Source organism: Bufo gargarizans, chromosome 2 (genome assembly GCF_014858855.1).
Source record: "Bufo gargarizans isolate SCDJY-AF-19 chromosome 2, ASM1485885v1, whole genome shotgun sequence".
In the NCBI taxonomy this organism is placed as follows: Eukaryota; Metazoa; Chordata; class Amphibia; order Anura; family Bufonidae; genus Bufo; species Bufo gargarizans.
The window spans coordinates 550,018,864-550,163,042 of record NC_058081.1 but is presented as its reverse complement, the minus strand read 5'-3'; the positions used below and the strand labels follow the sequence as shown (position 1 = coordinate 550,163,042).

Here is a 144,179-nt window from a genome sequence, read left to right as displayed (position 1 = left end):
CCCCCTACTTATTTCATAATGTCTGGACCCATGAAAGGTCCTCTTTAAAGTACTTATCCCTTCATCGTGCCCCCCTCACAGTAGTAATGCCCTCTTTGTGCCCCTTCATAGTAGTTATGCCCTCTCTGTGACCCCAAAATTTAGAAATTCCCCGTAACAGTTAGGCCCCTTCGCAGTAGTGATGCTCTCTATGCCCATTCACAGTAGTAATGCCCATTGTGCCCCCTTCACAGCAGTGATGCTCAGTCTGTGCCTCATAACAGTTATGCATATCTCCTTCACAGGAGTAATGCCCTCTGTTCCCCCTTTATAGTAGTAATCCCCATTGTGCCCCTTCATAGTAATAATGCCCATTGTGCCCCCTTCATAGTAATAATGCCGATTAAGCCCCCTCCATAGTGTTAATGCCCATTGTGCCCCCTTCACAGTAATAATGCATATTGTGCCCCCTTAAAGGGAACCTGTCACCAGGATTTTGGGTATAGAGCTAGGGACATGGGTTGCTAAATGGCCGCTAGCACATCCGCAATACCCAGTCCCCATAGCTCTGTGTGCTTTTATTGTGTAAAAAAACAAAACAAAAAAAACGATTTGATACATATGCAAATTAACCTGAGATGAGTCAGAGCTTGAAAATATGACTCTTCTCTGGTCACACAAGTAAGATATGACTCTTATTTTAATTTGCATAAAAGGCGAGAAGTACAAAAATACATAATACTTATTAAATTTGTCTGCAAATAAAATTAAAAGTGTAATTTATATGTTTAGGGTAACACAATAAACACTTAGAAACGCTCAGTGAGGGTAGCATAGTAGAGGTGACAGGTTCCCTTTAACCTCTGAATGTATTATGTATGTGCATAGAGAAACTGTCACAACCCCCAAGAAGCCCGAGCACTCTTTACTAATAAATTAAGAACAGGTAGTCTGTCTGCAATCCTTATCTTCCCTCCCTTGCAATAAAAGTCTGTGTATGTATATACAGTATATGTTTTTACAGATATACAGCATATATGCAGTTTCTGGTCAAAGCACCCCTATTAACAACTGCTTTGTGCCCCCCTAAACAGTACTAGTGGAATACACACAGATAATACTATAAGAGTGTCCCGGCTAATCCCCATAAGAGTGACCCCCATGAATACAACCACCAGAGTGTCCCTCATAATGCTAGAAGGTGGTCCCTGACTCTAAAAAAAACACAGCAGAGGGGCTTCCAGAAGCATACATAGCAAATGCACCCCCTTCCCTAAATGACAATAGCATACCTTCCAACTGTAGAAAAGAAGGAAGAGGGACAAATTGTGCAGCACACAAAGTGCCATGCCTCCAACTCCGCCCAAAACACAACTAAATACCTAATCCCAACCAGTCCCCTAAATGCCCCAACATAGTAATTATTCCCCCTTTATGCCCCCTCACAGTAGTTATACCAAATATGTGCTCCTCTCACAGTAATATGCCCAGTAAAGTGCCCCCTTCACAGGAAGGATTATGGGGGTGCAGTGAGGGGGGATTATGGAGTGCACTGCAAAGGGATTATGAGGGTGCAGTGCAAGGGTTATGGGGTGCAGTGCGGGGGGGATTACTCTGGTCCTTGAACAGTTGTATTATTTGATCAGGAATTATAATTTACAGGGATGATTTCTATACATTTATTACACCCCAGAATATTTCAGGAGGTCACTAGAGCGGTCACTAGAGCGGGTCACTTCTAGGTGGCGGGCGCCATACTCTGCTCCATTGTAATAGTGCCCCCTCTGCTGCAGCCAGCCCATCTCCAGTAACTTCACTGGCCAGGAGCCCAGGAGAGAAGTCCTCTGTCATCTACCGAGTCCTGACCACAAGACGCATCTCTGCTGCCGGAGAGCCGTGTACACACATCCATCCAGCGGGGGGCATCACTGGAGAGGGGAATCTGCGGGGACACGGAGCACTAGAGCCCAGGAGCCGACAGGGAGCGGAGGCCGCCACAAGCAACAGCAGGATACACAAAGACCTGCAGTGTGGAGCGCCGGCAGGGAGTAGGAGTGATGAAGCTGAGAGCCGACGGCCGGCTCTCTGATTCATCATTAGAGGCAGCTGTCTCTGCTTCCTATGGACATACCTCCCCCATACTGGGACCGCCACTGAAATCCAGGACTGTCGCGCCAGATCCGGGATGGTTGGGAGGTATGCAATAGTGGTAGAGTATGAGACAATGTAACCTATAAAAAGTAACCATTAACCCGTACATGAACCACAACATACAGCAACTGTATGTCATTGGTACAGTGTAAGTGCATAGAGTAGGCCAGGGATCGGCAACCTCCGGCACTCCAGCTGTTCTGAAACTAAAACTCCCAGAATCCTCCTTTCACTTCTAGGGTGGCCAGAGTTCTGGTTTTAGGATGGACGGTCCAACTCTCTAACCCCCTGTCGCAGGGATGTCCATTTGAACAGCTCACTCTCAGACAGCAGCACTGTGCTGTCTGAGAGTGAGCTGCAGGGATAAAGTCAATCTCCCACACACCCCATTCAGCTGACCTGAAGTTGGTTCTGTATTTTATTTTTAAAATCTGTCAGCTGTGTGCAGGGAGGGGGCATGGCCTAACATGATTGGGGTGTGGCTTAGCGGAGTCAGGGCGGGGTTGTAAAGTCCGGCTTTTAAAGGTGGTCTGAGTAGCCACCCTATTCTGAGTAGCCACCCTATTCACTTCTTTAGGAGTTACAAGAACAGACAAGTAAGAGTACATGCTGGGAGTTGTAGTCTCTCAGCAGCTGGAGTGCCAAAGGTTGTTGATCTCTGGAGTAGGCTGATACGTTAAGCCTACTCCATACTGTGTAATGTAGAGGGCACCCAGCAGCAATGACTGGGATCAATGATAATAAAAATCACATTCATATAACCCCTCAGATACAGTAATCAATAGCAACTGTGGCATCTGGGAAGTTAAACAGAGGGAAGGAGCAAAACCGCTCCGATTGGTTGATATGACAGTCTAAGGTCTTATGAAGACGTCCAGCTCTGTCATAGTGAACTGCCTGCAAAGCTGTGCCCAAGCCATAGTCTAATTGAATGGTATTCTCTTGTGATCTATGGGACTATCAATCAGGAGATCGCATATTTAATTCCTGTGGGGAACTAAAAGTAGGGGACTAAAAGCTACAATAAAAAAGTAAGAAAAAAGTAAAAAAAAATATAAATGTTATACATAAATATAAAAGTGCATTTTACAATACAAGCTATGGTAAATTAAATGGTGCCATTAAAAATACTTGTCCCACATAAAAACAAGCCCTCATATGGCTATGTGAGCAGAAAACAAATAAAAACGATGGCTTTTGGAAGGCAGTGAGGGAAAAACTAAAATGAAAAAAGAAAAATAGGCTGTGTTCTGAAGGAGGTTAAAGGGTTGAGAAAGTTAATGCAAGGCACTTACTAATGTATTGTCTGTGATTGTCCATATTGCCTCTTTGCTGGTTTGATTCATCAATCACATTATACACTGCGCGTTTCCATGGTAATGAACACCCTGCAATCCATCAGTAGTGGTCGTGCATGCACCATCTGGTGGCTGAGACTTTGGGAGCGCACATAGACTAATGCTGTTTTATATAGAGTGCAAGAACGGCCACCGCTGCTGGATTGCAGGATGGTCGTAACCCCTGGATACAAGCAGTGTATAATGTGATGGAAAAATGAATCCAGCCAGTAAAGGCAGCAATATGAACAATCACAATACATTAGTAAGTGCCTTGTATTAACTTCCTGCACATGATAAATGCCATTTGCTGAAGTGAGACAACCCCTTTAAGATCACTACACACGATTGTGCGCTAGTGTCCTTCCATCATTCAAAAAGTGCCTGTTCTTTTTTCCATACTTCATGTGGATTTTGAACCATTTTTCTTAGCTGTGTTTTTTTTTTCTAAAAGTCTATGTAAATCACATTTTATTTAGCACTTTTCCCCTATAGACAACATGCTGCATTAAAAATATAATAAAATGCCTCCTATTTAAAAAAAAACCCTAATAGCAAAAGTCACTTCAGTGTCCAGGATTGCATCTCTCCCATAGACTGTCAGCTAGCATATGCAGATGACGGTTTTACAGTACTTCTAAAACCGTCAGTAAAACCGCAAAGTGTGCAAAAATACCTTTAAAAATATGTGTGAACCCACCCTTAGGGCTCATGTGTAATGACCCACAGTGGCATTACCACCTCCTTTTGTACCCCCACTCTCTGCATTGTGTGATCCTGTGTCATCTCATAGATATTTATTACCCTTTGCTGCGATGTGTGTATGTATTTCCTTGCAAACCAATGTTTAAGTGTAATGTGCCTGGTTTACCAGCAGGTGGCAGCAACATTGGCAGTGTTAGCTTCCCTGGAGAGGAACTTTCTAGTTCCATTCCAGCCCTCTCTAGAGAGGGAGGAGTTAGTCAGTGTTAGTCTAGCCTACCCCCTCCTGGGGAAAGGTTGTGTGTTGGCTAGCAGAGCACTGTCTTCTCTGCTAGGCCCAGAAGCCCAGCCTCTGAAGTCCACATGGTTGCTTGTCCCCTCTTGGGCTTGCATTGCCTTAAACTCCAAGCCAAGAGAGCTTGATGCCAGGAAGAAGTTCCTAGGATTAAAGTAAGAGACAGACTACAGACAGCTAAGTAAAGTTCCAGCAGAAGAGGAAAAGTTCCTATTTTACCCGGCTAGTATAGCAGGGCTGAGAAAGCTACCGCAGAGCTGAGATTGTTGCAGAACTGTTTGCCTGCCAGAGATAAGCCAATACCTGTTTGGATTACCGTTTATGCCAAGTAAAGCTGTGTTCAATGTTAATACAAAGTCTATACTCCGGTTATTCTACCTATTCATCACTTAAGTTCAACAACCCCATTTTGCACTTGCTTTGGACTACACCTCGTCTGGGATCCAAGGATATCCAGGTAGGAGCACCGTGACATGTGCATACAACATCTACAGAGACATTTTAGGCTACTCTACACCACTCTGTGACCTTTCCCTATTTAGTCAGACTTTACCCATCACTCCTTGCTCTGGATAGCTTCATTTGGGTTTGTAAGAGCAGGAGTGTGGTTCTTGTTGAAGTCCTGTTCATCCATCATCCTCAGAAGTTAAGTGTTCCGCTTGTTGTGTTTTGTATTCCCTCCCCCCTCTCCTGGTTGTTTACTAGGCCTCAGCAAGACGCTAGGTCCTTCACCAGAGAAAGAACGGGTTGTCTCTGCCCTGTCATTACCTTTAGGGCATCCGAGGGTCACCAGGGTTTTCTAGGTTCCTGTGTATGGGCATCTCTACAAGCGAGAGGTGCCCATACGGATAGCGATTAGGGCCAGGAGCAGGGTTTTATAGGTGGTAACCCTTTTCCTTCCCTAGCGGTGAGGCCTAGTGTCTTTCCCCTTCCTTCTTGTTGTCTTTTGGTGTTCTCCCCACTACATCCGTGACACCTACATCTGGATACCCACATTTATACCATCTACAAAGGGGACTCCAAGTCCTCGTTGTTTAACCGCAACTGGCGTCACGACTACTTTCTCTAATCATAAATACATCTTAAGGGGCAAGGGATATCCCAGACGCTGGCAATAGGCCGCTGCACATGCACACAAGTGTCCGACTCACATCTAAGCATGGAACTGGAGCGCAACGTAGAAAAAGAGTCGGTAACCCAGCGGATAAGGAGCAGAAAAGTCATCAGGGCACAGGTTAGACTGAAAAGTGTGTTAAGGCTGGACAACCCCTTTAAAAGGGGTTTTCTACACAACTGACGGCATATCAATATCTGCCCGGTACTTGGTCCAGCCTTCAGCTGTTTTTCAAAATAGCGCCACCATGGACCAGGGATGTGCATGCAATTTCAGTAAACCCACCTCTGTTCTCGGCATGAGCCTATCTAATGTACCAGCAGCAATGCCCAATAGCCATATCCAGATTCTGCATGAATAAACCCAGTCTAGAATATTCCAGTTTGTGGCTTCTAAACTGAGACTTTTAATTAGTGGCTTTTTATGAACTGGAGCCTCTTCTGCTAATGGTATGAAAGGTCACTACTGTGGAGCACTATTTATCGAACCTGAAGAACTGGTTCAACCACAAGTCAAGCAAGTTTACATGTTAGCATTTTAAAGGACCCAATTGCCAACAATATAAAAACGTTAGGCTACATTCACCCGGAAAAAAAATGGCCATGAAAAATTGACACACTGTCATAGCTATTTTTCAAACATTTTTAGTTTACTCTCATTTTATTGAACATAAGTAAGGGTCCATTCACACGTCCGTTTTTTCTTTCCTGATCTGTTCCGTTTTTTCAGGAACAGATCAGGACCAGATCTGGACCCATTCATTTTCAATGGGTCCTGGAAAAAATCGGACAGCACAATGTGTGCTGTCCGTTTCCGTTGTTCCGTTCCGCATGTCCGTTTAAATATAAAACATGTCCTATTCTTGTCCTGAAAAATCGGATCCTGGTACAATGCAAAGTCAATGGTTCCGCAAAAAACGGAAGACATTCGGATGTCATTCCGTATGTGTCCGTTTTTTTTGCGGACCCATTGACTTGAATGGAGCCACGGACCGTGATTTGCGGCCAAATATAGGACATGTTCTATCTTTTCAACGGAACGGAAAAACGGAAATACGGAAACGGAATGCATACGGAACACATTCCGTTTTTTTGCGGAACCATTGAAATGAATGGTTCCGTATACGGAACGCAAAAAACGGACCGCAAAACGGAAAAAAAAAACGGTAGTGTGAAAGAGGCCTTAGTCAGATATAGAGCTTCAGTCCCAAAAATACAAATACTTACAGTTCGTAATTTATATCAACACTTTAAACATATGTCAGCATTAGTATTAAACATCAATGTTTTGGGTCATTTGAGATGTTAATTTGTACTAGCATATACTGGTGGACCATAGAAAAAGGAAATATAGAAAGAAGAAAACGAAGATCAAGAGAAGGGGAAAGAAAGAAAAAAGAGAATTACATGGTGAATATTCAGTACACATCTCAGCATTAGAGCTTTATCGTCCATCAAGCTCTCCTAACACCAAAGGGGTACTGCGTAAGTGAAATGACAGCAGTGAGAGCTTCCATCTGTATTGATGGAAGTGCTCATAGCAGCTCAGTGGGCCCCCCCAGGAGCATTGGGCCCTGGCACTTGCCCGGGGATGCCGGGTTATGACGCTGGTCCTGGGCCTCCATAGCGGCCCCCAGCATTAATAATGTCCCTTATAGTGGCCTCCAACATTAATAATGCCCGCAGAGTGGTTCCCAGCAGTAATAATGTCCCCCACAGTGGTCCATAGCAATATTAACGCTCCCCCCAGAGTAGCCCCCAGCATTAATAATGTCCCTTATAGTGGCCTCCAGCATTAAAGGGATTCTGTCACCTCTTTTTACCCTATAGAGATGCGGACATGTACGGCTAGATCGCTACTAGCATGTCCGCAATATACCTGTTCCATAGCTCTGTGTAGTTTTATTAAGTGTAAAAAATTATTTTATATATATGTAAATCAGCCTGGTAAGGAGCCCAAGGGGCTGTACTAACCGTTCTGGAGCCGAGCCGAGCCCCCTGTGAAGGAGCCCAGCACCGCCTGTATCCAGTAATCTCCTCCTTGCTCATGAAGTCAGATCGCCATAATCTCGCGATGCGCGAGCTCGCGCATGCGCAGTTCCTACCCTGAGGCTGATGCCAGCACAGGGAAGGAACACTATGCCGGCTATGCGCATGCGCGAGCTCGCGCATCGCGAGATTATGGCAATCTGTCTTCATGAGCAAGGAGGAGATTACTGGATACAGGCGGTGCTGGGCTCCTTCACAGGGGGCTCGGCTCGGCTCCAGAACGGTTAGTACAGCCCCTTGGGCTCCTTACCAGGCTGATTTAAATATATATAAAATAATTTTTTACACTTAAAAAAACTACACAGAGCTATTGGCGATCTAGTCGTACATGTCTGCATCTCTATAGGGTAAAAAGAGGTGACAGAATCCCATTAATAATGTCCCTTATAGTTGCCTCCAACATCAATGATGTCCCCAGAGTGGCCCACAGCAATATTAATGTTACCCAAGAGTAGCCCCTAGCAGTATTAATGTCTCCGCAGAGTGGCCCCCAGCATTAATAATGTCCCTTATAGTGGCCTCCAGCATTAATAATGTCCCAGCAGTAATAATGTCCCCCAGAGTGGCCAATAGCAATATTAATGCCCCCCAGAGTACCCCCCAGCATTAATAATGTCCCTTATAGTGGCCTCCAGCATTAATAATGTCCCCCAGAGTGTCCCCCAGCAGTATTAATGTCCACGCAGAGTGGCCTCCAGCATTAATAATGTCCCTTATAGTGGCCTCCAGCATTAATAATGTCCCCAGAGTGGTTCCCAGCAGTAATAATGTCCCCCAGAGTGGCCAATAGCAATATTAATGCCCCCCAGACAGTGGCGTAACTACCGGGGAAGCAGCTGCTTCGGGGCCCGGGCTGCCAAGGGGGCCCGGCGCCCCGGCTTAAATATCGTGTTCATTTTCATGTTAGTTAAATATCGTGTTCAGGGCCCCTTCACAGCAGCCGCTAGTGTGATCTAATTTTACTGTCTGCTAAAGTCTCCTGGTCTGGGATTCGAACCCACAACCTCCAATCTATTAGTGAATCAGTGGCAAAGCATTTACCCTCACAGCCATAAAGGCTGCATTACAACTGACTGTTAAAAAAAAAAAAAAAAAAATACATCTATACACATGACAGCTGCCAAAACACACCTAGCACTGCTATATCTGTATATGACAGCTGTCCCTGCACACTCAGCTCTGCTATATCTCTATATATGACAGCTGCCCCAGCAAACCCAGCTCTACTACATCTATACACATGACAGCTGCCAAAACACAGCCAGCTCTGCTACATCTATACACATGACAGCTGCCCCCAACATACCAGGCACTGCTATATCTCTATATGACAGCTGTCCCAGCACACTCAGCTCTGCTATATCTCTATATATGACAGCTGCCCCAGCAAACCCAGCTCTACTACATCTATACACATGACAGCTGCCGAAACACAGCCAGCTCTGCTACATCTATACACATGACAGCTGCCCCCAACACACCAGCACTGCTATATATCTATATGACAGCTGTCCCAGCACACTCAGCTCTGCTATATCTCTATATATGACAGCTGCCCCAGCAAACCCAGCTCTACTACATCTATACACATGACAGATGCCTAAACACACCCAGCTCTGCTACATCTATACACATGACAGCTGCACCAGCACACTCAGCTCTGCTATATCTCTATATATGACAGCTGCCCAGCAAACCCAGCTCTACTACATCTATACATGACAGATGCCCAAACACACCCAGCTCTACTACATCTATACACATGACAGCTGCCGAAACACAGCCAGCTCTGCTACATCTATACACATGACAGCTGCCCCCAACACACCAGCACTGCTATATATCTATATGACAGCTGTCCCAGCACGCTCAGCTCTGCTATATCTCTATATATGACAGTTGCCCCAGCAAACCCAGCTCTACTACATCTATACACATGACAGATGCCTAAACACACCCAGCTCTGCTACATCTATACACATGACAGCTATCATATATAGAGATATAGCAGAGCTGAGTGTGCTGGAACAGCTGTCATATAGAGATATATCTGAGATACTGCTATATCTGTATATGACAGCTGTCTCAGCACATTCAGCTCTGCTACATCTCTATATATGAGCAGCTGCCATGTGTATAGATGTACACTTAGCCAGCTATAACAGTAGAAGTCTCGTATTTTTTCAGCCAGCATCAAGGCAGCTCCTATGGTCTAGTGGTTAGCTGTTCTGCCTCTGAAGCAGAAGGTCGTGGGTTCGAATCCCAGCAGACTCTTTTCTGAAATACAAGCACTGAGTCCATATAAGGACATACAAGGCGGGACACAGGAAGAGGCTGCATCGCATCGCTGACATGGAGGTAAGTAGAAGTGTTTATTATTTTTTTTTAATACCCGACTGTTACTGCCATGGGGGGAGCGGAAGGCACCTGATACTGGCACATGGGGGGGAGTGGGGTTGGCACCTGATACTGGCATTGGGGGGGGGGGGGAGAGAGGCACCTGATACTGGCATGGGGGGGGGGGGGGAGGGAGAGAGGCACTTGATACTGGCACTTTTTTTGTGGTGGTGGTGGGGGGGGGTGGAAGATGGCACTATGATACTGGGACATGGGGGGGGAGGCACCTGATACTGGCACCTGGAGGGGAGAGGGGGGGTTGGCACCTGATACTGGCACATGGGGAGGGGGGAGGGAGAGAGGCACTTGATATTGGCACTTTTTAGTGGGGGGGGGGGAGATGGCACTATGATACTGGGACATGGGGGGGGGGGAGAGAGGCACTTGATACTGGCATGTGGGGGGGGGGGGTTGGCACTATGATACTGGCACATGGGGGAGAGGCACTTAATACTGGCACTTTTTTGCGGGGGAGATGGCACTATGATACTGGCACATGGGGGGAAGAGAGAGGCACTTGATACTGGCACATGGGGGGTGGGAAGGAGAGAGGCACTTGATACTGGCACATGGGGGGAGATGGCACTATGATACTGGGACATGTGGGGGGGGAGAGGCACTTGATACTGGCACATTATTGGGGGGCATTATGGGGGACACTAGGCTGGCAGCCTATCAGAGGCCGGACACTGAGGGGCATCTACTGGGGCACTATATATGGGGCATTTTATACTGGTACATTTTGGGGGGCACTAGCAGGAAGGGGGGAGAGGAGCACTATGGGGGAATTTACTGGGGGCACTATATAGGGGTATTTTATACTGGCACATTATGGGGGCACTATGGGGACATTAGCTCAACTGGGGGCATTACAAGGGTGTATTTTTTGCACTGTCACATTATAAGGAGAATTATTACTACTGGGGGGGGGGGCATTATGGTGGGTTTTATTACTGCCCCATGGTATGACCCCCTAGTAGCAGCACCGGCCTCTCCCTGCTTTGCTATCCCACTGCCCCTTCTCCAAATCCTTATTATAAAATCTTTCTCATTAGGATAAAACACAACATCAGCTCCGCCGAGCCCCCGGCCAAAGTGTGGAAGTGGCGTCCGAGATCCCCAAGGGCCGAGCCAAGTAACTGTAAGTGTTCATGTGGAGTATGTTTATGTTATGCACATATAGCCTACACTGTGCCCCACAATATACAGTATACCGCTACACTGTGCCCCACAATATACAGTATACCGCTACACTGTGCCCCACAATGTACAGTATACCTCTATACTGTGCCCCACAATATACAGTATACCTCTATACTGTGCCCCACAATGTACAGTATACCTCTACACTGTGCCCCACAATATACAGTATACCTCTATACTGTGCCCCACAATGTACAGTATACTGCTACACTGTGCCCCACAATATACAGTATACCGCTACACTGTGCCCCACAATGTACAGTATACCTCTATACTGTGCCCCACAATATACAGTATACCTCTACACTGTGCCTCACAATATACAGTATACTGCTACTGTGCCACACAATATACAGTATACCTCTACACTGTGCCACACAATATACAGTATACCGCTACACTGTGCCACACAATATACAGTATACCTCTACACTGTGCCTCACAATATACCGCTACACTGTGCCACACAATATACAGTATACCGCTACACTGTGCCTCACAATATACCTCAACACTGTGCCACACAATATACAGTATACCGCTACACTGTGCCTCACAATATACAGTATACCTCTACACTGTGCCACACAATATACAGTATACCTCTACACTGTGCCTCACAATATACCGCTACACTGTGCCACACAATATACAGTATACCGCTACACTGTGCCTCACAATATACCTCAACACTGTGCCACACAATATACAGTATACCGCTACACTGTGCCTCACAATATACAGTATACCTCTACACTGTGCCACACAATATACAGTATACCTCTACACTGTGCCTCACAATATACAGTATACCTCTACACTGTGCCACACAATATACAGTATACCGCTACACTGTGCCACACAATATACAGTATACCTCTATACTGTGCCACACAATATACAGTATACCGCTACACTGTGCCCCACAATATATAGTATACCTCTACACTGTGCCACACAATATACAGTATACCGCTACACTGTGCCACACAATATACAGTATACCTCTACACTGTGCCACACAATATACAGTATACCGCTACACTGTGCCCCACAATATACAGTATACCGCTACACTGTGCCAAAGGAGTGGGGTTTACACAGGAGGAGGGAGGTGCGAAGCGCGCTGAGGGGGGCCCTTACAAATATTTGCTGTGGGGCCCAGTCACTTCTAGTTACGCCCCTGCCCCCAGAGTACCCCCCAGCATTAATAATGTCCCTTATAGTGGCCTCCAGCATTAATAATGTCCCCCAGAGTGTCCCCCAGCAGTATTAATGTCCGCGCAGAGTGGCCTCCAGCATTAATAATGTCCCTTATAGGGGCCTCCAGCATTAATAATGTCCCCCAGAGTGGCCCACAACAATATTAATGTCCCCCTAGAGTAGCCCCCAGCATTAATAATGTCCCTTATAGTGGCCTCCAGCATTAATAATACCCCCCAGAGTGGCCCACAGCAATATTAATGTCCCTGCAGAGTGGCCCACAGCATTAATAATGTCCCTTATAGTGGCCTCCAGCATTAATAATGTCCCCCAGAGTAGTCCCCAGCATTAATAATGTCCCTTATAGTGGCCTCCAGCATTAATAATGTCCCCCAGAGTGGCCCACAGCAATATTAATGTCCCCGCAGAGTGGCCCCCAGCATTTATAATGTCCCTTATAGTGGCCTCCAGCATTAATAATGTCCCCCAGAGTGGCCCACGGCAATATTAATGTCCCCTCAGAGTAGCCCCCAGCAGTATTAATGTCCCTGCAGAGTGGCCCCCAGCATTAATAATGTCCGTTATAGTGGCCCCGAGAAGTAATAATGTCCTCTATATAGGCTGACAGAAGTTATAAGGTCCTCCATATTGGCCCCCCACATTAATAATGTCCTCCTCAATGGCCCCCATCAGTAATAATGTCCTCCATAGTGGCCCCCAGCAGTAATAATGTCCCCCAGAGTGGCCCCCAGCAGTAATAATGTTAGCTTCTGCAGAACCTCCTGTTCCTGAAGTAAGAAATTGATGACCTACCTTCAGGATATAGTGCCGTGAAAAAGTATTCATACCGCTTGAACTTTTCCATATTTATTCACTTCACACCCACTAACTTAAATGTATTTTATTTGGATTTTATGTGATAGACCAACACAAAGCAGCAAGTACGTGCAACGTGAAAATTATATATGGTTTTAAAAAAAAATTATAAATAAAAATCTGGAAAGTGTGGCGTGCCTTTGTATTCAGTCCCCCGAAGCCAATTCAAGTCTTTTGGGGGCAGTGTAATAGAAGCCTTAGGTGCTATTACACTGCCTGGTGTTCGGGCAGAATGCATGACAATCAGCATTGAATGTGTTAATTGGCAATCGCTTGCCTTGGTCTGTTACCCGGAGGTCATACCAGCTTAGTACCAGTTACTTACCAGCAGAGGGTGAACTAAGCTTGAGGTTGTATGGAAGGAAATAGAAGCTCATGTTACAGTGAGTCTACAGACGTGGACAAAATTGTTGGTACCCTTTGGTCAATGAAAGAAAAAGTCACAATGGTCACAGAAATAACTTTAATCTGACAAAAGTAATAATAAATTAAAATTCTATAAATGTTAACCAATGAAAGTCAGACATTGTTTTTCAACCATGCTTCAACAGAATTATGTAAAAAAATAAACTCATGAAACAGGCATGGACAAAAATGATGGTACCCCTAACTTAATATTTTGTTGCGCAACCTTTTGAGGCAATCACTGCAATCAAACGCTTCCTGTAACTGTCAATGAGACATCTGCACCTCTCAGCAGGTATTTTGGCCCACTCCTCATGAGCAAACTGCTCCAGTTGTGTCCGGTTTGAAGGGTGCCTTTTCCAGACTGCATGTTTCAGCTCCTTCCAAAGATGCTCAATAGGATTGAGGTCAGGGCTCATAGAAGGCCACTTTAGAATAGTCCAATTTTTTCCTCTTAGCCATTCTTGGGTGTTTTTAGCGGTGTGTTTTGGGTCATTGTCCTGTTGCAAGACCCATGACCTGCGACTGAGACCAAGCTTTCTGACACTGGCTAGTACATTTCTCTCTAGAATTCCTTGATAGTCTTGAGATTTCATTGTACCCTGCACAGATTCAAGACACCCTGTGCCAGACGCAGCAAAGCAGCCCCAGAACATAACAGAGCCTCCTCCATGTTTCACAGTAGGGACAGTGTTCTTTTCTTGATATGCTTCATTTTTTCGTCTGTGAACATACAGCTGATGTGCCTTGGCAAAAACTTCGATTTTTGTCTCATCTGTCCACAGGACATTCTCCCAGAAGCTTTGTGGCTTGTCAACATGTAGTTTGGCATATTCCAGTCTTGCTTTTTTATGATTCGTTTTCAACAATGGTGTCCTCCTTGGTCGTCTCCCATGTAGTCCACTTTGGCTCAAACAACGACGGATGGTGCGATCTGACACTGATGTTCCTTGAGCATGAAGTTCACCTTGAATCTCTTTAGAAGTCTTTCTAGGCTCTTTTGTTACCATTCGGATTATCCGTCTCTTAGATTTGTCATCAATTTTCCTCCTGCGGCCACGTCCAGGGAGGTTGGCTACAGTCCCATGGATCTTAAACTTATGAATAATATGTGCAACTGTACTCACAGGAACATCTAGTTGCTTGGAGATGGTCTTATAGCCTTTACCTTTAACATGCTTGTCTATAATTTTCTTTCTGATCTCTTGAGACAGCTCTTTCCTTTGCTTCCTCTGGTCCATGTCGAGTGTGGTACACACCATATCACCAAACAACACAGTGATTACCTGGAGCCATATATATAGGCCCAATGGCTGATTACAAGGTTGTAGACACCTGTGATGCTAATTAGTGGACACACCTTGAATGGAGCGAACCATACTGATAAATTCAGTGTGGTGAGCCATGATGACATGGCACCTAACATTACAGTTAATATGTTGATTATATTATTTACTTACCTATGTGAAGAATGGGTTAACCCAGATGCTGTGGGTGCTTGCGCTGATATCTTCAAATTTGATTGGAGATCACTTTAACTGCCAGTTTGAGAACCTATAAAAGAACAGAAAATAACGATTTTGGCTCATTCACGTAAGTATTTTTCAAGTTCCCTCCCTCCCTTCCCTATTTATTTTGTCGCTTTGCTTATTGACGGGGGTTAAGTCACTCTCTGAGTGGACTGAGTGTTATATGGTTTATTGGTTTAAATATTTACTTATTTATATTTGAGAATAAATTGGATTAACCAGATTATAATTAATTGGTTAAGTAATAAGCATTGCGGCCTTTAATTACCCAACTAAATAAATAAAGATATTTGCTTAAATTCTATTTTGAGTGATGATTTATTCTATTTTGTGAATTGGAGCGTATGACATCATTAACATGTCCCTTTGGTCACATTATGTTCTGTGTTTTCTAGGGGTACCATCATTTTTGTCCATGCCTGTTTCATGAGTTTATTTTTTTACATAATTCTGTTGAAGCATGGTTGAAAAACAATGTCTGACTTTCATTGGTTAACATTTATAGAATTTTAATTTATTATTACTTTTGTCAGATTAAAGTTATTTCTGTGACCATTGTGACTTTTTCTTTCATTGACCAAAGGGTACCAACAATTTTGTCCACGTCTGTATATGACCCCCTCCTTTTTGTGCTTGAATTGACTCAGCAAATGTAGTTTTACTTCTAACTGTTGGTTTAGTAGCTTTTATTTTCAGTTCATGCAGAAATCAGAATGTGGTAAAATAAATGTAGCTGTGCCGAGAACTCGTTCCTGATTTCTCAGCCAGACCCCGTCACGCCAGTGCTCTACCGATAATGGTACACGTTTACTACTGCGGCCCCTCCTTATTTCTGTTTTACTTTGTGCCAAAAATTGGCAAATTTTTTTACACAATTTGGCGGATATTTTAGGCACATTTATAAAATATTATAGAATAATCCACTGCACCTCGCCTGCTGGGTGGTATAAATTAGTTTAAAGGGATGTTTTGCCCCAAAATATTGGCACAAAATTCTGTCACAAAGTAAGCCAACCAACCGAGTCTATGAATAAAGTAACATAGAGGGTCATTTACTAAGCTGAAATACACCTAAATGAGGCACAGATGGCAGCACAGGGGTTACTCGCGCCGCTATCTATGACTTGGCCCCGCTAATGCCAGTTCTAAAATTGTGGGTGTGGCATGGGCGGGAAAGGGGGCGGGCTGGCTGGCCCATCTCATTTACCATTTTCTATGCCTGTTTTAGGCGTAGAAAATGGTCTAAATGTAAGACAGCAAGGAAGCAGTCTAACATTTAGAACTGGCGCTGGATGCGCCAATGTTATGGAAAGGCCGGCCCCTTTTCATAACTTCGGAGGATCCTCCGCCAGCTATGGGGCTTTATTAAGACATGTGTAATAAATGTGCCCCATAGTTTGTAAGACTGAAAAAAGTCATAGAGAGTATTCATGTAGTTCCGTCTATTACCCTGCTAAGGCAAAAAAATTAAATCCTCATGAGGTAGAAGCCAATTTCTCTCATCTTCCAATCAGGCAATCAGAATAACTCCCTGGATCAGCGACCCCTCTCTAGAAGCTATAGCCTGTAATATTATTATGCTCCAGAAATACATCCAGGCCCCTCTTGAATTCCTTTATTGTCCTGACCATCACCACCTCCTCAGGCAGAGAGTTCCATAGTCTCACTGCTCTTACCGTAAAGAATCCTCTTCTATGTTTGTGTACAAACCTTCTTTCCTCTAGACGCAGAGGATGTCCCCTCGTCACAGTCACAGTCCTGGGGATAAATAGATGATGGGAGAGATCTCTGTACTGAGCCCCTGATATATTTATACATAGATAACCCTACATTTTATAATCTTTCTGGGTACTGTAGTCCACCCATTCCAGTTATTACATTAGCTGACCGGCTTTGAACCTGCTCAAGATCTGCTATGCCTTTCAGTGTACAGGGAGTGCAGAATTATTAGGCAAGTTGTATTTTTGAGGATTAATTTTATTATTGAACAACAACCATGTTCTCAATGAACCCAAAAAACTCATTAATATCAAAGCTGAATATTTTTGGAAGTCGTTTTTAGTTTGTTTTTAGTTTTAGCTATTTTAGGGGGATATCTGTGTGTGCAGGTGACTATTACTGTGCATAATTATTAGGCAACTTAACAAAAAACAAATATATACCCATTTCAATTATTTATTTTTACCAGTGAAACCAATATAACATCTCAACATTCACAAATATACATTTCTGACATTCAAAAACAAAACAAAAACAAATCAGTGACCAATATAGCCACCTTTCTTTGCAAGGACACTCAAAAGCCTGCCATCCATGGATTCTGTCAGCATTTTGATCTGTTCACCATCAACATTGCGTGCAGCAGCAACCACAGCCTCCCAGACACTGTTCAGAGAGGTGTACTGTTTTCCCTCCTTGTAAATCTCACATTTGATGATGGGCCACAGGTTCTCAATGGGGTTAAGATCAGGTGAACAAGGAGGCCATGTCATTAGATTTTCTTCTTTTATACCCTTTCTTGCCAGCCACGTTGTGGAGTACTTGGACACGTGTGATGGAGCATTGTCCTGCATGAAAATCATGTTTTTCTTACCTTGCAGACTTCTTCCTGTACCACTGCTTGAAGAAGGTGTCTTCCAGAAACTGGCAGTAGGACTGGGAGTTGAGCTTGACTCCATCCTCAACCCAAAAAGGCCCCACAAGCTCATCTTTGATGATACCAGCCCAAACCAGTACTCCACCTCCACCTTGCTGGCGTCTGAGTCGGACTGGAGCTCTCTGCCCTTTACCAATCCAGCCATCTGGCCCATCAAGACTCACTCTCATTTCATCAGTCCATAAAACCTTAGAAAAATCAGTCTTGAGATATTTCTTGGCCCAGTCTTGACGTTTCAGCTTGTGTGTCTTGTTCAGTGGTGGTCGTCTTTCAGCCTTTCTTACCTTTGCCATGTCTCTGAGTATTGCACACCTTGTGCTTTTGGGCACTCCAGTGATGTTGCAGCTCTGAAATATGGCCAAACTGGTGGCAAGTGGCATCTTGGCAGCTGCACGCTTGACTTTTCTCAGTTCATGGGCAGTTATTTTGCGCCTTGGTTTTTCCACACGCTTCTTGCGACCCTGTTGACTATTTTGAATGAAACGCTTGATTGTTCGATGATCACGCTTCAGAAGCTTTGCAATTTTAAGAGTGCTGCATCCCTCTGCAAGATATCTCACTATTTTTGACTTTTCTGAGCCTGTCAAGTCCTTCTTTTGACCCATTTTGCCAAAGGAAAGGAAGTTGCCTAATAATTATGCACACCTGATATAGGGTGTTGACGTCATTAGACCACACCCCTTCTCATTACAGAGATGCACATCACCTAATATGCTTAATTGGTAGTAGGCTTTCAAGCCTATACAGCTTGGAGTAAGACAACATGCATAAAGAGGATGATGTGGTCAAAATACTCATTTGCCTAATAATTCTGCACGTAGTGTATAAGTGCCCAGAATTAGGCCTCATGCACACGACCGTTGTTTTATTCCGTGTCCATTGTTCCGTTTTTCGTGATTTTCTGCGGACCCATTGACTTTCAATGGGTCAGTTGAAAACTCGGCTAATGCACCGTTTGTCATCCGTGATCCGTGGTTCCTGTTTTTTTTTTCGTGGAAAACGGTTTGCGGACCCATTCAAATCAATGGGACCGCAAAAAAACACGGAGGCACACAAGATTGTCATCCGCGTCCACGCGTCCGTGTCCGTTTTTTTTCCTATAATTTCCATGGCAAAACTTTTTTTTTACTTTTCTTTAAGTCTGGTGATCCTCCAAAAATAAAGGAAGACACGGAAACAAAAACGGAAACGGATCATGGAACAACGGAACCCCATTTTGCGGAACGGAACACAACAACGGTCGTGTGCATGAGGCCTTATATGCATGTTTGGTTTCACCAGTGATTTCTAGAGTGGCAGGACTATATTCTCATTAAGTACATCTATCACCCTTTTTGATGCACCCCATTATTTTATTAGCTGTGGCAGCAGCTGCCTGACTCTAATTGCTACAGTTAATGGGGTTTCAGTTAGAAAAATATTATATTCTATAGTGCTCAAGGTTCTGTGCAAAGTTAGAATAGCAGTACTCACCTTAGAGATTCCCTTCTGCTCCCGTTCTCCGACCCTAAAGAAAAGTATTGCTGCAGCCGGCAATTGGCTGCAGCAGTCACATACGACTGTGTCAGAATGTCATCACTGTACCAGGAAACAGAGAGCTGCAGGGGATCGGTCAGAGTCAGTACAAGAGCAGTGGGGATGGGGGGGGGGGGGGTCTGTGAGGTGATTACTGCATTTTTATGTTTGCATGGAACCCTCAGCACTATGGGTGCACCTACCCTTTCTGCTGCCTGAGGCGTAAACTGAAACGGTGACCCCCCCCCCCCCCACCAGCCCTACTGTTAAAGGCATACTGTGATACACATGAATACAGAGAGATGAGCACAATGGAAGCGCTCATTTCTCATGGCCCTGCCACTGCCCCCACTTGTCTCTAGGTTATGCCGCCTGAGGCAGCCGCCTCACCTGGCCTGATTGGAGATTAGGGTGGCCACTGGCTTCACCCCAGAAAGCCGTACCTCACTGGCCATGCCCCCAAACAGATAAACCACGCCCTTGCTCTGTGAGACCACACCCCCATCACCGAGGGGAAGGTGAGCTGGGGGCAGCCGGGGGGCTTCTCTCCCCCTCAGTCAGCCTCAGGTAGCCATGTCTGCGGCTCTAGTGACTGACCTGGGGCGAGAGAAGCCTCAGTCAGTTTCTGCAGCTCACCTCAGACAGCGCAGTGAGTGTGAGCTACTGCAAGGGTGGACATCCCTGTGTCCGTACAGGCCCTGCGGCGGACAGGGAGCCAGAAAACTGGACATCTGGCCACCCTATTGGACATGCACCCCTGTTCAGCAGTATACATTACAAGGGGAGATTTATCAAAAGTGGTGCAAAGGTCCATAACAACCAATTAGATTGGTCCTTTCAATTTTGGAGCTCTTTGGAAAATGAAAGGTGGAATCTGTTTGGTTGCTGTGGGCAACTACGCCAGTTTTCCTTTGCACCACTTTTGATACATTTCCCTCATAATTTGTTATTAAAACCCTTTAATTGTTAACTAAAATTCCTTCCTTTTTTTCCTCAGATTCCACCTTTCATTTTTCACAGCTCCTTTGTAAAATGTAAGGTGGAATCTGATTGGTTGCTGCGGGCAACTAAGCCAGTTCTACTTTACACCAGTTTGATAAATCTCCACCTTTATGTCAAAACTTTCACTGCTCCAATGTTTTTCATCCTGTTAAATTTTAGGGGGCACTTAAAAAGGACACTGTTTCACTGAAGTGCCGCCGCATCTTCCTATGCCAGTGACGTCACATTTATCGGTCATATGGCCAAGGCGCAGCTCAGTCCAATTCATGTGAAAGGGCTGAGCTGCAGTACCAAGTACATACCATATACAATGTATGGCGCTGTGCTTTTTAAGCTGCGAGGAGGCAGAGGCCTTTACTGGAGCACTGCAGCCTCTTCACACAGCTGACCCTGAGAGTACGTCATCGGACAACCCCTTTAAAGTATTTTTTTTTCATTCTACACAAAATTTCAACATTTGGATCAATATGGGAAGTTGAAAAATACGGTCATTTAATTCATTGTGGTTATTCATAGCTAGCTTGAAAACCATTGCTGTAAGTGTAGAGCAGCCTAATGTTAAGAGAGGAGGACAGGTTTACAAAAAATAAAAATAAAAATACCCCTTCAGCTGTACTGCATTCACTTACAGTATACGGTCTGCAGAGCGCCTGTGGAGAACTTGTATCAATATGGTCACTGTATGGCGGTAATATTAGTCTTTGTATGTTTGTTTTTATTCAGTAAGAGTATGGTGGTATTATTCAGACACTATGTGGTGGTAATATTTCGCTCCGATGTAATGGTATCGCCCCCTACAGGCTTTGCGCTCTGGCGGTAGCCATGAAACGCTGTACCTAACAGAGTAGGGACCGCCTTAACAGAAGTCACAGTAAGGCTACATTCACACGTCAGTATTTTTCTATATCCCGAATTTCGGTCAGTTTTTTGCGGATCCGTTGTTCCTGAAAATGTTTCCCTATGTAATCCGTATGTCGATCGTTTTTTGTGCAAAAAACGGAAGCATGTATAAATTTCCCAAAGCAAATAAAGTTGTTTGGATTTCTTTGAAAAAAAAAAAAAAAAAAGTGAATAAGTGATTTCTGTGGGCAGGATTTAATTTCCAGGAACGGATTCCGCATAAAACGGATGACATACGTAATGACATATGAATGTCATCCGTTTTTTGCGGAACCATTGACTTTGTATTGTACCAGGATCCAATTTTTGCGGAAAAGAATAGGACAAGTTTTATATTTAATCGGACATGCGGAACGGAACAACGGAAACGGACAGCACACATTGTGTTGTCCGATTTTTACCAGGACCCATTGAAAATGAATGGGTCCAGATCTGGTCCTGATCTGTTCCGCAAAAAACGGAACAGATCAGGAAAGAAACAACGGACGTGTGAATGGACCCTTAGAGTGATACAGTTTGATCAAACTGTATGTAGAACCTCGTGCCCATTTTTATAAATTGCTGTTTTTAAGACAGGGCAAATTATTTGGGGCAGGTCCTAGACCCCACAGAACTGATTTCATTATGTAGTTCAGTGCCCGTGTATCTCAGCCTGGTATGTTATGAGTGGGGAAGGGACATATTCTTTGGAGCTACACCTCAGTAACACACAATAAACATTTGACTACACGTGGCATACCTGCAATAGAGGCAGCTGCTATGGGCCCTTGGAGGAAGAGGGGCATCACAGAACTTGCTCTTCTTTACCCCACTGTGAAAGCACTGCACTTTCACTCAGCCTCCACTAGGGGGAACTTAATACAAAGAGATCATTACAGCTTCATTTTCATGGCCAGACGGACCCCATTGAAATCAACCGGACCATTTTTAACAACTGAGTGCACCTTAAGTGTCTAATGGCCGTTAAAAACCAGTACACTTTAAAAAAAAAAAAGCCATTCAGGGGTTAAAAAAAATAAAAATCAATTCTTACCTCAACAACTTGCATGCGTGGGACACTTGATCGAAATTTAATGCAGCAGGACCTGCGCTCCCAGCATGGTGACGTTGGTTACAGACGGACATTAAAAACGGACAGGCGGACAGAAAATTGATGCACAAATGGTTGACACATGGGCATGAAAAACTGTCAGTGTGTCTGTTTTTAACGGCCTTTTTTTCACTTATGTGTTAATGTAGTTTTAACCAATTATACATTTGTTTGCTGGAACCAGAATACGTTTCAGTACAATCAGCAATCTCTACACTTGTCCATCTACATGTGAGGTTTCTGGGGTGCACTGTCAGCTACTCTATGTCTTCATGTTATAGAACAGCGAATCATTAATGAAACTCTCTGGAACGTTTGTATAGTAGGGATTCCCCTGATGAACTATACTGGAAAAAATAGTATTCGAGAGATACAGCGGCACCTCCGTATAGTATTTACAGCGTAGGTGGCTTCTTCTGCCTTTGTAATAATAATTTCTGAAATGTTACTAAATTGTGAAAACCCACACAGAAAAGCTTACAGAAAGAGACGAGGAGCTCCCTATTTAAAATGTGTTTTGATTTAATTTGCAAACACAGAATTTGTGGACTCACAGGGCCAGTGGTTTACAGGGGCATAGCTATAGGGGTGCAGAGGTAGCAGTCGCTACCAGGCCCAGGAGCCTGAGGGGGGCCAAAGACGTTTGTCTCACATAAGAAACAGACGTATTATAGAAAGTGCATGCAGGTGAAGTTACAACTCTGGCTGGAGGGAAGACGTTTGGTCAAGAATTTGGCATGGGGGGGTTGCCGTTTCAATTTTTGCCTCAGGCAGCATGAAGGCTATGTGTTTCCCTGCCCCTGGCCATAAAATCTCTGAGGGAAGGGAACCCAAGCTGAACTCTTGCACCAGGGCCCATGAGCCTTTAGCTATGACCCTGCATAGAACAGAGGGTACTGGATTCTGCTGCCCAGAATAGAAGTGTGCCAAATTGACCCTTGTGTAGTGCTCACATTTACCTAGTGGGACACTACAAGTGTCCAATGCTTTCTACACCTTCTACCCTTTCTCATGACCAATGTGCCAGTTCCCTATTTACTCTTGGCTAACAATGCAGTTCATGTGAGCCCTGCACACCCAACAGCAAAGAGATGGAACCTGTAACAGCGGCTGCTGTGCGCCGCTGTTCCCCTGCTTACCGCCGCGGTCCTGGGTGCCGTGTTCAGCGGTGATCTGCTACCAGTGCTTCCCATTCTCTGCTGCAGTCCTGGGCGCTGTCTGTGTAGGTACTATTGTTCTGGGATCTGCTCCACAGTTTCCTCTCAGCACTAGCCACAGGATGCTTGCTGCTTGTTCCCTGAAGAACTTCCTTAAGGGCTGGCGCTCGTCACTTCCTGTGCTTTATGGATTATGTCATGTGACCTCGCTGACCAATCCTAGCCCTCCTGCACATATATAAGTGGCCCAGCCCCATTCCCAGATGCCTCAGTGTTAAGGTCCTTGTTTTCTGCTAAGGTTCTTGATATCTGCTTGTAATCCTGACTCATGTAGTGTCTCACTCCAGTTGGATGGGAACACTCCAAATTGTTATATGTCATTTCATGCAATTTTATACATTTCCTTTGTCACGGCTGCTAAATTCCTATTTCAGGCTGGTGAATGCATTACATACATTCAACACTAGAGGTCTCTGTAACACTATATACAGTCCTGATCAAAAGTTGAAGACCACTTAAAAAATGGCAAAAAAATCATATTTAGCATGGCTGGATCTTAACAAGGTTCCAAGTACAGCTTCAACATGCAACAAGAAGAAATGGGAGTGAGACAAAACATTTTTTTGAGCATTCGATTAAATGAAAACAACGAATAAACTGAAACAGCCTGTTTTTCAGCTGATCAAAAGTTTAGGACCACACCTCCAAAAAAAAAAAACTAAACCCCCCCAAAACAGGAATCCAACTTCCAAACATAAACTCAGTAATGAGTAGCTCCGCCGTTATTGTTTATCACTTCAAAAATTCGTTTCGGCATGCTTGCTGCAAGCGTTTCCATGAGGGGAGTGGGAACATTTCTCCAAGTGGTGAAGACGGCCGCACGAAGGCCATCTACTGTCTGGAACTGTTGTCCATTTTTGTAAACTTCCCTTGCCATCCATCCCCAAAGGTTCTCAATTGGATTTAGATCAGGGGAACATGCAGGATGGGCCAAAAGAGTGATGTTATTCTCCCGGAAGAAGTCCCTTGTCCTGCGTGCATTGTGTACTGTAGCGTTGTCCTGTTGAAAAACCCAGTCGTTACCACACAGACGAGGGCCCTCAGTCATGAGGAATGCTCTCTGCAACATCTGTACATAGCCAGCAGCCGTTTGAAGCCCCTGCACTTCCTGAAGCTCCATTGTTCCACTGAATAAAAAAGCACCCCAGACCATTATGGCGCCCCCTCCACTGTGGCGCGTAGAAAACATCTCAGGTGGGATCTGCTTGTCATGTCAGTAATGTTGGAAACCATCAGGACCATCAAGGTTAATTTTTTTCTCATCAGAGAATAAAACTTTCTTCCACCTTTGAATGTCCCATGTTTGGTGCTCTCTTGCAAAGTCAAAACGAGCAGTTCTGTGGCGTTCAAGGAGACAAGGTCTTTAAAGAAGTTTTTTATTTTTGAAGCCCTCCAGTCTCAGATGCCGTCTGATGGTTATGGGGCTGCAGTCAGCACCAGTAAGGGTCTTAATTTGGGTCGAGGATCGTCCAGTGTCTTGACGGACAGCCAATTGGATCCTCCAGCTCAGTGCTGATGAAATTTTTTTGGGTCTTCCACTTGACTTTTTTGTTCCATAACCCTCAGGATCATTTAAGAAATTCCAAATGACTGTCTTACTGCGTCCCACCTCAGCAGTGATGGCGCGCTGTGAGAAACCCTGCTTATGCAGTTCAACAATCCGACCATGTTCAAAAAGGGAGCGATTTGGCCTTTTAAAGGCATGTGGTCCTAAACTTTTGATCAGCTGAAAAACAGCCTGTTTCAGTTTATTCATTGTTTTCATTAAATTGGATGCTCAAAAAATGTTTTGTCTCACTCCCATTTCTTCTTGTTGCATGTTGAAGCTCTACTTGGAACCTTGTTAAGATCCAGCCATGCTAAATATGATTTTTTGCCATTTTTCAAGTGGTCTTAAACTTTTGATCAGGACTGTATATGGGTCAGCCACAGGATGTTAAAGGAAGATTAGGAGTGAGGAGTTAAGGGAGGAGAGGAGCTGGACTTAGCCCTGTCCTCCTGGGCCTAGCCCAGGGAACCATACTACTGCAACCTTTGTAGTCCAAGACTAGGACTTATTGATCCTTTACTGTATTACCCCTTCCAGGGATCCTTCTGGGGATTAAGAGAATAATTGCTGTATCTTGTGCAACCTTTTCAAAGAATTGAGCAGAGCGTTTGACCCAGGGAGCTACAAAACCGCGAGTACGACTACCACCCCCTCAGCCCACTATGCACTCACATACTGCCCCTGCGGTCTGGTCCGCTGCACTCGTACTTGTATTCCTGGACTCTGCTACCTGTTTGATCCCTGCCTGCTTGCCTTGACTCTCCTGTTGCAGATCTGAATTGCCTGACCTGTACCTGTGCCGCCTGCCCTGACCTATTGCCTGTTTGACTTCACCTCTGCCTCATCCTTTGCTCCTGCACTGTTGCTTCTGGTTACAACTCAGCCTGCTGACAAAGCCTGTACCTCAGGTACCTTGCTCAGGTACCTCCTGGTCCGCCTGGACCAGCTGCCTCGTGTGCCAATCCTCCTCAAGAGGTAGCGACCTGGTGTTCCTCTCAGGAAAGTCTATCCCCCCCACCATCAGGGGTACTGTGAAGATAGAGGGGTTCACTTAGACAACGCGGTAGGACACATGACACAGTGGGTTCACACCCGCTGGTTCGTGACAGAACCAGGGTTGTGTCCTATAGAATTAGCATGGTCTCCCTTTATAGTATGTACATTGCAGAGAACTTATCTCTGCTAGGCCAGAGTTTTCCACACCTTGTCCATTGTAATCATGACTTTGATTGTATTCAGGGGAGTCTGTTATTCTCTGAGGAATAAAGTATCTCAAAAAGGTGAGTCTACCCCTCACATTTTTGTAAATATTTTATTCTATCTTTTCATGGGACAACACTGAAGATACAACACTTTGATACAATGTAAAGTAGTCAGTATAAAGCTAGTATGACAGTGTAAATTTGGTGTGCCCTCAAAATAACTCAACACACAGTCATTAGTGTCTAAAGCGCTGGCAACAAAAAAGAGTACAACCCTAAGTGAAAATGGCCAAATTGTGCCCAAAGTGGCAATATTTTGTGTAGCCACCATTTTTTCCAGCACTGCCTTGAGTCTCTTGGGCATGGAGTTCACTAGAGCTTCACAGGTTGCCACTGGAAACCAATTCCACTCCTCTATGATGACATCATAGAACTAGTGAATGTTAGAAACCTTGCGCTCCTCCACCTTCCACAGATGCTCAATAGGGTTTAGATCTGGAGACATGCATGGCCAGTCCAGCGCCTTTACCCTCAGTTTCTTCAGCTTGGCAGTGGTCATCTTGGAGGTGTGTTTGGGGTCGTTATCATGTTGAAATACTGCCCTGTGACCTAGTTTCTGAAGGGAGGAGAACATGTTCTGCTTCAGTATGTCACAGTACATGTTGGAATTCATGGTTCCCTCAATGAATTGTAGCTCCCCACAATCGGCAGCACTCATGCAGCTCTAAACCATGACACTCCCACCACCATGCTTGACTGTATGCAAGACACTTGTCTTTGTACTCTTCACCTGGTTGCAGCGACACGCGCTTGACACCATCTGAACCAAATAAGTTTATCTTGGTCTCATCAGACCACAGGACATGATTTCTGTAATCCATGTCCTTAGTCTGCTTGTCTTCAGCAAACTGTTTGCAGACTTTCTTGTGGATCATCTTTAGAAGAGAATTCCTTCTGGGACAACAGCCATGCAGACCAATTTGATGCAGTGTGCGGCATATGGTCTGAGTACTGACAGGCTGACCCCCCACTCCCTTGACCTCTGCATCAATACTGGCAGCTTTCATACATCTATTTTGAAAAGACAACCTCTGGATATGACGCTGAGCACGTGCATGAAACTTATTTGGTCAACTATGGCGAGGCCTGTTCTTATAGCCTAGAGCAGGCATGCTCAACCTGCTGCCCTCCAGCTGTTGTAAAACTACAACACCCACAATGCCCTGCTGTAGGCTGATGGCTGTAGGCTTTTCGGGCATGCTGGGAGTTGTAGTTTTGCAACAGCTGGAGGGCCGCGGGTTGAGCATGCCTGGCCTAGAGCAACAATTCTGTTTTTCAGATCCTCAGAGAGTTCTTTGCCATGAGGTGCCATGCTGAACTTCCAGTGACCAGTATGAAAAAGTGTGAGAGCGATAACACCAAATTTAACACATCTGCTCCCTATTCACACCTGAGACCTTGTAACACTTTTGAGTCACACAACACTAGAGAGGGAAAATGGCTAATTGGGCATTCACTTTTGTTTCCAGCGGTTTAGACATTAATGGCTGTGTGTTGAGTTATTTTGAGGGCACACCAAAGTTACACAGTTGTATCAAAGTGTCATATCTTCAGTGTTGTCCCATGAAAAGATATAATAAAATATTTACAAAAATGTGAGGGGTGTATATCGAGCAGTATGTGTTTTTTTATGTTGGCCAGGGTACTGCAAAACATGTTTGCTGGCCTGACGATTACTGGATAGCCATGCTTTTAGACCCTCACTACCAAGGCAAAATGGGGGAATGTTTTCCTCCCTTTTAAGGGTTGGACAAATTGAGGTATAACTAGGAAACACTGTGAACGCAGCTTGTCGTTGCTTATGACGGGCAGACTCCTGCCACCAGCGTGTCTGAAACAGAGGCCCCTCTCCACCCCCTACCACTGCCACCAGCAGAAGCCATAAGGCTGCTGCTCCCTCCATTATGCCACAGCCACCATCATATCAGTGCTGCGACCTGCCAACTATCATGTTTTGTACGGCTGCTGGTTCCATCATGCCACTGCTGCGTCCTGCCGACCATCATGTTCTGTACACCTGCTGCTACCTCCATCATGACAACACCACCATCATGCCACCGCTGCGACCTGCCAACCATCATGTTCTCTAAGGCTGCTGCTGTCACTACCATCATGCCAGTGCTGCGGCCTGCCAGGCATCATGTTCTGTACAGCTGCTGCTCTCTTCAACCATTATCTTCCGTAAAGCCTCATGCACACACATCCGTGGAACACGGACCGCGTGATACTGGCCTGGATTTCTTCTGAGTGCAGGAGAGCACGGCGTCATTGGTTGCTATGACGCCGTGCGCTTCCTGCTGCCGTGGCAGTACAGCAATACACTGGTATGATCCAGGCCGGTATCACACGGTCTGTGTTCCACGGACGTGTGCATGAGGCTTAAGGCTGCTGCTCCCTCAGTTGCTGCTCCTCCTCCCTGCTAATCTTCTACTGCCACCAATTTTAACAAAAAGCATTTGCCACTACTAATACTACTACTTCCCATAGACAGCCCACTGCCTTGCATGTTCCATGCTATGCTGCGTCTGCTGTCTCTTCTTCTGCGGCCACATGCCCAATTAAAAGGGATAACTTTTTAAGGTTTGTTTACAACGAGCCACGTCTTCTTCTGACAATTAACACTTGTGCGTGGTGTACAGGCAGACCGTCAAGTCATAATTTTTGGATGCTTGGCCCCCCCCCCAGCCACTTTTTTTTTTTATTCCATAACATCGTGTGTGCCTAAACATCATCTGCCCCCGATAAGGGACAATTTTTAGAAGCTTTCGAGTATGAAAAAGCATAACACAAGTTCCGGCGCGGTGTGTTTTTAAACATAGTAACATAGTAACATAGTACATAAGGCCGAAAAAAGACATTTGTCCATCCAGTTCGGCCTGTTATCCTGCAAGTTGATCCAGAGGAAGGCAAAAAAAAAACCCTGTGAGGTAGAAGCCAATTTCCCCCACTTTAGGGGAATAAAAAATTCCTTCCCGACTCCAATCAGGCAATCAGAATAACTCCCTGGATCAACGACCCCTCTCTAGTAGCTATAGCCTGTAATATTATTACGCTCCAGAAATACATCCAGGCCCCTCTTGAATTCCTTTATTGTACTCACCATCACCACCTCCTCAGGCAGAGAGTTCCATAGTCTCACTGCTCTTACCGTAAAGAATCCTCTTCTATGTTTGTGTACAAGCCTTCTTTCCTCCAGACGCAGAGGATGTCCCCTCGTCACAGTTACAGTCCTGGGGATAAATAGCTGATGGGATAGATCTCTGTACTGACCCCTAATATATTTATACATATTAATTAGATCTCCCCTCAGTCGCCTTTTTTCTAAAGTAATTAGCCCTAATTTTGATAATCTTTCAGGGTACTGTAGTTGCCCCATTCCAGTTATTACTTTAGTTGCCCTCCTCTGGACCTTCTCCAGCTCTGCTATGTCTGCCTTGTTTACAGGAGCCCAGAACTGTACACAGTACTCCATGTGTGGTCTGACTAATGATTTGTAAAGTGGTAGGACTATGTTCTCATCACGGGAATCTATGCCCCTTCTGATGCAACCCATTATCTTATTGGCCTTGGCAGCAGCTGCCTGACACTGGTTTTTGCAGCTTAGTTTGCTGTTTATTAAAATTCCTAGATCCTTTTCCATGTCTGTGTTACCGAGTGTTTTACCATTTAGTATGTACAGGTGACTTGCATTTTTCCTTCCCATGTGCATAACTTTACATTTATCAGTGTTAAACCTCATCTGCCACTTCTCTGCCCAAGCCTCCAATCTATCCAGATCCATCTGTAGTAGTATACTGTCCTCATCAGTGTTAATTACTTTACACAGTTTAGTGTCATCTGCGAAAATTGATACTTTACTATGCAAGCCTTCTACAAGATCATTAATAAATATATTGAAGAGAATAGGGCCCAATACTGACCCCTGAGGTACCCCACTAGTGACAGTGACCCAATCTGAGTGTGTACCGTTAAACGCACTATAAGTTAATGCTGTCAAACGTGCGTTTATCCACAGCTAGGTACTGTATGTCAGTGTCGCTCAGACATCATTTACTATTGCTGTCATTGCATTCAAGAGCTTGGGGGGGGGGGGGGGATAAAAAATTCATAAAAAATTAATGAAAAGAGATAAGTTTACCTAAAAACGATGAGTCCTAGGAGGCTAGAGGGGGTTATGTACCAATTTTTATGTACCGGTTTGCCGTAAACGATTCGGGTCTGAACCAAACTTTTTTTTTTAATTCTGCGAACCTGAACCAAAGTGAATCTCGAGTCGTTCGCTCATCTTTAGACATGTCCTATCTTTTGCTTCCAATCTTCTGTTTCCCACATATATGTTCATGGTGGACTAATTCCACCAGACCACCAGTGTAGTCTGTTCCGCAATTGTTTGTATGCAGCTCATGCCAACCTGGTATAATTTAGGCTACTTTCACACTGGAGTTTTGGCTTTCCGTTTGTGAGATCAGTCATGGGCTCTCACAAGCGGTCCAAAACGGATCAGTTTGCTCTAATGCATTCTGAATGGAAAAGGATCCGCTCAGTTTGCATCAGTTCAGTCTCCATTCCGCTTTGGAGGCGGACACCAAAACGCTGCTTGCAGCGTTTTGGTGTCCGTCTGTCGAAACTGAGTCAAATGGATCCGTTCTGACACACAATGTAAGTCAATGGGGATCGATCCGTTTTCTATGGCACAATCTGTCTTGACTATGTTAAAGATAATACAAACTGATCCGTTCTGAATGGATGGAGACGGTTGTATTATCTGAACGGATCCATCTGTGCAGATCCATGACGGACAGTGGCGCACCTACAGGGGGGGGGGGGTTCAGCGGACCCCCCTAGAACAACCAGACAATTTTTATTTATTTTTATCCTTCAGAGCCGCACCGCCGATCACCACAGGCGGCGCGGCCCTGGATGTAATTGCGGCGGCGGCGGCGGTGGGGGGGGCAGTAGGAGATGAGCGCTTCCATTGTGGAAGCGCTCATCTCCATATCTAATCCATCTGTATCGCCGTCCTTAGGACAGCGATACAGATGCCTGTGATGCGGCAGAGCAGGGGAGGGAGAGGTGTGTCCCTCCCCTGTTCTTCTGATAGGCCGCAGGCACTAATGCCTGCAGCCTATCAGAGGCCGGCTCAGGCGGCGCAATGACGTCATCATCGCGCCGCCTGAGTCGGGCAGCACAAACAGCAGGGACACAGGCCGGAAGAGGCCTGCATCGCATCGCTGCTGATGGAGGTATCAGTGTATTTTTTTTTTTTTGGAGGGGGGGGAGCTGGCACTATGGGGGCACTAAAGGGGAGAACGGCACTATGGGGCATCTGGTGGTACTATTTTTTGGTGGCACTTCTTACTGGCACATTATGGGGGGGCACCATGGGGGAGAGGCGCACTATGGGGGCTCTGAAGGGGCTTTTATTTATTTTTTACACACTATGGGGGGCACTATAGGGGAGAACGGCACTATGGGGCATCTGGTGGCACTATAGGGGCATTATTTGGGGGGCACTATGGGGGCTCTAAAGGGGCTTTTTACATTTTTTTACACATTATGGGGGGCACTATAGGGGAGAACGGCACTAGGGGGCATCTGGTGGCACTATAGGGGCATTATTTGGGGGCATTATGGGGAAGTGGGGGTTCTAAAGGGGCCTTTTTTTCTTATTGGCACATGGGGGCATTATGGCATCTGGTGGCACTAAGGGGGCATTTTTTACTGGCACATTATGGGAGGCACTATAGGGGAGGGCGGCACTATGGAGGAGTGGAGCACCATTGGGGCCTATGGTGGCACTTTGAAGGGGCATTTTTTACTGGCACATTATGGGGCGGCACCATGGGGGAGAGGAGCACTTTGGGGGCATTTGGGGGGTCTAAAGGGGCTTTTTTTTTATTGACACATTATTGGGGCACTATAGGGGAGAATGGCACTATGGGGCATCTGGTGGCACTATAGGGGCATTATTTGGGGGCACTAAGGGGAAGTGGGGGCTCTAAAGGGGCCTTTATTCTTATTGGCACATTATGGGGGCATTATGGCATCTGGTGGCACTAAGGGGGCATTTTTTTAATGGCACATTATGGGAGGCACTATAGGAGAGAGTGGCACTATGGGGGAGAGGAGCACTATTGGGGCATATGGTGGCACTTAGAAGGGGCATTTTTTACTGGCATATTATGGGGGACACTATGGGGAAGGGGGAGAGGAGCACTATGAGGGCATTTACTGGGGCACTATATAGGGGTATTTTATACTGGCATACATTATGGGGACATTAGCTCAACAGCGGGCACTAAGTGGGGGTATTTCATGTACTGTCATATTGTAGGGAGAATTATTAGTACTAGGAGGTATTATGCGGAGCTTTGCTACTACTGGGGGGCTATGAGGAACATGATTACTAGTATGGGCACTATAGGGGCATTATTACTACTAAGTGTGCTCTGACAGAGAATTATTTCTATTTTGGGGAGCCCTGTTACTTTGGGGGGCACCCTGCCACAGTATCAGCTTAGCACAATAATTTTTGGTGGACATTATCTTTATACTATTAGTGTCTGGGCGCAGTTATTTTTTTTAGAGAACTGTGTGCCAATAATTGTTGAAGGGGGCACTATCTGTGTGGTAGTAGTATTTCCAGGGGGACTGTTTCTGCAGTATAGTATTGGGGGCACAGCAGGCACAGTATTGGGGCACTATCTGTGTGGTAGCAGTATTTCCAGGGGGACTGTTTCTGCAGTATAGTATTGGGGTCACAGCAGGCACAGTATTGGGGCACTATCTGTGTGGTAGCAGTATTTCCAGGGGGACTGTTTCTGCAGTATAGTATTGGGGGCACAGCAGGCACAGTATTGGGGCACTATCTGTGTGGTAGCAGTATTTCCAGGGGGACTGTTTCTGCAGTATAGTATTGGGGTCACAGCAGGCACAGTATTGGGGCACTATCTGTGTGGTAGCAGTATTTCCAGGGGGACTGTTTCTGCAGTATAGTATTGGGGGCACAGCGGGCACAGTATTGGGGCACTATCTGTGTGGTAGCAGTATTTCCAGGGGGACTGGTTCTGCAGTATAGTATTGGGGGTGGCAGGAAAGGGTGTTCAGAAGATGTGAAGATGATGGAAATGTGGGAAACTAATGTATGTTTGTTAATCTCTGCAGAGATGGCTGAAAAATCATCATGGCGGTCTGGTCTGAATGGAGAAGATGAGGAAAGAGAACGTCTACAACAAAGGTGAAATCACTGGATGTAAGAAGTATGGGGCGCTGTATAGGAGAGAAGATGCTCCGGCTCCTCCCCCTGCCATTTGCAGAAGGAGGATTCAGAGCTGGGGAGGACGGTCAAGGGGGGCAGCAGGCCACTGGCGGGTGGAAGATGGTGGGGGGAACCACAGGTCTTGAGCAGGATCTGGGAAGGGAGGAGCTTCCTGGCTGTAGCCTGCTGTTTATTGTATAATGTGAAGCAGGCAGTGCAGCCAGGACAGGCCCCCCCTTCTCTCTGTATGATGTGTAGAGACAGGTCGCAACTATAGAATGTCAGCTGTACAGTGTTTGTTGGGAGTGGTCTATTATATGTAGGAGGGGGTTTTAATAATGGGCAGGGCCCCAAAAAATTGCGTAGCAGTATGTTTCTACAGGGCTTTCAGGATCGCCAAGTAAAAGAATCAGCTCAACAAACGACACCCCTTCCCTACATTTTTTTGCCTTTCGGACCCGCCCTAGACAAAATTCCTGGGTGCTCCCCTGATGACGGATCTGCACCAAACGCGAGTGTGAAAGTAGCCTTAGCTTGACCAAAGACCTTAAATTCATCCTTCACTTGGTGCATCCCAATGGAGCCACTTGCTGCTTCACATACTACTGGACTCTAATAGAAAACTAAAATACTACTAGAGGGTAGTAACATAGTAACAGATAAAACGTTACATACAGAGTACAACATGTAGCTACAATAGGGTGAAAAACTGCAGGTGAATGCCCATTCAGATTTGTTGCTGTACGAGTTAATTTCTATTAAGGCTACTTTCACATTAGTGGCACGGACCGCCGGCAGGCTGTTCCGTAGGGTGAACAGCCGTCGGATCCGTCCTGCCGCTAGTGACTGTGTGCCCCCGGACTGCCGCTCCGTCCCCATTGACTATAATGGGGGTGGTGCAGAGTTCTGGCGGAGGCATGGCAGCGCACGGTGAGAGGCTCTCGCCGTGCCTCCGCACCGCCCCCATTATAGTCAATGGGGACGGAGTGGCAGTCCGGGGGCACACGGTCACTAGTGGCTGGACAGATCCGCCAGGCTGTTCACCCGACAGAACAGTCTGCCGGAGGTCCGTGCCACTAGTGTGAAAGTAGCCTGGCACTTTAATGGATCCTCTACAATAAATCATATAAAGTTGCAGAGCACTAATATTTACTGTAATTACTTGATCTACTACAATTCAACAGTTTTACAAACTTTTCCATAGCGCTATCACTACCTGGATCTGAGAAATGCTGCTAGGTTTATTTAAAAAAATATTTATTGTAAAAAAATATTAAATAACTTACAGGAATTTAAAGCCAACACCATAACCCATATCACATTTCACCCACCCTGCAGCAAAACACATAAGTCAAACATAAAGGGAGTGTAAGGCGGGATGTATGTCGCAAACATTTCCTTATCTATGTACAGTCATGGTAGTTTCTGTGAAACGGAGGATTATGAGTTGTAGAAGAACGGCTCAAAGGGATCACCTCATCAAAGACATGGGTTGCACATCACACATATATTTCCTCAATGTCCATGCTAAGAAAGCACTCTGCAACTGCATTTTCAATGGGAACTACTTGGCTTTCTCTGTCCCAAGGCGGCCATTATAGTCATTTTCTTATACAAGACAATCCCTTTAACTTTAAGTTGGTTTGAAGTAGTAGACACATCTCTAGATCTGTATCACTGAACTATATAATGCTCTGGTTATGAAAGGTCTATTATAGTAATATATGTATACAAAAATCGCACCCGCTAACATTCACCCTCAAAGTATCCTTTACATATTCCTTGATCTTTTCTTCTGGAATGTATATGGTTAGAGAATAGCATTACTTGCTGCTTTCTAGTAGCCCACTAACCACAGAGACAGGGTACACCATTGCTCCAAAAACAGGTAAGCAGACATAAATGGGCACAAACACATGCCACCTCCAAGAGTCAATACGTATCTTGATTCATGCTTCAGTGAGGAATAATTTTACCTCTACCGCTTGCTTCCCTAGGATCTCCAGAGGCATCAGGCTGAGAGACTCCTCACAACAGTGTACCTGGTCATAAAAATTGTGGAAGGATAGAGGTGTCCTTCTAAAAATTATATATTTTGAGCAGGTTTTATTGCTTAACCTTCCTCTATCTGCATGCTTAGTAAAGAGGCAGACTACACCGCTGCTTTGGGGCAGGTAAGTAGGGGTGATTGTGCACCAATTCAAGTGACATTCAATATCCAGACATGAATCTTGGATGAAGGATCATTTCAGCTCCAGACTTTCCAGAAGTCTTCTCCTGGAGATCTCTGGGCTGTGTGACACTATACTGTCCTCACAATGCATCCAGTCATATGGAAGAACTGCCAGATCATCCACTTTGTAGACCTAGTGTAAGATTAGTTGGGTCTGGGTTCCAGGTCCAGGAGTAGAAGGGTTGGAAGTTTGACGGTTCAAGGGTTTGGTAGTTGAATGCTTTCATTATGGTGATTCAGGGAACAATGCAGATCCCAATGGTCAGCAATGATGGTTTCTCTACGTAGAAGACATACAGTATTTAGAGGCCATAATACACGTTTTGAGGTAAGAAGTATGATCCAATTCCCTTTATAGAGGTGGGCTTATAGACATGTTACTAGATGCTACTCCTTGTGATGCTGGACTACATGATCGTCCTTTAATTGGTCCTCTAAGTCTTTCATTTTGTCTACGCGGAGAAGATGATTTGCCCCGCAGGATATCTACAATCTGAAATGAGACAACAGGCATTACATAGAAAACGTCACAATAATCTGTACAGCTCCAAGAAATATCACATTTTATTCATTTTATGACTCAGACACACTTAAGGGAGTCTGATAGCTAGGAGCTGGGGAGAGCGGTACAAACCATACCTTTTGTGAACTTTTCTCATCAGGTGCAGTATGAATATGAAGTTTTATTCAGTCATATTTTACTACTGCATGTGCGGAGGGTGGGGATTCACTGTGAAGCACTCTATGCATTGAGCTGCTTCACAGCCCCTCCTCACTGCTCTGAGTAACAGCTGTAGCATCAAACCAGAAGATCAGTACATCTGTCACTAAGAGCAAGGGGAAGAGCTGTGAAGAAGCTGAATGCAGAGATTAGTAGGCACTTCAAAGTGAAGCTCTTTCTTGAGGGCACTTGATGGAGCAAAAACTGGCTAAATAAAACATAACATTCACACTTCTCCATTCAGTCTGTACTAATAAGTTAGAGTGTAGGCCCAGCATGCATGTGGAACCTACACTCGCTGAATTATATGGTAGCGTCATGGCACATAACAGGTAGAATTAGTGTTAGGAACCCGTCTTACAGAGATCGCCTTGACGTGCGGCAGACGGGCTCAAATAGTTTTGAGCAAACTGATTTACCAAGCATCTCTAACTTATAAGTATAGCATTTGCAATTATGATGCATTTTTGTACTTTATTTGGTTTGCAGAGAGCTGTTGCATTGCATTTTTTGTTTTACAGTGTTGTTCTCAGCCAAAGGAACGTGCCCCTGCGCTTTGGGATGTGCTGAATGACCCCCTTTTTTCTTTGCAGTTTGTACTGGAGGTGTGGCTGACACCTCAGTCGTGCACTCCTGACCATCTCGTCTGCCCCATAGGCTGATTTTAATTAGTGTTAGTATATAGCTTGGCCTGCTCCCCCTCACTCACTGAAGCCATCTGGCACCAGGAGAAATATAGGGTGGACTCTCATTGCAGTCTTTGGTGGCCATTTGGCACCAGGAGTGGTGTGGAGTGGGCCCGGGCATGCATGTTGGTACCTGCATTCCTTGGATATAATGGAGGCCATTTTGGCACCAAAAAATGACTGAAATTAAAGCAGGCCCAGCATGCATGTGAAACCTACACCCGCTGAATTATATGGTAGCCGTCATGGCACATAACAGGTAGAATTAGTGTTAGGAACCCGTCTAACTAGAGATTGCCTTGACGTGTGGCAGACGGGCTCAAATAGTTTTGTACAAAATGATTTGCCAAGCATCTCTAACTTATTAGTATAGCATTTGCAATTATGATGCAATTTTGTACTTTATTTGGTTTGCAGTGAGCTGTTGCATTGCTTGTTTTACAGTCTCCTCCATTCAATCACACTGTACCTGCAATAACATTCTTAACACTGAACGTGCAGATGGCGGATGTGGTGCACTTGAGTGGAGAAGGCTGAGTGATGTGTCTGGAGTTATCTTTCCATGGTCACATGACCCTCTATCAGCAGCTGTCTTTATGGACATGGTCTCCTGTGTGGTCAGCACAGAAAATTTTCCCAACAAGGGGACATGACTTATGAAATACAGCAAATGGCACAGAAAATTAAGAAAAGCTATATTGGCAAGTGTCATATAGTCACCTGGTGTACTCCATAAAGGTGCTATTCAAAAATACATCTTTCCCCACATAAAACAAATCCTCATACAACTACGTCAATAGAAAATTTTAAACGTTACGACTTTTGATATGCAGAGATAAAAAAAAAATTGCTGAGCCTTAAAGGGGTTGTCTGAGTTCGATAAAAACTCGTAAATATCCCACATTCATCCCTTTTTTATCCCTGATGCTTCCAGTGATGAGCTCCTGGCTGCAGTTGTGACATTCTCTGCACACAGATCACCACTGCAGTCAATCACTAGCCTCAGCCGCACTGTAAGGTGTTAGCATGGAACATCACTGCTGCAACCATAAAGATGATATCAGTAGTGGGGAGGGCCTGAATGCAATGCTGGAATTGGCAGCAAATAATAAGTATGGAATTTTGTTATTTTATCACATTTACAGGGATTGTCCAAGTTTTAGGTGAACTATGTTGCCTATTTAAGGGGTTAAGATTTATGAGCCAGCTTTCTTTACGTCTGTAAACCATCTCCTGTCCTCACTCAAAGACGCTCTGATCAGATGGCCACCAGCAATGGTCCAGCTAAATGAGCTGGTATTCCCTCACACTGCAGGGTCTCCATGTTTTCCTGTGTGATGCAGCTTGAGCCTGTCTGCCCTCTCTGCCCTCTAATCTCTCTCTACCCTGTACAGAGCCAGCACATGGAGCGCTGTATTCACCTCATTCTGGTCCTACTGTACTAATGAGCCCTTCCATAATGGAAGAGCTCCTTAGTAGTGTTGAGCGAACTCGAACTGTAATGTTTGGGTCCGTACCAAAGTTTGCGAGTTCGGGTACCTGGATCCGATCCCGAACTTTGTCGGGTTCGAGTTCGGTGTTCGGGCATTTAATAAAGCTTTTGAAAGGCTGCAGGGCAGCCAATCATCAAACTTTTAAGCTGTGGGCACTAACAAGCCTGGTAATAGCATGTCTGTGATTGGCCCGTTGCATCATGTGACCCAGCCTCTATACAAGCTGGATCACTTGTAGCACCGCCCATCAGCTCTGGGTAGTGCAGGGACAGGAAGCAGGCAGCTGAAGCAATGGAGAGTGTTAGAAATCTGGCTATTTGTTTTGTGGGTGCAATGCACCATCTTTGTACCCCTGGCACAGAAATATAATAATTAATCTAGCTGTTAATTTTGTGGGTGACCTATAGTGATTTTTTGTGGGTGCAATGCACCATTTTTGTACCCCTGACACAAAAATATAATAGTTTATCCGTCTGTTAGTTTGATGGGTCACATATACCAATTTTTGGTGTGAGGTATACCTGCACTGCATAAGTGACAGGAAAATTAATATAGTTAATCCGTCTGTTAGATCGGTGAGTGACTTATTCCCATTTCTGGTGTGAGGTACACCTGCACTGCATATGTGACAGGGAAATTAATATAGCTAATCTGGCTGTTAGTTTGGTGGGTGACCTCAAAGAATGAGGAGAGCGTCAAATAAGGCACGCTCCCCCGGTCGTGGTGCTGCCGGTGGAGCTTCTGTTGCAGGGAGAGTACGTGGTCGATCTGTGCCAGCTACACACCCAAATGAAACACCTTCCTCGGGTGCACGTAGGCGACAGGATGTTCAGCGTCATTTTGTAGGCCCGAATACCAGTGTATGAATGGTGAGGCCAGAACAAGTAGAGGCCGTAGTAGATTGGATGTCTGACAGTGCCTCCAGTTCCTTCACATTGTCTCCCACCCGGTCCCCTGCTGAAACCGCAGAGTTGGCAACTGCAGCCCATGAGCATCTGTCTTTCACCTCAACCCTTGCAAATCAGCCAAGCAGTCTGAGCCCCAAGTCATGCAGCAGTCTCTTATGCTTTTTGATGACTCTGCTAGCAGGGTTTCCGTCGGCCATCCACCTAGCTCTTCCCCAGAAGTGGAAGAGATTGAGTGCACTGATGCCCAACCACTTATGTTTCAGGATGTGGATATGGGATGACCACCGCAGCACGTCTCTGATGATGATGACGAAACACAGGTGCCAAATGCTACGGCTTTCTGCCGTGTGCAGACCGGCAAGGAGGGCAGGGGTGAAGAGTGGGTGGAAGATGATGTGGAGGATGATGAGGTCCTAGACCCCACATGAAATCAAGGTCATGCCAGTGACGTGTGCAGTTCAGTGAAAGAGGTGGTGGTCACACAGCGCCAGCCGCACAGCAAATGACGGAGCAGGGTGCAAAAGGAGAGTGGCAGTCCACTAGCCAGTATGCCTGCTACTGCCCATCGCACCCAGAGACTGAGCACTAAGCTCCCTGGCATGGCCATTCTTCAAACAATGTGCTGACGACAGGATGCGAGTGGTTTGCACGCTGTGCAATCAGAGCCTGAAGCAAGGCATAAATGTTCTAAACCTGAGCACCGCCTGCATGACCAGGCATCTAAATGCAAAGCACGAGCTGCAGTGGAGTACAGCTCAAAAGATCTCAGGCTCCTCTTGCTCCCTCTTCTGCTGCGGTCTCGGTCTCTTCCTCCCCCTCTGGAGTGACAGCGGCACCTGCCACCCCGCAAACAGAGAATGTGGCAGTAACACCACCACCTCGGTCACCAAGCATCTCCACACTGTCCCATGGAAGCCTTCAGCTGTCCATCTCCCAAACACTGAAGAGAAAGAAGTAGTACCCCCCCTACCTACCCATGATCCCTGGCCCTGAATGCCAGCATTTTAAAATTCCTGGCCTTTGAAATGCTGTCATTCCGTCTGGTGGAGACAGAGACTTTCAAAAACCTTATGGCGGTGGTTGTCCCACAGTACGTGGTTCCCAGCCGGCACTACTTTTCCAAGCGAACCATCCCTGCCCTGCACAACCAAGTGGCGGACAAAATCAGGTGTGCACTGTGCAATGCCATCTGTGGCAAGGTCCACATAACTACCAATACATAGACCAGTAAGCATGGGCAGGGATGTTATATCTGCACACTGGGTAAATGCAGTGGCGGGTGGGCCTGAGGCGGATAGAAGTTTGGCACATGTCCTACCACCACCGAGGATTGCAGGACATTTCTTGTTGCCTCCTGTTGCCTCCTTCTCCTACTCTGCTTCCTCCTCTACCACCTCCTCATCCGGTCAGTGTAACACCTTCATCACCAACTTCAGCACAATCAGGGGGAAACGACAGCAGGCTGTTTTGAAACTCATCTGTTTGGGGGAGAAACCCCACACCGCGCAGAAGCTGTGGACGGGCATAGAACAACAGACTGATGAGTGGTTGGTGCCGCTGAGCCTCAAGCCTGGCCAGGTGGTGTGCGATAATGGACGAAATCTGTAGCAGCTCTGGGACTAGCCGGTTTGACGCACATCCCTTGCCTGGCGCATGTGCAGAATTTGGTGGTGCAGAGGTTCCTGAAAAAGGAAAAGCTGCTGCTGAAAGTGCGGGCCGTCTGTGCGCGCTTTTGGCGTTCTCACCCTGGTGCTGCTTGCCTGTCTGCGCTGCAGCGTAACTTCATCCTTTCCGCTCACCGCCTCATATGGAACTCCACCTTGCACATGCTGGAGAGACTGTGCAAGCAGCAGTAGGCTATAGTGGAGTTTCAGCTGCAGCACAGACAGGTGAGTCGCTCTGCGGAACAGCACCACTTCACCACAATGGAGTGGGCCTCCATGCGGGACGTGTGTGCTGTGTTGCACGTACTCCACCAACATGGCCAGTGCCGATGACACAGTCCTCAGCGTTACTATCCCACTTCTATGTCTGCTTGAAAAAATACTTCGGGTGATGATGGAAGAGGATGTGGCACAGGAGGAAGAGGCGTTATCACGGTTATCAGGCCAGTCATTCACAAGTGGCTCGGAGGGTGGGTTCCTGCACCAACAGAGGCCGGGTACACAACTGTCCAGCCAGGGCACAGTTCTGCAGGATAAAGAGAAGGAGGATGATGATGAGGAGGAACCATGTTCACAGCAGGGTGGCACCCAAAGCAGTTTATGGGCATCAATGGAGTGTGGCTGGGGGGATACAGAGGACACAGACGATACACCTCCCACAGAGCACAGCTTGTCGTTGCTTCTGGGCAGCCTGGCACACATGAGCGTCTACATGCTGCAGTGCCTGTGCAATGACCGCGGGGTTGCCCACATTCTAACCAGTGCTGATTACTGGGTGGCCACCCTGCTGGATCCCCGCTACAAGGACAAAGTGCTGTCCTTAATTCCGTCACAGGAGTGTGATTGGAAGATGCGCGAGTACAAGCGCACGCTGGTAGACGGGCTGCTGATGGCATTTACACGTGACAGCGGGGGCTTAGTGGAAGCGAAGGCAGAGGAGGAGGAGGAGGAAGAAGTTGCCAACGCAGCTGGGGCCCCGCCAGCACCTCAGAAGGGAGGGTTAGCATGGCCGAAATGTGGAAAAGCTTTGTCAGCACGCCACAACAACCAGCACCACCAGCTGATACGGAACGTTTTAGCAGGAGGCAGCATTTCAGCAACATGGTTGAACAGTACGTGTGCAATGCCTACATGTACTGACTGATGGGTCTGCCCCATTCAACTTCTGGGTCTCCAAATTGTGCCAAGTATATTGTCCGAAAGTGTATTTAGCACGACAGGGGGGTTAATCACAGACAAGCGCAGCCGCATGTCCACAGCCAATATGGACAAGCTCACATTCATTAAAATGAACCAGGCATGGATCCCACAGGACTTGTCCATACCTTGTGCTGAGCAGACAAGTATACCGGCCGCACCCAGCCATTGTTATACTCCAGCACACTTTCTCTTTGCATTCTCTTTTCTATTTCCCAATGTTTTGGGGTCTTCCCAAATTAATAAAAAAAAAATATAAAAAAACAAACAAAAAAAACCTGTGTTGGCTATGGCTACCTTCTCCTCCACCGCCCCTTCCACCTACATCGCCACGTCTACCGCCTCCTCAACCTCCTACCCCACTTTGACCTCCGCCTCCTAGTTCAACATTATCTGTTATTTTCCAGTCTATGTTATTTAAAGTAATTTCCCTATCCACATTAGTTTGCAGGGCAATTGTACTTCTTGCCTCTTTTTGCAGCCCTCTAGCCCTTACTACGACCATTTTACAGCCATTTTAGTGCACCAAAGTTCAGGTCCCCATTGACTTCAATGGGGTTCGGATTCGAGTTCGGGTCCCGAACCAGAACTTTGACCCGAAGTTCGGCTAAACCCGGCAAACCAGAACATCCACGGGTCCGCTCATCCCTACTCCTTAGTATTCGCCCTATAAGACGCACTGCCATTTTCCTCCAATTTCAGGGAGAAAAAATAAGTCTTAGGCTACTTTCACACTTGCGGCAGGACGGATCCGACATGCTGTTCACCATGTTGGATCCGTCCTGTGGCTATTTCGCCGTGCCGCTGGACCGCCGCTCCGTCCCCATTGACTATAATGAAGATGGGGGCGGAGCTCCGGCGCAGCGCGGCGGTGCACGGCGAAAGCCGCCGGACTAAAAAGCCTGACATGCGGTAATTTTAGTCCGGCGGCCTTTCGCCGTGCACCGCCGTAGCTCCGCCCCCGTCCCCATTATAGTCAATAGGGACGGAGCGGCGGTCCGGCGGCACGGCGAAATAGCCGCATGACGGATCCGACATGGTGAACAGCCTGTTGGATCTGTCCTGCCGCAAGTGAAAGTAGCCTTATAGGCCAAAAAAATACAGTATGTAAAATTAAAAATAAATAAATAAATAAATGGAGTGCTTCTTAAATTGTGTGTGGAGCAATTTTTTTCTAACCTTAAAACAACCCCTTTGGGTCTTATCTCAAACTGGCATAACTGTTTAACTAAAGGCATGTTCACATCACCCTTTTTTCCTATTCGTTCATAAATGCATCCGCCCAAAAAAATATGCATTTTTAAAAAGGGACAACAAACTGATGGTTTTATGTTCATTATTTTAACGGCTCTGTTCATATAATCCATTAAATTAACGGATAGTAGTGCATAGTTTGTTCCGTTTGTTTAGTTATTTTAACACAACAAAATAACGGTAGATGAAATGGTCATGTGAACTCACCCTAAGCTCCACCCAGGTGGCAAAATACTGTGTTTGAAAATACAAGGGTCATTGAAATCGAACCAGGGTCTTATGCATATAGAGATGCTTTCATTATTAATTAAAATGATACAAACCATGTTCATTAGGAACTCGTGTCAAATATCTTAACTGGGATTTTCCAATCTGAGGTTCTTCTCATAATTAATTTTTTTGTGCATTCCTTTGATATTAAGATTAGTTGAAAATATTACCTTTCGCCTGCAATTATTTTCCACAAATGTTAAACAAAATCAGCTGTTTCCTTCATCTATAAAAAAGTTTAAAAGTCTACAGAATTGTATGATATCATGAAGGCATTCAAGGGCTTGCTTTTGTATATCTCATTAGATTTTTTTTTTTCTTTAAATCAAAGAGCATCTGTCAGCAGATTTGTACCTTTGACACTGGCTGACCTGCTACATGTGCACTTGGCAGCTGAAGGCATCTGTGTTGGTCCCATGTACATATGTGACCGCATTGCTGAGTCTCTAGGAGCAACAGGGGCGTTGCTATTACACCTAGAGGCTCTGCTCTCTCTGCAACTGCTGCACCTTCTGCAATTTGATTGACATGGCCAGGTGGCATGAAGATTTCACTGCTCGATCCTGTCAAAGTGCAGAGGATGTGGCAGTTGCAGAGAAAGCAGAGCCTCTGGATAGGTCATCGGTATCTGATCGATGGGGGTCTAACACCTGGGAGCCCTGCCAATCAGAAGGCACCGGTGCTCACAGTAGCCGTACATTGTATAGCGGCTGTGTTTGGATCAAAGTTTATCCCTATTCACTTCAACAGGACTGAGTTGCAACTAGGCCATGTTACTGATGAACGTGACGTCACATAGCCTAGGAACAGCTGAGAGAAGGCTGCGGAGATAATATAACACCACTGCCTTCTCAGACAGCTGATCGGCGGGGGTCCAGGGAGTCAGACCCCCCCGGACTAGATACTGATAACCTATCCAGAGGAAAGATGATCCGTAAAAAACTGTTGGAAACCCCCTTTAAACTTTGCTGCCTCCCTGTGAAGACTATTTACACCTATTAAAGGAAAATTTACAGTTGTCAGTCATCATCATGCTTCAATTGTCAATCGATAATTGGAGTTTTGTTTAATTGGTTTCTCGAAAAGCTGCGTGACAGCATATGTAGTAATGTGAAATCAGGAATTAAAAAGATGATGTCAGAGTTCACTTCTTGGGCCTGTCGTTCAGTGATGGCCAGTTCGCCGTGTTTCATTTTACTGATTATTTTCAGAGCATGGCGATACCAAATATGCATATTGTAGCGTTTCATTGTTTTGTAAAAATATATATTACTATTCACATTAATATTTAATAAAGCCTTTTTTGTATTTTTCCTTCTGTAGTGCTATTTCTAGTGTTCATAATATTGTATTATTTTTTGCCATTTTGATGCATATGGATCAGATTGCACCAATGGTTAAATGGTTGGTATTGCCAGTCACAGCCACCCTCCCATTCATGATGTGCTGGTCTACAAACTATTTGGAAAGCCTTCATACCCTTTCACTTTTTTCCACATTGTTATGTTGCAGCCTTTTGCTAAAATAAAATAAAAAAAAATTGTTTTCACCCATCAATCTTCCCTCAATACCCCATAATTGCTAACAAGTGAATTGCTAATTATTTAAAAAAGAAAAACTAAAATATCACAAGGACATAAGTATTCAGACTGTTAATCATCTTTGAAATGTTTCTACACCTTGATTGGAGTCCACCTGTGGTATATTCAATTGATTGGACATGATTTGGAAAGACACACCCCTGTTTATATAAGATCTCACATCTGACAATAGCTGATAATACATATCAGAGCAAAAAACAAGCAATGAGGAGGAAAGAACTAAATGTAGAGCCCAGAGACAGGATTGTGTGGAGGCACAGGTCACTATAAGGATACAATTTTTTTTATTCTGCACTGAAAGTTCCCAAGAGCACAGTACATAATTCTTAAATGAAGTTTAGAAGAACCAGGACTTTTGCTGGACCTGGGCAACCCACCAAACTAAGAAATTTGTAAGAAAGGTGACCAAGAACACAATGGTCACCCTGGCTGAGCCCCAAAGATTCAGTGTGCAGATGGGAGAAACTTCCAGAAGATCAACCATCACAGCAGCCTCTCATCAGTAAACGACATGTTAAAGCCCACCTGGAGTTTGCAAAAAAAGCACCTAACAAACTCTCAGACCGTGAGAAGTAAGATTTCCTGGTTTTATGAAACCAGGATTAAACTTTTTTGGCCTAATTTCTAAGTCCTGTCTGGAGGAAACCAGACACTGCTCATCACTTGCCCAATACCATACCTACAGTAACGTATAATGGTGGCAGCATCATGCTGTCTGGAGTTTTTCAGAAGCTGGGAAGGGGAGACTGGTCAGAATTGAGGGAAAGCTGAGTGGAGCATAGAACAGAGCTATTCTTAGTGAGAACCTGATTCAGAGTGCTCTGGATCTCAAACTGGGATGAAAATTTGTCTTCCAAAAAGACAATGACCCTAAGCACGCAGCCATGCCAACAAAGGAGTGGCTTAGATATAATTCTGTGAATGTCCAGACAGAGCCCTGTTTCGAACCAAATTAAACATATTTGGAGAGACCTGACAATGGAAGTCCACCAATGGTCCCCATCCAATTTGAGTTTGACAGGATCTGAAGAAAAGAATGGCAGATAATCCTCAAATCCAGCTGTCCAAACCTTGTGGCATCATATCCAAAAAGACTGGAGACTGTAATTGCTGCCAAAGGTGCTTCAACTACCGGTAAGTACTGAGTAAAGGGTCTGAATACTTATGTCAATGCAATTTTTTTCTTTTCAATTCAAGATTTCTAATATTCTGTTATCACTTTCTAATTATGGGGTATTGAGTGCAGAATAATGGGGAAAAACTTTAATTTGTTTTTATTTTCGCACAAGGCCGCAAACCTAACAAAATGAAAAAAGTGAAAGGATTTGAAGACTTCCTGTATGCATTGTACATCACGTTAAGGCATTAAAGGAAAACTAAAAAATGTGTCAGGCTCCGCCGCATTATATTATTTCCTTGTCTCAACACAAGTATTAGTTGGAAGATGCACACAGTCATGTGACAACTAAACCCATCCAGATATAATTTGGAAAATACGAATAGTTAAGAAATAGTCGGAAGAAAATGCTTGACTGTTTGTGTAACTTCCATAAAGTACTGAATCCACTTGAAATTGAAATCTCCACTCAGAAGAGCACATAGAGAAGAGTGAAATATAAATTAAATGAGACGTCCATCTTAAAATTCTCTATTCAACAGGTTATCACAGCTTGGTACCTCAGATGCCTCCAGAGCTACCCCCTTCCCAATTAATTTGCTCTGCTAGATTTTCTTCAGACTGGCAGCTCAGGAGACGTGTCCTTTCTGCTGCAAATCTCTCCCTCTCACTGCTCAGTGGGCATACTCTTTCCCAGGGGGCTCTCCCTGTAACTGTCACACCTTCTCACATTAGATATGACTGGAAACATATGCATGCAAATGAAGGATGGAACCAAGCATGTGCGACCACCTCAGTGAAGTGGACAAAGAAATAAGGAACAAAACAAACATCAGGTGGCACTATACAAATATATTTTATTGAATACCTCAGTGGCTATACTAATTACATGCAATTTCAAAAGCACTCAGATCCAGGTGCAGGTATGAAAAATGTAGAGTATTTTCAACTGGACAACCCCGCTAAGAGTGGATGAACTAATAGTGAAGGATCTAGCAACTAAGACCCTCTTTGAAAGCTCCATCTTTGAATTCTTTATGTCTCAAAGGTTTGTCCAAGACCAGCTATTTCAAAAAATGGATTAAACATACAGTATCTAACAACCCGTGGGGTAATCCTCGTATCACAGTGTTTTCCTTTGCTGACAGTTATGAATTCCATCACAGGACACTTTCATAATGACTACTGATGTGGTGTGAGTGGGTGGGGACTGTTTGATGAGTTCTTCTGAAAGTCAAGCATTGGGTCAAAGAAAAAGGTGTTTCTTGTCTTTTGGCAAAACTTTGCTAAAAATGAAACTAGCTTTGTTGTATATTGTGCATGCAGCTCATGTTCCAATGAATTAGGTTGACAACTATGTACAAGATCAATGATACGCCACCAAAAAGTAGATGTTTACCATATATGTATCAGAAAATAAGCTCCATATGAGTCTTTCTTTTGCTTTCTTTACGTAAGAGGACAAGAACCCAGTCCCTTAGGGAAGGAAACTCTTTCAAGACAACACAGATCATATGGCCCTATGTCTTGGATATTATTGGTGTCCACGCATATATATAGATGGTGGGTGGGCCTCAAAATCAATTTTTCTGTTGGGACCAAGGAACCTTAGGCTGACACTGGGGACCTAAATGCCAGACCTTTTGCCTCTATTGCCCACATAGGCCATAATGGGACATATGGACAAAGGTTGTGAAAAGATTAATTCATTTTTTTTCCATAGCTGAAAACATCATTCTGAAATGCCATATCCGACCTTAGTTTTTGCAACAATTGGAATTCTTCCGACTCTAGAATCACTCAAAACTTTCATTGCCCACATAGGAAATTAATGTACAAATACTGTGTAGATACTACAATCACTACAAACAGAATATAATCGAAGTATGTTAGTGAACCAGGGTGTCCCATTAAGAGAAACCATGCCTACTTGCCCTATTTGGAGGTCATAAGGAAGATGAGTCTACTCCTTGGCTCCCCCCTAAAAACCAGTGTAGAATCACTTGAAAGATTGGTTCCTACTCCGGAGGTCTCTATACTACACAGCTAGCCATTAATTCAATGGTGGGCAATGCAAAAAGTGATTTTTTTTTTTAACAACAGCAGGGGGAGCATCTCTTAGGGACTACTAGGGTTTCTGTCCCCACAGGGACAGGCATCCGGACGGGGACGCTCCTTGCGGGGTAAGTCCCCGTGTAGATAGGTAGGGCATACTAGCCCCTGCCCCCCTTCTTAGGGTTGCCTAGGGCTAACCACCTCGCCTCCAACCATCTTGAAGGGGCTCATCTATATTTTTTGTGTGTGAACGAGAAGCATCCAAGGACCGTTCTTCACCCCCAGTCTTCTCCATGAGACATCCTGATCAACAACCGGGTGAGAACGTTCCTGCTTTTATTCAAACCTCTGGTCACACTGTTTTTGTATGTATTACTTTGCCCGCTGGGCTGTCTTGTTATATTTGTTATGTATAGAGGCTCCTCCTCTGTTGTCCATAATTTTAGATTGACCGAAAATAAATGCTAAGTTTTATCCCTCTGTCCTACGGGATCAGTACTTATTGCTACCTAATTTTGGGATTTAGTGGGCCTGTTTGACATACCTGGCCCTTTATTTGACAGATGGGACAATCCTTTAAATGTATGACCACACATAATGTATCTGGGCAAAATTCTCCAAAAATCATATGGATTTTACAGCAGACTCTGGTGCTGCCAGGCAAAATGGCCAACCATTGAACTAACATGCTGCCTGAAATTTCCTGTTCAGCAATTTCTCTCTGTAAATTACACTCATTGAAAAAAAAATAATGCACCCAGATGTCTGATTACTGAAAAACCCGACATGCAATTATGTCTCCAGCAGATATGTAAATGATTACAGGTATGATCTGATTAGACACTGGGTCTTGCCACAAAAAAAGCATAAACGTACTTCTTTATCCTCTTTATTACCTAACCCCTCAGGTGAATACCGTAAAAAAATGAAAATAAAAACTGTGTAAAAAAAGCAATTTTTTGTCACCTTACATCACAAAAAGTGTAATAGCAAGCGATCAAAAAGTCATACGCACCCCAAAATAGTGCAATCAAACCGTCATATCATCCCGCAAAAATCATACCCTACCTAAGTTACTCTCCCAAAAACTGAAAAAAACTATGGCTCTCAGACTATGGAAACACTAAAACAGTATTTTTTGTTTAAAAAATTAAATCATTGTGTAAAACTTACATAAATAAAAAAATTGTATACATATTAGGCATCGCCGCGTCCATGACAACCTGCTCTATAAAAATACCACATGATCTAATCTGTCAGATGAATGTTGTAAACAACAAAAAATAAAAACGCTGCCAAAACAGCTATTTCTTGTTACCTTGCCTCACAAACAGTGTAATATAGAGCAACCAAAAATCATATGTACCAACAAAACTGACACCCTATCTTGTAGTTTCTAAAATGGGGCCACTTTTTTGGAGTTTCTACTCTAGGGGTGCATCAGGGGGGCTTCAAATGGGACATGGTGTCAAAAAAACAGTCCAGCAAAATCTGCCTTCCAAAAACCGTATGGCGTTCCTTTCCTTCTGCGCCGCCCTGCCGCGTGCCCGTACAGCAGTTTACGACCACATATGGGGTGTTTATGTAAACTACTGGATCAGAGCCATAAATATTGAGTTTTGTTCGGCTGTTAACCCTTGCTTTGTAACTGGAAAAAATTTATTAAAATGGAAAATCTGCCAAAAAAGTGAAATTTTGAATCTTTATCTCTATTTTCCATTAATTCTTGTGGAACACCTAAAGGGTTAACAAAGTTAGTAAAATCAGTGAGGGGTGTAGTTTCCAAAATGCGGTCACTTTTTTGGAGTTTCTACTCTACGGGTGCATCAGGGGAGCTTCAAATGGGACATGGTGTCAAAAAACCAGTCCAGAAAAATCTGCCTTCCAAAAACTGTATGGCATTCCTTTCCTTTTGTGCCCTGCCGTGTGCCCGTACAGCAGTTTACGACCACATATGGGGTGTTTCTGTAAACTACATAATCAGGGCCATAAATATTGAGTTTTGTTCGGCTGTTAGCCCTTGCTTTGTAACTAGAAAAAAATTATTAAAATGGAAAATCTGCCCAAAAAGTTTAATTTTATCTCTATCTTTCATTAATTCTTGTGGGACACCTAAAGGGTTTACAAAGTTTGTAAAATCAGTTTTTAATATCTTAAGGGTTTAGTTTCTAGAATGGGGTCATTTTTGGGTGGTTTCTATTCTAAAGTGGGTTTTTAAACATTTCAGACAAATTTAAAGATTTGCTTCTAAACTTCTAAGCCTTGTAACATCCCCAAAAAATAAAATGTCATTCCCAAAATGATCCAAACATGAAGTAGACATATGGGAAATGTAAAGTAATAACTATTTTTGTAGGTATTACTATGTATTATAGAAGTAGAGAAATTGAAACTTGGAAATTAAGCAAATGTTTAAAAAAAATTTGGTTAATTTGGTATTTTTTTTATTTTTTTTACTCCAGAATCGCCTGGAGAAGTCAATGCGTTTTAAAGTTATTACCACATAAAGTGACACTGGTCAGATTTGCAAAAAATGGCCTGGTCCTTAAGGTGAAAATGAGCCCGGTCCCTAAGGGGTTAATGGCTGTGTGTTGAGTTATTTTGAGGGCACACCACAGGTCATACAAGCTGTACACTGACTACTTTACATTGTATCAAAGTGTCATATCTTCAGTGTCCCATGAAAAGATATAATAAAATATTTACAAAAATCTGAGGGGTGTACCCACTTTTATGAGATACTGTATAGATATTGCAATAATAATTCAATTTAAAATGCCTTATTTGTCTATAGTAATACTTTTTGTGGGATAACTCCCTTAATAGTTTAGTGCCAGTTTTCTACAGATGATGACATTCACTGTACAAACAAGGGGATTTTTTTAAACTATCATTTTTTAAAACAGAGTAAATAAATAGTTCCCGTTTAAAGATTTTTGTAAGTTGCAGATTTCTATAAATGAACCCATTGTAAGAGCACACAAGGGGCCATTTACTGTTTTCACGAGTCATGGAATCATTCAAGAGGAACTCAATTTCAATTGTGCTATTTATTAAAATGCCAATGCCATACCTCGCACTGACACACTCTGATAAATACCATTTATTCAGTATTTTATATAAATAACATTTTTCTTACAGCGTCACTGCCTCTGCACCCGCTATTCTAAGGCCTCATGCACACAACCATATTATGGCCTTTTGCATTATATGGAGTTATAATAAGGTAACCATAGACGACTGTGGAGCCTTATGATATATCTGTAGGCATCTCATTTCACATGGAGGTGTACAGAGTCAGAATTATTTCTGTGGAGGAAGTGGAGGTGTTGCTGGCTTCACACACAGCAGAGGAGCGCAGTTGCATGGAGGATGACACGGTAAGTGTCCCTGCATAGCGCTCGCCCCCTTCATGCTGACAGAGGATCTTTAAAGGGAAGGTTTACAACTGATTTGTTTTATTGTCCGAAAGGATCTTAATTTGTTCCCACCCTGCACCATATATACACTGTATCTAGTACTCAATGTAAAGTGCCTAAAAGGTATATTAAACAGACATATTTTCTGGCAGATGATTGCTATGGACGCTTGTTAGCAATCATCTGGCAGTCTAATACTGCCTCCAAAGGCTTGATGAACGAGCAAACACTTGATCATAGGGCATGGTTAAAAATCACATTGGTGGCGGTGGCAGATGCCACTGTGTAATACTGATCTGCTGCAGACACACCCCTGCCCTGCATGGGGACAAGCAATGGCATAGACGATGTATTGACAGACTATAATACAGTGCAATGCTGGAGTACTAGAGTGTATTATCAGAAGATCACATAGTCATCATCATGATCAGAGGTCTCATAGGGGAGAGAAAAAATCAAAGTATAAATATATATATATATATATATGAAGGTTAAAGTAAAAAACACTAAAATCCATTTTTCTCCATGGTTTCACACTACAAACATGTAATCTAACCCTAAAGTCATAGTACCACCCTTCTGTCCCCTTAATTCTTGCTAAGCTACTGAATATACTGTATGTTAGTAAGAACTAGATGGGCGATTGCTGGGAGTACTCCTGCAGAATCAGACTACACAGGGCTTCTCTGCAGTCTGTTACCATGGAGACACATGGATCTGTGTAGGAGCTATAGACACAAAATACTAGCAGAGTTTTAATAAAGAATAATTGCTAAATTGCTACCCTAATTACTTTACATGTACAGTACTGATATAAAATAAAGACATTTCTTGCAAAGCCGTATCTTCCCTTTAAAATAACACATTGTAATGACTGCAGCACAACCTCAGTAGAGGATGAAGTTGCGGCTGAGGTCACAAGACAGTTATGGTGCACTGATTATTTCTAGTGCTGGTCAGCCTCTGGCTGTCAGAGCATGCTGAGAGTTGTAGTCTTGCAGCAGCTGTGGAGCCAGAGACTAGAGACCACTTCTTCTGACTATACCTACATTTCCAGCTCACCTTTCTGTCTTTGGCTACTGTCATGGCGGTGTCATTGTGACAGTTCTTTATGCTACCATCCGCCCCACTTCTCAGTAGTAAACGCGTAATCTCATGAAGCCCTCGTCCACTTGCTACATGCAATGCTGTGTTTCCTGCATAGGTTGATCCATTGATTTCTGTGCCTTTCTGTAGGGATCAGGTAAATTAGCGTTAACAGTAAATCCATGAATCATAATTATATGTATACAGGGCAACATTTACCAATGCAAGTGACCTTAGAAATGTTCTCCCCGAGAGCTCATGAGCACAGATCCTGTACAGCAATGGAGAGTGCTTACAGGTTCATATCCTAAACTCACAGCATACCAAGGGCCACTTTAATATCTCATGCTTGGAACATGCCATATTTTTCTTGTGAATTATCTATGTGTCTCTGTACACAAGAAGAGGTCCACAAAGGTATCGTAGAGGTCCATTGCAGGCAAAGAGCACCATAAAACAAGGATAGGGCCATGTGGGGTTGTACAGTCTTGTGAATACAGCATCGTCATTTCTAATATACTTTGCATTCCTATTCACTATTTCTGCTTGCTGTCCGTGAATAGAAAATTTCACTTTTTGAGCATGTTCCAACGGGACAGAGACACCAATGATTTTCTGTTAGATTGGCAGGCAGAAAATCCACAGTAATTACAGTAGATGCAAAGTAGATGAGATTTTACAAAGTTCATCCACATGCTGCAGAAAACTGTGTGCAGGATGTTTTGTATGTTTTTCTGTGATTTTTTTTGATTAGTCTTGAAGGAATGGCCCCTTCAGGTAATGTGCTTCTATTTTGGGAAAGAAATTTTTGAGCACTTTTGCTCTGCCTATTTCACAGACGACCTTGATTAGGTGATACATATAATATAGGTGTACTCTATGTGCAGGGTCTGCTCTCATAAATATAGATGCCCAACGGCATAGGTAGGTTTTAGTGTTGAGCGAGCATGCTTGGCTGAACTGCTGTTCGGCTTGAGCATCTCTATGCTCGGCCGAATACTGCGGGTGCTCGAGTACAATTTAATACAATGAAAGTCAATGGGAGAGCATCAAACCAGGCACCCCCTGCTCTGAAGAAAAGCGGGTGTCTGGTTCACAAAAAAAGGTTAGAAATTGATTGAAACACCATCAAAATGGTTTGGAACTAGCATTAAGAAGATGGCTGGATGCGTCTTGGACTCCTATTATCTACGACATACAATAGACAACCACACAAAGGCTATATGCCAAAAGCCAGGTATATGCAAGCCATCAATCTATCCATGAGACAGATAACAGCCAGCATACCTTACAACAGCCTTGTGCAGTATGAGACATTCCAAACCAGCTCTCATCGGACTGAGAGCCAGTAAGCCTCAAAGTTACTTCAGATCTGTTGGATGGTTTGGGTGGACCTGCGCACCTAGATCAATATCATTAGGGTGACAAAGAGTTTTCTGATTGTCCTAACATAATATTCAATAACCTTTCTTTACAGTTCTGTCATGTAAAAAATAATTTGCATAAACATTGGCATATGGGAAAGACATTGCATGGAAAATTTGCGATCTACACTACTCATGAACAGTACCATCTATTGGTTTCATAGTCTTATGACAAGAGTAATAGTCTTAATGTCCAATAAGTTGGCACTGCAGGTAAGTTTTCGTGGTGCTCGCGTCCTAGGATTGGCATCCCATGAAATAGCAGCAAAAAAGGGCAGTCACTCACTTTCTGTTATCTGCAATAATTCAGTTTATTGTCATATAGTACAGTACTAAGTGACAATAAATAGAATTATTGAAGATAACGGAAAATGAGTGCCGGCCATTTTTTGCTGCGAAGCGTAATAGTCTTGTCATAAGACTATGAAACCAATAGATGGCGCTGTTCATGACTTATGAACAGTGCCGTCTATTGGTTTCATAGTCTTATGACAAGACTATTACTCTTGTCATAAGACTATGAAACCAATAGATGGCGCTGTTCATCTTGTTGAGGCGCTAGTAAGTGGGGCACACTGCTCAACAGAGTCCACTCACCGTGTAGCACTCATCCTATAATAGCCTGCGCTAACACTGAGGTGCATATCGGATTGCTATCATTCACACATCTTCTAGCACTTTATCTGCGGTAATATAAGCTTGCTAGAGTGTATCCGAGGACTTTTGCCCTGCTTGTAATGACTCATGAACAGCACCATCTATTGATTTCATAGTCTTAAGACAAGACTATGAATCCAATAGATGGTGCTGTTCATGAGTAGTGTGGATCGCAAACATTATAATCACAAATTTTTATAGCGAGTTTTCCATGCGAAAGGCTACACTAATAGTCTTGTCATAAGACTATGAAACCAATAGATGGCGCTGTTCATGAGTAGTGTAGATCGCATGTCTTTCCCATATGCCCATGTTTATGCAAATTCGTTGTTACATGACAAAACTGTATAGAAAGGTTATTGAATATTATGTTAGGACAATCAGAAAACATTTTTTGTCACCCTAATGATATTGATCTAGGTGTGCCGGTCCACCCAAACCATTCAACAGATCTGAAGTAACTTTGAGGCTTACTGGCTCTCAGTCAGATGAGAGCTGGTTTGGAATGTCTCATAGTGCACAAGGCTGCTATTGTAAGGTATGCTGACTAAGCCTGTTATCTGTCTCATGGATAGATTGATGGCTTGCATATACCTGGCTTTTGGCATATAGCCTTTGTGTGGTTTTCTATTGTATGTCGTAGATAATCGGAGTCCAAGATGCATCCAGCTGTACTCTTAATGCTGTTTCCAAACCATTTTGATGGGGTTTCCATCAATTTCTAACCATTTTTTGTGAACCATACACCCTCTTCTCTTCCGAGCAGGGGGTGTCTGCGGTTCTTTCATTGACTTCCATTGTGCTCAGGTGCTCAGTAGAGCAAACGAGCATACCGATGTGTTCGGCCAGAGCACCCGACCACTTTGGTGCTTGATCAACACTAGTAGGTTTAGAGTAGGTCTGCCTGACTGAGACCACCTTGGAGTGGGTAGGTGAACACAGATGTGTTTTGATCAAAATATATTAGCTGAGAGTCTCAGATTTTATAATTAGAGTGAGGGCTTGGTCCATATATTGTGTTTGCGTCTATTGTTTTAGTGCATTATTTTTCGTGATGTTATAAATGTAGCCATGCACATCCACATATTTAGTATCATATCGTGCAGGATGTTTTGCATCTTTTTCTGTGCAGCAAAAACTGATCTGCAGTATGGATTTTAAATCCGCAACATGTCAATTTATGCTATGGATTGCCACCATGGATTTCACCCCTTGCAATGTGTACTCTTTACCCCTAAATGATGAAACACTCATTGCCTTTGTCCTACTCACACAACTACTGGGCTTGTTGTACTGATTCATAAGCACACTGACATGTACTCAGCTGTATGAAAAGGACTAAACCATGGGGAGGTTTCAGCAGTAACGCTGGATTTACTGTTTTTGGGCAGCAAATAGCTGTTTAGATTTTAGCTGTTTTCACCCAATGAACGAGCATTTTGCTTGTTCATCGGGTGATCAACTGCACCTTTAGATGGGCAGATTGTTGGGAACGAGCTTTCATAGGAACATTCTTTCCCGATAATCTGCCCGACAATCGGACTGTGTAAGCCCGCCATCATTTCCAGTGAACACCCAGGATTGGCTGACAAGTTGCAATGTGACTATGACTATATGAACAGATACTGTATTATTCACCTGAAGCAGAAGTGACACCAGCTCCTCAGAACCACTTTCCACAGCCTGGATCAAAGGACTCTGACCACTCTTTAAGTCCTGTAGAAGAGACTGAAATTAACCATAAAGGTATAGCACAATTTTCTAAATGAAAACTCAAAACATCTATGTGTACTGAGGGAGTTAAGTCAACAATCACCCAAACAAAACGGGAACAAATATGATATAGGTTTAAAGCTGTGTGCTCAATACCAACAACATAAAACCAAATCCAAAAAGTAAGACATTAAAGGGTACTGTACCATGGCATTCACGTCAGCACCATGCTCCAGTAAACATAAAGCGATATCACTACGTCCTGACCTGATGGCCACATGCAATGCGGTCATACCTGAAGAAATATAGAAAACATGATGAGTGATATGGAGCCAGTTATGTTACAATATAATATACTAATACATTAAACGCACCAAGTGAAACTGTGTAATACAGTGCAGATAATTAAAAAGTTTGCGCTCCAGTTACAATTATTTATTTGCATATGGAGATATATAGGAAACGTCAATGAATTAAAGGGGCTTTCCAGAGTTCTGATATTGATGACCTGTCCTCTGCATAGGTCATAAATATCTGATCGGTGAGGTTCTCACAATTCGCACCGCCACTGATCAGCTGATCGACAGATTAGCACATCTAGGGTTTCTACACTTTTTTTCTCAAGATACTCGACAATTAGACAGGGCTTAGTGGAAAGTGGGTAGAGCCTTGGATGCACCATTTTGCAACAAAATTTCAGCACAATTCTGATATATTGTAAGCCAACCAATAAGTGGAATAGAGTCAAGAAGTGTCTATTCCAGACATCCAGCGTGAGCCATTGTGATAAATCTGGTGCAGGTCTAGACAACCTTTCTAAGCTTGCGCCATCTACAGGATTAGTAAATCTGAGTCACAGTGCATTGGCCATGTTGAATTACTGCAGGAAGAGAATGGGAGCTGAGCTGCAGTAACCCAGCACGGCCACTACACTCTGAACGGAGCTGTGCTTCCTATTCCATCCCAATTGCTAGTTCCAGCACCAGAGACTGCAGGGAACAGTTGATGGGTGGGGGTGCGGAGTGTCGGGACCTCATTTAATATCGGATATTAAATGACCTATCCTGAGATTAGGGCATCAATATCAGGAGCCTGGAAAACCCCTTTAATAGTCACAAAGTCACCGAGCCTCCACTTGCTGTAACGGTCTAAGGAACCTTGACAATTGCATCAGTGGATTTTCTGATACAAAAGGTGCCAAAACTTAACGGAAGGAAGTGAGTACTTGTCACATACTGAAAATAGTTGAGAATGTACTTCTTTTGTGACATCACTAAAATGAGCAACAAATGACTCTTATAAAAAGAAGTAAATTGCAGTTACCTGTCCGAGCCAGCAGGGTCAGAGTAGTGCATTAATCAGGCATACCATCTACATGGATGTTAGGAGTCACCATCTACATGGATGTTAGGAGTCACCATCTACATGGATGTTAGGAGTCATACTATAGCTATGTTATTTTCTCATGCTATTTGCACTAGAGTTGTATGCTATCCACCTCAATATATTGATCCAAAAGAAACAGACATGTTCAGATGCTGTGTAAGGGAACTATTCTATACTACATGCCGTATGGGGTAGTATATGGCAGCACATTAAGCCAAAGTGGTATAAAGCCAGTTCCAGCTTCATCGGTGGAATTTTCCATAACACATCTTTTGCATTAATGACCAGGCCTGAATGTTTGAATTATTTGTGATTTAGGCCACACAGTGATTTAATTTAATAGCTCTTTTATCTGTTGGGTTAGCAAAATAATTTTAGCAATTTTTTTTAAATGAAACATAGGGCCTTATTATGTTTTTTTAGAGGTTTTATTTGGTGGAAAAATGTAAGAAGTAAATTATAAATGACATTAAAATGGGATCCCTATTTTGTGTTGATTGTTTTGCTGTATAATATGTATCGTTTTGTGCAAATGAGATGACTATGGCGATGGTTTGGGTTGGTGTGGGTTATCTTTTTTCTTATTTGTATTTTAGTTTTTTCCTGATTTCTTCTATATTTAGCACATAATATACTATGCTTACGTGATCACCAGGTAAAGGAAGTGGCATAGCGCTCACTGAGCACCACTTATCAAGGAAAGGAGAAGACAGAAGGGGTAATAAACTGCCTCTGTCCTCCCCCCAGGACACTCGACTGTCACTCAATCTGCTTCTGCTAGACCAGGGATCAGCAACCTCCGACACTCATGCTATTCTGAATCTACAACTCCCAGAATCCTATTTTTACTTATGTGGCAATTAGAAGAACAGCAGAGTAAGGTTGCATGCTGAGAGTTGTAGTTTTACAGCATCTGGAGTGCCAGATGTTGCTGATCCCTGTGCTAGACTATAGGAACAGGAGCTTTAACCCACACTGTACACGGTGCTCCAAAGTAAGACCCAGAACCAAGCATGACAACTGGTCATTATTAGGTTAAAGGGCTTCTGTCACCCCACTAAAGTGATTTTTTTTTTTTTGGGCTAGTTACATTCGTTATAGTGCGATATATGAGAATATAATGTTGTTACTTACTTTCATGCGGCCGTTTCTTGAGAAAACGAAGTTTTATAATATGCAAATCAGGTCTCTACCAGCAAGTAGGCCGTCTACTTGCTGGTAGCCGCCGCAAAAAAACGCCCCCTCGTCGTGTTAATTGACAGGGCCAGCCGTGATCTCCTCCTCCGGCCGGCCCTGTCAGTATTTCAAAAATCGCACGCCTCTGTTCATTCGGCGCAGGCGCTCTGAGATGAGGAGACTCGTCTCCTCACAACTCCCTCAGTGCGCCTGCGCCGATGACGTCTTCTCTTTCGGTGATGTCATCGGCGCAGGCGCACTGAGGGAGTTCTGAGGAGACAAGCCTCCTCATCTCAGAGCGTCCTGCGCCGAATGAACAGAGGCGTGCGATTTTTGAAATACTGACAGGGCCGGCCGGAGGAGGAGATCGCGGCTGGCCCTGTCACCTTTGTTTTCTTAAGAAACGGCCGCATGAAAGTAAGTAACACCATTATATTCTCATATATCGCACTATAACGAATGTAACTAGCCAAAAAAAATAAAAATCACTTTAGTGGGGTGACAGAAGCCCTTTAAGGAATCCAATGCTATGTATATGTATCCCTGCAGCCAAATGTTTTTGGCATTTTTTTTTATAATAAACTGACTTGTAGCTGGCAGTGTTCCAGTAAAGCGGAAGTCCCCAACCCTTTGTATGTATGGAACACATTCAACTTTCAGTGATGGATGAGAGTAACTCAAAAAAAGAGGAGAGACATTTTTTTTTTTATGTGAAAAAAGAAAACATGAAATTATGAACATTTGCTGATAAATATTTCACTGTGAAATGTAAAACAATATTATACCATCCGAATTGGCACTGTCTGGTGGTAAATCTAGGATAGGTCTGCAACGATGTCAAGCCATACATTAATAACCCAGAACTCCCATGGTGAGCCACACAACAGGGGCTGTGAACCACATGTGGCTCTTGAGCTACTGTTTGGGACCACTGCTAGGGGCAGATTGTCCATAGACCCTACAGGCAAATTTCCCGGTGGGCCAATGCACAAGGGGCCACTCGAGCCCTCCTAATAGTTGCCAGCCAGGTACATAAGGATCTGATACTCTCAGTATTAATTAATGTAGCAGAATCGGACACTTATATACCTGCCCAGCAGCCACAGGTGCCCTCCCTAATTGAACTGTATTGCCATCCTAAGGAAGATAATACAGTTTTATACTGTGTCGCAGGCAGCAGTATTTTGTGCTGCACTGTGCTATTTGGTTCTGCTGGGGCGGGATTTTGTTCTGCACTATGGTATTGCTGGCCCCACCTACTTCTTTTGGCTCTTCCTACATGTGTTGGCCCTGCCTACTAGTGTTGCCCCGCTTTCTGTCAATTTGAACCCACCTACAACATGGGGCCTCTTTTAGTTTTTTTTCCCAGGGCCACTTTAAGTTCCCGGTCCACCCCTAAACACTGCAGTAAGGTGTAAATTACATTCATGAACTTTAGATATACATCATATTACATAGTCTCACACCATGGTAGTTGGTTGCTTCCAGGTCTCGTATTCCGGCCCTCAGCAGAACCTGGAGACTCCTGATGCTTCCATATTCACATGCCAGGTGAATGCAGGTCTGTCCATTGCGGTCAGGGATTAGAGGGAAGGCTCTGTGTTGCAGGAGAAGAGCCACAAGTTCTGGTTGATCGGTGATTACTGCAAGGTGAAGTGGAGTCTGGAGGAAGATGAGGATATACTAAGTCATTGAGGAAGTACAACTGGTCTGAAAAAAATCTGTAGTCATCCTGCCGTTTCATTTTTTTTGTCACTGTCCCTCCATGAATCCAACATTCTCTAATAGTGAAAGCTTCCAGTAACCCAGAATATCTGCTCTCTCAGCTTGCATACCGGACCATCCTATGGCTTTTTGTACAGATACAATACACACAAAAACAATTGGATTGATAGACGTTCCTATAATACTTAGATAATCACAGCCTGATGAACGTTTAAAATAAAAAAACAAAGCTTTATTTAAAGTCTGTTTAAAAAGAGGGTGGGGAAACCCATATGTCACAATCTGTGACCATCAGGCAACTAATCTTAGAAATGTATACAGAGAGGGGAGCAAATGTCTCTGCACATTAAGAAGATTAGGGTAAGACCCGACTTGCTAGCTGGAATAGCTATGTATCTGCAGGTCGGGGTAAATGGACACTAAAGTCAGTGTGAATGGATGCACTATGTGTGTATCATCGGTGATCCTGTAGGATGTATATACACAGATAAGGTTGTGCCACCTGGTATATGTAACCAGGAATGTTCAATACATTAGATCGCACTGCCTCTGTCATATAACAGTCTGAAAGGACTTGCAGCCACTAACTGTAGTGCAGATGACAGATCAGTCTTTAATGTGTATTGCTGATGGTAAATACCTAGGTCACAGCCTTATATCCGCAGCCAGTATTGGCTAAATACAACCACTCAGAGCCAATTGATTAAGCTCCATTCACACACATAAAAGCCAGTATATTTTGGCTCATCCATCCATCACATGCATACTCCAAGGCTGACTAAAGGGTTAAATGCATCTAGTGCAGTCCTGCCTAAAGAGCTGTATCCTGATACAATGTATTAGCTCTACGCGTTTCCACGTGACCTGTTATTATCACGCATCTTCAGGAGCTTATTGTTTGCTAATGTCAAAACAGTAGAGCCGCACTGTGGTGTGCTATGGCTAATGGCGCTGTAATGGCCGCACGCGGCCGATAGAACGCCAAGTTCATATGGACGAGGCCCCGCCCACCAGGAGGCGTGTCCCGGTACCGTATCCAATCAGAAGTAGGGGCGGGCTCTCTAGCTCCGCCCCCTGACCGGCCGATGCCGAAATTGATTCCAACACTTCCTGACATGAATTGCGTTATACGCAGTGACAGGGGGAGTGAGATTCGCGGCCCATATACTGTCATTCCAGACCGGAGAAAATCCACACAAGGGGTGCCCTCATGATTCATAACCAGAAAAAAGACAGGTACCGCTCACACCCATGTCGTGTGACATCAAAGGGGAGGGGTAAATTACAACACTGATAGATTCAAAAGAAACATCACTGTTGCACGCAGCTCAGGTTGGACATGCACATATACTATACATCCAGATTGTATAGATGCACATCGATATGTACATATACAGACCCTATTATACCAAAAATGGAAAAAACAAGATGCAACTTACATCATGTTATGTTATATTAAGTAAAGATTTTTTTCTTCCTTTTGTTATTATTAAATTTCAAAGGGCAGCATATACATGTGTGCAGATCAACGCCAAGGTTTAAATATAAAGGGCAGCATATAGGTATATGCGACTCCAAAATCAGACGTGCTCCAATATCAGACGTCCAGCTCTAATGTAGACCATCCCATGTATAATGGGGCTACTGTATTAGATGAAACTGGCGAAAGATATGGACTCGTTGAGCCCTAATGGTTGAACTGTCTGCAACTTGTATGTCCACATCGCTTCAGATACAGCTCTTTAGGCAGGACTGCACTAGATGCATTTAACCCTTTAGTCAGCCTTGGAGTATGCATGTGATGGATGGATGAGCCAAAATATACTGGCTTTTATGTGTGTGAATGAAGCTTAATCAATTGGCTCTGAGTGGTTGTATTTAGCCAATACTGGCTGCGGATATAAGGCTGTGACCTAGGTATTTACCATCAGCAATACACATTAAAGACTGATCTGTCATCTGCACTACAGTTAGTGGCTGCAAGTCCTTTGAGACTGTTATATGACAGAGGCAGTGCGATCTAATGTATTGAACATTCCTGGTTACATATACCAGGTGGCACAACCTTATCTGTGTATATACATCCTACAGGATCACCGATGATACACACATAGTGCATCCATTCACACTGACTTTAGTGTCCATTTACCCCGACCTGCAGATACATAGCTATTCCAGCTAGCAAGTCGGGTCTTACCCTAATCTTCTTAATGTGCAGAGACATTTGCTCCCCTCTCTGTATACATTTCTAAGATTAGTTGCCTGATGGTCACAGATTGTGACATATGGGTTTCCCCACCCTCTTTTTAAACAGACTTTAAATAAAGCTTTGTTTTTTTATTTTAAACGTTCATCAGGCTGTGATTATCTAAGTATTATAGGAACGTCTATCAATCCAATTGTTTTTGTGTGTATTGTATTTAACTCGAATTAATTCTAGTCTGGGGAATGGCAGGCTTTTTGTCCCATGACCTGAGTTCTGAATCCTGGCTAGGGGACCCTAGTGAGGTGTTCTCAGAAAAAGAGTTACCCACACAGTCTATTCAGACTAGCATCACTGCTTCTTTTAAGAATTTGAATAGGGTGTACAAAAACCATGTTAAATGTTGGTGGGAAGTACAGACACTTGACACTTATCTGAAAAATAATATAGTGCCAAGGGGCCTGAGAAATACCATTCTTCCGGTCACAAGATTGCGCTCTCCCGAATTTCTCAAAAGGTGGGAACAGGAGTCTATAGCGGGCTCCATTCGTTTGATGAAATTATTGGCTGAGGAAGAGCGCAAACATCTATCTAATAGTGAGGTTGAATTGAAAGAGGCTGTAGCACAGGCTCAGAAATTCAAGGATCACACTGACTTCACAAAGAAGGAATCTCTATTACAGCAGAACATCGAACGCTTTACCTCTCAAGTGAAAGAGAGGAAACATAATCTATTTAATAGAGATATTAGTGACTTTAGGGAGGGCCGTATTTTTGATTTTGGACCTAGACGTCCTGTTGCGGCTGAGGTGGATACAGAAGTATCGTCCTCTGAATGTGACACGGATGCCGAACAGAATAGTGGATCTACAAGAGGACGAGGTAGTTATAGACGAGGAAATCGTAGAGCACGTGGCTCTCAACAAGGAGGTAGATCAGGGAGAGGTTCCCGTGGAGGTTTTTTAGACTTTCCTCCAGTGTCCGACTACCTACTGCGCCACAAGAAACTACCTTAGCTCCCCAAGTAGATGAACTACAAGTTGTCAATCTGTCCAAACGTACACTTTCCACCACAGAGATGAGTCTTTTGAAGAAAGGACTCTCGTTTGTACCCCTGCAGAAGTTTAACTTATTTAATTGGGTTAAAGATTTACAGTTGTTTGCACGCAGATTAAAATGGAAAAAGTTTTTTAAAATCCATGACAGGAGAAGATGTCATGAACTGGGTATTGAGGTGGAGGATTTGCAAGACGTTCTGCTATTGGCAGGTCTATCGGAAGAGGGTGACAAAATGATAGGAGATGGTCCATTTACAGAGTTGAGAAATCCATCTAAAATATTTCCCCCGGTTAGTGATACCACCCCTATCGATACTTTTCTGTATGTAGTCACACAGGACCTCCAAAAATTAGAGGATATACCTCTGGGCAGGGATAACCTTACATCAGCTGAAAGACAGGCCTTGGAAGCACTGGAGACGGACACGTCCATTGTTATTAAGCCCTCCGACAAAGGAGGCAATATTGTCGTGATGGAGCAGGGGGATTATCGTTTAATGTGTCTCCGCCTGCTTGAGGATCCCAAAACATACAAGCGTCTTCCAACTAACCCAACCTCCATATTCAGACATGAGCTGGCGAGTTTGTTAAATAGTGCTTTTGGAGACAAACTCATCAGCAAAAATGAATTGGACTATCTTCTTCCTAAATCCCCGGTTGTGGCAACATTTTACAGTCTGCCGAAACTGCACAAAGCAGGATCGGTACTGAAGGGCAGGCCCATTGTCTCGGGCATAGGTGGCCTTACTGCCAACGTAAGCACGTATTTGGACACAATTTTGCGTCCATTCGTGATGTCGTTGCCATCCTATGCCCGAGACACAATGGATGTGCTACAACGCCTGGATGGAATACAGTGTGAGGAAGGTGTCCTCCTCACTAGTTTGGATGTTGAGGCCTTGTACAGCTCTATACCCCATGATCTTGGGTGTAGGGCTGTCGAGGCCTTCATCCAACAGAGAGGTGAACAATGTCGCCGGCACAACATCTTCTTGCTACAGCTGCTGGAATTCGTCCTCACCCACAATGTCTTCATCTTCGACCAACGCTTCTACCACCAGCTCAGGGGTGTCGCGATGGGCAGTCCCTGTGCCCCGACTTTTGCCAACTTGTACCTGGGCTGGTGGGAGAAGGAAGTTGTGTTCGGCGACGAGATGGAGCAGCACACATCGAAGGTGCAACTATGGATCAGGTACATCGATGATGTGCTGATCCTGTGGAAGGGGACACAAGAACAATATGCGGCATTTGTGGCAGCATTAAATGTGAATCAGATGGGTTTATTTTTTACATCTGAGGTACAAGAACAACAGATAGCATTTCTGGACCTGATGATCACCATCGGCACTGACAGAAAGATAACCACAAATCTGTTTAGGAAAAAAACCTCGACTAACAGCCTTCTACACTGGCAGAGTGGTCATCCCCTGGCCCTGAAAAGAGGTATCCCGAAGGGACAATACCTCAGGGCCAGGAGGAACTGTTCAGGCCTAGGTGATTTTAGGGCTGCTGCATCTGACCTTAGAGGCCGATTTATCAATCGAGGATACCCACAATATGCTTTGAAACAAGCGTTCCATCACTCCATGAGTACAGACCGTACCCAATTGCTGGTTCCAAAACCAAGAAACACTGCGGACTCTACGCCCAGAATTGTCGCAATGTTTGATAAGGCCCACAAAAATGTTCGTGACATTTTACAAAATCACTGGTCTATTCTGCAATCTGACCCAGATATTGGGAAGCTTATTCCAGAATTTCCCTCAATCACGTACCGACGTAGTTCAAATCTACGTGACCACTTGGTGAAGAGTTTATATACACAACCCAAACCTGAGACCTGGTTAAAAAATACCCTCAAAGGTACCTTCCCCTGTGGCTCGTGTATCATCTGCAGGAATATCCTGAGAGGAGAATTCTTTACCAGCCACATAACAAATAAAAGGTACAAGATACGGGCGTTTATCAGGTGTACTTCTGCGGGTGTTGTGTATTTAATCAGTTGCCAATGTGGGTCACAATACGTTGGCAAAACAAGACGTGAGTTGAGACGCAGATTCGGCGAACACATGTCGGACATCCGTAACAAACGGGACACATCAGTGGCACGTCATGTATGTGAAATGCATGACGGTGACCCTGATGTGTTAAAAGTACAAGGGATTGAATTAGTAAAGATGTCAATCCGTGGAGGGGATATTGATATACCCCTATTACGAAAAGAAGCGATGTGGACATACAAGTTGCAGACAGTTCAACCATTAGGGCTCAACGAGTCCATATCTTTCGCCAGTTTCATCTAATACAGTAGCCCCATTATACATGGGATGGTCTACATTAGAGCTGGACGTCTGATATTGGAGCACGTCTGATTTTGGAGTCGCATATACCTATATGCTGCCCTTTATATTTAAACCTTGGAGTTGATCTGCACACATGTATATGCTGCCCTTTGAAATTTAATAATAACAAAAGGAAGAAAAAAATCTTTACTAAATATAACATAACATGATGTAAGTTGCATCTTGTTTTTTCCATTTTTGGTATAATAGGGTCTGTATATGTACATATCGATGTGCATCTATACAATCTGGATGTATAGTATATGTGCATGTCCAACCTGAGCTGCGTGCAACAGTGATGTTTCTTTTGAATCTATCAGTGTTGTAATTTACCCCTCCCCTTTGATGTCACACGACATGGGTGTGAGCGGTACCTGTCTTTTTTCTGGTTATGAATCATGAGGGCACCCCTTGTGTGGATTTGCTCCGGTCTGGAATGACAGTATATGGGCCGCGAATCTCACTCCCCCTGTCACTGCGTATAACGCAATTCATGTCAGGAAGTGTTGGAATCAATTTCGGCATCGGCCGGTCAGGGGGCGGAGCTAGAGAGTCCGCCCCTACTTCTGATTGGATACGGTACCGGGACACGCCTCCTGGTGGGGCGGGGCCTCGTCCATATGAACTCGGCGTTCTATCGGCCGCGTGCGGCCATTACAGCGCCATTAGCCATAGCACACCACAGTGCGGCTCTACTGTTTTGACATTAGCAAACAATAAGCTCCTGAAGATGCGTGATAATAACAGGTCACGTGGAAACGCGTAGAGCTAATACATTGTATCAGGATACAGCTCTTTAGGCAGGACTGCACTAGATGCATTTAACCCTTTAGTCAGCCTTGGAGTATGCATGTGATGGATGGATGAGCCAAAATATACTGGCTTTTATGTGTGTGAATGGAGCTTAATCAATTGGCTCTGAGTGGTTGTATTTAGCCAATACTGGCTGCGGATATAAGGCTGTGACCTAGGTATTTACCATCAGCAATACACATTAAAGACTGATCTGTCATCTGCACTACAGTTAGTGGCTGCAAGTCCTTTGAGACTGTTATATGACAGAGGCAGTGCGATCTAATGTATTGAACATTCCTGGTTACATATACCAGGTGGCACAACCTTATCTGTGTATATACATCCTACAGGATCACCGATGATACACACATAGTGCATCCATTCACACTGACTTTAGTGTCCATTTACCCCGACCTGCAGATACATAGCTATTCCAGCTAGCAAGTCGGGTCTTACCCTAATCTTCTTAATGTGCAGAGACATTTGCTCCCCTCTCTGTATACATTTCTAAGATTAGTTGCCTGATGGTCACAGATTGTGACATATGGGTTTCCCCACCCTCTTTTTAAACAGACTTTAAATAAAGCTTTGTTTTTTTATTTTAAACGTTCATCAGGCTGTGATTATCTTTTTGTACAGATGCCAAAGAAATAAGTCTACTTCCACACTGGCGTTTTGGCTTTCCGTTTGTGAGATCCGTCATGCGCTCTCACAAGCGGTCCAAAACAGATCAGTTTTGCCCTAATTCATTCTGAATGGAAAAGGATCCGCTCAGAATGCATAAGTTTGCCTCCGTTCAGTGACCATTCTGCTCTGGAGGCGGACACGAAAACACCGCCTGCAGCGTTTTTCTGTCCGCCATGTGGTGAGGAGCAAGACGGATCCGTCCTGACACACAATGTAAGTCAATGTAAGTCAGTTTTCTCTGACACAATAGAAATTGGATCCGTCCACCATTGACTTTCAATGGTGTTCATGACGGATCCGTCATGGCTATAGAAGACCGGATCCGTTCATGACGGATGCATGCGGTTGTATTATTGTAATGGAAGCGTTTTTGCAGATCCATGACAGATCCGCAAAAACGCTAATTTGAAAGTAGCCTAAGTCCATGGTTTGTTTCAGTGGTATCAATGCCACCACTAGGTAGGAGATAGGAGGCATAGCCCTAGTTTAACATTTTATTATCTTTGGGAGGTGTCAATCCAGAACAGTAGAAGATGGAGCCAGTCACTTGCCGCTAGGGTCTTATGGGATGATTCTCAAATAACCTATTAGACCTTATCCTACATGTGCAACGATAACAACCAACCACTCATGTCGATGTTGGGTGGACCCAGAAAAACTGTTCTTCTGAGAGACCCAAGAGAACCGTTGAACCTAGTCCAAAACTTCTAACCTCTCAGCAAGTACTCGCCATAAGCTCATGCTGCGCTCCATCATGAAGCAATTCCTTCAAGAAATTGTGTCCGTGGAATTCCCTAATACAATATTTTGTGAAAATGCAGCCAAATTTGTCATCTGTTTCTTTTTGTGCTACAAGTTAAAATAAGGCTACTTTCACACTTGCGGCAGAGTGATCCGGCAAGCAGTTTAGTCGCCAGAACTGCCTGCCGGATCCGTTAATCTGCATGCAAACGGACAGCATTTGTAGACTGATCCGGATGCGGATCCGTCTCACAAATGCATTGCAAGAACAGATCAGTCTGTCTGTTTGTCATACAGACAAACGGATCCATTTAGATTTTTTTTCAATTTTTTTTCGGTCAGCGCATGTGCAGACCGGAAGGACGGATCCGGCATTGCAGTATTTTGAATGTCGGATCCGGCACTAATACATTCCTATGGGAAAAAATGCATTCAGGCAAGTGTTTGCGGATTGCTCTCCATTCAGAATGCATTAGGATAAAACTGATCAGTTCTTTTCCGGTATAGAGCCCCCTAGGACAGAACTCAATGCCGGAAAAGAGAAACGCTAGTGTGAAAGTACCCTAATGCAGTAAGTTTACCTGCAGTCCCATGAGAAAACACAGATGTAATATCATGACACACTCAGCTATGCTACATCTGTTTCCTCGGAAGCGGAGTTACGCGGCTAATCACGCTGCGTGAGCTATTTCGTTATTACAGGCTTTGTTGCGTTCTTGCTCCCTCGGCCACGGCTGCTATGTGGTGTCACTGGTTCATACTGCCGCAGAAGGAGGAAATGTAGATAAACAGCCAAGGGGGATCCCCAGGGTCACGTGACTTCCAGCAAGAGCGAGAAACACTGAGCGTAAAAAAAAAGTTCACGTCTGCCGATTGTGATGCCTTACAACAGAAACAAACAATGATGGGTTTTATTCTGCAGAGCCCGACAGGATAGGGGAAAACTGTGTTGTATAAAAGTTATTCATTAAGACGTGTTGAACTTTATATGCTTTTTTTCTTTGCAGCATTTCATGTTATGGTATAACTCTCAATTTGAAAGGGTGACCTTCAGGGGTACAGCTATGGGGGCGCTGTAAACCCCTGATGTTACATAAGAGAACAGCAGCACTACAGGTGGAGGCGTAAAGGCCTCTATAGATCTCAGAGTGTCCACATGTTCAACTGAAAATGGACTTGGGTGGTTGAAGGTATAGCGTTTACACAAATGCCACAAAACTTCTACCTACACCTCGGCATTTTCCTTCGTAAAGAAACCAACAAGAAGGCATGTACTAGGCCATAGTTCCCCAACTCCAGTCCTCAGGGCCACCTCCCACAGAATGAATGCCTGAGGTAAGTCCTGATGCATAATTATATCACCTGTTCAATACTAAGGAAATCCTAAAAACATGACCTGTAGGTGGGTCCTGAGGACTGGAGTTGAGGAACACTGTACTAGGCAATCTGACAAATCTATGCACTGACAGCTTATTGATTTATGCAAATTGTGTAATGCTTCGTCTCACCTACAGGGGTGCTGCAGGAAAAGTGGACCAGCCGAACACCTGGGGTTCCAGCAGCAGGACACAATGGGGAAGGTTTATCAAACTGGTGTAAAGTAGAACTGGCTTAGTTGCCCATAGCAACCAATCAGATTCCACCATTTTATTTTCCAAAGGAGATGTAAAAAATGAAAGGTGGAATCTGATTGGTTGCTATGGGCAACTAAGCCAGTTCTACTTTACACCAGTTTGATTATTGTCTCTCAATGTGACCATTCTACCGTCAGGGGACGCTTCCAACAGAGACTGTCAACATCAGATGACTCCTGTAAGCATTGCTCTAGAAGCTCTGCTTGTGCTATCTGCTGTAGTTGTCCTACTCATCCAGCCAGCCGAACCATGACGATTGAGAACATGGAACATAAACATCACAATCAATGGATTGTTCTAGGCCTTCCATGAGCTGACAAAAAGCAAAGCAACCTTGAAACCTATAATAATGGAAGATGCCAATGTGCTGGCTGCAATTCCTTATCTATGCCATGTGGCTGGAGTTTTTCTGTCTTCACATTTACCTTTGACTATTGAGATCAACCAGACTTGATAAATGAAAGTTATTGTGGGAGCTACTGTACAAGCGCGTTTTTAGTCAGTGTGCAATCTGGAAGCTGTCTTACATTTAGAACTCAAAATACAAAGACATCCAAAATACATAAAGTGGATTCAAATAAATTGGGGGGGGGGGGGGGGAATATTTTTTAGAGAAAAAGCATGACCCAAAATAATCAAAACATAATCATACTATAGTGTAATATAATATAATTCATGTGGATATCCAAACGTTGCGTCATGTAAATGCAGATATAAAATTTGTGTGTGTGTGTGTATCCAAATTAATGTTCCACTATGTCTAGATCTATTATTGAAGAGAATGTATTTATGCGCAGATGTACAGGCGCATCTCATGCACGTGTATATTTGTGGATATTTGGATCCACACAAATTATATATCTGCATTCACATGAAGCAATGTGTGGATATCCAGATGAATTATATTAAATTATGGTCTGATTATGTTTTGATTATTTTGGATCATGCTTTTTCTCTAAAAAAATATTTTTTGTTTATTTATTTTTTCCCCAATTTATTTGAATCCACTTAATGTATTTTGGATGTCGTCGTATTTTCTTCTAGTTCAATCCATTTGCGTCCACTCCATGTATTCTGATGTCTTTATATTTTGATTGTCCTAATTTAAATGTATGTATTTTCTTCTGACCTTACAGCCTGATGAAGGTGGTGGCCCGCCACTGAAACTCATAGCTAGCCTTTTATTTATAGCGTTTTATGCATGTTGTTTTTCTTTTTCTGCTCCTTGTTGAGCGAACATGTTCCTATCTGTATTCCGGACTCAATCTGGAGGATCCCGGCAACAAGCGCAGCAGCCTGACCTATCCTCTCTACAGGAGAGACCATGCCATTTCCTAGTGCTGTGCCTGGATTTGCACAAAATTATTCGGTAAGGTATTCTCACCATGAGTCCTAAGGTATTTCATAAGGGAGTGCTGCCTATTATTTTTGATTTTACATTTAGAACTGGTGCTGGTCTTAAATGTGCCCCAAAGAGTCTGTAAAAAACATGTTTTTTTCTGCTGTCCATTGTGTCCAGCAAAAGAACATTGTTTGTGATTTTTTTGCACTGCACATTCACCAGAGCAAACACTGGACTTGAGGCACTAAAGTAGTCAGGAGAGGTAAGAGGACAGCAGCACAGTGTAAGGCAGGAGAGTAGAGAGAGGAAGTCAGAATTTCAATCAGCCAATCCCTGCTGCCTATGTAAGCTGAAGACCACCCCTCAGGCCGACCCACCATCTGTGATCACAAGACCGGTATGCAAGAACCGAGTAGGAATGTATCAGTAAGACCTCATGCACACAACCGTTTTTTGGGTCTGCATCCGAGCCGCAGTTTTTGCGGCTCGGGTGCGGACCCATTCACTTCAATAGGGCCGCAAAAGATGAGGACAGCACTAAGTGATGAAGCTTCTTGTTGCATTTGCCTGGATCGAATGTAGGTGCCCATTTGATTATTAGTTTTGAGGACGTGACAGGGTGGCATGATTTCTATAATGGGGTTATTATTCTATAATGGAGTTATATGTCTGTAAATATTTAGCACTGTCCTTAATTTTTGGTTTAGTTATCCAGAAAAAATATGCAACGATGTTGGCAACCTTGGGTTCTGACCGTTTTGATGACCCTATTCTGTTATTCAGCCTGAAAAACTGGATGTAGGAAAGTTCAGACTTGGCTTTAAAAGACACATGTTAAACCTAATTCGCATAGAAGGATATCTATCAAGTACTTACAAGCCAAATGTAGAACATTCTTCTTACTTACCTGTCTAAGGTTATTGAGTACATCTACATCTCTTCTCCCGTGGTTTAGTAGAGAGATCACCTTCTGGGCTATTGATAGATTTCCATGAGCAATAGCAATGTGCAGTGCCCTGAGAATGACAAATAAAAGAGGATCAGGCAAAAATAAGACGGTTGGACAATCATAAATTCTGGAAAAATGTGAGGCACCACATTGCCAGCAAGCATACTGGCTGGAACCCACGTGAGTATCCACAAAGAGTCCTTCAAAGATCAAATTCATTCGATACCTGTAGATATGGGCTATGTGTAAAAATGTATAAGGTCCCAGGAAAGATCTCATTCTTTATTAATGGCAAAGGTCTTCTAGTGTGGATTACTGCTGGGAAGTTGACATACATTGGACCAAGCCAATGCATTAAACTGATGGGGGATAAAAGGACTTCTGGTGAGAACTCATGCACACAAACGTACTTTCTTTCTGCTTCCGTTCCGTTTATTTTTTTGCAGACCGTATGCAGAAACATTTACTTCAATGAGTCCGCAAAAACAACGGAAGGTACTCTGTGTGCAATCCGTTTCCGTATTTCCGTTTCGCAAAAAAGTAGTGCATGTCCTATTATTGTCCGCAAATCACGGCCCGAGGCCCCATTCAAGTCAGTGGGTCCGCAAAAAGTACAGAACGCACACAAAACACATCCGTATGTCATCCGTATTTTGCGGATCCATACTATAGAAATGCTATGTCCGGCCCATATTGCTCATGTGTTTGGTGATTAATAAGTTACTGTTTACATTTCCGATCCGCAAAAAACGGATCGCATACGGAAATGTTTTGTGGAATAACGGAACGGAAGAGGACCTAAGAGAAAAAAAAAACCTCAGATACGGAACAACGGATCTATTAAAAACGGACCGCAAAACAACAAAGGTCGTGTGCATGAGCACACAAAACTAATAGATATGTTTGAGCCATCATAGTGCACATGACAACTACATCTGTGGACTAAACGTTTTCAAAGGAACGAGCTAAGCTGGAAAATCCAGTCTTCTTGGGCAATCACTTTAAAGAGGATCTGACACCACAAAATGCAGTGTCATCTGCAGGCAGCATGTTATAGAGCAGGAGGAGCTGAGCTGGGAAAAGAGTCAATAAGGGTGGGTTCACACTAGCGTTAGGGATTCCGTTATGGCTTTCCGTTATAACATGGTTATAATGGAAAATAACGGAATCCATAAGACGGGAGGACGGACCCGTTCTTCTGCCCATAGACTTGTATTATGACGGAATGCAAAACGGAAGCCTTTAAAAGGCATTACGTTTGCTTTCTGTCCTAATAGAAGTTTATGGGAATCAACATGGATCCATCTGGGTCCTGTTATGCAAGACGGAAAACAAAGTCCTGTCGACAGGTCTTTGTTTTCCGTCTTGCATAACGGGATCCAAACGGATCCGTTATGCTTTCCCATAGACTTCTTTTAGGACGGAAAGCAAACGGAATGCCTTTTAAAGGCTTCAGTTTTGCATTCTGTCTGGACATTCCGTTATTTTCTCGCTATAACCGTGTAAAACCGTGTGAACCCACCCTAATATATACAGTACATTTAAATCTCTGCTTTTTCTGAGCTCATTGGTACACAGGTCCCGTCTTATCAATGACTGATAATATTCTCTGTGTAATGGTGGATTTACACTGCACAAATGTCGGGCAGAATATTGGTATTAAAGTTCCTAGAAACGGTTCTTCCTGATAATCCGTCCATATAAAGGTACTACCGAACACCTCATGAACAAGCAAAATGCTTGTTCATTGGGTAAAAGGATATTTTGTGCAGTACATTAAATAATCCTTTCTGGGCAGCAGGTTGTGCTGTGTGAATAGCAATCCAGAATCCAGATGCCCAGAAACCATGAAACTGTATGAGGCTGAGCGATGGCAGTAGCCATCATGCATTCCCATAGAGTGGAGGCGATTGCTGCATGTAAATAAATCTATTTCCTCCACTGATGAGCAGGCAGATATTGTGGGAAGGCACAGTTCCTTCCTGATAATTGCCTGCACGGCAAGTCTAAATGTACACCTTTGGGGGCAATATTTTTATTATTGCATTGTACTTATTTTGAGATAAAATTATTTTTTGGAGCCCTTTTTTATGTACATAGCTGAGATGCTGTAGTAGCAGCCTGTGGATTTTCTGTCTTCCATCGGTTGGGGAGCTGACGGGCTCCTTGTCTCTGCTCTTTGCCATTATAAAACTCATCAAAGCTCAATCTTTATCTTACTGATAAGGCTACTTTCACACTAAGGGCTCATGCTCATGGGGTCCACGATCTGCATCCCACTGTCCGCACCGCAAAAAAGTAGTGCATGTACGTTTGCGGCCCGGAGCACGGGCATGGAGCCCTTACGTTCATGTGCATAAGCCCTAAGCCTTCCGGAGGCTGCCGCTAGTGTGAAAGTAGCCTTAACCACTTCAACCCCCCTAGCTGAAACCCCCTTAATGACCAGGCCACTTTTTACACTTCTGCACTACACTACTTTCACCGTTTATTGCTCGGTCATGCAACTTACCACCCAAATGAATTTTACCTCCTTTTCTTCTCACTAATAGAGCTTTCATTTGGTGGTATTTCATTGCTGCTGACATTTTTACTTTTTTTGTTATTAATCGAAATTTAACGATTTTTTTCAGTTGTAAAATTTTGCAAAAAAAATAACATCTATATATGAATTTTTCGCTAAATTTATTGTTCTACATGTCTTTGATAAAAAAATGTTTGGGTAAAAAAAAAATGGTTTGGGTAAAAGTTATAGCGTTTACAAACTATGGTACAAAAATGTGAATTTCTGCTTTTTGAAACAGCTCTGACTTTCTGAGCACCTGTCATGTTTCCTGAGGTTCTACAATGCCCAGACAGTACAAACACCCCACAAATGACCCCATTTCGGAAAGTAGACACCCTAAGGTATTCACTGATGGGCATAGTGAGTTCATAGAACTTTTTATTTTTTGTCACAAGTTAGCGGAAAATGATGATTTATTTTTTATTTTATTTTTTTCTTACAAAGTCTCATATTCCACTAACTTGTGACAAAAAATAAAAAATTCTAGGAACTCGCCATGCCCCTCACGGAATACCCTAAGGTGTCCTATTTCTAAAATGGGGTCACTTGTGGGGTAGTTATACTGCCCTGGCATTTTAGGGGCCTCATATGCGTGAGAAGTAGTTTGCAATCAAAATCTGTAAAAAATGACCGGTGAAATCTGAAAGGTGCTCTTTGGAATGTGTGCCCCTTTGCCCACCTAGGCTGCAAAAAAGTGTCACACAGTTGGTATCGCCGTACTCAGGAGAAGTTGGGGAATGTGTTTTGGGGTGTCATTTTACATATACCCATGCTGGGTGAGAGAAATATCTTGGCAAAAGACAACATTTCCCATTTGTTTATACAAAGTTGGCATTTGACCAAGATATTTATCTCACCTAGCATGGGTATATGTAAAATGACACCCCAAAACACATTCCCCAACTTCTCCTGAGTACGGCAATACCAGATGTGTGACACTTTTTTGCAGCCTAGGTGGGCAAAGGGGCACACATTCCAAAGAGCACCTTTCGGATTTCACCGGTCATTTTTTACAGATTTTGATTGCAAACTACTTCTCATGCATATGGGCCCCTAGAATGCCAGGGCAGTATAACTACCCCACAAGTGACCCCATTTTGAAAAGAAGACACCCCAGGGTATTCCGTGAGGGGTATGGCGAGTTCCTAGAATTTTTTAATTTTTGTTACAAGTTAGTGGAATTTGAGACTTTGTAAGAAAAAAAAAAAAAAATCATAATTTTCCGCTAACTTGTGACAAAAAATAAAAAATTCTAGGAACTCGCCATGTCCCTCACGGAATACCTTGGGGTGTCTTCTTTCCAAAATGGGGTCACTTGTGGGGTAGTTATACTGCCCTGGCATTCTAGGGGCCCATATGCATGAGAAGTAGTTTGCAATCAAAATCTGTAAAAAATGACCGGTGAAATCTGAAAGGTGCTCTTTGGAATGTGTGCCCCTTTGCCCACCTAGGCTGCAAAAAAGTGTCACACATCTGGTATTGCCGTACTCAGGAGAAGTTGGGGAATGTGTTTTGGGGTGTCATTTTACATATACCCATGCTGGGTGAGAGAAATATCTTGGCAAAAGACAACATTTCCCATTTGTTTATACAAAGTTGGCATTTGACCAAGATATTTATCTCACCTAGCATGGGTATATGTAAAATGACACCCCAAAACACATTCCCCAACTTCTCCTGAGTACGGCGATACCAGATGTGTGACACTTTTTTGCAGCCTAGATGCGCAAAGCGGCCCAAATTCCTTTTAGGAGGGCATTTTTAGACATTTGGATCCCAGACTTCTTCTCACGCTTTCGGGCCCCTAAAATTCCAGGGCAGTATAAATACCCCACGTGTGACCCCATTTTGGAAAGAAGACACCCCAAGGTATTCAATGAGGGGCATGGCGAGTTCATAGAAATTTTTTTTTTTTGGCACAAGTTAGCGGAAATTGATTTATTTTTTAATTTTCTCACAAAGTCTCCCTTTCCGCTAACTTGGGACAAAAAATAAAAACTTCCATGAACTCAATATGCCCCTCACGGAATACCTTGGGGTGTCTTCTTTCCGAAATGGGGTCACATGTGGGGTATTTATACTGCCCTGGCATTTTAGGGGCCCTAAAGCGTGAGAAGAAGTCTGGAATATAAATGTCTAAAAAAATTTACGCATTTGGATTCCGTGAGGGGTATGGTGAGTTCATGTGAGATTTTATTTTTTGACACAAGTTAGTGGAATATGAGACTTTGTAAGAAAAAATAAAATAAAAAATCCGCTAACTTGGGCCAAAAAAATGTCTGAATGGAGCCTTACAGGGGGGTGATCAATGACAGGGGGGTGATCACCCATATAGACTCCCTGATCACCCCCCTGTCATTGATCACCCCCCTGTAAGGCTCCATTCAGACGTCCGTATGTGTTTTGCGGATCCGATCCATGTATCCGTGGATCCGTAAAAATCATACGGACGTCTGAATGGAGCCTTACAGGGGGGTGATCAATGACAGGGAGGTGATCAATGACAGGGGGGTGATCAGGGAGTCTATATGGGTGATCACCCCCCTGTCATTGATCACCCCCTGTAAGGCTCCATTCAGACGTCCGTATTGTTTTGCGGATCCGATCCATGTATCCGTGGATCCGTAAAAATCATACGGACGTCTGAATGGAGCCTTACAGAGGGGTGATCAATGACAGGGGGGTGATCAATGACAGGGGGGTGATCAGGGAGTCTATATGGGTGATCACCCCCTTGTCATTGATCATCCCCCTGTAAGGCTCCATTCAGACGTCCGTATGTGTTTTGCGGATCCGATCCATGTATCCGTGGATCCGTAAAAATCATACGGACGTCTGAATGGAGCCTTACAGGGGGGTGATCAATGACAGGGGGGTGATCAATGACAGGGGGGTGATCAGGGAGTCTATATGGGTGATCACCCCCTTGTCATTGATCACCCCCCTGTAAGGCTCCATTCAGACGTCTGTATGTGTTTTGCGGATCCGATCCATGTATCCGTGGATCCGTAAAAATCATACGGACGTCTGATTGGAGCCATACAGGGGGGTGATCAATGACAGGGGGGTGATCAGGGAGCCTATATGGATGATCACCCCCCTGTAAGGCTTCATTCAGACGTCCGTATGTGTTTTGCGGATCCAATCCATGTATCCGTGGATCCGTAAAAATCATACGGACGTCTGAATGGAGCCTTACAGGGGGGAGATCAATGACAGGGGGGGGATCAATGACAGGGGGGTGATCAGGAAGTCCATATGGGTGATCACCCCCTGTCATTGATCACCCCCCTGTAAGGCTCCATTCAGACGTCCGTATGCGTTTTGCGGATCCGATCCATATATCCGTGGATCCGTAAAAATCATACGGACGTCTGAATGGAGCCTTACAGGGGGTGATCAATGACAGGGGGGTGATCAGGGAGTCTATATGGGGTGATCAGGGGTTCATAAGGGGTTAATAAGTGACAGGGGGGGTGTAGTGTAGTGGTGTTTGGTGCTACTTTACTGAGCTACCTGTGTCCTCTGGTGGTCGATCCAAGCAAAAGGGACCACCAGAGGACCAGGTATATTAGACGCTGTTATCAAAACAGCGTCTAATATACCTGTTAGGGGTTAAAAAAATCGCATCTCCAGCCTGCCAGCGAACGATCGCCGCTGGCAGGCTGGAGATCCACTCGCTTACCTTCCGTTCCTGTGAACGCGCGCGCCTGTGTGCGCGCGTTCACAGGAAATCTCGGCCATCGCGAGATGACGCACGGATGCGTCCAGGAGGAATGAATCAACCACCTTCCGGACGCATCCGTGCGTTACATGGTCCGGAGGTGGTTAAATAAGTGTTTTTTTAACCTCTTAGTAGTTTAGAGATAAGTGTGCATACAGAGTGTGTGTATACTGTGTAAGTGTGTATACAGAGATAGCTGTCAGTCACTGATAGCTGTACATGGGGAGGTATTATCAGTGATTGATAGCATTTGTAAATGTGTATACAGGAATAGCTGTCAGTCACTAATAGCTGTACACAGGGGTGGTCTAAAGTATAGAAAAATCTGATTTCAATGTATTAATTACAAGTTTTACTGAATCTTTCCTCACAAAAATTATATCTCAATCTGCTCATCTACTCCTGCTCTATAACATGCTGCTTGTAGATTGCACCTCATTTTGTAGTAACAGATCCTCCTTAATTAAAAAATAAAATAAAAAAATAAATAAAAGTCATACAAATTAACATGTATTAACAGCCCGTGGCTATTGATGAAGCCTGAGGAAGATGTTTGAGATAGTGATACCTGTGGGGTCTACTTCCCCCTGGAACCCATAATGAGCTATTTCTACCTTGGGTTATATAATGTTTTGTTCTTTGCTCCCTATGTAAATAATTTTTCTAGATACTGCATCATTTTGGAGTATTACACTCCGCCATCTTTCACACTGTTATACTTTTGGGGATATTGCTGCTTTATACTGTGTATGTTTTGTTCATATGTGGAGATAATCTGACTCCAGTACCAAATTGTAGTTCCCTGGGGTTTAGTTTGTTTGATCCCACACACCGTCTCTGTGGATTATAACTGTTTTTAACCCATTTTTTTCTTAAAGGGGTTGTCCAGGTTCAGAGCTGAACCCGGACATATCCCCTTCTTCCCCCACTCAGTCCCTGTGACATGAGCATCGGATTATTTCATGCTCCGATGCTCTTGCTTGCACTGTGCTGTATCGCACAAGGCAAGGGCTGTTTGTTTATATTTTTAACACTGCTAGGTGGAGGCTTCTGCCTAGCAGTGTTCCTGGTCACGTCACCGACACTGTTAAGCTTTAGCACTGCCCTAGCCAATTTACAGGCTAGGGCAGTGCTAAAGCCCACTGATTAGTGCCGGAGACATCACGGGGCTCACTGCTAGGCAGAAGCCTCCGCCTTGCTTACCCATGGAGAGACCAGTACGTCACCAGATCTTCAGAAAAAGCCCTTGCCCTGCGCGATTCAGCATGCGGTAAAGGACAGCATTGAGCATTTCATGTCAGAGGGGGTGAGTTGGGGAAGAAGGGGATATGTCCAGGTTCAGCTCTGAGCCTGGACAACCCCTTTAAGCTATGTATGAAGCTTGTAATAAAGTTTTGCATCCTTTTTATAAATTTATGTCTGAGGTGCAGTCATTTGCACATGCTTTACTTTTCTTTGGTGTTTTATTGCATGCAGACTTACACTTATGCTTCTTGGATTGATGCCTGTCCAATATCTCTATAAGAGTTCAGTAATTCTATGACATCCCTGGCGACATTGCTGCACATAGTGTCTTCAGCTGCAAACAGCAGAAGATCCCCCACATAGGTGTCAAACAGTTACATGTGGTTCTTGAGCCATTGACTGCAAAAAATATGTGTTGCTTCATGGTCCATCCATGTCTACAGGACATATTTAGACTGAGGTAGGTATTAATTTAAACTGACATGGGACCCTTGGCTAATGACAACTTGACCCAGCTCGACATGACCTAATGGGAGATGACTGACTGGTTAAACATCTTCGAGCAGTGTTCCATCACTATGCTCTACTTGGGATGGAATTGGAGAGTCTAGGCCTTCCTTTGGACACTGCCCAGTTGACCATCTACTTAGCCTGGCCTTTGGCTAAGATCTGACAACACCATTTTCTTTCATATGCTTCAATACCAGAGCATGTAGTAAAGCTGAAGATTTCCCTACCAATAATAGTTTTTGCAAACTGCATGTAAGTGAACTTCTAGGGGAGGCCAGAGCAAACGATTGGCTGGAATTTCCCTTTACATTCATGTAAATGCTTCTGTTGCTATAATTCTACCAATATAAAAAATTCGAAACTTTCCAAATTTGAGCAGCTATCTTAACTACAAAGTCTATGAGGTCTCTGAGGTTTTACTTAGCAAATTTATATGAAACAGTAATACAGCTGCTACCCTTGCAGACTTATGTTCCTGTCACAGTAAGACAGAGTACAGAGCGCTAGGGCATACACAGGTCGGGGGTAGAGATGGGGGAGGGAAGAAAGTTCAGTATGTGTCAGTTTTAGGAAGTCAAGGGTTTTCACAGAAAAGGTTCTTACTATAAAGCGAAACTTAAAGATGTGAGGGGCGGAAAATGAGCAGTGACGTCATCTAAAGATACAAATACAGATAAAGGAGAGATAAAAGGAGTAAGGGAGAGATGAGGGGCTTTCAATTCCATATTTAAATACAAAAGTATATATAAAAAGATCAAAAATGCACAAAGTTTTAATGTTAAAGGGCTTTTTTGAGACTTTATAACTGATGACCTGTCCTCAGGATAGGTCATCAGTATCTGATCGGTGGGAGTCTGACACCCGGGACCCTGTCAATTTGCTGTTGGAGAAGGTAGCAGCGCTCACAATAGCGCTGTGGTCTTCTCACGGCTTTCCCTAGGCCAGTGATGACATGTTCATTGATCACGTGGCCTAGGCTTAGCTCAGCCCCACAGAAGTGAATGGGCTCACTAATTTATTTCTTCAGGAATCAAGTGTGATGCCCTTCAAAAACACTGAAGCCAACATAGTGGCCTCTGTGTGGTCGAGACAAGACCACCACGTGACACGTCTTTCCCATGGTGACTGAGGTCATATTACACATTGCAGGTCACACATCCCATAATCCGAATATCTAAGCAATATACATTATAGGAACAAACCATCATGTATATTTGTGGACTGTATATAATAAATAAAGCTTTGTGAGAACAGAGAAGGGTGCTGCGTTTTCTGTTTGTTTGCCGTAGGAGCTGACCCCTACCTGAGAACCTGCTGTTGAGGAGCGCCTTGTCCTTACAATACAATTGTTCGTTGATTGTTGATTGATAAGTGGTACTGTGATAAATACTGTGGTCCATTATAAATCAACAATCCCTAACAATGAACTGTTAATCAGGCCTACTTGCATGTCCATGTGGTTTTCGGTTGTATCATGGCTGTGTCTCAGCTGCACAGCATCCTGGTGAAAGGAGCAGGTGCTATGGGCCTGTGAGAACATTGATCTACATATTAGATGGTCAGGAGTGAGCACCAGTTCTACCTTTACTTGTTTTGTTTCCTATTCCAGTTTTCACAGCCTGAAAAACTCAACTGAGGTCAGTTGCACCAAAATTCTCCTGTGCGGACTACAACATCCTTGTGTGCCTACTGCACAGTGCCCGTCTACCCCAGGAGACAATTGTTCTGCTATCTAATCCCGTATGATAGATAGATAGATAGATAGATAGATAGATAGATAGGAGATGAGGCTGGCAGGTTAGCACTGTTTCCTTGAGGCCCTCGGCTCCTAGTTTCAAATTCAGGTAAGTACATCTGCATTGAGTTTCCATATTCTCTCCATGCTTGCATGGGTTTCCTACGGGTACTCATTTGTTCATTGGCTGCCTATGTAACTGGCTTTAGATTGTGTGTGTGTCATAGACAGGGACTGCAAGCCCCAATGGGGACAGGGACTGATGACAAGCCATGTACAGCCATGAGAAACATCTTGACAGTATATTAGCAACAGGAAATAGATCTCTCAACGACCATGCTAATAAAGCCTAGGGTGCACAGAACAGCTATGTTTTCGGTGCATTACAGGGTGCATGTGTCTTTGATGCAGGAGCATATGGTAAGTGCTGGTGGCTGCATCAGTAGGAATGCAAGCAGTACAGTAGGGCGATTACTAAAATGCAACATCCTACAAGAAACCTCACCTATTCGGGAGCGTTTTCACACTGTTGTTCCTTCATATATATGCTACAGCTGTTCTGTGTTATTTACATAACGGCCATAACGTACTGCATGCAGTGAAAAACAATGTTTTTTCTATCCAGAGGGGAAAAAAGCAGTCTGGTTTGAAAGCTGCACTTATACAAGCAGACAAACAACGTGAGTTTGTGAGCGTTCGCGTGTTTGATTTCCAGTGTGTGTTTGTATTAAGTGTGTGACTTTGGATTATGTGACTTCAGATTCAGGGACTTTAGGAGAGGACTACAGTAAGTTAGATTCTTTATCACTGCACTATATTGTATTTTTCTCTTTTCTTGCGTAATCCCCATTTAGTATGTGTTCCATTATTGACAGTGTAGTCCAGTGCACATCTTGTCTAATGTATGCAGTCCTGGAACAGCCGTTTGAGGGTGCATATCTTTGTTCAAAATGTGAGCAAATTGCCCGACTGGAATCGCACATCGTGTATGTAACCGGGCGAGTTTCAACACTGAGGAGCGTTGACAATTTGGAAACGAGTTTGCTCCTCACTGAGCAAGCACTCTATGGGGTAGATGTGGGGGAGGGTGGTAGCAAGGAGGCTCAGGAAAGTGAGGTAGCTAGCTGGGTAACAGTTAGAAAGCGGGGTACAGGGAAGAGTGCCAGGGAGGCTAGCCCTGATCTGACACACCCCAACAAGTTTGCACGGTTGGCAGATGAGGGGGATGTCAGTTCAGGGAGAGCACTGCTGCAGCCAGACCCTTCCTCTGCCAGTCAGGGGAATGTCGTCTCCAGTAAGCAGGGGATCAGGAGAGCAGGGCAGGTCAGACAGGTGCTAGTAGTGGGAGACTCAATTATTAGGGGTACAGATAGGGCGATCTGTCACAAAGACAGGGATCGTCGAATGGTGTGTTGTCTTCCTGGCGCTTGAGTTCGACACATCGCGGATCGGGTGACAGATCCAGCGGTCATGGTCCATATCAGAACCAATGACAAAGTTAGAGGAAGGTGGAGAGTCCTTAAAAAAGATTTTAGTGATTTAGGTCACAGGCTTAGGGCAAGGACCTCAAAGGTAGTGTTTTCCAAAATACTGCCTGTACCACGAGCCACACAAGAGAGGCAGCGGGAGATTAGGGAGGTTAACAAGTGGCTCAAAAACTGGTGTAGGAAGGAGGGGTTTGGGTTCCTGGAGAACTGGGCCGATTTTTCTATCGGCTACAGGCTCTATAGTAGGGATAGGCTGCACCTCAATGGGGAAGGGGCAGCTGTGCTGGGGAGAAAGATGGCTAGAAGGTTGGAGGAGTGTTTAAAGGGATTCTGTCACCTCCCCTAAGGCAAAAAACGATTTAAAACCAGCCATGCAGCACATCTTACCTGGATTAGGCTGTGCTGTTCAATCTTGAAATCCGTCCAGCAGTTAGTTCAAAAAACGAGTTTGATCAATGAGGAAATGCGTCCTGAAGGTGCCCAGAGGGGCGTTTTTTTCTTCTGAGAGAGCCCAGTCCCGCCCCTTTTTCAGTGCCCAGCCCGCCTTCCTTGTATTTTCTAACTGCCGCCCCCAGCCTGCCACAGCCTCTCCTGCCTCTCCTCCCCCTCCCTCACGCCGAACGAAGTCTCGCACAGGCGCAGTACCCACTGAGGGCTGCGCCTGTGCGATCATCAGGAGACTGAGGGCGGCAGCTTCATCTTCGTCACTGGGCATGCGCCGAGCCCAGTGACGTCCGATGCTCGCTCTTCCCTGCTGACTGAGGGAAGAGCGAGCATCGGACGTCACTGGGCTCGGCGCATGCCCAGTGACGAAGATGAAGCTGCCGCCCTCAGTCTCCTGATGATCGCACAGGCGCAGCCCTCAGTGGGTACTGCGCCTGTGCGAGACTTCGTTCGGCAAGAGGGAGGGGGAGGAGAGGAAGGGGAGGCTGTGGCAGGCTGGGGGCGGCGGTTAGGAAGTAAAAGGAAGGCGGGCTGGGCACTGAAAAAGGGGCGGGACTGGGCTCTCTCAGAAGAAAAAAACGCCCCTCTGGGCACCTTCAGGACGCATTTCCTCATTGATCAAACTCGTTTTTTGAACTAACTGCTGGACGGATTTCAAGATTGAACAGCACAGCCTAATCCAGGTAAGCTGTGCTGCATGGCTGGTTTTAAATCGTTTTTTGCCTTAGGGGAGGTGACAGAATCCCTTTAAACTAGGGACTGGGGGGGGGAGGAAAATTACATTATAGGAGGGGAAGATAGTGCAGATAGAGACCGGGGGCAAGGTAGTGGGACTGGGGGAGGAATGGAAGGAGGGACTAGAACAGTTCAGAAGGAAAGGTGTAGGGTAAAAAATATACATAAACCTCTTAATTGTATGTATACTAATGCCAGAAGCCTGACTAATAAAACTAGGGAGCTGGAATTACTGATGCATGAGGAGAACTATGACATAGTGGGAATAACTGAGACATGGCTGGATGATAGCTATGACTGGGCAGTTAATGTACAGAGTTACAGTCTGTTTAGAAAGGATCGTCAAAACCGGAGAGGAGGAGGGGTCTGCCTTTATGTAAAGTCCGGTCTAAAGCCCACACTCCGCGAAGATATAAGTGAGGGACATGAACATGTGGAGTCACTGTGGGTAGAGATACATGGAGCTAAAAACAACAATAAATTACTAATAGGAGTTTACTATAAACCACCTAATATACCAGAGTCCACAGAAAATCTACTACTAAACGAGATAGACGAGGCGGCAAATCATAATGAGGTGGGTATTATGGGGGACTTCAACTACCCAGATATAGACTGGGAAACTGAAACTTTTATATCTCATAAAGGAAACAGGTTCTTGGAAATAACCAAAGACAATTATCTTTCCCAACTGGTTCAGGACTAGTGATGAGCGGCAGGGGCAATATTCAAATTTGCGAATATTTTGTAGAATATTTGTCCTATATTTGCAAATTCGCTATTATTTTCTTGATTGCAAAAATTGTCAATCTAATATTCACGTAAAGCGCGCGCAATACATTTTCTAAGCTGCAAGAAGTTTCCTGAGACTGGAGAAAATGGTTGGCACGGCAGAACATTACAATAGCTTTATATGCAGATAGAGTGCTCCAATATATTCGCGATTGCGCAAATCAGCAATTAATGATGCACATATTTTGGCACAATGCAACTTCACATTTTAGCAGGTCTGACTACATATTACTGATTGGTGCACTAAGTGATGTTGTGACATCACAGCACTATGTCTGTAGCATGTATGTATGGTCAAGCTACACTATATCACTATCTAACCTACACTGAGTATCTCCCACTAACTATCTCAGACAGAAATTACTCAAACGGATGGGAAATGTGCAGAATTGATGCTTGAAATACAGGATCTGTTTTTTTCTTTATATTTTTTTGTTCTTCTGAAAGATCAGAAGTATGAAAAACTAACAGTGATGTGAACCCGGCCTAATAATATGTGTAATATCCATATGTATACATTAATAACAGCCTGTTCATGCTGGGAGTTGTAGTTCTCTCCACTTTTACTTCTCCCTTTGTTGCCCCCTAATTTCCAATAACAACAATCTGATAATGATGAGACTTGTAGTTCCCTTGTCACTATTTTAATGTTCTGCAGATTCCGAGGTGTGTGTTAGGCTTTGTTCACATCTGTGCTGATGACGTTCGCTGTTCTGCCATCATAAGAGCACAACAACAAAAGTTGCCATAGTTCCGGATCTGGCACTTCATGGACAACAACACCTGACGGAACCCGCTGACCATGATGAGATCTGATAGGTTCCCATCTAACAGGCTATAAAATTGTGTCCAGCATTTATGACCTGATCTGAAAATGAGGCCCGGACACAGATGTGATCAAAGCCTTATATGTTCTCTAGCATCATAATGATGTTCTGCAGCAGCTGAGGTGTGTATTATGAGGTTCTGCAGCAACTGAGATGTGTGTTATGATGCTCTGCAGCAGCTGAGGTGTGTATTATGAAGTTCTGCAGCAGCTGAGGTGTGTATTATGAGATTCTGCAGCAGATGAGATGTGTATTAGGAGGTTTTGCAACAGTCAGAGAAACAACAGTTGTGTTCCTATTAGGAGTTAATCCTCTCTGTCTGCTCCATGGGTGTGGCCTCTCTGCTGCACCCATGGAACCTGTATATAAGGCCTCATGCACACGACAGTATTTTTTCACGGTCTGCAAAAACGGGGTCCGTAGGTCCGTGATCCGTGACCGTTTTTTCGTCCGTGGGTCTTCCTTGATTTTTGGAGGATCCGCGCGGAGCCAAACTAATTACAATGCAAGTCAATGGGGACGGATCCTTTTTTTTAACGTTGACACAATATGGTGCAATTTCAAACGGATCCGTCCCCATTGACTTTCAATGTAAAGTCAGGAGTCCCTTTTATACCATCGGATCAGAGTTTTCTCCAATCCGATGGTATATTTTAACTTGAAGCGTCCCCATCACCATGGGAACGCCTCTATGTTAGAATATACTGTCGGATATTAGTTAGAACGTGAAAACTCATATCCGACAGTATATTCTAACACAGAGGCGTTCCCATGGTGATGGGGGCGCTTCTAGTTAGAATATACTACAAACTGTGTACATGACTGCCCCCTTATGCCTGGCAGCACCCGATCTCTTACAGGGGGCCGTGATCAGCACAATTAACCCCTCAGGTGCCGCACCTGAAGGGGTTAATTGTACGTATCATATCCCCCTGTAAGAGATCAGGGCTGCCAGGCAGCCCCCCCCTCCCTCCCTCTATTGTAATAATAGGTTGGTGGCACAGTGTGCCCCCCCCGGCCCACCCGGCCCCCCCCTTCCTCCCTCTATTGTAATAATTTGTTGGTGGCACAGTGTGCCCCCCCGGCCCACCCGCCCCCCCTTCCTCCCTCTATTGTAATAATTTCTTGGTGGCACAGTGTGCGCCCCCCCGGCCCACCCCCTTCCTCCCTCTATTGTAATAATTTCTTGGTGGCACAGTGTGCGCCCCCCCCAGCCCACCCGGCCCCCCCCTTCCTCCCTCTATTGTAATTATTTGTTGGTGGCACAGTGTGCACCCCCCCGGACCCCCCCTTCCTCCCTCTATTGTAATAATTTGTTGGTGGCACAGTGTGCGCCCCCCCATCGGCCCCCCCTCCCTCTATAGCATTAACAACATTGGTGGCCAGTGTGCGGCCTCCCATCTCCCCCCCGATCATTGGTGGCAGCGGAGTTCCGATCGGAGTCCCAGTTTAATTGCTGGGGCTCCGATCGGTAACCATGGCAACCAGGACGCTACTGCAGCCCTGGTTGCCATGGTTACTTAGCAATAGTACAATAGTAGAAGCATCATACTTACCTGCTGGCTGCTGCGATGTCTGTGTCCGGCCGGGAGCTCCTCCTACTGGTAAATGACAGATCATTAGGCAATGCACCGCACAGACCTTTCACTTACCAGTAGGAGGAGCTCCCGGCCGGACACAGACATCGCAGCTCGCAGGTAAGTATGATGCTTCTACAAATTGCTAAGTAACCATGGCAACCAAAACTGCAGTAGCATCCCGGTTGCCAGCGATTAAACTGGGACTCCGATCGGTACTCTCCACTGCCACCAATGATAGGGGGGGAGATTTTAATTAGGAGGGGGAGGGAGGGGAGAGGGCCCACTGGCCACCAAGTTAACTACAGGGGAGGGAGGGGGGGCCCACTGGCTACCAATGAATTAACTACAGGGGAGGGAGGGGGGGCCCACTGGCTACCAATGAGTTAACTACAGGGGAGGGGGGGGGTCTGACCCCTGCTGCCTGGCAGCACCTGCCAGGCAGCAGGGGGCAGTCATGTACACAGTTCTTTTAGTATATTCTAACTAGAAGCGTCCCCATCACTATGGGAACGCCTCTGTGTTAGAATATACTGTCGGATCTGAGTTTCCACGAAGTGAAAACTCAGCTCTGAAAAAGCTTTTATGCAGACGGATCTTCGGATCCGTCTGTATGAAAGTAACCTACGGCTACGGATCACGGACCCATTGACTTGAATGGGTCCGTGAACCGTTGTCCGTCAAAAAAAATAGGACAGGTCATATTTTTTTGACGTACAGGATACACGGATCACGGTCTCGGCTGCAAAACGGTGCATTTTCCGATTTTTCCACGGACCCATTGAAAGTCAATGGGTCCGCGAAAAAAAACTGAAAACGGCACAACGGCCACGGATGCACACAACGGTCGTGTGCATGAGGCCTACGGCTGAGGTTTCCTCAGTTCTGTGTCAGCTCTCCTGGTGTGTGTTGTCTTGTCCTGCTCCTTGCTGCTGACCCATGGGATCTGTGTCTGTCTGTGCTCTGTGGGTTTCCTACTTGTTCATTCCCGTCCTCTTTCCTGTGTTTTGTTAACTGTTCTGCCAGTTATGTTTGAGTTACCATGTGTATTTATATTTCTCTGTTCAGCAAGCCCTTGCTGCAGCATGCCTTGCAGCAGAGTGCTATGGGTAAGGCCACGCAGTATACCACTGGTGGAGCTAGTCCTTCTCTGCTCATTGCCACTCATGTTCCCTTGCGTGAACTCCTGCTTGTGTTTTTAGTTGCTATTTGTATTTGCCTGTTTATGTTTGCCTATGTACTGTCGGTACCTTCTGGTCACTGTCTAGTTCACGCTCCAGAGTGGACCGTAGCAACTTCCTGCTGCAAAGCCTAACCCTACCATCCGGGGCCCTAGTGAATACCAGGAGTTGCTTAGTCACGCCCCTCTGGAGTATTACTAGACAGTGGCACAGTGGGGGTTTTCTCCCACTGTGCTGACGGTACATAGAGCTCATGTTTTGTCTGTGCTGCCTTCCCTGGTTTTTGTTTGTGCAATAAACTCTTGTGAGTCTGTACCTGATTTCCGTTTGTTTATTGCTTGACGACGCGGTGGTCTCTCCTGAGACCTCCAACTCGTGACACTAGGTAATCACTTGCGATCAGATTTTTGTATTCTGTTCCAGCATACCAGCAGAATACCAGACACACCAGATCCAGCATATGCCAAACACTGCTGGCACCTGCCGGATCCCATTAGCAATAATGGGTCATTCGAGATCCCACATGCAGCATTATTTTGCCCTTTGTTTTTGCTAGAATCTGAAAAAGAAGCTTCTGCTGGAACCTCTGCAGTAGATGTGAACATACCCTAAGGGGTGCTATGGGTCACTCACAAGGGGGCCCAATTCAGATTCTTGCCATGGGGCCCAGTGATTTCTATGTACACCTCTGCTGAGAGATTGATTGCCAAAAAGAGCAAAACAAATCCCAAAATGTTCTTCAATTATATAAATGGTAAAAAGTATAAATCTGAAGGTGTTGGCTCTCTACAGAGTAATGAGGGGGGAGTTGCAGAGAGCGATGAGGAGAAAGCAAAGCTATCAAATATTTTTTTCTCTGTATTCACAGAAAAATAAACTGTCAGATGAATTGCAGAATGTAAAAGTAAATTCCCCATTAAAAGTGTCCTGTCTGACCCAGGAAGAAGTACAGCGGCGTCTTAAAAAGATAAAAATAGACAAATCGCCAGGACCAGATGGCATACACCCCTATATCCTAAGAGAATTAGGTAATGTCATAGCCAGACTCTAATTCTGATATTTAAGGACTCTATACTGACAAGGACTGTTCCACAGGATTGACGCATAGCAAATGTGGTGCCAATATTCAAAAAGGGTCCAAAAACAGACCCCGGAAACTATAGGCCGGTAAATTTAACATCTGTCGTGGGTAAACTGTTTGAAGGTTTTCTAAGAGATGCTATCTTGGAGTACCTCAATAAAAATAAGCAAATAACGCTATATCAGCATGGCTTCATGAGGGATCGGTCATGTCAAACTAATTTAGTCAGTTTCTATGAGGAGGTAAGTTCTAGACTTGACAGCGTAGAATCAATGCATGTAATATATCTGGACTTCTCCAAAGCATTTGACACTGTACCGCATGAAAGGTTAGTATATAAAATGAAAATGCTTGGACTGGGAGAAAATGTCTGTATGTGGGTAACTAACTCGCTCATTGATATTAAACAGAGGGTGGTTATTAATGGTACACACTCAGATTGGGTCACTGTCACTAGTGGGGTACCACAGGGGTCAGTATTGGGCCCTATTCTCTTCAATATATTTATTAATGATCTTGTAGAATGCTTGCACAGTAAAATATACATTTTTGCAGATGACACTAAACTGTGTAAAGTAATTAACACGGAAGAAGACAGTATACTGCTACAGATGGATCTGGATAGATTGGAGGCTTGGGCAGAGGAGTGGCAGATGAGGTTTAACATTGACAAATGAGAAGGAATAATGCAAGTCACCCGTACATACTCAATGGTAAAACACTGGGTAACACTGACATGGAAAAGGACCTAGGAATTTTAGTGAACAGCAAACTAAGCTGTAGAAACCAGTGTCAGGCTGCTGCTGCCAAGGACAATAAGATAATGGGTTGCCTCAAAAGAGGCATAGATGCCCGTGATGAGAACATAGTCCTACCACTTTACAAATCATTAGTCAGACCACATATGGAGCACTGTGTACAGTTCTGGGCTCCTGTGAACAAGGCAGACACAGCAGAGCTGGAGAGGTTTCAGAGGAGGGCAACTAAAGTAATAACTGGAATGGGGAAACTACAGTACCCTGAAAGATTATCAACATTAGGGTTATTCACTTTAGAAAAAAGACAACTGAGATGAGATCTGATTAATATGTATAAATATATCAGGGGTCAGTACAGAGATCTATCCCATGATCTATTTATCCCCAGGACTGTGACTGTGACGAGGGGCATCCTCTGCGTCTGGAGGAAAGAAGGTTTGTACACAAACATAGAAGAGTATTCTTTACGGTAAGAGCAGTGAGACTATGGAACTCTCTGCCTGAGGAGATGGTGATGGTGAGTAAAATAAAAGAGTTCAAGAGGGGCCTGGATGTATTTCTGGAGTGTAATAATATTACAGGCTATAGCTTCTAGAGAGGGGTCGCTGATCCAGGGAGTTATTCTGATTGCCTGATTGGAGTCGGGAAGGAATTTCTTTCCCCTTAAGTGGGGAAAATTAGCTTCTACCTCACAGTTTTTTTTTTTTTTACCTTCCTCTGGATCAACTTGCAGGATAACAGGCCGAACTGGATGGACAAATGTCTTTTTTCGGCCTTAAATACTATGTGGGAGCTTTTTTACACTGTTGTTCCTTCATATACCGGTATATACTACAGGTGTTCTGTGTTAATTACATGACAGCCATAACGTACTGCACACAGTTAAAAACAATGTTTTTTCTATGGAACCATGTTCCTACAGGACAGAGCCGTGTGCCATTATTGCATACTATTCTCTCCAAGGTAGGAAATATTTTTGCGGCAGAGGCACCAAGAAAGCAACTTCCTGGGATTGAGTGTAGTAGGTTTTTGACCACATATAAGAAGTATAGTGGATCCTATGGTTCAACAGCTATTGTTATGCTCAATCCCAGGAAGCTGCTTCCTGTGTTTAAAGGGGGTTTCTGAGATTTTCATATTGATAGCCTTATTAGCTGTTTGAGAAAGCCACAGCGCTCACCAGAGCTCCAGTGATTGCCGGGGCCTCCTTGCAGCTTAGGCCTGGTTCACATCACTGTTTTGTTTTCCGTTCTTCTGAACAGATCCTGTAATTAAAGCATGCTCAGATATGCACACTTTGCATCCGTTTTAGCCATTTCCGTCTGAGATCCGGTATTTTAGACAGAAAAGAGTCCTGCACAAAGTTTTTTGTCCCATCTAAAATTATGGATCTCACTGAGATGTTAACGGCTAAAGCAGATGCAAAAAGTACGTAACTTACCATAACGAATGCTTAAAATACAGGATCCTTTTTTTTTTTTCTTTTGTATCTGTTTCTCTGATGGATCAGAAGAATGGAAAAAAAAAACTGTGATGTGAGCACGGCCTTACCAAGCACAGCACTGCCCATTTGATAGCGGCTGTGCTTGGTATCCGAATTCATGGGACTGAGCTATGCCTAGGCCACATGTCCAATGAACATGACGTCACATAAGAAGAGGTCTAAGTGCTCACAGAGCGCCACAACCTCTTCATACATCTTATAGACTGGGGTACCGGGAGTCCGACCCCCATCAATCTCATATTGATGACTTATCCTGAAGAGATGCTATTGATAGAAAAATCACCAAAAACCTCTTTAAGGCCAATAAACATTTTGTTTAAAGTTAGTTATCATTCTTTACCTCAGGTGTTTATGTTATATATATATATTTTTTTTTTTGCAGGTATCACTAAGGCCATTTTGCCTCAAAAATAATAATGAGATCACTTTTCAGTAGTGCTGGGAGCGAATATTGGAATAGCGAATATTAATTGCAAATATCGGCACTTTGAGAATTTGCGAATATTTAGAATATAGTTATATATATTCGTAATTTCAAATATTGTAGATTTTGTTTTCATCAGTAACCTCCCTTCTTTCTTGTGGGCCAATGAGAAGGCTGCAATATCTTTGTCTGAACTTAGCAACATCCCTAGCAACCAATAGGAAAGTTCCCTACCTCTTACTATATAAGACCCTCCCCAGCAGCCTTTGTATGCAGTATTTTGTAGATCTGAGAGAGACAGCAGTGTCATTGCTGTACTCTCTGCTTTCCTGTGTCATTACATTAGTTAGCTTATATATATATATATATATATATATATATATATATATAATACAGATGGTTAGTGAGAGATAGTCAGTGTAGCTTAGGGTACATTCACACTAGCGTTTTTCTTTTCCGGCACTGAGTTCCGTCAAAAGGGCTCAATGCCAGAAAAGAACTGATCGGTTTTATCCCCATGCATTCTGAATGGAGAGTAATCAGTTCAGGATGCATCAGGATGTCTTCAGTTCACTCATTTTGACTGATCAGGCAAAAGAGAAAACCGCAACATGCTACGGTTTGATCCACACATGAAGTAGACATATGGGGAATGTAAAGTAATAACTATTTTTGGAGGTATTACTATGTATTATAGAAGTAGAGAAATAGAAACTTAGACATTTGCAATTTTTTCCAAATGTTTGGTAAATTTGGTATTTTTAAAAAAAAAATAAAAATGATTTTTTTTTACTTCATTTTACCAGTGTCATGAAGTACAATATGTGACGAAAAAACAATCTCAGAACGGCCTGGATAAGTCAAAGTGTTTTAAAGTTATCAGCACTTAAAGTGACACTGGTCAGATTTGCAAAAAATGGCCTGGTCCTTAAGGTGAAATAAGGCTGTGTCCTTAAGGGGTTAAAGGGTTTCTGTCATCAGAAAAATCGTTATGTAGCTAGCTAACATTAGCGATGTGCTAGTGTCAGCAGAACATAACTGTATGACTTATATGTCCCTGCCTGCCACCGTTCGCGCTAAATAATTACTTTTATAATATGCAAATGAGCCTCTAGGAGATAGTGGGGCGTTGCTGCAGCACCTAGAGGCTCCGTCCTCTCACCGTTTGGCACGCCCTTGTAAAGGTGATTTCGGCCTCCTCCGTGCCCCGCAAATCCTGTGCCTGCACCGTCCATTTTAGTATTAAGCACAGGCGCAGTGAGTGAAGAACGCTTGCCTGCTGCCGTCCTTCACTCACTGCACCTGCGCCTAATACTAAAATGAACAGCGCAGCTGCGGGATTTGCGGAGCACGGAGAAGACCGAGGATGTCAATCACCTTTACAAGGGCGTGCCAAACGGTGAGAGGAAGGAGCCTCTAGGTGCTGCAGCAACGCCCCACCAGCACCTAGAGGCTCATTATTTAGCACGAACGGCAGCAGACAGGGAGATATAAGTCATACAGTTATGTTTGCTGATATTAGCACATCGCTAATGTCAGCCAGCTACATAATGATTTTTCTGATGACAAAAACCCTTTAAGTGCACCCATATGTCACCATGAGATTATGTTATGAAAACAGTCTGTAGTGAGCCAAGAGACAATGATATCACATGCATTTCAGGTATTATTATGTTAATATAATATTACTAGCAGAAGGACCTGCTTTGCATAGGTTTATTTAATCTATTTCATTTAATGTTTGTGTGTGTCATTAAAAGATCCACTATAACAGTGACATCTACAGTACCCCGCCCCCTTAACAGCAACATCCACAACGTCCTCTCCTTTAACAGAGACCTCCACAGCGGCCGCCCCTTTATTAGTGACCTCCACAGTACCCCATCTCTTTAACAGTGATTTCCACAATAACCATTCCCTTAAAATGTGACCTCCACAACACCTTGCCCCTCAACAGTGACCTCTACAGCACCCAACCCCTTAACACCGTCCTCCAAAGAGTACCGCCCCCTTAACTGTGACCTCCACTGTTCCCTGCCCCCTTAACAGAGACCTCCACAGCACCCGCCCCTTAACAATGACCTCCATAACAGCCCACCCCTTTAACAGTAACCTCCACAGCATCCTGCCCCTTTAACCGCCTCCGGACCGCCTAACGCAGATCCGCGGTCCGGAGGCGGCAGCTCTGCGCAGAGTGACGCATATACGCATCATCTCGCGAGAGCCGTGACTTCCTGTGAACGCGCGCACACAGGCGCGCGCGTTCACAGGAACGGAAGGTAAGAGACAGGATCTCCAGCCTGCCAGCGGCGATCGTTCGCTGGCAGGCTGGAAATGCGATTTTTTTAACCCCTAACAGGTATATTAGACGCTGTTTTGATAACAGCGTCTAATATACCTGCTACCTGGTCCTCTGGTGGTCCCTTTTGTTTGGATCGACCACCAGAGGACACAGGTAGCTGTGTAAAGTACCACAAAACACCACTACACTACACTACACCCCCCCCTGTCACTTATTAACCCCTTATGAACCCCTGATCACCCCATATAGACTCCCTGATCACCCCCCTGTCATTGATCACCCGCCTGTCATTGATCACCCCCCTGTCAGGCTCCGTTCAGACGTCCGTATGATTTTTACGGATCCACGGATACATGGATCGGATCCGCAAAACACATACGGACGTCTGAATGGAGCCTTACAGGGGGGTGATCAATGACAGGCGGGTGATCACCCATATAGATTCCCTGATCACCCCCCTGTCATTGATCACCCCCTTGTCATTGATCACCCCCCTGTAAGGCTCCATTCAGACGTCCGTATGATTTTTACGGATCCACGGATACATGGATCGGATCCGCAAAATGTATACGGACGTCTGAATGCAGCCTTACAGGGGGGTGATCAATGACAGGCGGTTGATCACCCATATGGATTCCCTGATCACCCCCTGTCATTGATCACCCCCCTGTCAGGCTCCATGCAGATGTCCGTATGATTTTTACGGATCCACGGATACATGGATCGGATCCGCAAAACACATACGGACGTCTGAATGGAGCCTTACAGGGGGGTGATCAATGACAGGGGGGTGATCACCTCATATACACTCCCTGATCACCCCCCTGTCATTGATCACCCCCCTGTCATTGATCACCCCCCTGTCAGGCTCCATTCAGACGTCCGTATGATTTTTACGGATCCACGGATACATGGATCGGATCCACAAAACACATACGGACGTCTGAATGGAGCTTTACAGGGGGGTGATCACCTCATATACACTCCCTGATCACCCCCTGTCATTGATCGCCCCCCTGTCATTGATCACCCCCCTGTAAGGCTCCATTCAGACGTCCGTATGATTTTTAAGGATCCACGGATACATGGATCGGATCCACAAAACACATACAGACGTCTGAATGGAGCCTTACAGGGGGGTGATCAATGACAGGGGGGTGATCACCTCATATACACTCCCTGATCACCCCCTGTCATTGATCACCCCCCTGTCAGGCTCTGTTCAGACGTCCGTATGATTTTTACGGATCCACGGATACATGGATCGGATCCGCAAAACACATACGGACGTCTGAATGGAGCCTTACAGGGGGGTGATCAATGACAGGGGGGTGATCACCCCATACAGACTCCCTGATCACCCCCCTGTCATTGATCACCCCCTGTAAGGCTCCATTTAGACATTTTTTTTGGCACAAGTTAGCGGAAATAGATATTTTATTTTTATTTTATTTTTCTTACAAAGTCTCATATTCCACTAACTTGTGTCAAAAAATAAAATCTCACATGAACTCACCATACCCCTAACGGAATCCAAATGCATAACATTTTTTAGACATTTATATTCCAGACTTCTTCTCACGCTTTCGGACCCCTAAAATGCCAGGGCAGTATAAATACCCCACATGTGACCCCATTTCGGAAAGAAGACACCCCAAGGTATTCCGTGAGGGGCATATTGAGTCCATGAAAGATTGAAATTTTTGTCCCAAGTTAGCAGAAAGGGAGACTTTGCGAGAAAATACAAAAAAAAAACAATTTCCGCTAACTTGTGTCAAATTTTATTTTTTTCTATGAACTCACCATGCCCCTCATTGAATACCTTGGGGTGTCTTCTTTCCAAAATGGGGTCACATGTGGGGTATTTATACTGCCCTGGCATTTTAGGGGCCCGAAAGCGTGAGAAGAAGTCTGGGATCCAAATGTCTAAAAATGCCCTCCTAAAAGGAATTTGGGCCGCTTTGCGCATCTAGGCTGCAAAAAGTGTCACACATCTGGTATCGCCGTACTCAGGAGAAGTTGGGCAATGTGTTTTGGGGTGTCATTTTACATATACCCATGCTGGGTGAGATAAATATCTTGGTCAAATGCCAACTTTGTATAAAAAAATGTGAAAAGTTGTGTTTTGCCAAGATATTTCTCTCATCCAGCATGGGCATATGTAAAATGACACCCCAAAACACATTCCCCAACTTCTCCTGAGTACGGCGATACCAGATGTGTGACACTTTTTTGCGCCTAGGTGGGCAAAGGGGCACACATTCCAAAGAGCACCTTTAGGATTTCACAGGTCATTTTTTACACATTTTGATTTCAAACTACTTACCACACATTAGGGCCCCTAGAATGCCAGGGCAGTATAACTACCCCACAAGTGACCCCATTTTGGAAAGAAGACACCCCAAGGTATTCCGTGAGGGGCATGGCGAGTTCCTAGAATTTTTTATTTTTTGTCACAAGTTAGCGGAAAATGATAATTTTTTGGGGGATTTTTTTTTTCTTACAAAGTCTCATATTCCACTAACTTGTGACAAAAAATAAAAAATTCTAGGAACTCGCCATGCCCCTCACGGAATACCTTGGGGTGTCTTCTTTCCAAAATGGGGTCACTTGTGGCGTAGTTATACTGCCCTGGCAATTTAGGGGCCCATATGCGTGAGAAGTAGTTTGAAATCAAAATCTGTAAAAAATGGCTGGTGAAATCCTAAAGGTGCTCTTTGGAATGTGTGCCCCTTTGCCCACCTAGGCTGCAAAAAAGTGTCACACATCTGGTATCGCCGTACTCAGGAGAAGTTGGGGAATGTGTTTTGGGGTGTCATATTACATATACCCATGCTGGGTGAGAGAAATATCTTGGCAAAAGACAACTTTTCCCATTTTTTTATACAAAGTTGGCATTTGACCAAGATATTTATCTCACCCAGGTAAAAAGAATAAATGCTGGATCCGTTTTGCCGGATGACACCGGAAAGACGGATCCGGCATTTCAATGCATTTTTCTGACTGATCAGGAATTTTTAAGAACTGCTTGCCAGATCACTCTGCTGCAAGTGTGGAAGTAGCCTTAGATAGTGATATCGTTTATCTGTCCATACATACATGCTACATAACCGTACATACAGTACATACATACATATTTGCATCATTAGTGCTGATTTTGCAATCGCGAATATATTGGAGCACTCTATCTGCATATAAAGCTATTGTAATGTTCTGCCGTGCCAACCATTTTCTCCAGTCTTAGGAAACTTATACCAGCTTGAAAAATTTAGCAAAAGTGACCCACGCCTGTATTTTGTGCGATTTTTCTCGATCAATAAAATAATCTCGAATTCGCAAATATATGACGAATATTCTACCAAATATTTGCGAAATATAGCAAATTCAAATATTTCCCCTGACGGTCATCACTACTTTCCAGCAGTGATCGCATTATTGCCGCAGGCAGGATGATAATGGAAGGTAACACCTATATATAAAGATAACACAGGATCGCACTTTTCACAATAAGTGATGGGCAGAGTACTGTATGACCACTACAGACTCCCACAGAAGTCAATGAACATCTCCTGTCTACAGATTCCTATGGTTCATGTTGCTGCTGTAAATCATCTCTCTAAATGCTCTTAATAGCAGCTCAGACGAGATGGCTGCCCCTATAATCATATAGAGAAAACAGAATTAAGAACAATCTACAATTAGAAAATAAAAGCGGATTAATTAAAAGAATAAAAAAAAGAGTATGTATGAATATATATGAATACAGCACCGTATTTAGTGGTTATTGTACAGTACTATCATACAACAGAATACACCTGCAGTGCTGGTTATATGAACTGTTTGAGGAAGTGGAAGTCTATAGCTACAAGTGGAAAACATTAAAACAAGCTAGGGGGAGGTGACACAAGGAAGTATTGGAAGGTTAAGGAAGTCTGTGGTCTCAAAGAGCGGGGGATGGGGAGAATTTGTGGTTTTCTAACAACTAGATTAGGTGGTTTCTATGATTTATACCATTTGTGATCTTCTAGTAATAAGGAGCATGTCTGGTTATTACAAGACACTGGTCAAGAATAAGCAGAGTTTCTATGTATGCTGAAATACTAACTGCCTTTGGTGTAATTTTTGTCATTTAGCTAATCTTCACAAGACAGGAATTTTGGAGGCAACAAATTTCCATTTTCTATTGCACCGAATCCTCCACCAGGATTTACAGAATTTCGATTCAATAATTCACTCGAATCAATTATTCAGTAAAAACTTCCTGCTTCTGGATCCAGTCAGCGCATTTCCTCATTCGTATACTGGGTTTCTGGAACTCAACTGTCACTCCAGGGGTTCCTGTTTCCCTTCTTGAACTCACAACATGAACGGGACAAAGCTACCACTATATATACAACTATGCCCTTTATTTTGCTGTTTATTGTGGTCTTTCATGGACATCCTGCATTGCCACCTCTGCTCTTGTGTTCTTATGAATGGTGATCAGATGACTGGAAGTCCACAGACAAAAGGCAACCCTAGAGCAGTTACAAGATTAGCATTACTGCAGCAGTATTTCATAATTTTAAATACATTAAGCTACAATTAATATTCCAGAAGCCCTCATAGAGAGAAGTGTGTGGTATACATTGAAGATGTAAAAAATAAGTTGTTTAGATTTCATAAAACAAGCAGAGAGGAGAGCAGGCTGGGATGTTAGAGGTTCTTACGTGTCTCCATCTTCATCTTGTTGGGTAGCAGCAATGAGGTCAGCCTGAAGGTCTGTTTCTGTAGGAACAAAGGTTGTGTGACATGGTGCCATGAGGCTCAGCAGCTGTGAATCCAAAACTGCAGGGCCAGTAGTCGGGTACAAGGGTATTGTGGGAGGGATGCAGGCAGTATTTCCTGAAAAAAAAAAGGATAGCAAAAATCTACATGAACTAAAAAATTACAGATTAATATTTTATGTGCTGCTTTTGTTTTAAAAAATGAATGCAGGTTAACAAAAGGATGGAACAGATGTCGGGGGAATAAACTTATTTTTTTCTTCTTTAATTCCCCAGATTAAAGTACCCCATCCAACCCCCCACCTTTCCCTTGCGATGCGTCACCTAGCGCACTCCGTCGATAAGATCGGGGCGAATCACTAATGGAGCGTAGAGTGGTAACCTCAAAACTCCATCCTCCCCATACCTTCCCCCATCTCTCTTCACAATTCCTTTGTTTATATAGAATATTTTCGTATCTCTTAACTTTATTAACCAAATTTAACCATAAATAAGGAGTATTAGAAGAGAACCAAAATCGAGAAATTAAAAGTCTCGCCGAAAAGGCTATTTTAATCAATAAGATTTTTTTAAATCTATGGCAGTTAACCTTGGAAAAGTCACCCCAAATCCAACATTCTAGTGTATATGGGATCACTATTTTAGTTTTTGGGAAATCAGTTTGGCTATTGTCTCCCAGTATTTGGTTAGTTGCGTGCAGGACCAGAACATGTGTAGGTGATCTGTCCCTAACAAATTACATCTAGGACACTTAGAGCTGCTTCTAAGCCCACATCTGTTTAGCCAGACTGGTGTAACGTATATTCTATGTAAAATATTAAACCGAACCATAACGTGATTAAGATTATGAGATACTAACTGAAGATTTGTCATTATATCCCCCAGTCAGATGGCTGAACCATTGAATCACGTTCCCTCGCCCTTTGACCGGGGGAAGACACTCCCTTCAATAATGTGTCTACAAACAATTTATAAATATTCAAAATTCTTAACTTGTGACCCACATTTCCCAATAGCTCATTTAAGGACGTGTCAGTGTTTATCTGTAATAATACTTTCTGTTTTATACTAGTAAGTGCTGAACAAAATTGTAGATACCTAAACCAAGATACATCCAATGTGTGTTCTCTTTGTGTAAACTCCAAGAATGGGAGTATTTCTCCATTATTCACTACTTGTGAAACATACTTTTTTTTGCCAAAAGTTTTCCCGCGCTAAATCCTCCAACTCAGGTAAGAAATAAATGTGCCATAAAGGTGTCAAATATAGTGATGCCTTTATTCCAAACCACGCTCTAATAGTGCGAAATGATTTAGAAAATAGCCTCCTAGTTTCCTCATAGTCGTGTTGGAATCGGATTAGTGACCAGACTCTAAGAATGAAAAAATATTACAATGGGTAGATCTATTCAATAAATGTCTCCAGAAAGGGCTCCCTTCCCAGTGTTTACACAGCCAGAGCTGTGAGGCCATAAAGTATCCCTTAAAGAACTGGAGGTTTAATTCTCCTTGTTCAACCGCTTGATATACAGTACAGACCAAAAGTTTGGACACACCTTCTCATTCAAAGAGTTTTCTTTATTTTCATGACTATGAAGGCATCAAAACTATGAATTAACACATGTGGAATTATATACATAACAAAAAAGTGTGAAACAACTGAAAATATGTCATATTCTAGGTTCTTCAAAGTAGCCACCTTTTGCTTTGATTACTGCTTTGCACACTCTTGGCATTCTCTTGATGAGCTTCAAGAGGTAGTCACCTGAAATGGTCTTCCAACAGTCTTGAAGGAGTTCCCAGAGATGCATAGCACTTGTTGGCCCTTTTGCCTTCACTCTGCGGTCCAGCTCACCCCAAACCATCTCGATTGGGTTCAGGTCCGGTGACTGTGGAGGCCCGGTCATCTGGCGCAGCACCCTATCACTCTCCTTCATGGTCAAATAGCCCTTACTTTCAAAGTTTTCCCAATTTTTCGGACTGACTGACCTTCATTTCTTAAAGTAATGATGGCCACTCGTTTTTCTTTACTTAGCTGCTTTTTTCTTGCCATAATACAAATTCTAACAGTCTATTCAGTAGGACTATCAGCTGTGTATCCACCTGACTTTGAAGAACCTAGAATATGACATATTTTCAGTTGTTTCACACTTTTTTGTTATGTATATAATTCCACATGTGTTAATTCATAGTTTTGATGCCTTCAGTGTGAATCTACAATTTTCATAGTCATGAAAATAAAGAAAACTCTTTGAATGAGAAGGTGTGTCCAAACTTTTAGTCTGTACTGTAGATAAATGTTTATTTTAAGCCTTACCCGCTTTCTTCCCCAAAGTAAATAATTTATCACCGTCTCGATTAACTAAAAATTTGTCCTCAATCCAAACTAGGAATTTCTAAGTGTAAAAAGAAATTGAGGTAATATCACTACTTTCACTAGGGATACTCTATCAGCCCTAGACAGCGGCAGCCGAAGTCAAACCGTAATTTTTGATCTTAGTTTATTAATCAACGGAATCAAGTTTAGGTGTACAACCTCTTCTACTTTGGGAGAAATATTTAAACCTAGATATTCAAAAGAGTCAACAATTCTCACCATAGTAAGGGGGCCTGTCATAGGGTTATCAATTTTTTCGAGCGGCATTAGAACAGTTTTAGACCAGTTAATGTCAAAACCTGACACTGATCCAAAACTGTTAATTGTCTGAATAAGTTGAGGAAGTGTAATATCAGTATGATCAATAAAAAACAAAACATCATCGGCGTAAAGAGAGACAAGGTCCTCGGTACCCAGTATCCCGAATCCTTTGATCCTAGGATCTTGTCTAACTTTAACGGCGAGAGGTTCTATGTATATATCAAATAATAATGGAGACAGAGGACAACCCTGGTGGGTGCCTCTGGTCAAGGGAATACTATCCGTCAAGCTTCCATTTACATTCAGTCTTGCTGTGGGAGTTCTGTACATAAGTTTAATCACATCGATAAATTTAGGGCTGAAGCCCATTCTTCCCAGAACGCTCCAAAGAAATCTCCACTCCACCCTGTCAAACTCTTTAGAAGCATTGAACGACAGGATGGATCTGGAGACTCCCCCTGATAACTGAATGTTAACAAAGGGACGATGCAGGTTATGGTATGTGTCCTTATAAGGGAGAATAAACTTGACATAATTTGGTTTATGTGCCGCTAAGTGACATAGTTAAAGGGGTTCTAAGGGAATTAAGAAAATTGAAACACTTAAATATTACTTTATTATAAACATATTCCCAAATACCTTTCATTAGTTATAATGCCTTGTTTTGTCTAGGGAACAATCATCAGAGGAAATAAAATGTCAGCCGTCCTATTAGTACACACAAAACCTGTCTTAATCACACAGGAGGACAAGTTACTTCAGAACACTGAGCTAAAGAGCTGCCTCATCCTTTTCTCCTGCTTGTCAGGGATTATGATCTCGAATACATTTAATAACTTTAGCTGAATATCTGTGGAAATGGAGTTCATGAGGAGACATAAAGTACAGGGAGGATGGACAGTACAGACTGTGGTAATGCAGACAGCATATAAGTGCTGCTGCTCATTAGCCACATTCCAACCTCCTCTCTGCACTTTATGTCTCCTCATGAACTCCATTCCTACAAAGATTCATAAAAAGGTTTTATCAGCTGTATTCAGGATTATATTCCCTGACAAGCAGAGCAGAGAGAAGGATGATGCAGCTCTTTACCTCAGTGTTCTGAATAAACTTTTCCTACTGTGTGATTTGGACAGGTTCTGAGTATGCTAATAGGACGGGGACCATTTTATTTCCCCTGATAATTGCTCCCCAGAAGTTTTGTAAAGTGATAATATTACATCCCAGTACCGCAAGTCCATGTCTCTTTTAATACATGACAATATGCTACTAGCCTAAGAAGCAGCTGAATGACATTGTACATTGTTATTCAATCCATGTTCTCTAAGTACACCCAAATCCTAAGGCCTTGTTGACACATTAGTGTTTGGTCAGTTTTTTCATCAATGATTGTGAGTCAAATCCAGGTCAGAAACATAGAACAGGTGCAGGTCTTTTTAGCTCTGTTTAGGCTCCACTCCTGGTTTTGGCTCACACTCATTGATGGAAATCAATGACCAAACACTGAATAAGGCCTACGGATAATCCCACGTACTTAAGCTAGGGACTACTGTCCAGTTGTGCACCGTCGGTTAGGGCGATCGTGCAAGTAGGTAGGGATAGCGGTGTGGTCGGAGCTCAGGGCTGCACTTATCCATACCACTTGCAACAGTGATATAATTATGGTTAGCACATAAGGCACTAAACACTGCTTTAGGCTACTTTCACACTAGCGTTGTTTAAATCCGGCGTTCAATTCCGACACCGGAACTGCCCGCCGGATCCGGAAAAACGTGTGAAAACGGATTACATTTGAATCCTGATCAGGATTTTGATCACAACATGCTACGGTTTTCTGAAAAGTGTCGCACCTGAAGGGTTAATTGACAGGGATCTCAGAGTCCTGTCATAGAGGCTGGGTGCCAGGTATGTGATACCGCTGCCGGCACCCTCAGCCTACACTTGAATTAATGTGTTAAATAGATTCATTAGTGGCGCAGTGCGCCCAGTATTATACATTTTAACGATTGGTGGCGCAGTGCTCCCCCCCAACCCCAGTATTATAAATATTGGTGATGCAGTGCGCCCCCAAACCCTGGTATTATAAATCACAACCATCGGTGGCACAGTGTGCCCCCCCTCAAACCCCAGCATTATAAATTATAACCATTGGCGCAGAGAGCCCCCCTCAACCCCAGTGTTATAAACATTGGTCGCGTAGTGTGCCCCCCCCAACCACCCCAGTATTAAAGTCATTGGTGGCAGTGGCCACAGGGTCCCCTCCTCATTAGTGGCAGTAACAGCTTCCGATTGGAGCCCCAGCAGTGTAATCGCAGGGTCCGATCAGTTACCATGGCAGCCAGGACGCTACTGAAGCCTTCACTGCCATGGTAAGCTCCCTGCTGCTGTGTGCACAAAGCCCAGGGCAGCAGGGACAGTGTAAAATCATATTCACCCTAATAGATATCTAATAGGGTTAATAGGACAAGGGTTCTAACCCCCTAAGGGGGCTAATAGATAGTAAATAAAAAGTAAAAAAAAAACCACCAAAATACTAAAAGTTTAAATTGCTCCCTTTCCCAATTTTACATATAAAATGTATAAACAATAAAAAATAAACATAGTACATATCGCTACACCCGAAAAAAAGTGAACTATTAAAATATTAAAAAATATTTCCTATGCGGTGAACGCCATAACAGAAAAAAAATCAAAACCACACAATTCTCAATTTTTTAGTCACCTTGTCCCCCAAAAAATAGGATAGGACTGTTCTATTATGGGCCGGACGTTCCATAACATGCAGAATGCATCCGGGTTTTCTGGTGGTTTATTTTTTCCGCGTGGTATCAAATGGTATCGAGTACCGCATTACTTTTTTATGATATTGAAATCGAATCAAAATTTTGGATGGTGTTCCGGACACAAATTTTAAAGTCACTCAACATATTCTACTTCCTGTCCTGGCCTTTTAACTTCCTCTTTCTTTAGACTTTAGCTTGGCAAACGGTCTTTTTTTCCATTCAGACCATCACTGCAGCCAGAGAGATCCCCCTGTAAAAACTCAATAGAGCTCTCATATTGGCATCCCAATTCTACACCTACTATTATGAGGAACCTTGTGGATAACATCTTAATCTCACAGCAGCAGTAAACTGATTGTGGTTTACCTATCTATACAGAGGTTTATCTCTCTGTGCTTAAAAAATGGTCTTGGAAAATGATAAACGAGCCGGGCCTGCTGTTCTGCCCGCTTTCGCCACACCACCCTTCCATTTCTATCCACTTTGAAAGAGTGTCAGGAGCAGGGTTAAAATTGCAAATTTTACTGCACAAATGGCGCATGACAAAATTTGTGACGTAAAGTGTTATAAATAGATTAGTAAATGCCCCCACTTAGTGTCTTAAATTGGCCATAAGTCATGAATACGTGGGTTACAATTAACTTATCCCCATAACCTTGAAATCATTGTGCCAGAATAAATAATCGAATAGATGGGAATTCCTCATAAAATCCCAATGTTTTATTAACAAACAGTAAAATCTACGAAAAGGAGCCCACACCACTGGCTCACTCTTTTTGAGCTCTCAGGTTTTTAGTCGAGCAGCATTTGTTCGTTGTCACAATGTCCACTTGCTTTTGATGCTGACGTTTAGGGGATTTTGCAAAGTATCCCTTTTGGACTCAATCATGTCAAAGCGTTGACTGTTTACTGGCGTTTCTTAAAGCAGGAGCTGGTATTCCCCGTTGTTTCTACACATTTGTCTGATACAAGTTGATATTTGCATTATATAAATAATTGAGTTTTTACAGCAATGCATTTTCTTTCCCCATGTTCTGCATTTGTCTGAATAATTATGTTCTAGTTAAATTGGCAATCAGTATTGGTGGAATGTAGCTAAAACCAGTATTGGTGGAATGGTTTAGTGAAATGTCTACCCTGCTTTCTCTTTTCAAGTCAAAGGAAGACCATATACATGTTAGCAGCTCTTAGTAAGTCAATTTTATTCTACGTAAATTCTGAGAGTAGATTGGATGTGATCAACCCATAGCAAAGCCACAGTTCTATATGGCCATGCCTGGTTCATAAAACTCCATCTAACCTGCTGAGGATCCACAGAACAGGGTTGTTTTGGCTTTCATTAGGAGAACTATTTCTCATATGTACAAATTACCAAAATAGGTGTTATGCAGTGGGTGTGGAAACACTGTGTCAGGCAAACATATTAGACTTGGTGCTACTCCTAAGGGCATTATCCTGGCAGTCCCCTGGTTTTCACCCTCTAATCCTTATACAGAGATCTTGACTTTGCTGCAGGGGAACCACCAGGCAGTTACCTCTTGTAGTAGTCTCTGTTTGGCTGACAGCTGACCTATGGGGTTAAGAGACACTGGTGAAGAGCAATGAAGCATCAGGACAAATCGTAGTCAACGACATGCCAAGGTCACAGCAGGCAGAGTATGTCCAACCTGATAAACAGTCTGAGGTCATGACAGGCAGCTCAGGTTCAGCACGGAGGCCAGACAGAAGTCATGTAGCAAAGGGTCAAATCCAGCAAACAGGCAGAAGTCTGTAAATGGGTAGACAAACGTAAACAGCACACCTTTGTAGTATACTAATGGGATAGAACATACTGCTCAGGCACCTTCCCACGGAGGAAGGTGCCTTAAGTACTCCAAACGGTCCAGCCATTGGCTGGTGAAGAGTAGGGTGTGTGCACACTGGCCCTCACCCTATGGGCAGAGCAAGAGAGGCTTAGTCAGCAAACAGTCTGCACCCTGCTTGGAGGGAAAGAGTGTAGGATAAATAAAGCCTTATCTGAGAATTCTCCATGAAAGAGTTAAAGGGAACCTGTTATCAACTTTATGCTGACTTCACTGAGGGCAGCATAAAATAGTGACAGAAATGCTGATTTCAGAGGTGTATCACACATGAGCTAAAAGTAAGTGGTTGCTGAGAACCAGCATCATAATCATTGCAGCCCAGGCCTTGAAAAGAGTCAAATCTACATGAGAAGAGTCATGATTATTTCTAATCTCCTGCACTCCCCGCCCATCTGCTGATGATTGGCAGTTCTCTCCTAGAGAGAAAGGGAGAAAACTAGGTAAAAGACTGTCAATCATCAGCAGGTGGGCAGGGAGAGCAGGAATTTATTAATAACTAGGACCCTTCTCAGGAGGCCGGGACTCTTTTTCAGGCCCAGTCTGCAATGATTGTGATGTTTGTTCTCGGCAACCACTTACTTTTAACTTATAAATGACAGACCGCTGAAATCAACTAACCTGTCTCTACTTTATACTGCTGTTAGGATGGGCAGCATAAAGTTGATGACATGTTCCCTTTAAGCAGAGATGATGGCTTGGTTATTGGAGTATATTTTGCTGTGTTCTTGGTGTGAAGTATAACTAGTAGTAATTCATTCTAAGATGTATTCTTTTGGGATAAGGTATGTGTTGTTAGGCTGATCCTAGGAGAGACAGTGGGTTGTATAGTCTTAATGACAGATGAATGTGTTCTATTCAGTCTTCTAGTCGGAGTGTGGTATTGATGATCCTGTCTGACATTGTGCAATTGTCAGCTTTTATATTTTATGACAAACGCTATTAGAGAAAATGACCTAAGAGGAAGAGGGATTAAAGGTGAGTGTTAGATGTTTCCTAAGAGAATACTTAGCTATTCATGTGTTAGACAAAGTGTTAGGCTACTTTCACACTAGCGTTGTTAGAATCTGGCAGGCAGTTCCATTGCCATTGCCAGTATGCAAATGGATATCTTTTTATTCCGGATCCGTTAGATGGATCCAGTGATATACCAAATCCGTCTCATCCGGTATCATCCGGAATAACAGATCCGGTATAAAAAATTTTCAAAGATCAAAACCGAAACTAGCTCCTCCTATATCCCGGCTTGGGCGCGGACGGGAAAACCGGATCCGGCGACGCAGCAATTTCCAGAACATTTGGTACCGGATCGCTATGGAAATTAATACCGGCAAGTACGGTATTGTTCCGAGATTTTGGCTGGAAAAAATATTTAGTATTTTGACAGGTCAAATACAGTATAAGGGATGGAACGGAAGACATCCCGATGCATACTGAAAGGATTGCTTTCCATTCAGAATGCATTAAGATAAAACTGGTGTGTTTTTTTTCGGTATTGAGACCCTTTACCGGATTTCAATACTGGAAAATAATAACGATAGTGTGAAAGTACCCTTATACAACTTTTAACGAGTCAAAAGTTATTAAGAAGTGTAACTGTTCTCAGGCATATTAATGCTTTAAGGTTGTCACATATAAACATATTTATGTTTCAGTGTCATCAAATATGTTATGATGTCATCATGGTGAATGAATAACAATGTGACAATGATCTCATGAATGTAACCATTAAAGTCTATACACTGCGTCAGACTGCAGCATTTTAAAGGGATTCTGTCACCAGGTTTCACCCCTTTAAGATAAAAATATGCTTATGTTCAGGGTGCCTTCACGATTCCTAATGTGGTCTTATAAATGTAATCTGTAGGCTCATTTTGCTAAAAAGAAAAACGCTATTACTAACCTGTCAATCAAAAAAAAAAAGGTGCCCAAGGGGATGTAAATGGATCCAAGCTGCCGGCCGGACCCACCGCTATTCGTGCCCAGCGCCGCCTCATAATCTTCTGTGACGCCTCCCGCTCTCCCTCCCTCCCCCCTCCTCCTGCTGTAACATCGATGTGACGCCTCCCCCTCCTCCTGCTGTAACATCGCTGTGACGCCTCCCCCCTCCTCCTGCTGTAACATCGCTGTGACGCCTTCCCCCCTCCTCCTGCTGTAACATCGCTGTGACGCCTCCCCCCTCCTCCTGCTGTAACATCGCTGTGACGCCTCCCCCTCCTCCTGCTGTAACATTGCTGTGACGCCTCCCCCCTCCTCCTGCTGTAACATCGCTGTGATGCCTCCCGCTCTCCACCCTCCTCCTTCTGAAACATCGCTGTGACGCCTCCCGCTCTCCCAGGAGGAGGGGGGAGGGAGGGAGAGCGGGAGGCGTCACAGCGATGTTACAGCAGGAGGAGGGGGGAGGCGTCACAGCAATGTTACAGCAGGAGGAGGAGGGGGAGGCGTCACAGCGATGTTACAGCAGGAGGAGGGGGCAGGCGTCACAGCGATGTTAAAGCAGGAGGAGGGGGGAGGGAGGGAGAGCGGGAGGCGTCACAGAAGATTATGAGGCGGCGCTGAGGTCAGGAAAGGCGGCGCTGGGCTCGAACGGCGGCGGGTGCGGCCGGCAGCTTGGATCTATTTACATCCCCTTGGGCACCTTATTTTTTTTGATTGACAGGTTAGTAATAGCGTTTTTTTTTAACAAAATGAGCCTACAGATTACATTTATAAGACCACATTAGGAATCGTGAAGGCACCCTGAACATAAGCATATTTTTATCTTAAAGGGGTGAAACCTGGTGACAGAATCCCTTTAAGCTATGATAATGATATACCTTTGTCATCGTGGGCATAAAGGTCTATTGTTTGTGAAATCCAGATTTCCGCAGTATGCCTGCCTTCTTAACCTACTTCTATATTGTTTCCCTAAAAAATAAACATTTGAACGCCTTTCCATGTAGAATCCTTTTAAGAATCTACTTTGTGGGTGAAGTTCAACACAGAGCTATCCTGGACCACAGACCTCTCTGCCGCTCTCCACTCCTTCCCAGCAGGTCAATGCTGCTGAGACCTGGAGAAGATGCACAAAGGAGTGGCCGCCATGGTCAGCTGCTGTACCAATAGGCAGTTGAGTGAAAACTATTGTCTATGTTATAAAATCTGTTCATGTTTAGAAGAGGTTGGCGTCAGTCTCCTTCAATGGGACTGTGGTACTTGGACTCTGTAGTGCAATGCATTTCTCCCTCCATAGTCACACTTTGCAGAGAGAAGACCAAAAACAAGAAGGGGGCGTCCTTCGGGTGCGTGCTAAGGTCTAGTCTTGTTTTTGTAATATTAAAAGATGCAATAAGATTTGTCTGAGAAGATGGTGGCAACAATTACCATTTTGAGATATTTTCTCATCTTTATCTGTCAAAGCTAAAGATGTCCATTAGGTTAGGCAATCAATGTTTGATTGTAGGGACGATAAGCACAATAAGGGGCTCCCATGATTGGCTTTGCCTGGTACTGCAGCTCATCTTATTCAAGTGGATGGGGTACCAGGCACAGCCACCCACAATTCCCCACAATCAAACACTTATGACTTGTCCTAAGTACAGGCCAATAGGCCATCAATATTTACATGGGTTGTCCCACCATTAAATGTAACGGACATTTAAAATCTTAAAATTTTAGAAAAAGAGGCATAATTGAAACGTCAAGTGAAAAGTTATGATATTTATTTACACAGTATGCCACCACCTGGTGTTCAATGTTTGTCATAACATGCATGTCCAGCTACTGAGCTTTGTGTTGGTGGTCACCTATAGTCAATGGCCCCGCAGCCAGGTCTCTGCATAGTGTTCCCCTGTCTACTGCGGAGTTACTAATGGAAATAGCCTTCTTTCCTGTGTTCACTGCAGAGGAGGTAATAACAATATAAAACAGAGACTGTGGTGGCTCACCTGTTAATTAGGATGTGAAGGTGCTCTAGGTCTAGTCTGACTCACCCAGTCAGTCAACAGTTAATATGAAAAGGAGAAAAGTAGACCGGCACTCTATATCTGGGGTCAGGCAGAAATGGTTGATTAAAATAGTCTATTTATTAGTTGATAAGAAATGATAAATAAAATATGAAAAAAACATAAATGGTAGAGATATTACTCCCAAAATGTAATTGCGCGCATAGTCATGTTTAAAAATATACTGAATACATGTTATTAAAAATCCAAGGATAAAGATGAAAGAAATATCGGAACATAAAAAAAGAAGAAAAAAAGGTTAAAAACAAATGTATCCTCAAATGTCCAGGATAATAGTGATGAGGGAACATCGTAGTTGGTGATCCGGTATGAAGTCTCTTTCCCCAAGTCAAAGCCGGGCTAATAAACTTGTGTCTTTCAGATATTAGTGGTAATTGTGTAATCCCATCATATTAAAGGCCACAATGTTATGAAACTCTCTATTAGTTAGACCCACTATATTATATTGCGCAGTATCAGTTTGATTTTGTTTCATATAGCGATTGATACCAATCTAGTGGAGTATCGGTACTTCAGCAATTACTGAGAGGTTTCAACTTGCGCAATCTAATAGGTGTAGTTATGTAGGACAGTACAATGTTCCCATATGTCTTTAGTTTTTTTTCATCTTTATCCTTTTTATAACATGTTTTCAGTATATTTTTAAACATGACTATGCGTGCAATTACATTTTGGGAGTAATATCTCTACCATTTATGTTTTTTCATATTTTATTTATCATTTCTTATCAACTAATAAATAGACTATTTTAATCAACCATTTCTGGTAGAGTGCCGAGGTAATAATGTCTCTCTTCCTTGCAGAAAGCTACTCCTCTTATTGTGTGGAGACCTGGCTGTGGGGAAAGTGGCTGATCAGGCCTGACCAGCAGCACTCAGCTCAGTAGGTGGATGTGCACATTGATATACAGTTTGACCACCAGGTGAAGCCATGCAACGTCCGAAAAAGTAGGGATAATGTGGTGGATTCTGCAAATATCAGAGGGATGTACTGACAATCTAACAAATGTGGGGGCTCCCAAATGTCTCTGGATGTCAGAGGGAAACAAGGATCAAGCTGTTGGATATCAACATGCCCAATTATTGAGCTCGGAGGTAAACCAGACACTCTTGCCATTAGTTTATTTCCTTTTGAGCAATCAGCTATTGCGTGTGTATGGTTAGCTTTAATTAGCCCTACACCCAAGAAGTGCGTCACATCCTTATTTATGTGATGCCACAATTTACAATACATGAGCAGATTTAATACAGAATGGACTTTTGTAATGTGCACCCCCGATGTGTTATGGGAAGCTGATAAGAATAAAGCCAGCTCTGGAAACCACCTGAATTTTCTAGGCTTCCCATATTTTCCCGGACTTTAATTAGTGTGAATTAAGAGTTGACAGCATTACTTGTCTGCACACGCGATCTGTCTATGACGATGCACATGGCTGGACTAATGTAAAAGGTAGATGGGTCTTGAGTAACAGATACTGGAAATGGACAGGACAGTTGGGCCCATGCTCCAGACATTTTACCAGTATGCCGCCTTACAACTGCTGCCTGAAAGAGTCAAACAATAGTTACATACAGTATATATCAACTGGATTTACAGTATGTATAGAAATAACATTTAAAAAAATTGCTTACTTGGCCAAAGCTACATGAAAACCTTTGATGACATCTGTAGTCTTAGACAGTGAGGATAAAAGGCTGATTCAACCATGTTCTGACAACCATCAGCACTTTGTCATGACATGAATGAGTGTTTAATATATGCTGACCATGGCAAATATCTACCAAAAAGAGAATTTTCCATGTTGGATTTATGTTATTCGTTGTTGGATACATTGTTCATGACAAATGACAGATCTGCATCCCATCAATACAAGTCCAGGCTACACCACAGATCAATTGGTCATCTTGGCTGAATTGTAATTTTAACTTAGGACACGACCACACAAGATGACAACCTTTGGAAACCAACTATGAACAAAACATCCAGGGAAAAGGTGAAAACCGCTAAAATTACTCAACTTTTTATGTAGGTGTATTCTATATGTGTGCTATACAAGGACGTAGAAGGAAGAAGAACCTACAGCAAACAGCCTGCGGAAGCACCGTTTTAGACGTCAGTCTTAATAAAGCCCCATAGCTGGCGGAGGATCTTCTGAAATTATGAAGAGATGCTGGCCTCTCCATACCATCCAATGCCAGTTCTAAATGTAAGGCCTCATGCACACGACCGTATTTATTTTGCGGTCTGCAAAAAACATATCCGCAAAAAATACGGATAACATCTGTGTGCATTCCGTATTTTGCGGAACGGAGCTGGCCCTTAGGGCTCATGCACACGAACATATTTTCTTTCCGTGTCCATTCTGTTTTTTGTTGTTGTTTTTTTGCAGACTGTATACGAAACCATTCACTTCAATGGGTCCGCAAAAAAAAAACAGAAGTTACTCTGTGTGCATTCCGTTTACGCATGCCTGGATTTCCGTTCCACATAAAAATAGAACATGTCCTATTATTGTCCACATTACGGACAAGGATAGTACTGTTCTGTTAAGGGCCAGCTGTTTCAATGGGGACAAAACTGAACTGAACGAAACGGAATGCACCAGAATGCATCACGTCTATTTGGTTGCGTCCCCATCGTGGACAGAATAACGCTATGTGGTGCGGAGCAAGACGGATCCGTCCTGACACACAATGTAAGTCAATGGGGACGTATCCGTTTTCTCGGACACGATAGAAAAAAAATCTGTCCCCCACTGACTTTCAATGGTGTTCATGATGGATCCGTCATTGCTATGTTAAAGATAATATAATTGGATCCGTTCATAACGGATGCAGATGGTTGTATTATCAGTGACTGCGTTTTTACTGATCCATGACGAATCCAGCAAAAACGCTGGTGTGAAAGTAGCCTTATTAGGTGTATTTCAGCATAATAAATGACCCCCCCCCCCCACCCCCAAGGTTTAAAATTACAGAACTAAGTGCTCTGAGTTTGGAGGTGTCCTGTTTCCAATGACTAGTGTGTTATTGGCTAGCTGAGTCCTCTAGATCATAAACTGATTGTCAGAGCTGGGGGATATACTGCAAGTGTGAACACATCATTAGCCCTGAAACTCAGTTGGCTCAGTTCCAGGAGATTCTGTTGAAGAACCATAACAAAAATCACATGTTACACGGTAGTAAAATTCAGATAGTATCAGATCTCATCACAGAGCATCTCCCTACTTTTCTTAAAGGGGTTATCCGGTAATTAGTATTGACAACCTAACCTCTTGGATAGGCCATCAATATCAGATCAGTGGACTCTGACACCTGGGACCCCCACCGCTCAGCTGTTGGAAGAGGTCATCTCTCCGTGAGCACCGCGGCCTCTTCCTAAGCCATGTGATGTCACCATACATTAGTCACATGTCTAGTTGCAGCCTAGCCCCATTGAAGCGTATAGGGCTGAGCTGCAATACTAAGCACAGCCGCCAGAGAGAGAGATGCCAGGAGCTGGCTGCGCTCACTTGGACGCCACTGACCTGATAATGATGACCTATCCTGAAGATAGGTCTTCATTATATTTATCAGGATAGGCCCTTTAAATGTGGTAAAGTAACAAAATAATCAATATACACCCTTTTCTCCCTGCCGCTTCCAGTACTGCACTCCAGTACTGCACTCCAGTACTGCACTCCAGTACCGCCTCCAGTCATCTTCGTGACTGCGGCGGTAACGTTCCATGCACACAGGTTACTGCTACTGCCAATCACTAGCCTCAACAGCCTATGGGATGGCACTGCTGCAGTCAGGAAAATAAACAGCAGCTGGGAGGACTGGAGCTCATCGCTGGAAGAAGCAGGAGAGAAAAGGGATGAGTATCCATTATTTTACCACATGGTACAGAGATTGTTTATTTAATCTGGACAACCCCTTTAAAGACCCATATAGATAGAAAATTGTATGACAATACTATACTGTGACTAAGAGATTATGTCATAGTGGGATTTCGTCCCATTATTACTTACTCTACAGGTAAGCACTGAGTTGTGCAAGGAGCATCAGATATAGTCAGATCAGAAGAATGCTGTGTTACAATGCAAACAGTATAGAACTCTATATAGGATTTAAGAGCCTGACCAAAATAATGGAGAGCTAGACCTCATGGACTATGCCTACAGAATGCATGTAGACCAGCACCCACCGTAATACTTGGTAGAATAAAAATAATGATCAGATCTCCATTTACACATTATGGTCACATTGATAATAACCCATTTTGTAAACCTATCAACGCTAATTATGTCTATGATTGGATAATTTCACAAGAGTTGTAGAAATTCAATGTTCAGCCTTGAATTCTCAATAGAGATAAAATAAGATCTCTTAATAGCATATTGTTGATGGTTTTCAGCTTCCAATGGAAGATGTTTACTATGCATTATAGAGAGCCTTATGCAGATGATATACATTTCTCGCTGCTCTGCAAAGCTTTGTCTAGCTGATCACCATATCTAGAAAACTGTTGCCTAATGCAGAAGCCATGCTGGAAGCTGTAGATCCATACAGTAGGTCCTGGAAAGCTTGAGATGGATGACGCATGCTAGGAATTGAAGTTGAACAGCTCCTAGAGAACTTACATTGGATGGGACATGCTAGAAACTGGATTTGCATAGTCCTTGGACCACATATGGTGAAGAGGGTATAATAGAAGTTGTAACTGCACAGCGACTGGAGAGCTTGTCAGGACATGCTGAGAGTTGCACAGATCCTGTACAGTTGTCTTGGTCAGATCAGGCTGGAATTTGTAGATGCATGGCTTTTGGAGAGCCTGCGGTGGTCAATGTGTGCTGGGAGTTGCAGATGTGCACCACCCTAAGAGCCCCAATTTACAGACCACTGACTGGAATGATTGCTGAAATACCTACAAAACTGAAAGTGAATATTTCTTGCTGCAACTTGACAATTCCCAATGTGAATCTATATCCTGTTGGGAAATGTATTTCAATTGCATTCCAGTAAAAAACAGACCATGATGTAACATGATATAAACTTCTCAGCATGAGGCATTATCCATAAAATCAGGAAGAGACAACTCAAAGGAATATTTCATGTAAATTACTCAATCAGATGCAATTTACTTCTCTCCCACAGAGTAGCATCCTGTTACTGTTACGCATGTATTCCTAGGGAAAACTGTTGCATCACACAAGTTATATGGTTGTGCAAAACTACAAGAAAAAAGTAATTGCATACAATAAAGATGCTGTTATTCTGTGGAGTTCTATAACACCTAGAGAGGTTGCACTCCCCCTGCAAGCAGAGCCTGCCAGTGTCTAGGTGCTGTGTGACAACATGAGGGAGGTAGAACCAAAGTTCAGGAAACAGTTGGGAAAGTTTTAGGAGAGCGCAACACAGGAACTGAAGCAGCGAAAGATTCTGTAAGGTGCTCTGGACTAAGAAACAGCAAACATAGAGGTATCTACAGACCTGGAAAGTGTGAGCTGCTGAATTCAAAGAGAAAGAGCTGTGCAACAAAGACACAGTACAGAACAGAACACAAACTATATGCCAGCCCCAGGGAAGTGGATTGTAAAAGAGGAGCAGCGTGACCGGAACACAAGCACTGGTTTATAACTCAGAGTGAGTTTAAGTCATCAAGTATAAAGGGCTCCTCATCGAGGGAATTGCATGAAGAGGAATTCCCCAATATATATATCTCATTTCAACTTCCCCCTGCATATTGATTTCCATAGCACTGGACAAAGGCAAACATATCTATTTCTAAGAGCAACCCATCAGTTAATGTTGTAGACTATTGATTGAGCATGACTATTCAGAATTCACAAAATATTGTATTTCATGTTTAGTTAAAATTTCACGATGATGAAGTAAATGGCACATTGTTCAACAGCTTAGATATATCATCTCACCATCTTCAGGAATGATTTGGGGGATTCATATGGGGATACATTTTAGTAAATAGAGGGCTATAAGCACACCATGAAATGCATACATTCCTGTCACTTTAACCTACACTTATATATAGCAACAGCTCAATGCAAAAAGATTAAAATAATATATATTCTAATATTGCATACCCAGAATACAGGAAATACCGGTAACTAAAACAGCTTGAGGTATGTCATCGTAGGGAATGATCCGAATTGTTACAGGTTTAGTGTAGCAGTCCCTGACTGTATCACAAGGAGATTTCAGGGAATTCAGCTCTACTATATCTGTATGTCACAAGTAGGTTCTTAATTATTATTTCAGATAAAGCAGGCTAAAAAGTGGAAAAAAAAATCCAACAACATTACCCCTCCACTTGCTTGCTAGCAATACAATTACTCTGAAAAAAGTCCTGTACCCCATAGCAAATCAAACTGGACCAACATTTTTCCTGTTGAATAGTTTTGATAAATGAAGCCCATATCTTGTACTGATTCTGAAATGCAGTCTGTGGTACAGTCCAGAGCTGCAGTCACAATTCTGCAGGCTTTAGAACGGAAATCACCTAGCATTTCATGTTAGCTCTGCCAGTGGTCAATTCTAGGGAGTCTGCTGGGGAATGTGAGAGATGACACCATTGAAGGCTGCCAAGGTAGGTTGGATTGAGGGAGACTCCAATATTAGGGAAGGTCTGGAAGGTTCCTTTCTAAACATTGTGGGCTGAATGGGAAGCAAAGTAGGGTTTGCTGGAGAAACGTTGTCAGTAAAATGTAGAGTGACCCTCCCCCTGTTTAATCGATAATCAATAAGTTGTGGGTGTGGAGGCACCAATAACCTTTGGCCACTGTAAAGCTAACAGGGACCTACCAGAGTGTTCAATTAATAAAACTGTTCTGAACTACCAAGAATGACCAGTAACTGACAATCACTTAGTACCACCTGAAGAGTATAATAACTGCCAAGCTTCTGTGCCCTTAAGTGCAAACTGAAACTGTTAAAGAGGCACTTTCAGAAAGAAAATGTGTCCTCTGTTTGTGATTGATCTGGTTTACATATGATTGTTTAACAAGCCTAATGAGTGATAAATCAACATACACTCATTGACAAAAAAGGCATCCAGATAAAAATGTTGGATTGCTACAAAACGCAACAGACAGTTGTCTCACTCAGATAGGTGTGGCCTGATTAGACACAGGGTCTTGACACAAGCGGGAGTAAAAGTGCTTCCACTGCTGCCCTATAAAAAGGTTCTCAGAGGCTACTTTTAGGTAGTGAACCTCTTGGTGAGAGACCATTAATATGCTTCTACTATGCTCTCAAAGACATTTTGCCCAGTTGACAAATTTTGACGGGGGAGCATAAATGGACTGAGAGAAGCAAGTTGGTCATTTTGATGAATTGCCCACCATCTAGGCTATTCTGACCTAGCTGTTAGGAGGTGTCATTACAGACCATCACTAGTGAGGAATGTCTGATCAACTGACAAGCATCTGCAGCTCTCACAATTTCTTGGTCCTCCATTCAGACACAGGTGGCACCTTCATTACACACCCCTTTCTCTGTCAGGAGCATTTCCAGGCACTTAGCAAAAGGTAATTTAGTTTCATGGCAACTATTACTTGTTAAGTGTTTTTGCATGGCAAGACCACTTACTGCTATCTCACATATACAGTATATTCTTATTATTATAGCCAAATTTACCCCCCTAACTCCTCCCACAGTTTTTACACTACATAGACAGTAATAGACCAAAACGTGCAGATTGTTCCTGATTGGTGTGTTATTACTTTGTGGAACGTTTCGCCAAATGTGGGGAAATTGGTCCCATAGGAATAAATAGCGGAATGTTCAAAACTAGAGTGGGAGTTGACAAAACCTAGAGTGTGAGCTGAAAAATCAGGACATGATTTCTAAACTGCCACCACTCCCTCATTTTCAAGCCCAACTACACAAATCTTATATCAAAACGTTCAGCTATCCCTGCTACCACTAAAAATATCCACAGCTAAGCCATAGTCCTGATAGTTTTCACAATATGACCATTTGTTTGCAACTCACGCCTCCCATTGACATTTATTGAAACTCCACTCTAGCCACCTCAAATTTGAAGGGCAATTTCTAAACTGCAACTGTGCCTTCATTTTTAATATTTCAGAGACATACTATGCATCAAAATGTAGGTCTGATTCTCACAATATAAATCTCTTCACTGTAGAATTTATGATTTTTAAACTACAACCGTTTGAAGATGGCAACCACCAGTGAAGTGAGCAAGTTGGAGCAGTTTGTTTTTAACCACTCTTCTCTGCCCTTGCTGTAGAGTGAGTTGCCATAGGAACCCAGGTGTGTGAGCAGCCAGCAGAGTGACAAAAGCTAGAGTGTGAGCTGAAAAATCAGGACATCATTTCTAAACTGCCACCACTCCCTCATTTTCAAGCCCACCTACACAAATCAGCTGCTAATGTTTTTATAAATGTATGTTTTAATGTAACTGTGAAGCACTTTGGGCAACAACATTGCAATTAAATGTGCTATATAAATAAATAAATAAAAGTTGAAATGCATTTCTCACTCTATCAAGCTTGCCATGTGCACTTTTTAAATTTGATCAATCAATTGGTTAGTGTAATGTTTAATACCTTTACTCACTCCAAACACTCCACACAGTTACTCTGCCCACTACATAAAGTTACTCTGCCAGTCCAACCTTTCCACAGTTACTCAAGCCACTCCAACCACACAATAGTTACTCAAGCCACTCCACCCAGTTACTTCGCCCACTCCAGTTGTAGACTACTGGTGGAGGCAAGAACACTTCACACAATTTCCCCAGAAAGTGTAGCTTTTTTAGTTCTACTTGTTACTTGTCACCTTTGTTTGCTGTGGTGACTGCTACAGACTGGAACCATATCATCCGACTTAGCTAAAATTCCAGGTTATTTTTGGGATCTGACAATGATCGGGGTTCAAGTATGGAGGGCATCAATCCCACCTTTGCTGTCGAGCAACACACTGCCCCAGCTACTGGTGTAATGATATGGGGTGCCATCACATATGTCAGTCACCCCTAGTAGTGACAGGAGAAACACTAACAGCTCAGGAATATGCGCAGGACATTCTGCAGCCAAGTGTTGCTTCTCATGGCAGGGCTTTCAACTGCCATTTTTCAGCAGGATAATGCTCGCCCACACCCAGCAAGGGTTTCCTTGGAATGTGTCCATCAGATTACAACATTTCCTTGCTAGATTTATCGCTTTGGCAACCTATGATTATACAGGATCTAGATGCTCAGCTGCAACATCTGTGGGCATATTTGCCACAGGATACCATACAGAAGCTGTATGCCACCATACCCAGCTGTATCTCATCTTGTATCTGTAACACCCCAGAGTGGTGTTACCACTCCTGCACTAGGCTACTATCTGTAATGGGTTAACCTGAATGTCATCTGTGTATTTCTGTCCAGGTCCTCTACATGGTGCAATGATAATATCTTTATGCAACTGTTTTATTACATGTAATGTGCCTGGTTCACCAGCAGTGCAAATGGCAGCGCTATAGTTGCAGAGAATGGAACTTACCATTCCATTCTCCCCTCTTTGGGCAGAAGTGGACGAGTCCTGCTCCCTGCCATGAAGGTAGGGCAGCAGGGAGAGAGCTAGTCGAGTTCTAAGCTAGACAGAAGCAGTGTGAGCAGGGGCACGCTCAGGTGTGCCTACGCCAGCCAGAGCACCCTAAGCTTTGCTAGCCATGAAGAAAGATGTCTGGAAGCTATAGCGGCCAGAGGAATAGTTCTTCGGCCACTATAAGAGAAATCAGCAAGAGGAAGAGTTCTTCGGCTGAAGACAAGTTCTATTGAGTGTCAGGAGGGGAATAACAGTTGACAGCACCCCATCCAAAGATCAGGGCCGGTTTTGGACAAAATGTGGCCCTGGGCAAAATCAAAAGTGCCGCCCCAAATCTTGTAATAATGTACTAACAACACAGTTACATTCTGCCAATTCCGGCCCGCCCTCACAGACTTACACCCCATAAAGCTCCTCACACAGTTCTTCATCCTCATGGCCCCAGAATATGCCACATGCCCCCTCCCCTCACAGCAATGAGTTCCCCTCACTCACAGCATCTGAGAGTGAAAACTGGAAGCGGAGATTGGGGAAAGCACCCTGTTCTATAAATAAGCCACAGCCTGTACTAGGCTTCCAGGCTCATTGTTAGTATATCCTAGTTCCGGCCACTAGATGGCAGCACTGAACTGTGATATAGTGATTTCTATACAGACTAATGGAGCAATTTGCATCTGATGATTGCAAGTTGTGTTCCACTTGGGGGACAAAAAAAATGTAAAAAAAAGAAGTTTAGAAAATATAAAAAAAAATAAAATTAAAATCACCCCCATTCCCCCAAATAAGAAAGAAACAAAAAAAAAAACTGCATTATAGGCATCGCCGCATGTGAGAATGCTCGTCCTAAATGGCCTGTACTTTGCGCCCCAGGATGAGCATTCTCGTCCTGCGGTCCTTCCTCCCTCCCAAGTACGCTGCTGCGATCAGCAGCACGGATCCGGCTGTTACTGACAGCCGGATCCGTGCTGCATAGAAACATAGAATGTGTCGGCAGATAAGAACCATTTGGCCCATCTAGTCTGCCCAATATACTGAATACTATGGATAGCCCCTGGCCCTATCTTATATGAAGGATGGCCTTAATGCCTATCCCATGCCTGCTTAAACTCCTCCACTGTATTTGCAGCTACCACTTCTGCAGAAAGGCTATTCCATGCATCCACTACTCTCTCAGTAAAGTAATACTTCCTGATATTACTATTAAACCTTTGCCCCTCTAATTTAAAACTATGTCCTCTTGTAGCAGTTTTTCTTCTTTTAAATATTCTCTCCTCTTTTACCTTGTTGATTCCCTTTATGTATTTAAAAGTTTCTATCATATCCCGCCTGTCTCTTCTTTCTTCCAAGCTATACATGCTAAGGTCCTTTAATCTTTCCTGGTAAGTTTTATCCTGCAATCCATGTACCAGTTTAGTAGCTCTTCTCTGAACTCTCTCCAAAGTATCAATATCCTTCTGGAGATATGGTCCCCAGTACTGCGCACAATACTCCAAGTGAGGTCTCACTAGTGCTCTGAGCACCTCCCTCTTTCTACTGGTAATTCCTCTCCCTATACACCCAAGCATTCTGCTAGCATTTCCTGCTGCTCTATGACATTATCTGTCTACCTTTAAGTCTTCTGAAATAATGATCCCTAAATCCCTTTCCTCAGATACTGAGGTTAGGACTGTATCACTGTATCACTGCATCCACCAGCATCGGTGATAACGCCGATGCCAGTGGATTAACCCCTCATTTTCCGCTGTCAGGGCTGACCGCGGCATATGGGAGGTTTGCGCTCCCTCTCCTTAGCCATCGGGTCCCGCACAGTGGTGGCAGGGACCCGATGGTTGCCATGGCAGCCCCGTTGCCTTACACAGGCATCGGGGCCTGCCAGCTACAGAAGCCCAGGATATCCAGCCTGAGGGCTGGGTCTCCTAGGCAACTGTCAGCATCTTAGGGCTCTTTCACACCTGCGTTCTTTTCTTCCGGCATAGAGTTCCGTCGTCGGGGCTCTATGCCGGAAGAATCCTGATCAGGATTATCCCCATGCATTCTGAATGGAGAGAAATCTGTTCAGGATGCATCAGGATGTCTTCAGTTCTGGACCGGAAGGTTTTTTGGCCGGAGAAAATACTGCAGCATGCTGCGCTTTTTGCTCCGGCCAAAAATCCTGAACACTTGCCGCAAGGCCGGATCCGGAATTAATGCCCATTGAAAGGCATTGATCCGGATCCGGCCTTAAGCTAAACGTTGTTTCGGCGCATTGCCGGATCCGACGTTTAGCTTTTTCTGAATGGTTACCATGGCTGCCGGGACGCTAAAGTCCTGGCAGCCATGGTAAAGTGTAGTGGGGAGCGGGGGAGCAGTATACTTACTGTCCGTGCGGCTCCCGGGGCGCTCCAGAGTGATGTCAGGGCGCCCCATGCGCATGGATGACGTGATCGCATTGCACGTCATCCATGCGCATGGGGCGCTCTGACGTCATTCTGGAGCGCCCCGGGAGCCGCACGGACTGTAAGTATACTGCTCCCCCACTCCCCACTACTACTATGGCAACCAGGACTTTAATAGCATCCTGGGTGCCATAGTAACACTGAACGTATTTTGAAGACGGATCCGTCTTCAAATGCTTTCAGTTCACTTGCGTTTTTCCGGATCCGGCGTGTAATTCCGGCAAGTGGAGTACACGCCGGATCCGGACAACGCAAGTGTGAAAGAGGCCTTACTGTGTAAGACGCTGACAGTACAATACAGAATGTATTGTACTGGATTGAAACAGGGATCAAACCCTGAAAATGTGAAGTCCCACAGTGCAACAAATATAAAAAGTGAAACAAGTGTTTTTTTTTAATAAAATAAAGTTTCAAGTAAAAAAATAAATAAATCCCTTTTCCCAGAATAAAGTAAAAAAAATTGTAAAAAATAGGGGAAAAAAGAAAAGCAGACATATTAAGTATCACTGCGTCCGTATCTATAAAAATATCACATGACCTAATCGATCAAAAAGGCATATGCCCACCAAAATAGTACCAATCTAACCGCACCTCATCCCACAAAAAATTTGCCCCTACCAAAGACAATCACCCTAAAAAAATGCTTTTATTCTGCTAAATGTAAAAAAATAAATAAAAGTAGACATATTGGGTATCACCGCGTCTGTAACAACCTGCTCTATAAAACCTGCTCTATAAAAATACTACATGACCTAACCCCTCAGATGAACACCGTAAAAAATAAAATAAATACAGTGTCAAAAAGCCATTTTTTTGTCACCTTACCTCACAAAAAGTGTAATAGCAAGCGATAAAAAAGTCATACGCACCCCAAAATCATATCAATCAAACCGTCATCTCATCCTGCAAAACATTAGACCCTACCTGAGACATTCGCATAAAAAAAATAATAATAGAGCTCTCAGAATATGGAGACACTCGAAACATGATTTTTTAAAATAAAAAAATGCTGTTATTGTGTAAAACTTAAATAAATAAAAAAAGATTACATATTAGGCATCACCGTGTCCGTGAGAACCTGCAATATAAAAATATCACATGACCTAACCCCTCAGGTGAACACCATAAAAAAATTAAAATAAAAAGTGTGTCAAAAAAGCTATTTTTTGTCACCATACATTACAAAAAGTGTAATACCAAGTGATCAAAAAGTCATACGCACCCTAAAATAGTAACAATCAAACTGTCATCTCATACCGAAAAAAATTAGACCCTACATAAGACAGTCGCCCATGGTTGTGAGTTCAAATCCTTTCAGAAACATTTCAAAAATAGAGTCTAAACTGGACTTATCTAAACAGGGTGTGACCATGCTTGGGAATACCCCTTTCCTGTTCTTAAGACTGACTCCATATGTGGACACATACATACAGTCAGGTCCATAAATATTGGAACATCAACACAATTCTAACATTTTTGGCTCTATACACCACCACAATGAATTTAAAAACGAACAAGATGTGCTTTAACTGCAGAATGTCAGCTTTAATTTGAGGGTATTTACATCCCAGAATTTGCTGAGACTTTTGCCAACTATAAATACGGTACTGCATTTTTAGCAGCAGTAATGCTTTAAATTAGGCCATGTAAATTAAATTCAGCCATCAGTGATCGTCCCAGCCCAGTCCATGTACATGCTCATTATGCTTAGCCAAGTATTTATATTGTTCTAAGAGGGTATCTAACCCTTGTTTTACCTCCCAGGAGATGTAGTGACCATCAGGCTGCCTTAAAGGGATTATCCCACTTTGCCTTTTTATACTTACCTGCTGCCACCGCGCGTTCACTTCCTGGATTCTGGCTGGGGGCGGGCTTCATCTTGATTGAAGTCTTCTCCCGGCCGGGCACTGGACTGAACGCGCACGCCGCCGCGCATGCGCCATGGTGACTTATTTCTGGCCAGTATAGTACAGAGCCGGCGTGCACGTTCGCAGCTCTGTACTATACTGGCCGGGAAGAAGTCACCATCGCGCATGCGCGGCAGTCTGCGCGTTTAGGACAGCAAGCGGCCCTAGCCGGGAGAAAAGAAGGAGTCTTCTGCACAAGCGCGGCCATCAGGATTTTGGAGAAGAGCGGTGGCCGTAACCAGGGGAGACCGAGTCACAACAATAAGGTAAGTGGGATGAATTTTATCCTAAATGGTGGGAATTTGTTAATCAAGTATATTTACAAAAATGATCACTGTCAAATCATTTACAGATTTAACAGTGATCATTATGATGGGATAACCCCTTTAATGCACATTACACGTTCACCAGAATCTGATGTGCATGGACAGCTTTGAACAAAAGGACACCACTTCTCATCCATAGAGGACAAGGTTTAAGCCGTTGTCTGAAATAATTAAAAACCTATACTATACTCATCTGTTACTCCCCTACCTTTTGTAGCACTGCAGCTTTGGTACTCCTCGTGGTGATTGTGCAGAACGCTGCAGTGGTAATGTAGAGGTATATGGCTGGTGACCATCGCAGCCAATCATAGGCTTTGGAGGTCTTGTGCCATACATCGCTACATACACAGGTAAAATGTAGTCTATGTCTGCTATATTTTGGATTCGTCAAAGGTGTAGCTATGGTGGAGAGAGGTAGAAGTCCCACCAGAGCCTGATGTCTGAGAGGGTTAAAAGGCCACATAAGCATCATCAGTATTATTAATGGCATATGGTGGGTTAAAGGGGTTATGCCACAAAAATATTACAGTTTTCAAACCAGCACCTGTATTTGAAATCTATCTGTATAGCACCACCTGCTGGTTGTTATTTTCCTTATTTCTTGTCCACCTGACTGTAGTGGTCTTAGTTTAAATCTTCAACTGCCACCTACCATATCTTCTGTTAGTAGCTCGGACAGATACAAGGAGAGAGCTGCAGTGAAAAAGGACACACACCCCTGAGCTGCCAGCCTGAAATAATTGTAGCAGAGCAACTGGAGCAATGAATGTGGAGATCTCTGGATCCAGGTGAGGTACAGAGCTGTTTCTAGCTTTCCTCAAAACAGATTGTCATGTACTATATGTCTGATTTTCAATTTTTAAATCAATCATGGCATGACCCCTTAAAGGGTTTGTTACAAAACTGGTTTTAGTTATGCCACTGGGATCTGTCCCACATGGATCTGTAATACAGTCATGTACATAAAAGCAGTATAGCCTCATGAATTGTCTAGGCACATCAGCTATACCAGCTATACACACATACCGTAGGAATCACTGATCCCTAAGAATTAATGGGGCTATGCTAGGCTTAAGAGCTGACAAACCCAACGGAAGTAATCGGAGCCCAGTGACATGCCATTCAAGCATATGTGACCATTGAGGCAAGAGATTCGCTGCAACCGTCATGGGACCAAGCCACTTCTGATCTAACAGGAATCAAAAGCGTCTGGGAACAGGGCAGCAGCACGGCAATGGTGGGACTGTGGACAGGCAATTTTTTTTTGTTGCTTTAACTGGACATCGATTCCATTCATTAGGGTTGTTGGCTCCAAAACCAGATAACCACATTAAATTAAACCTTACTGAAAATTATTTGTGTTGTCAGTAGTACAGCAGGAAGAGTATCAAAGAGTGTCTAAAATGTTACAGGGCAGGCTCACACTATGTGATTTCTTATGTAGCAGTCCGACCCCAAAGTTCTGATCTAAAGAACTGAGGCCACTATGTTCGTATATGGCAATGTTCTGTATGGAGGCACAGAAAGTTCTTATAATTATGTATCATGCTCTGTGTTCTGTCACATGGTGCCCGTTATGGATAGCCTCTTTAGGAGAGGTGATCCCTATGATAAGGAGTGCAATGCAAATGGGCGATATAGTATGGGCTCAAACATTTCTGAAGATACCATATTAGCATCCATGTAACAAATTGATGTGCAATAGATCTAAGGGAAACTTGTCACAGTGAACATGCAGGCTAATATGTGGCCAGCATGCTATAGAGGAGGAGCTGAGCAAATTGATATCATGTATTTTTCACTCCATAAGATGCACCATACCATAAGACGCACCCAGGATATAGATGAAAAAAATAAGACTTTGTTTTTCATCAGACCTCGGATCAGACCCCAAAACTCCATCAGACCCCCAAATCAGCCCCCATTCCTCCTCAAACCTCAGATCAGACTGTCAAGCTCCATCTGACCTCTGTATCAGACCCTAGCTCTATCAGATATCTGTATCAGACCCCCATCTCCATCAGACCTCTCCATCAGACCCACATCTCCATCAGACCTCTGCATCAGACCCCCATCTCCATCAGACCTCTTCATCAGACCCCCAGCTCCATCAGACCTTTGCATCAGACCTCTGCATCAGACCCCCATCTCCATCAGACCTCTGCATCAGACCCCCATCTCTATTAGACCCCCAGCTCCATCAAACTTCTGCATCAGACCCCCAGCTCCATCAGACCTCTGCATCAGACCCCCATCTCCATCAGACCTCTACATCAGACCCCCATCTCCATCAGACCTCTGCATCAGACCCCCATCTCCATCAGACCTCTGTATCAGGCACCAATCTCCATCAGACCTCTGCATCAGACCCCCATCTCCATCAGACCTCTGCATCAGACCCCCAGCTCCATCAGACCTCTGCATCAGACCCCCATCTCCATCAGACCTCTGTATCAGGCACCAATCTCCATCAGACCTCTGCATCAGACCCCCATCTCCATCAGACCTCTGTATCAGACCCCCAGCTCCATCAGACCTCTGCATCAGACCTCTGCATCAGACCCCCATCTCCATCAGACCTCTGCATCAGACCCCCATCTCCATCAGACCTCTGCATCAGACCCCCAGCTCCATCAGACCTCTGCATTAGACCTCTGCATCAGACCCCCATCTCCATCAGACCTCTGTATCAGGCACCAATCTCCATCAGACCTCTGCATCAGACCCCCATCTCCATCAGACCTCTGTATCAGGCACCAATCTCCATCAGACCTCTGTATCAGGCACCAATCTCCATCAGACCTCTGCATCAGACCCCCATCTCCATCAGACCTCTGTATCAGGCACCAATCTCCATCAGACCTCTGTATCAGGCACCAATCTCCATCAGACCTCTGTATCAGACTTATAAATAAAATAACTTATCTCTCCTGCTACAGACCTGCACTGCCATTCTGCAGATCCAGTTCCTCTTGTCTTCTGCCAGCCCCGGGCTGAACTCTGATTTGACGTTGATACGACAATCAATGTCAGGCCATAGTGTGCGCCTACGTCTCCTAAATTCTGACGCTGTACGCAGTCAGGACTCATGTATTGCATTGTCTGGAAGAAGACCAGGGAGCGGAGAGTAAAGCCAGTGCAGTGCTACACTCACAGCTCCCTCCAACTCCTGCATACTAATGACCGCTTCCATAATAGAAGCAGTCATTAATATTCCCTCCATAAGACGCACTTTTCCACCCTTTTTTGTCACTTTATGGGAAAATATTTTAGATTTCCTGCTCATTTTTGATGAAGTAGTCCGGTGGGCAGTCCTACTCAGTGACAGACAGCTATCTCTCTATGCACACTGAAATGGAGACAGCTGTCAACCACTCATAGGACCAACCACTGGACTCCAAAACCCAGAATGGGTAGGAATTTAAATGAAAAATAAATAATGACTATATATCCCATATCAATCTGCTCAGCAGATTGAACGACATGTCCAAGTTAACAGTGCAGTGATCCAGTGGCTTACTGGTAAAGAGTTAATTCACTGCTAAATGGGTTAATGTATTTTTCCTTGCCATTGAAGTGGCTCAAAGAGCTGAACATGGGAAAACAGCTTAGTTATTGTACCCTACTCAACAGGAGGAAGGGTGGTCTTGCCCCCTCTGGGTTAGGACCTGGATTGTGTCGGGAGTTAACAGCGAGCTGTCCAGGTGTGTGCATCTAAGATGTGAAGGAGCTGCATGTGTCTGTGCAGTGTGAGGCCTTCTACAAGGAGCCTTCATCCTTGCATGCTGAATTACCATCCTCTGAGAAAGGAAGAAGGAAACAATTCCCAGAAAGTTGAGAGCAATTAGAAAGGAGTTGTACAAGGGCAGACAGCAAAGGTAATTGCTCGTTTATGGCAACATACCTTACTGCTTGTAGAGAGGGTATATTGCTTCTGTGCCCACCACACTTATATATCAGACAGGCCATGCATTCGAAAAACCCCGGGCCTGGGAACTGCAGTACATATTGTGAGAGAACATTTTGCACCCTTTTATGGGAGAGGTAGGGTGCCTCAGAATCAGTAATCTTGCAGTCTGCTATATTCAGCTTTACAAAGATGGTATATTTACTCTGGAGAGAAAAATGAACATATTTCTACCAGTGACTTTGTTTATGAACTGCCAAAATGACCTCAATAAAGTGCCTTGGATTTGTTACCCCCAGTCCTATTGCCTTGCACCCTGTCACCACACAAATCTACCACCAAGGGTATCCCAGTTATCATCAGGCAGGAGCCTTTAATACTAGGGAATGGCCCAAGAGGAAGAAGGGTTGCACCCCTCCAATCACTGCATGGCCCCAGGCAGTGCTGGAGTGATGACAGTCACCATGAGACCCACCAGCACTCCTATCAGTGACACAACTGCCACTCCCCTCTTCCCTGCAGGTTGCTGCAATAGGTTCCCTTTAATTTAAAGCCATGATCTCCAAGATCAAATCTAGTTTCAGATTGAGCACAACACCAACACGGGTTCATAGTGTGTTATCTGTGGTATTTCGTAGGACTTCACATTACAGGTCATATTACAGAACCTATTGCTTCACGTAGCAGAGCTGAGTTTATCATAAATAGTAGATCTGAGCCTCTTATCAGAAATACACCAGCTAGGTTTCATAGTGTGCAATCAGTGGTATTACACAGGACTTCATATTACATAACCTTATTTCCCTCATTTATGACTATGGATGTACAACACAACCAAGTTTACTGACAGTTTTCCTATGGGCCAGTGCACAGCGTTTAGGTCACCTCCTCAGAGTTGTGATGTACTGTACTTTTCAGTCTATAAACTGTTCTATATGCAGATAGGTTAGAATTAAAGGTGTTGTTGTTGACATTACTAAGTGATGGTCTATCCTTGGAATCGACCATCACTATCTGATTGGCGGGGGTCCGACACCCTGCACCCCCACCGATCACCTGTTCAGGTGCAGGTACAGTCTTGTAGTGGACAGTGCTTGTCACTGCAGTGGTGCTCCCATGTCTTACCATATAAACTGCCCATCTGTAGAGCTGGCAGAGCATCAGAGACTGGCAGGTATGTAAATCAATGACTGTAGAATGCATTTACAATCCTAATACAACACATATAGAAATGATGATTAAAAAAAAGATAAGATGCACTTGACTAAACAGCCAGGACCACTTTAAATAACATATATAGGATCTGCATATATAACATTTCCCTAAAATAAAGTGAAAGTGGTTGCAAGTGGTCTACTGATAGGTCTGTAGGACAAAAGCCATGGTATCTGAAACATCATGCAGTCTACTGTTTGAATGTTTCCTACTCTATAGGAAATGTGTTTGTAGTAATATTACATTATAGAATTGCTATTCATGTAATTCCCCAGCAAAGACTATCCTGGCGGGGTCTCTGATAACAGAAATGAGAAGTCCGCTGTGTGGTTTCTCACCGCCCTGCTTGGCTTGATAGGTCGGTCCCTCTCTACATGCAAACAGGGTGAGATAGAGTAGAGAGAAGGTGCACTGACTCTTGCTCATGTGCCCAATTGTACATATGGCGTAATCACTGCAGATTTTCTGGAAAGTACCAAGTAAAGACATGATGTTTTACCTGTAACCTTTAAGCTTTGCAATGCCGCCATGAATACCAGCCCATTTTGGGCATTTTGTTGGGTGGCTATCCTCCCAATTCACTTTGGATTTTCACAATGTGTGAACACAGCCTTATAATTCCACCCTTTTCTCTAAAAAGCTGCAGCGTCTCAAGGGTGTAAGTCTTCCAGATCAGCGCTAACGAGCGTTCATAGTAACGCTCGTTAGCGATGGCCGATGATCTGGCTGTGTGATACTGCCGTCAATAACCCGATGAACTAGCAATTGCAATCCAAATCTTTCGAGTTTTAAAAATCATTCTTTGCCGACAAACAACTAGTTACTCGATCTCCTCCATACCATGGAGGAGATTAGGGATGAGCGAATCGACTTTGGATGAAACATTCGAAGTCGATTCGCATAAAACTTTGTTTCAATACTGTACGGAGTGAGTGCTCCATACAGTATTAGAATGTATTGGCTCAGATGAGCCGAAGTTATTACTTTGTGAAGTCTTGCAAGACTTTGCATAATAACTTCAGAAATTGATTTAGACTGTCAAACAAAACATTTCCCAAACTCGAGTTCGGTTCCAAGGTGCCACTTGGAACTGAACCCGAGTTCGGGTAATCATTTTTACAGTCTAAATCTATTTCTGAAGTTATTTATGCGAAGTCTCGCAAGACTTCACGAGATAATAACTTTGGCAGGCAATTGCCAGGAAGGGACGCTCCCAGGGGCAGACTGGGAAACTTAAAGTGGCCCTGGAAAACTAAAAAACTAAAAGTGGTCCCATATTGTAGGTGGGTCCAAATTGACAGAAAGTAGGGCCAACAAAAGTAGGTGGGCCAGCAATACCATATTATGGCACAAAATACTGCCCCGGAAAAGCCAAAGACCACAGTGCAACACAATAGGATGCCCCAGCAGAATCAAAAACCATGTGCAGCACAAAATAATGCCCCAGCAGCACAAAATACCTCATCAGAAGCTGCCCCTCTGTGGTGGCCAACACCAGCTGCCATGTTGTATGCTCCTACTCCAGCTGCCTCAGGGTGGCAATATAGTTGAATTCAGGAATCAGGAGGGCATCTGTGGTCACCGGCCAGGTACACAACTACTTGATGCCCCCAGCGTTAATTAACTCTGGGATCACTGATCATTACTTACCTGGCTAGCAGCCATTAGGAGCTGCTCCTCTTGCCTGCTTGATCTGCAGGTCTAATACAGCCTTTAGAGTAAAATATAAGGTAACTCTCCGTCATGAGGAACCCTGTCAGGATTTCATTCTGCCCATGGTTCCACCAGCATAGACCTGATGATAGATGTGTTATTCTGAATACAGTGCATTCCGACTCATGCACACAGTGTTAGGGGGGCATACAGCAGGCATCCTATGTGCCAGGGGACATACAGTCATTAGGATACACAGCTGTCACCCTTCAGTCCATTCATTAGCTATAAGGGTATACTCAGATGTATTGCAGACATTTCTTAGGGTAGCTGAATGAGGTGTGCAGAAATCTATGCATATGATGCACAAGCACTTATAGATGTATGGAACTGACTTTCACTATTTTCATCTAAAAGCGATGCAATGTAGATATGCCAAGATTTCCTCACTGGGAGCTTCTACCAATAAAAAATAAAAAAACACGCGGCGCTGACCTATTCTTAAGAGGCAGACAATGTACGTGATCAGCAGAGCAAAATGACCCCAGAATGGATTCTTACTGTGTAGAAGGTAACAGGCATGGGCAAATGGATAAAGCATTTTCTAATAATCCACCTTTGTACAGGTATTCATACAGTATGAGATGTAGCAGAACTGAGTCTGCCATGAACAACTTGAGTGCATTGTGGAAAAAGTGCAGTCCTATGCAAATTTGTGATGAGTTATGACAAATGACAAACTCAGCTCTGCCTCATCTCTATATTTACAAAGTTTCATTCCTTCTCAAGCTCAAGATACATACCTGAGTAGTATGCTGAAAAAGGGGATAGTGTAGGTGTCATATAGGGGGGGCTGCAGAAATTTCTGTCCCACTCTGAATAGTCATTGGCACATCTCACAGCAGGAGTCTCCTCTTTGGGCGATGGAAGGAATTTTCTCTTTCTCAGGGGCAAACAGGTTTGGTCTTTGTAAAATCCAGGTGCCTCACGGGACCCATTCTTGCAAACACTTGGTTGCTTGGTATTCTCAAGCTTCACCTCTTTCAGTGGCTCCAAGCCCCTTAATGGTCCTCTTGGCCGAAAACCTGGTGGACTCTGGGGGATTGCATCCAACAGGTCTATGGACTTCCTGATGCTGAGATCCAGAGGTGATGGTGGGGTCTCCATGTCTCCTGTAAAAGGGCTTGGATGGATGTCCATGGAATATCACTCCATAAAGAGCTGCCACTTACTTGTCCCTAAGGTAAAGGTATGACACAATGTACTGTCTCTGAATTGTTCTCCTCCCCTGTTCTCCACCTTCTCTTATTTCTCTTCTCCCTCCCCTTTTTATATTTATTTGGGGCAATTTTCACCTTGTCCTTGTTTACGTCCAGCTTGCCTGTTGCAATCGCTCTCCTATCACTTTGCTCTTCTGCCCTCTTGACTGTCCATCTGCTCCTCTTTTGGTGGTTTCCCTCTCCTGCTCCCCATTCTTCCTCAATACACTGGTATCATCAAGAACATCTTACACCTTCTAAGCTCTCCTTCTTCTAGTCTTCATAAAATAAGGGTCCTCTTCTGTATATGTCCTCTGTCTGCACTGGCCCAGGGTCACCCTATTTGTTTTGGTTTATCCCCTTTAAGTCTCTTCTCTCTAGGTAACTGACCCCCCTTCTTTCCCTCCTCTTCCCTTTAACCTCACTCACTCCCCCGGTGTCCTCTGAAATCTTCAGTGTGACAGTCTGTAGGAAACAGCAATGAGACAGGGACTTCCCCACACTCATGTAACACACCCAGGTGCTTTCTCTGCCCTGTTCCCTGAAGGGCTCCTCCCCAAAAGGAAACCAGGAAGAAGGGGAGGGAGGGGGGATATCCTTATATAAAGAAAAGAAAAAAAACTGCTATTCACCTTAGACTGCCCTGAATTATGGCTTCTTATGAATCCTCCCTGCAGCACATCGCATCCTTGTTAACTCTTAAAGTTTCTTTGCAGACCAGCTGCACCCTGCCTCCACCCACTGTGTGATCATCTACATTTCTCCATGCGGTGGTTGATACTTCCCCAAACTTCTCATTCTGCTTCACAAGAACTGACCGTGGAATTAGAGAAATGCACAAGATTCTGGGAAAATGTGTACATCTGTAAAGAATAATAATAATAATTAATAATACATAATAAAATAATAATAATAATCTTGATTTACCTTTCAGCAATGTAACACACTCTTTGCAGTGCTTTCCACTAGGGATGAGCGAACTTCTGTTTTCAAGTTTGGCGTACAAAGTTCGGGTTCGGGTTATCTAAGAATTCCGTTATGGATTCTATAATGGTCCGTGGTAGCGGAATCCATAACGGAATTCTTAGATAACCCGAACCTTGTACGCCGAACTTTAAAACAGACGTATGCTCAACACTACTCTCCAGTCTGCCTGAGGGCTCACTCCACAGACCGGGATGTTACGCCAGCCTTTGATAGCCCCTGCTCTACTCGAGGATGCAAATCATATAGGCACCTCGTCTTAAATTAGGTGCGTCCTCCAGCAGCCTGTGGGGCACATTTACTAAGGAATGTGCGACTATTTTAGGTATGACATAGTGACAAGATGTTTTACGCTGTGTCCACCAGTTGCGCGGGGCAGAGGTGGAGTGCCAGGGGTCTTGCCTGGGCAGGGACTTCAGCCCCAGCAAATTTACTAACATTTACGCCTAGAAATAGGCGCAAATGTTAGCGAAAGGCTACGCCAGCCAGGGGTAGGCATGCTTTTAGTGCCAGGACTGCCACAGAAGTGCCAAATCAACTAGACGAATCTTACGGAGGTGCAGGGGGCAAACTAAGACCGGCGTTAAAAGTTCTTAGTAAATGTACCACTGTGCGCCTATTTTAAAATCTACTTCTAGTTCCTGACTGGAGTAGATTTCAGATGTCATTTACTCCTGGAAACAGGTGTAAATGTTAGTGAATTTGCCGGGGCCGATGGTCCAGCTCTTGCCGTTTCCCAGGATGGCGTAAAACCCCCCGTGCGACAATATTCTTTGAACGTTGCAAAAGGAGTAGTGATGAGCGGCAGGGGCAATATTCGAATTTGCTATATTTCGCAAATATTTTGTAGAATATTCGTCATATATTTGCAAATTCACTATAATTTTCTTGATTGCAAAAATCGGCAATGTAATATTCGCGTAAAGCGTGTGCAATGCAGGCGTGGGTCACTTTTGCTACATTTTCCAAGCTGCTAGAAGTTTCCGGAGACTGGAGAAAATGGTTGGCACGGCAGAACATTAGAATAGCTTTATATGCAGATAGATTGCTCCAATATATTTGCAATTGCGCTAATCGGCAATTAATGATGCACATATTTTGGCGCAATACGTGCAACTTCACATTTTAGCAGGTCTGATTACATATTACTGATTGGTGCACTAAGTATTGTAGTGACATCATATCACTATGTATGTAGCATGTATGAATGGACAGTATTTCCTATCACACTGCCTAACACCCTGCACTACAACAGCTACACTATATTAGGATATAACCTACACTGACTATCTCCCACTAGGGTGGCTACTGGCTTCACCCTAGAAAGTCCGACCTCACAGGCCACGCCCCAAACAACGCCTCCAAACCACGCCTCAAAACTATGTGAAGCCATGCCCCGCCGCCGTCCGGAAAAACACAGGGGAGGAGAGGTAAGAACTTTGTGAATGGAAGGTGAGCGAGGACAGCCCGGGTGCTTCTCTCCCCCTCAGTCAGCCACAGGGAGCCATATCTGCGGCTCTAGTGACTGACTGGGGGTGAGAGAAGCCTGTTAGTAAATCAGTCTGTCAGCAGCTCACGCTAACATAGCACAATGCTGCTGTCTGAGAAGGAGGACATCCCTGTGTCCGTCCAGGCACTCCGCCGGACGGAGGACAGGGAGCCTGAAAACCGGACATCTGGCCACCCTATCTCCCATTAACTATCTGTATTATATATATATAAGCTAACCATCTATCTAAGGTAATGAGTGGAAAGCACAGAGCACAGCAACAACACTGCTGTCTCTCTCAGAACTGCAAAAAACTGCAGAAAATGGCTGCTGGGGAGGGTCTTATATAGTAAGGGGTCGGCAACTTTCCTATTGGTTGCTAGGGATGTTGCTAAGCTCAGACAAAGACATTGGAGCCTTCTCATTGGCCCACAAGAAAGAAGCAGGGAGGGATCATGGGTTCAGATGAAAAAAAATCTAGAATATTCTAAAACACAAATATATATCACTATATTCTTAAAATTTGCGATTCGAATATTCACCCCCATCACTGAAAAGGAGGTCTTGTGACTTTTTTTCTTACCATAAACTGGCAAAGTGATCTTAGGTAAACACCCCAGAATGTCCTATTTTGGACCATGTCTCACAGGACACGGACCTGGAGTCCAGCAGTTTCCAGGTACATACCTACCTCTCAAGTTTGGAAAATATGGGACAATATGTGTGCCGCGCATAGCGTGCTGCAGAAATTTGCTTCATACTAGGCCACACCTCTAACTTCACCCAAAACATAACTATCCACACCCAGACCCCTTAATGCCCCCACCAGGGCCGTCTTTGCCGCAGGGCAAAAGGGGCAGCTGCCCCGGGCCCAGTTGCTCCTGGGGGCCCATGGGAGCTCCGTTTCCCGACTCCCATTCACTAGTGACTAGGTTGGGGCGTCGCTAGGTTAAAACATTCGGGGCCTGGGCCCCGGATGTTTTGTCCCAGGCCCCGAATGTCCTGCCTGCCTGCTAGATGCAACTGTATTGCCGTACACAGAACGGCAATACAATTGAATCTTACACTGGGAAGAGGCGAAGGACCTGTGGTGACATCACAGGTCATGTGATCAGCAAAACAGGCTGTGATAGGATGACCTGGATGATGTCACCATCATGTGACCAGTGCAGGATTGGACCAGAGTGAAGAGGAGGAGCCTAATGCAGGACTGGAGAGGAAAGTGAAGGGAGAGGCAGAGCAATGCTGGGAGTTGTAGTTATTTAACTGGGATGTATGTTAGGACTGAAGGGAGGGATGTTATTGACATGGGATTGTATGTTGAAAGTGGATGGTGGGGGGGAATGATGTTTATGTACATGGGACTTAATGTTTAGGCTACGTTCACACTTGCGTTTGGTGATCCGCTTGTGAGATCCGTTTCAGGTCTCTCACAAGCAGCCCCAAATGCATCAGTTTAACCCCAATGCATTCTGAATGGATGCGGATCCATTCATAATGCATTCGTTCGGCTCCGTACAGCCCCCCGTTCCGTTTTGGAGACGGACCCCAAAATGCTGCAAGCAGCGTTTTTGTGTCCGCATGGCCTTGCAGAGCCAAACGGATCAGTCCTGACTTACAATTTAAGTCAATGGGGACGGATCCCTTTGCATTGACACAAAATGGTGCAATTGTAAACGGATCCGTCCCCCCATTGACTTTCAATGTAAGTCAGGACAGATCCGTATTGGGACTTAGAAATTCAAATCTAATACAAACGGATCGGTCCTGAACGGATGCATTCGTTTGTATTATCGGTGCTGATCCGTCCTGTACAAGTACAGGACAGATCCGCATGAACGCAAGTGTGAAAGTAGCCATAGGGGGTGATGTTTGCATTGGATTATGCGTTGGAGGCGGCTGGGGAGGAGATTATGTTATTTACATGGGACTGTATGGTGGAGGGAGGAGTATGATTGCAGGGGGCACTGCAGATCCAGGGAACATTATAGGCATCTTATTACTACTGGGGGCTCTATAGGAGGGTCTTATAGATCCGCCTTATTTCTACTAAGCGCACTATTGGGGCCTTATTACTACTGAGGGGAACAATAGGGGGCCTTATTTCTACTAGGGGAACAATAGGGGGCCTTATTTCTACTGGGGACTCTGTGAGGGTATTATTAATATGGGAGGGCTCTTCTAATAATGGGGGCATTGTTGAGGAGCATTATCACGGTTGGGGCAGTGTTACTAATGAGGGCATTCTAGAAGGGAATTACTATTGGTGGGACTATGAGGAGCACTATTACTATGGGGGGCAGTAATGTTTCTTCAGGATAGTATTTGGGGGTATTGGGGGGGGGGTAGGGGCGTAACTAAAGGCTCATGGGCTCCGGTGCAAGAGTTCATCTTGGGCCCCCCTTTCCCTCAGTGCTTTGTGTGTCTTCTTATGCGGCACAAGTGTCTTTGGGCCCCTTCATGCTTCTGGGCCCGGTAGCGACTGCTACCTCTGCACCCTCTATAGCTACACCCCTGGGGGGTGGGGGGGATAACAGCAAGCAGCAGGATAACACTGTGAGGACTCCAGTTGGGGGATAATGATAGAATGTGAGGAAGCTAAGATGTCTGTGTGTCACACTCTGCAGAGACAAGGCGGCTGAGAGAAGTGTCCGGATTGAGTGGAGAAGATCTACAGAGAAGATGATGACAGAGAGGAGACGTCACCTGGAGGCCCTGGATGTGACAGGTAAGTGCTGCTGTATAGTAAGTACAGCAAAGTGCGGGGGGGGGGGGGGGGGGGGCGTTATCCAGGGGGCCCAAGTAAATTCTTGCCCAGGGTCCAATCAATATTAAAGACGGCCCTGGCCCCCACATAGTAAGTATTCCCTCTTTGTGCCAGCATACAGTAGTTACGCCCACACTGTGCCCCTCAAAGTAGTTATGTCCAAATATGTGCCCCCTTCACAGTAGTTATGACCTGATACTGTATGTACCCTCTTAACAGTTTATCTGCCTGGATGTGCCCCCTTTACAAATTGTAATTGTAATTGTGTCCCTTTCATGTTAGTTATGCCCACATTTTCCCCCTTCACAGTAGTTATGCCCACACGTGCCCCCTTTTTTAGTTGTCATGTCCAAATTGTTCCCTTTGCACAGTAGTTATGACCAGATATGTGCCCTTTCACAGTTGATATGCCCCCTTCATAATAGTTATGCCCAGATATGTGCCCACTTCACAGTAGCTTGGGACAGCCACTTTAATCCAGGACTGTCCCGCCAGACTCAGAAAAGTTGGGAGGAATTGGTACATGTTCTACACAGACGTATGGATCTTATTGTTGTATTAAAAATCAGCAGTGTCATGTGGCAGTAACACGGGTGCTTTATGATATAGACGTGTGGATTAGCACTAATAATAGTGGGCACCCATAAATCTTAACCCAAAAGAAATCTTGCTTCGCTACAGCCATACATGATCAGCTCTGTGGGGAGAAGGGAGTGAACCGCTGTCAGAAACTTTGGGGGAGATTTATCAACCAATCAGATTCCACCTTTTATTTTCAGAGCCCCTATGGAAAATAAAAGGTGCTATGGGCAGCTAGGTCAGTTTTCTTTTACACCAGCTTTGATAACTCTCCCCCTTTCTCCTTTTAAAACAGGTCATTTACGAAGGGTGCTACGCCAGTTTACACAAATGTGCAAGACCCCATTCTGTGACTTTTTAAATGTCCATGTGACAATACAGTATTTTGTCGCACTGACATTTTTGTGATGTGCCTAGGGAGTGGCGGGGGGCTGGGCTAGGACATCCGGTCTGACTGGAAACTGACGTAAAAGCTGACTGAAAACTACTACTTCTTGTAGTGAAAACTACTCCATTCAGGGGCTGGACTCCAGTCAGGCATATGGACTGGTGACAGTGCTGCGCCTAGTTCATGGTAAGGCCTGGTCATAAATTAGGCACTTTTTCTGCCAGCGCAGAGGGAAACAAAGACCCCCAATATGTCCAAACCAACTTTCCCCCAACACCATTGTCAGTGGAAACATAGGGCCAGATTTATCATTAGCTCAGGTCAGAATAATGGAGTGAAAAAGTCCCCAAAAAAGTCCCAAACGCTAAAACTGCGCACAAATTTGCGACTTTTTTCTGCTCTGCACTATGCTCGCCAGTTTTCTGAAAGTGGGCGTGTTTTCTTATGTAACTGAATCTCTAGACAGATTTACTATTGGGACTATTTAAAAAGTCGCAAAAAAGTCGCAATCCAGTGAGGACCATGCTTATCTTATGAGACTTTTTAATAGAACATGCAACTTTTTCATAAAAACGTGCGACTTTTTCATAAAAACGTGCGACTTTATAGTAAAGATGTGCGACTTTTGTAAAGCTGCTTACTGACGGATAAACTGCTACCGTCAAACCACATTTATTACAGTCTTAAAGGGCCGATCATAAATCTGACTTGGCTAAAACTGACTTTAGCCATATGTGAAAGTGGAGTCAGCTGTCAGAGTCATGATAAATCTGGCCCATAAAGTTTTTCAAGTCCTTTACAGAAGCCTATGGGAAAAACACCAGAAATAAAAAACATACCAAAGCCCTAAAAATGACACCAAAAGTCCCCCCGCCGATCAGCTGAAGAAAGTATACACTGTAAAGAGCTGGACAGCGCCATATACAGTGTAGTGGTGGTGCGCGGTACTGCACCAGCACACCAGAGTCACACACTACACAGTGTACAGAGCCTCCTACTTTTGCTTAATACAGTTTGCCCAAAAACAGCTCTACTTTAGGCTAGTTTCACATCTGCGGCAGTAATTCTGGCAGGCTGTTCCGGCCGAGAATAGCCTGCTGGAATTCACCGGATCCGGCACTGCCGGACACAACCGGACTGCCCGCCGGCCCCGTTATCTATAATGGGGTACAGCGGAGATCTGGCCTCAGCCAGGTGAAAATGCTAAGAATTGGCCGGTCAGAAAGCGCTGCATACTGCGATTCACGGCATTCTCTGCTGGAACTGTGGACCAGATTACAATGCCACAGACGTGAAAGTAGCCTTAAATAGTGTTTATGGTGTTGCTGTTCATGGAGTTGCCTATGGTAGCGATTAAAGCTCCTACTTGTAACAGGTTCAAATCCAGCGATTATGGAATTGCTATGTATGCTTCTGCACACATGAAACGACACTGCTGCTCTTAAAGCCTCAGCCCATATAGCACTATGTTGTGCAATTGCTCTGCATGCAACTAACATGATGTTCAACCCCCTTCCCTGTAAAATGTTCCGTTCAGATAGTGGAATTGTTATTTATGGAGTTTCCTGTCATTTTGCAATTTAGGCATTGCTCTGACATGACATTTTATATACCCTGATACATTCTTGGAAGTCATACCTGTATGCATGGGCATTTGCCAAGATCACCCACATAGTGGATTAGGTCACACAGGCCACCTACATGTCCCCACAAGCTGGGTGGCCCTTGTTGGCTCTGGCTGAGCCTTCATTAGCATTTGATTGATCCACACTGCAAACACAACCATACAGTTATAGGTTGATACCCTAATCATGCCCATCTTATGGAGGTGGTGGCTCTTCCAGTACAGGATGAATCGTGACGGACGTTCCAGAATGCAGAGGTTTTCCTTGGAACTGAATGCATGATAGGAGTGTTGTAACGTGGAAGGAGGTGACTGGCTCCAGAGGAGGAGATAGGAGCAGTGACTAAGTCACAATCAGGACGTGCCAAATGTTTCATTTACTTGCAGCTGTGCATAAACCTGCAATTGGGGTTAATTCCGCAGAAATGAGAAGAAGCACAACACAGCAGAGGAGGACATCATGTAATAAAAGAGAAAGAAGGCTGGAGATCCAGCATATGTTTTACTCAGTAGTCCTGGCTCCAATGCAGCAATATATTGCCATACATCACTGCATGGTTTTATGATGGCAGCCGTACTTGTTGTCAGATGGGGACCACCTCTTCATGTCCACCAGGGACAGAGGTTGTCTTCATGACACAAAGGGACACTGTCACCTCAGACAAGACCTATTATGTACAGTCATACATGAACAGAACACATGCCGCTGACTCCAGATCAAACCACATAGCAGCAGAGGAAGGCACAGAGAGGACTTCTCCTGGAGTCTTCTCCATTACGTACCCATGGTCAGAAGACCTCTCTATGTATTCCATGGCCGGGTTGCAGGTGCACAGCTGGGGAACCGGGGTGAGTTTCAAGATACGTGCTAAGGCCACTGAAGATCCCATTTCCAAATCGTAGGCCTAGGACCAATGGGTAACCTTCAGTATAGCTCTTCTCCTCAGGGTTGCCAAACGTCCAGAAATTTCTGCACAGTCTGTAAAGATAAGTGACTTTTTTCCTGTGTTCATGAAAAAAAATAGATGTGTCCATGATTTTTTTGAGGCTGGTGTTACTTGACTGTATTATTTTGGTGGTAATTATCATCATTGCATATCTGACAGTAACTGCTGGTAAGGAGTTCTTATTAGATATAGACAATGTATTACTTATTATCTTTATCATTCATTATGGTTTACCAACTTGTCCGTGATTTTGGGATGTTATCCATTAAAAAGAAAATTTTTAGTTGGCAACCCTGCTTCTCCTGAATATCACAGGCACGGGATATCTATGCCAGTCAGGCAAAGGGCTCATGCACACGGCCGTTGCCGGGCCTTGGCCGCATTGCGGCCTGCATACAACGGGTCCTTAATACACGGGCACCGGCCATGTGCACCCCGTGTGTACCCCACACCACGGATGCGGACCTATTTACTTGAATGGGTCCGCAATCCGGGAGATGCGGTGTGGAACGGAGGCACGGATCGGAAGCACTACAGAGTGCTTCTGCAATGGGCGCCTCCCTCTAGGGCCCTCTATATACTGTATAAATGTATCCCAGGTGTAGGAATTGGTACAGTGCGGCCTAAAATGTCTCTTTATGGGTGTCACGGTGCTCTTACCTGGACATGGCTGGACCCTAGGCTTTGGTTCCGAAGCAATAAATAGGGGGAATAACTGAGGGATAAAAGAATAACTTGAGTTCAGACCTTGAGATAAAGTTCAATGGCAGCTTTACTTTGCATAAACGTTCTCCAAAACGATTTACAGGCTTTGTCTTGGTTCCAGCAGGCTTTAGCAAGAAACTGGCAGGCAAACTCCACTCTGCTATATCTGTTTCTCTCTGACTCTGCTGTACTGACTGGCTGGTTGTGTAACTCAGCTCCTTCTGTATGCTGTTCTTCTCTGTAGTCTGACTCTAGGTTATGCCCGGTAAC

The 144,179-nt window shown here is 43.9% G+C and overlaps 1 protein-coding gene across 2 annotated transcripts; it reads right to left on the bottom strand.

Annotated features, from left to right (window-relative positions):
* Positions 1-34,952: 34,952 nt before the first annotated feature.
* On the bottom strand, positions 34,953-135,257 carry LOC122926668 (B-cell lymphoma 3 protein homolog). 2 transcript variants are annotated; one of them, XM_044278118.1, is made up of 8 exons: positions 133,971-135,257; positions 100,823-100,997; positions 73,183-73,291; positions 61,215-61,410; positions 57,393-57,481; positions 57,112-57,189; positions 53,356-53,536; positions 34,953-36,414 (listed from the first exon to the last, which is right to left on the bottom strand). In XM_044278118.1, exons 1-8 carry the CDS (start codon positions 134,365-134,367, stop codon positions 36,374-36,376), a joined length of 1,266 nt encoding a protein of 421 aa, XP_044134053.1. In that variant the 5' UTR covers positions 134,368-135,257; the 3' UTR covers positions 34,953-36,373. The 2 variants fall into 2 exon arrangements, with proteins under 2 accessions (XP_044134053.1, XP_044134051.1); XM_044278116.1 differs by having other exon boundaries at positions 34,954-36,414; positions 53,369-53,536; positions 133,971-135,246.
* Between the last annotated feature and the right edge of the window lie 8,922 nt (positions 135,258-144,179).

Coding starts and splice junctions, on each gene's coding strand:
- LOC122926668 (XM_044278116.1), bottom strand. CDS start 134,367: ATGGACATCCATCCAAGCCCTTTTACAGGAGACATGGAGACCCCACCA. Junction 73,292..100,822: donor CAAGATGAAGATGGAGACAC/GTAAGAACCTCT, acceptor TGTCATTCTCAG/GGCACTGCACATTGCTATTG. Junction 53,537..57,111: donor TGGTGTCACTTCTGCTTCAG/GTGAATAATACA, acceptor TGATCCCTACAG/AAAGGCACAGAAATCAATGG.